General features: G+C 41.5%; 14 protein-coding genes across 52 annotated transcripts; 10 read left to right on the top strand and 4 right to left on the bottom strand.

The window, feature by feature from the left end:
• Positions 1-18,697: 18,697 nt before the first annotated feature.
• LOC6614375 lies at positions 18,698-47,866 on the bottom strand. 5 transcript variants are annotated; one of them, XM_032720800.1, is made up of 15 exons: positions 46,644-47,859; positions 39,967-41,110; positions 35,631-35,778; positions 32,528-32,769; positions 22,045-22,167; positions 21,822-21,959; positions 21,557-21,694; positions 21,381-21,469; positions 20,786-20,913; positions 20,582-20,701; positions 20,368-20,513; positions 20,120-20,294; positions 19,743-20,059; positions 19,170-19,367; positions 18,698-19,104 (listed from the first exon to the last, which is right to left on the bottom strand). In XM_032720800.1, the coding sequence occupies exons 1-15, from the start codon at positions 46,749-46,751 to the stop codon at positions 19,007-19,009; spliced, it is 3,312 nt and encodes a 1,103-aa protein (XP_032576691.1). In that variant the 5' UTR covers positions 46,752-47,859; the 3' UTR covers positions 18,698-19,006. The 5 variants fall into 5 exon arrangements, with proteins under 5 accessions (XP_032576691.1, XP_032576692.1, XP_032576693.1 ...); XM_032720801.1 differs by having other exon boundaries at positions 22,045-22,158; XM_032720802.1 differs by having other exon boundaries at positions 32,705-32,769; positions 46,644-47,858.
• Positions 47,867-49,379: 1,513 nt separating this feature from the next.
• LOC6614351 (modifier of mdg4) lies at positions 49,380-76,029 on the bottom strand. Of its 31 annotated transcripts, none has more exons than XM_032720814.1 (7): positions 75,911-76,027; positions 75,407-75,664; positions 75,192-75,331; positions 73,611-74,457; positions 50,203-50,323; positions 49,758-49,833; positions 49,380-49,698 (listed from the first exon to the last, which is right to left on the bottom strand). In XM_032720814.1, the coding sequence occupies exons 2-7, from the start codon at positions 75,618-75,620 to the stop codon at positions 49,537-49,539; spliced, it is 1,560 nt and encodes a 519-aa protein (XP_032576705.1). In that variant the 5' UTR covers positions 75,621-75,664; positions 75,911-76,027; the 3' UTR covers positions 49,380-49,536. The 31 variants fall into 31 exon arrangements, 30 of the variants coding, with proteins under 30 accessions (XP_032576705.1, XP_032576715.1, XP_032576725.1 ...); XM_032720805.1 differs by lacking the exons at positions 49,380-49,698; positions 49,758-49,833; positions 50,203-50,323 and adding exons at positions 55,848-56,143; positions 56,408-56,607; positions 56,780-56,992 and having other exon boundaries at positions 75,911-76,029; XM_032720823.1 differs by lacking the exons at positions 49,380-49,698; positions 49,758-49,833; positions 50,203-50,323 and adding exons at positions 62,676-62,764; positions 63,030-63,034; positions 63,103-63,381.
• Positions 59,478-60,526, top strand: LOC6614360. 3 transcript variants are annotated; one of them, XR_004362005.1, is made up of 3 exons: positions 59,478-59,997; positions 60,058-60,343; positions 60,436-60,526. XR_004362005.1 is itself a non-coding variant. In XM_032720836.1 (3 exons), the coding sequence occupies exons 2-3, from the start codon at positions 59,817-59,819 to the stop codon at positions 60,216-60,218; spliced, it is 342 nt and encodes a 113-aa protein (XP_032576727.1). In that variant the 5' UTR covers positions 59,478-59,704; positions 59,785-59,816; the 3' UTR covers positions 60,219-60,526. The 3 variants fall into 3 exon arrangements, 2 of the variants coding, with proteins under 2 accessions (XP_032576727.1, XP_002038799.1); XM_032720836.1 differs by having other exon boundaries at positions 59,478-59,704; positions 59,785-59,997; positions 60,058-60,526; XM_002038763.2 differs by having other exon boundaries at positions 60,058-60,526.
• LOC6614355 lies at positions 64,530-65,204 on the top strand. 2 transcript variants are annotated; one of them, XM_002038758.2, is made up of 2 exons: positions 64,530-64,734; positions 64,846-65,131. In XM_002038758.2, the coding sequence occupies exon 2, from the start codon at positions 64,857-64,859 to the stop codon at positions 65,115-65,117; it is 261 nt and encodes an 86-aa protein (XP_002038794.1). In that variant the 5' UTR covers positions 64,530-64,734; positions 64,846-64,856; the 3' UTR covers positions 65,118-65,131. The 2 variants fall into 2 exon arrangements, with proteins under 2 accessions (XP_002038794.1, XP_032576729.1); XM_032720838.1 differs by having other exon boundaries at positions 64,641-64,788; positions 64,846-65,204.
• On the top strand, positions 65,071-65,847 carry LOC116801423. The gene is made up of 3 exons (XM_032720837.1): positions 65,071-65,156; positions 65,366-65,601; positions 65,755-65,847. Exons 1-2 carry the CDS (start codon positions 65,120-65,122, stop codon positions 65,596-65,598), a joined length of 270 nt encoding a protein of 89 aa, XP_032576728.1. The 5' UTR covers positions 65,071-65,119; the 3' UTR covers positions 65,599-65,601; positions 65,755-65,847.
• LOC116801424 lies at positions 65,789-66,302 on the top strand. Its single transcript, XM_032720839.1, has one exon. It carries the CDS (start codon positions 65,883-65,885, stop codon positions 66,078-66,080), a length of 198 nt encoding a protein of 65 aa, XP_032576730.1. The 5' UTR covers positions 65,789-65,882; the 3' UTR covers positions 66,081-66,302.
• Positions 66,021-67,851, top strand: LOC6614354. Its single transcript, XM_032720835.1, has 3 exons — positions 66,021-66,113; positions 66,427-66,672; positions 66,886-67,851. The coding sequence occupies exons 2-3, from the start codon at positions 66,489-66,491 to the stop codon at positions 67,371-67,373; spliced, it is 672 nt and encodes a 223-aa protein (XP_032576726.1). The 5' UTR covers positions 66,021-66,113; positions 66,427-66,488; the 3' UTR covers positions 67,374-67,851.
• A 1,713-nt stretch (positions 76,030-77,742) lies between the features above and the next one.
• Positions 77,743-80,613, top strand: LOC6614350 (muscle-specific homeobox protein tinman). Its single transcript, XM_002038753.2, has 3 exons — positions 77,743-78,185; positions 79,116-79,726; positions 80,046-80,613. Exons 1-3 carry the CDS (start codon positions 78,001-78,003, stop codon positions 80,495-80,497), a joined length of 1,248 nt encoding a protein of 415 aa, XP_002038789.1. The 5' UTR covers positions 77,743-78,000; the 3' UTR covers positions 80,498-80,613.
• A 7,464-nt stretch (positions 80,614-88,077) lies between these two features.
• Positions 88,078-89,618, top strand: LOC6614349 (homeobox protein bagpipe). The gene is made up of 2 exons (XM_002038752.2): positions 88,078-88,624; positions 88,746-89,618. Exons 1-2 carry the CDS (start codon positions 88,180-88,182, stop codon positions 89,447-89,449), a joined length of 1,149 nt encoding a protein of 382 aa, XP_002038788.1. The 5' UTR covers positions 88,078-88,179; the 3' UTR covers positions 89,450-89,618.
• Positions 89,619-96,854: 7,236 nt separating this feature from the next.
• On the bottom strand, positions 96,855-98,779 carry LOC6614348 (UDP-glucuronosyltransferase 2B15). Its single transcript, XM_032722567.1, has 3 exons — positions 98,518-98,779; positions 97,800-98,465; positions 96,855-97,701 (listed from the first exon to the last, which is right to left on the bottom strand). Exons 1-3 carry the CDS (start codon positions 98,777-98,779, stop codon positions 97,028-97,030), a joined length of 1,602 nt encoding a protein of 533 aa, XP_032578458.1. The 3' UTR covers positions 96,855-97,027.
• Positions 98,780-102,889: 4,110 nt separating this feature from the next.
• Positions 102,890-106,004, top strand: LOC6614347 (nuclear cap-binding protein subunit 1). Its single transcript, XM_002038750.2, has 4 exons — positions 102,890-103,012; positions 103,222-104,690; positions 104,821-105,130; positions 105,270-106,004. The coding sequence occupies exons 2-4, from the start codon at positions 103,285-103,287 to the stop codon at positions 105,807-105,809; spliced, it is 2,256 nt and encodes a 751-aa protein (XP_002038786.1). The 5' UTR covers positions 102,890-103,012; positions 103,222-103,284; the 3' UTR covers positions 105,810-106,004.
• A 797-nt stretch (positions 106,005-106,801) lies between these two features.
• Positions 106,802-107,544, top strand: LOC6614346. Its single transcript, XM_032723162.1, has 3 exons — positions 106,802-107,056; positions 107,116-107,293; positions 107,365-107,544. The coding sequence occupies exons 1-3, from the start codon at positions 106,802-106,804 to the stop codon at positions 107,532-107,534; spliced, it is 603 nt and encodes a 200-aa protein (XP_032579053.1). The 3' UTR covers positions 107,535-107,544.
• A 956-nt stretch (positions 107,545-108,500) lies between these two features.
• Positions 108,501-109,235, top strand: LOC6614345. Its single transcript, XM_002038748.2, has 3 exons — positions 108,501-108,765; positions 108,828-109,004; positions 109,065-109,235. Exons 1-3 carry the CDS (start codon positions 108,502-108,504, stop codon positions 109,233-109,235), a joined length of 612 nt encoding a protein of 203 aa, XP_002038784.1. The 5' UTR covers position 108,501.
• A 36-nt stretch (positions 109,236-109,271) lies between these two features.
• Positions 109,272-134,593, bottom strand: LOC6614344 (homeobox protein Hox-C9). 2 transcript variants are annotated; one of them, XM_002038747.2, is made up of 4 exons: positions 133,721-134,592; positions 111,397-111,575; positions 110,096-110,178; positions 109,272-110,043 (listed from the first exon to the last, which is right to left on the bottom strand). In XM_002038747.2, the coding sequence occupies exons 1-4, from the start codon at positions 134,421-134,423 to the stop codon at positions 109,770-109,772; spliced, it is 1,239 nt and encodes a 412-aa protein (XP_002038783.1). In that variant the 5' UTR covers positions 134,424-134,592; the 3' UTR covers positions 109,272-109,769. The 2 variants fall into 2 exon arrangements, with proteins under 2 accessions (XP_002038783.1, XP_032578057.1); XM_032722166.1 differs by having other exon boundaries at positions 109,852-110,033; positions 133,721-134,593.
• Positions 134,594-139,595: the final 5,002 nt, after the last annotated feature.

Below are 139,595 nucleotides of genomic sequence, written 5' to 3'. Positions count from 1 at the left end.
ATGGTTTATCTAAGCAACAGCCACATAATCATGACCCACAATTCTATGAAGTCCTTAACAATAGGTTTTATTTATCCCGATTACCCCAATGATTATCCTTCGAAAAGGCTTAGCCTCTTGGTAAAATATACTTATAATCCCTATAGGTAGGGTGTTTTATAAAACTGTCCCAATTCAAATAGAGTCTCGTAATAAACAAAAGTTAAAGCAACGCGAAGATGGGATTTTTAGGACATACTAAAATAAATAATAGGCATTGAACATACGGAATTTTTATATGGTATATCTAAACAACTGCAACATTACTCCCACAATTATATTAACTCTTTAACAAGATATTTTATTTATCCCAATTACCCCAATGATTATCCTTCGAAAAGGCTTAGCCTCTTGGTAAAATAAACTTAATTTCCATATAGGTAGGATGTCTTATAAAACATTCCCAGTTCAAAATCTCGTCACATAATAAGCATAAAGTTAAAGCATTTTAAAAGGTATGATTTTTAGGACATATTAATTTACTTAATAGGTAGGCATTGAACATACGGTATTCTTTATATGGTTATCTAAGCAACATGAACATGACCCACAATTATATGAACTCTTTAACAATAGGTTTTATTTATCCCGATTATCCCAATCATTACCCTTCGAAAAGGCTTAGCCTCTTGGTAAAATAATTTTAAAATCCCAATAGGTAGAGTGTGTTATAAAACTGTCCCAATTCAAAATCGAGTCTGGTAATAAACAAAATTTAAAGGATTTTTAGGACATACTAAATTATTTAATAGGAAGGCATTGAACATACGGTATTTTTATATGGTATATCTAAACAACTGCAACATTACTCCCACAATTATATGAACTGTTTATCAAGATATTTTAGTTATCTCGATTACCCCAATGATTGTCCTTCGAAAAGGCTTAGCCTCTTGGTAAAATAATTTTTAAATCCCTATAGGTAGGGTGTGTTATAAAACTGTCCCAATTCAAAATCGAGTCTGGTAATAAAATATAAAATATTTAATAAAAATTTAAAGCAACGCGAAGGATAGGATTTTTAGGACATACTAAATTATTTAATAGGAAGGCATTGAACATACGGAATTTTTATATGGTATATCTAAACAACTGCAACATTACTCCCACAATTATATTAACTCTTTAACAAGATATTTTATTTATCCCAATTACCCCAATGATTATCCTTCGAAAAGGCTTAGCCTCTTGGTAAAATAAACTTAATTCCCATATAGGTAGGATGTGTTATAAAACTGTCCCACTTCAAAATCTCGTCACATAATAAGCATAAAGTTAAAGCATCTTAAAAGGTATGATTCTTAGGACATATTAATTTACTTAATAGGTAGGCATTGAACATACGGTATTTTTTTATGGTTTATTTAAGCAACAGCCACATAATCATGACCCACAATTCTATGAAGTCCTTAACAATAGGTTTTATTTATCCCGATTACCCCAATGATTATCCTTCGAAAAGGCTTAGCCTCTTGGTAAAATATACTTATAATCCCTATAGGTAGGGTGTGTTATAAAACTGCCCCAATTCAAATAGAGTCTCGTAATAAACAAAAGTTAAAGCAACGCGAAGGATGGGATTTTTAGGGCATACTAAAATAAATAATAGGCATTGAACATACGGTATTTTTATATGGTATATTTAAACAACTGCAACATTACTCCCACAATTATATGAACTCTTTAACAAGATATTTTATTTATCCCGATTACCCCAATCATTATCCTTCGAAAAGGCTTAGCCTCTTGGTAAAATAAACTTAATTCCCATATAGGTAGGATGTGTTATAAAACTGTCCCACTTCAAAATCTCGTCACATAATAAGCAAAAAGTTGAAGCATCTTAAAAGGTATGATTTTTAGGACATATTAATTTACTTAATAAGTAGGCATTGAACATACGGTATTTTTTTATGGTTTATCTAAGCAACAGCCACATAATCATGACCCACAATTCTATGAAGTCCTTAACAATAGGTTTTATTTATCCCGATTACCCCAATGAGTATCCTTCGAAAAGGCTTAGCCTCTTGGTAAAATAAACTTATAATCCCTATAGGTAGGGTGTGTTATAAAACTGTCCCAATTCAAAATCGAGTCTGGTAATAAAATATAAAATATTTAATAAAAATTTAAAGCAACGCGAAGGATATGATTTTTAGGACATACTAAATTATTTAATAGGAAGGCATTGAACATACGATATTTTTATATGGTATATCTAAACAACTGCAACATTACTCCCACAATTATATGAACTCTTTAACAAAATATTTTATTTATCCCGATTACCCCAATCATTATCTTTCGAAAAGGCTTAGCCTCTTGGTAAAATAAACTTAATTCCCATATAGGTAGGATGTGTTATAAAACTGTCCCACTTCAAAATCTCGTCACATAATAAGCAAAAAGTTGAAGCATCTTAAAAGGTATGATTTTAAGGACATATTAATTTACTTAATAGGTAGGCATTGAACATACGGTATTTTTTTATGGTTTATCTAAGCAACAGCCACATAATCATGACCCACAATTCTATGAAGTCCTTAACAATAGGTTTTATTTATCCCGATTACCCCAATGATTATCCTTCGAAAAGGCTTAGCCTCTTGGTAAAATATACTTATAATCCCTATAGGTAGGGTGTTTTATAAAACTGTCCCAATTCAAATAGAGTCTCGTAATAAACAAAAGTTAAAGCAACGCGAAGGATGGGATTTTTAGGGCATACTAAAATAAATAATAGGCATTGAACATACGGTATTTTTATATGGTATATCTAAACAACTGCAACATTACTCCCACAATTATATGAACTCTTTAACAAGATATTTTATTTATCCCGATTACCCCAATCATTATCCTTCGAAAAGGCTTAGCCTCTTGGTAAAATAAACTTAATTCCCATATAGGTAGGATGTGTTATAAAACTGTCCCACTTCAAAATCTCGTCACATAATAAGCAAAAAGTTGAAGCATCTTAAAAGGTATGATTTTTAGGACATATTAATTTACTTAATAAGTAGGCATTGAACATACGGTATTTTTTTATGGTTTATCTAAGCAACAGCCACATAATCATGACCCACAATTCTATGAAGTCCTTAACAATAGGTTTTATTTATCCCGATTACCCCAATGAGTATCCTTCGAAAAGGCTTAGCCTCTTGGTAAAATAAACTTATAATCCCTATAGGTAGGGTGTGTTATAAAACTGTCCCAATTCAAAATCGAGTCTGGTAATAAAATATAAAATATTTAATAAAAATTTAAAGCAACGCGAAGGATATGATTTTTAGGACATACTAAATTATTTAATAGGAAGGCATTGAACATACGGTATTTTTATATGGTATATCTAAACAACTGCAACATTACTCCCACAATTATATGAACTCTTTAACAATATATTTTATTTATCCCAATTACCCCAATGATTATCCTTCGAAAAGGCTTAGCCTCTTGGTAAAATAAACTTAATTTCCATATAGGTAGGATGTCTTATAAAACATTCCCACTTCAAAAACTCGTCACATAATAAGCATAAAGTTAAAGCATTTTAAAAGGTATGATTTTTAGGACATATTAATTTGCTTAATAGGTAGGCATTGAACATACGGTATTTTTTATATGGTTATCTAAGCAACATGAACATGACCAACAATTATATGAACTCTTTAACAATAGGTTTTATTTATCCCGATTATCCCAATCATTACCCTTCGAAAAGGCTTAGCCTCTTGGTAAAATAATTTTAAAATCCCTATAGGTAGGGTGTGTTATAAAACTGTCCCAATTCAAAATCGAGTCTGGTAATAAACAAAATTTAAAGCAACGCGAAGGATAGGATTTTTAGGACATACTAAATTATTTAACAGGAAGGCATTGAACATACGATATTTTTATATGGTATATCTAAACAACTGCAACATTACTCCCACAATTATATGAACTCTTTAACAAAATATTTTATTTATCCCGATTACCCCAATCATTATCTTTCGAAAAGGCTTAGCCTCTTGGTAAAATAAACTTAATTCCCATATAGGTAGGATGTGTTATAAAACTGTCCCACTTCAAAATCTCGTCACATAATAAGCAAAAAGTTGAAGCATCTTAAAAGGTATGATTTTAAGGACATATTAATTTACTTAATAGGTAGGCATTGAACATACGGTATTTTTTTATGGTTTATCTAAGCAACAGCCACATAATCATGACCCACAATTCTATGAAGTCCTTAACAATAGGTTTTATTTATCCCGATTACCCCAATGATTATCCTTCGAAAAGGCTTAGCCTCTTGGTAAAATATACTTATAATCCCTATAGGTAGGGTGTTTTATAAAACTGTCCCAATTCAAATAGAGTCTCGTAATAAACAAAAGTTAAAGCAACGCGAAGGATGGGATTTTTAGGGCATACTAAAATAAATAATAGGCATTGAACATACGGAATTTTTATATGGTATATCTAAACAACTGCAACATTACTCCCACAATTATATTAACTCTTTAACAAGATATTTTATTTATCCCAATTACCCCAATGATTATCCTTCGAAAAGGCTTAGCCTCTTGGTAAAATAAACTTAATTTCCATATAGGTAGGATGTCTTATAAAACATTCCCAGTTCAAAATCTCGTCACATAATAAGCAAAAAGTTGAAGTATGATTTTTAGGACATATTAATTTACTTTATAGGTAGGCATTGAACATACGGTATTTTTTTATGGTTTATCTAAGCAACATCAACATGACCCACAATTCTATGAACTCTTTAACAATAGGTTTTATTTATCCCGATTATCCCAATCATTACCCTTCGAAAAGGCTTAGCCTCTTGGTAAAATAATTTTAAAATCCCTATAGGTAGAGTGTGTTATAAAACTGTCCCAATTCAAAATCGAGTCTGGTAATAAACAAAATTTAAAGGATTTTTAGGACATACTAAATTATTTAATAGGAAGGCATTGAACATACGGTATTTTTATATGGTATATCTAAACAACTGCAACATTACTCCCACAATTATATGAACTGTTTAACAAGATATTTTAGTTATCTCGATTACCCCAATGATTGTCCTTCGAAAAGGCTTAGCCTCTTGGTAAAATAAACTTATAATTCCTATAAGTAGGATGTGTTATAAAACTGTCCCAATTCAAAATCGAGTCTGGTAATAAACAAAATTTAAAGCAACGCGAAGGATAGGATTTTTAGGACATACTAAATTATTTAATAGGAAGGCATTGAACATACGGTATTTTTATATGGTATATCTAAACAACTGCAACATTACTCCCACAATTATATGAACTCTTTAACAAAATATTTTATTTATCCCGATTACCCCAATCATTATCTTTCGAAAAGGCTTAGCCTCTTGGTAAAATAAACTTAATTCCCATATAGGTAGGATGTGTTATAAAACATTCCCAGTTCAAAATCTCGTCACATAATAAGCATAAAGTTAAAGCATTTTAAAAGGTATGATTTTTCGGACATATTAATTTACTTAATAGGTAGGCATTGAACATACGGTATTTTTTATATGGTTATCTAAGCAACATGAACATGACCAACAATTATATGAACTCTTTAACAATAGGTTTTATTTATCCCGATTATCCCAATCATTACCCTTCGAAAAGGCTTAGCCTCTTGGTAAAATAATTTTTAAATCCCTATAGGTAGGGTGTGTTATAAAACTGTCCCAATTCAAAATCGAGTCTGGTAATAAAATATAAAATATTTAATAAAAATTTAAAGCAACGCGAAGGATATGATTTTTAGGACATACTAAATTATTTAATAGGAAGGCATTGAACATACGGTATTTTTATATGGTATATCTAAACAACTGCAACATTACTCCCACAATTATATGAACTCTTTAACAAGATATTTTATTTATCCCGATTACCCCAATGATTATCCTTCGAAAAGGCTTAGCCTCTTGGTAAAATAAACTTAATTCCCATATAGGTAGGATGTGTTATAAAACTGTCCCACTTCAAAATCTCGTCACATAATAAGCAAAAAGTTGAAGCATCTTAAAAGGTATGATTTTAAGGACATATTAATTTACTTAATAGGTAGGCATTGAACATACGGTATTTTTTTATGGTTTATCTAAGCAACAGCCACATAATCATGACCCACAATTCTATGAAGTCCTTAACAATAGGTTTTATTTATCCCGATTACCCCAATGATTATCCTTCGAAAAGGCTTAGCCTCTTGGTAAAATATACTTATAATCCCTATAGGTAGGGTGTTTTATAAAACTGTCCCAATTCAAATAGAGTCTCGTAATAAACAAAAGTTAAAGCAACGCGAAGATGGGATTTTTAGGACATACTAAAATAAATAATAGGCATTGAACATACGGAATTTTTATATGGTATATCTAAACAACTGCAACATTACTCCCACAATTATATGAACTCTTTAACAAAATATTTTATTTATCCCAATTACACCAATGATTATCCTTCGAAAAGGCTTAGCCTCTTGGTAAAATAAACTTAATTTCCATATAGGTAGGATGTCTTATAAAACATTCCCACTTCAAAATCTCGTCACATAATAAGCATAAAGTTAAAGCATTTTAAAAGGTATGATTTTTAGGACATATTAATTTACTTTATAGGTAGGCATTGAACATACGGTATTTTTTTATGGTTTATCTAAGCAACATCAACATGACCCACAATTCTATGAACTCTTTAACAATAGGTTTTATTTATCCCGATTATCCCAATCATTACCCTTCGAAAAGGCTTAGCCTCTTGGTAAAATAATTTTAAAATCCCTATAGGTAGGGTGTGTTATAAAACTGTCCCAATTCAAAATCGAGTCTGGTAATAAACAAAATTTAAAGGATTTTTAGGACATACTAAATTATTTAATAGGAAGGCATTGAACATACGGTATTTTTATATGGTATATCTAAACAACTGCAACATTACTCCCACAATTATATGAACTGTTTAACAAGATATTTTAGTTATCTCGATTACCCCAATGATTGTCCTTCGAAAAGGCTTAGCCTCTTGGTAAAATAAACTTATAATCCCTATAAGTAGGGTGTGTTATAAAACTGTCCCAATTCAAAATCGAGTCTGGTAATAAACAAAATTTAAAGCAACGCGAAGGATAGGATTTTTAGGACATACTAAATTATTTAATAGGAAGGCATTGAACATACGATATTTTTATATGGTATATCTAAACAACTGCAACATTACTCCCACAATTATATGAACTCTTTAACAAAATATTTTATTTATCCCGATTACCCCAATCATTATCTTTCGAAAAGGCTTAGCCTCTTGGTAAAATAAACTTAATTCCCATATAGGTAGGATGTGTTATAAAACTGTCCCACTTCAAAATCTCGTCACATAATAAGCAAAAAGTTGAAGCATCTTAAAAGGTATGATTTTTAGGACATATTAATTTACTTTATAGGTAGGCATTGAACATACGGTATTTTTTTATGGTTTATCTAAGCAACATCAACATGACCCACAATTCTATGAACTCTTTAACAATAGGTTTTATTTATCCCGATTATCCCAATCATTACCCTTCGAAAAGGCTTAGCCTCTTGTTAAAATAAACTTATAATCCCTATAGGTAGGGTGTGTTATAAAACTGTCCCAATTCAAATAGAGTCTCGTAATAAACAAAATTAAAAGCAACAAGAAGAAATGTATTTTTAGGACATACTAATTTACTTAATAGGTAGGCGTTGAAGACACGGTATTTTGTATATGGTATATCTAACAACTTGAACATGACCCATAATTAACAAAAAGTTTTATTTATTCCGATTACCTCAATTATTATCCGTCAAAAAGGCTTTGTCTCTTGGAAAAATAAACTTAAAATTCATATAAGTAGGGTGTGATATTAAACTGTCCCAATTCAAAATCTCAAATCAAAACCAAAACATAAAGCAACTTGAAAGGTGTCCCAAAATCACATGCTAGTTTAATATTCGTCAAAAAGGATTAGCCTCTTGGTCAAAGAAATTTTCCAATTCAAATTTCCTTAACCTATGAGTCAATATATTAGATAGTATAGAAATTTACTGTATTCATTATGTGGTATTCTGTATTAACTGCAACGCAACCACAAAAATACAAGCCCCTAATAATATGTATGATATATTTTGGTTACCCCAAGCCAAAATATAAAAATAGATTTTGATTAGGCCGTTAAAACAGTGATAACATATAATGCAGTATTCCGTGTGCATTTTGTGTAGAAATTTTCAATTGTTTTATGTTTTACTTCTAATTTGTATAATTTATTCTTTTAAGCAACCTCATTTTTGATTTCTGGTATTTTTGTGATTTTAGTCACATTCATTTGAAAAGGAATAGTTTCTTGGAAATAAATCTCGAAATATTGTAGAAACACGAAAACTAATAACGTAAAGTCGAGAAACATGGTAACTATTTTGAAAATGTAATGGATTGAAAAAAGTTTAAAATAACCAAATTACTGAACAAGTTTAAACTAAACAAATCCACTGCGCCTTCAAGCTTGGATTCCTACTTATTACAAAAATAAGTTAAACGAAAATAACAAAAAGAATTACTTTTTCACTTGAAAATAATGAAGGTCCTGAAATATCTTCGACTATTTATCATAAAGCAAGACAGCAGCTGAAAATGGCGTGCTAAGCTTATTTACAATGTTGGATTGAATTCTTCTCATTCGCTGGATTAAATTCATTTTCACAAAGTATTCTGCAATAATCTCACCACCTGCGAAATGTAAACCAATTTTAAACTCAGCAATTAAAACACTCTTATCTAACTCGCGTAAGACACTTCTCTTTGAAAACTAACTATATTCGAACTTAGAAGACAATTTTTTTCTTCATACAAAACACTTAAAATGAATTTCGCATTGGGACATAAGTCCTCAGATAAATTAACGAAGTCAATATATTCAACATAATTATATCGCACTTATTTTTCGTAATTTAGTACATACTATCTCAATTTCGTTGATGTACAACAACAATGATTGAAGGTCTTGGTATAATATTGAATGCTTAAAAAGCTAATGAAGTCACTATGTAAACTGTCTATTACAATTTTTCAGTAGTTCAAGCTCTTTTTAGTTTTATTTAAAATGCAAATTGGAAACTTGCTTTTTATAGATCGGTTGAAGAATTCATTTTCAATGCAATGGAATCTTGTCATCTAAAACTGCACTTTGACTGTTACTAGAAAAAGTAAAACAGTATGAATTTTAATATTAATGTTCTGTTTTCACTCACATAAACCGTAAATGTGGTATATCTAACTTAATGGACATATTATGGTAGTTCGTTTCTGCTTAAATACTTTCTCTTTGCACCGCATTTCTTTCGTATAACTTCAAACAAATGACTGCGCAGTATTAACCATATAAAGCCATAATACCAATATTTCTGATTTTCATATTGTTCCAAATCCTTAGAAATGGTAATAGCATCTTATGTTTTACTCCACTTGATAACAATGTCCCATACCATTCTAATGGTTTTTGTCACTGTGATTTATATTATCCAGTCCTCGATACTTATTAAATAGACTTTGGTTCTTCGCTGGATTTTATGCATACGAAAAGTACATGAAATAACCATAACCCGTTTGTTAAAATAATATATTATATTATTATTCAAAAGATTCCCAACGAACATTTAAAAAAATCCTTAAATGCACCACTATATTGGCCAAGACAAATCAACACTACGGACATAACCAACTTTCGGGCGAACTGCAAGTGCCATCCTAATCCACCAAATATATAATATGCTATACTCAATCAAGCACACTCATCTTTTCAAATTTGAGTACTTTACTACTGCAAACATTTGCCTTCAACCAAAATGATTTTCCAAACTTAAACATTATTAATAACTCGTCAGCGAATGAGATGCGTTGATATGCATTTGAAACATATGTCTAAAAAGTATGTATTAAGTGCACTGATCAAAAATTATTGGATTCTGAAAATTTGACAATGAAAAGGCGTAGTCCATTTGGTAAACTTCCGATTGTATAATAAAAAACATAGATAGGATGTAATATTGATTTGTACCCATAAAAAGGCTTGTTATTATGAAACACTAGAAGAATATATAAGAGAATATCTCTTCACATGAGCCTCAATAATATGAGCTCCTCAATATTAGGTACGATATATATTGAAATATATTGCCTAAATAGGTGGGCATTGAACTTACGGTATTTGATCAATATGGGTAAGGTGTGATATGAAACTGTTCCAATCAAGATCTCGACCCATTATAAACTAAAAGGTAAACCCACATGAAAGGGAGAATTTAAAAGGCAATTTAAAGGTACTAAACGGTAGGCGTTAAACTTACGGCATTGTTTATATATATATAAAAATAATAAGTATATCAATAATATGTATTACTTATCTCGATTATTACAAACAATTTCCGCCCGAGTCATATAAACTCTTCAATAATATCTACGAATCATCTCGGTTACACAAAACATTATTCGTCGAAAGGGCTTAGCCTCTTGGTAAAATAAACATAAAATCTATATCGGTAGGGTGTGTTATAAAACAGTCCCAATTCAAAATCGCGTCTCATCATATCCCAAAAGTTATAGTAACTTGAAAGATCGGAATTTTAGTACATATTTATTTACTTAATAGGTAGGCATTGAACACACGGTATTTTTAAATGGTATATCTTAGCAATTGCAACTTGACCCACAATTAAATTACAATTACTATTCAAAAATAGGTATGATCTATCTCGATTACGCCAAACATTATCGGTCGAAAATCAATATAGGTAGAGTGTGATATAAAACAATCCCTATTCAAAATCGCGTCACATATTAAAACAAAAGTTAAAGAATCTTAAAAGGTCCCATTATTAGGATATGGTTATTGACTTAATAGGTAGGCATTGAACATGGTATTTTTATAGGGTATATCTTAGCAACTGCAATATAACCCACAATTATATGAACTCTTTAATAATGTGTATGATATATACCGATTACCCCCAAACATTATCCGTCGAAAAGGCTTATCCTCTTGGTAAAATAAACTTAAAATCCATTTAGGGTAGGGTGTCCCAATTCAACCAAAACATAAAGCAACTTGAAAGATGTGATTTTAGGACATGCTTATTTAATATTCGTCAAAAATAATTAGCCTCTTGGTCAAATAAATTTTTCAATTCAAATTTCCGTAACCTATGAGTCAAGTTAATAGGTAGGATAGAAACTTAATGTATTCTTAAGGCCCTTAATAATATGTATGATATATTTCGATTACCTCTAGCCAAAATATAAAACTAGATTTTGATTAGGCCGTTAAAACAATGACAACATATAATGTAGAATTCTGAGATAAACAGCATTTCCGTGTGCATTTGATGTTGTAATTTTAAATTTTTTATGTTTTACTTCTAATTTGTATAATTTATTCTTTTAAGCTGCCTCATTTTTGAGTTCTGGTATTTTTGTAATTTTAGTGTGTTTGTCAATGAAAAATGTTTATTGTCGCATTTATTTGAAAAGGAATAGTTCCTTAGAAAAAAATTACGAAAACGAATAACGTAATTTAACCTAAGTCGAGAAACACGGTAATTATTTTGAAAATGGAATGGATTGAAAAATATTTAAAATAACCAATTTACTGAACAAGCTTAAACTAAACAAATCCACCGCGTATTCAAACTTGTATTCGTACTTATTACAAAAATAAGCTAAAAGAAATAAGAATCATTTAAATCCAAAAATGCATAAACCAATTAAAGTTAGCCGCAAAAAACATGAATTGTATTAAATCACGAATCTTTAAAAAATTAAAATTAATTGGTGCAAAAATAAATACTTTGGATTACAATACATGAAATTTAATTTTCAGTTACTTTCCGGATTAGATTCGAAATGAGAAACACGATTTTTTGGAATTGGTTTTTATAATTTATAATGCCACTTAAAATATATGTATGCCTTTTAAATATATGAATTGGATAACGAATTCGGTTTATCTGAAAATCTAAAAGTTCATTATAGACAGCATAAGCACATATTCTTAAATTATCGTATCGTCATTTTTCAAAAGGCAGGGTGCACGCCTTTTTCTGGTCGTTTTATAAAAACTAAGGGAATTATTCATTGGATTCCTAAAACATGATATTAAAGTAATACCCAATAATTTCATATTACACTTAAAAACCAACAAAAGCTGAAACTTGGTAATTTGAACTGCAATTCCATTCTAATCACCACGATTCTTAAAACTCCTCAAAAATATACTTTGAGTTTTTTCCCATTTACCCGAAATATTGACTGCCAAAACGGCATCACATTGTATATCTTTACAATGATTGGTCCTGAAATTATCAGAAAATATTCATGGCACCTTACAAATTGGTCGAGCAAATAATCTTGACACAGAAAGATACAAATCTTTAAATCCTTTACATTTTTATGGATGCACGAGAAGTATGCAACATAAAGGGGACCCCAACCGTATTAACACTCAAAATGGATCAACTACCAATTTTCGAATCAATTTAATACAAAGTTGTAATAAATTAAACTAAAACCCCAAATTTTAAACGGTCTAACAAACGTTTTTAAATGAAAATAACGAAGGTACTGACATATCTTCGACTACTTATCGTAAAGCATTACAGAAGCTGAAAATGGCGTGCTAAGCTTAATTACAATTCTGGATTGAATTCTTCTCATTCGCTGGATTAAATTCATTTTCACAAAGTATTCTGCAAAAATAACTTAAATATAAACTCAGCAACTAAAACACGCGCATCCAACTCATGTAAGGCCTTTCTCTTTAGAAACTACCTTTATTCGAATATTGACAACGATTTGTTTTGATACAAAACACTTAAAATGAATTTCGCATTGGGACATGAGTCTTCAGATAAATTAATGATGAATTAACGAAGGCAATGTATTCAACATTATTATACCGCACTTATTTTTCGTGATTTAGTTCATACTACCTCAAATTCGTTGATGTACAAATGCAATGATTGAAGGATTTGGAATGCATAAAAAGCTTATGAAGTTACTATGAAAACTACCTATGAACATTTGTTAGTAGTGCAAGCTTTTTATAGTTCTATTTAAAATGCAAATTGGAAACTTGCTTTTTAAAAATCGGTTGAAGAATAAAAGTGCACTTTGAATGTTGCTATAAATATAAAACAAGTATGAGTGTTAATTTTTATGTTCTGTCTTCACTGACGCACATATATCTAACTTAATGGACATATTATGGTAGTTCGTTTCTGCTCAAATACTATCCTCTTTGCACGGCATTTTTAAAGTAAAAGTTCCAACAAATGACTACGATGTATTAACCATATTAATAGCAATATTGCTGATTTTAATATTGTTCCAAAACCTTAAAAATGGTAATCTTATGTTTTACTTCACACTCACACACCATACCTCTCCACTTGATAACAATGTCCAATACCATTCTACTGGTTTTTGTCACTGTGATTTATATTATCCAGTCCTCGATACTTCAATACATTAAATAGACTTTGGTTCTTCGCTGGATTTTATGCATACGAAAAGTACTTGAAATAATACCCTTTGTTAAAATAATATATTATATTATTATTCAAAAGATTCCTAACAAACACAAAAGGAAATTTAAAAAAAATCCTTAAATGCACCACTATATTGGCCAAGACAAATAAACACTACGGACATAACCAACTTTCTGGCGAACTGCAAGTGCCCTCCTTTCCATCCTATATACTCAATGAAGCACACTCATTTTTGCAAATTTGATACTACTGCAAACATTTGCATTCGACTAAAACTATCGCAACTTAAATATTTTTCATAACTCGTCCAGGAATGAGATGAGTTGAAATGCATATTACGGCTTTACAACCATTGATGAATATGCCAAAACATATTAATGTAGTTATGTTGCCCTTACTAAAAATAATGAAGTTATTGTTTTCTAAATCATACATACCAAAATTGGTAAAAAAGATTTTTGTATACTGCTTCAAATCCCTAACATGAAACTATCATGAGATAAATTGCTTTCAAAAATCTGATTTGCTTTAAAATGAAGGAAACAACTAATACATTAAGCGTTACTCGTATATTTTAAATAACCAGATTGGAAGACTTTAAAAATGTTGTTTATTTATTACATCGCTATCCTTGAGTTTTGTGTTTTTTTGCCCTTTTATTATTGTTGCTTATCCTTGTACTCGTAATTTCCGATTTTATTGTTGTTTTGGTATTGTATGGATGTGGGTTTCGGTCGTATTATATGGATATATTTAATAGCACGAGTCTATTCCAAATATTACATTTTACTTATTTCTTGTTTGATCCTCACTTTTTACTTTACATGTTTTGCCTAAAACCAACTTTATTACTGCGGAATTTATAATTCATGATATGGATTTAAGGGAACCGCATCCCCCAAATACTTTCAAAAATCCCTTCCTTTTCGTACGTACAAAAAAGCATCAGGTTTTCGGGTGAGGTTTCTGATGCTTTGTCTCTTAAGTTTTCCCTAACAATTAGACCCTATGTCGGTATTTCGAATACCATCAAAAAACCTCACCCACCAAATGTATGACCAGAGAGATAAAAATTTCAATAAAAACCAATTCGATTATTTCTACGATGACTACGCAACCTACCGAAGAAAGGATGTGATCAGTGCCCCTAGAAGGATGTCGATGAAGGATGCTTTAACTACGCCTTAAATTATTGAAGTTGGCTTCTCCAAACCATGGGACTCCGAACTCCACTAAAATAAAAATATGAAAACAACAAAACTTGAATGTGTTTTTTTTACTATTACTTTACTATATTATTTCTCTTAATATTTGCAGTTACTAGTAAGGCATTACAGATACGACGGTGTAAATTTCCACGCATGTGCATATATTTTGGTCATGCCATAGTTTCCAATTCTTCATTGGCTTCCGATCAAGTAAACAGCCATCTGAAAAACTTTAGATGCCTCACGATCTTTTAATCCGATTCAGCCAATCCAAAAGAGGCAACTCCAAAAATAACTAGAACACAAATGTAATTCAGATACATAGATCGTGCTGTCTGTGTCTTAAGGATACGTAGCCACACTTCCTTAAAATGAAGGATGATTTATATGCTGCGACCAAATTGGGGATTGCATAACGAAGGTACACTCCTGTACCTCTTTCACTTGCTTTTGCATCACACACACTGGCACCTAAATAGCTCCCCCGATTCCAAGCGATCCACCAAGGAAAGTTTCCACCCACAAAACTTACCGAACATCATCGTTGTCATCGTTTTTCTGCAGCTAAGCTCCACGGACGCCATAAGTATTGGCCCATGATCATTCCGACTGTCCAATGGAATCTGTGGCATTTGATTCTCTGCATGACGTTGATTGTTTGGACGGTTCGATAAGTCATGGAGATCTTTATCGCTGTAGGCTATTACAGAGTGACGTACGGCATAGCTGCCCGGACCAACTTAAACCGCATACCATCGTTTCGAAGTAATATGCTCCGCAGGATTTCGGAGGCGGAGCGATATGTCCGCAACAAGGATATAGCCAGGAACCTGTGCGTCCTATTGACATCGCACATCATTAAACCGCACGGTTTGACCTACAGGGCAACGCTGTCATCTTACCCTAACGTCCTGGCTGAACGGAGACTAATTAATACCGCGCAACTTTCATTTTAGGTTCTGCAGTCTATTTAAATTGCATTAAGAAAACGTTTCCATCCCTTTTAATAACTATATTTTAAATGTACTATCTTGGTATTAAAAATTGCTATTTGGTAACAGTAAAATGAAAATCTGAAAATATTGTTATTATTGGTCGATGGTTTCTCCTCACTCTAAGTGACGGGTCGGATGTTTCCAGGCTCATGGCATTGATTAATCCGCTCCTCTGCTGCGGGCTTAAATCCGAAAGTCTTTTTGAATAAAAGTCACAGCTCAAATATTATGATGATTATCGACTAACGAAGTCAGCGGATTGTAAATTGTTATATTGGAGAAAGTTTCTATAATTACGCTTATTGTTTTATATTTTGAGGATTTGGCATATGTACAAATTAAGAATCTGCTTAAACGCCAATTGCCCTTGACTTCCCAAGTTTACTCGCCTCAAATAAAAATACATTACATATATATTTTTAATTAGTTTGTATTTGTATTTATATTAGCTTAAAAAACAAATCCAAACAAGGTAAGAACACAGTATTCAAAACATTCAGTTATTGACGAAAATTGCATACATATTTCTTCACACACATGAACTAAACCGACGGCATAATTACATTCATTTCCTTTCTGCTTGCTTCACCCGTTAAAATAGACAATTAAAATGATTTATAAAATCGCATTGAATATAAAAATCACTTATCTCTAATGCTTAGCGTTCACACTCAAATGGAGCAGCCACGCCCACAAGCTGAAGCGGCCGCCCATCACACATAAGTCGACTGCAGTTGGCCATACACAAAAACTGGATAAAAATTCAAGCGTTGATTTGTCTATTTACAAAAATATGTTTGCACGTTGTTGCTTGGTTTGGATTAATGTATGTTTGGTTTTCCGTTTAATTAGATAGCAGTTTTTAGAAACGTTTGAATACATTTGTGGAGACCGTTTGGAACATCAATAACACGCTGAGTAGACAACTTAGGCTGGATCCTGAAGCCGATTCAGAATTCGAAGACGGGAATGGATAAATGGATGGAGGAGGGGACAGTAAAGTGTCTCAGTTTAACAATTGCAAAATAAACCAGAAAAGCGGCTACCAAATGGAATTTGAGTCCTGGCTGATGGAGTATGGGCTTTAAAACTGTCCCATGACTTGAAGTATTATTCGATATTTCGTTTGACTCGTGTGTCTGCGGTTTTCTTCTTTAAAATGCTTTTATTATTATTTAATATGCTCGTATTTACGTTTTAAAAGCTGACAACAAATGTAAATGCCTATTTAAAGAGAGGTACACTCAAAAAAATGTTCAAGCACAGCGTCTGCCACTTCGTCCGATCATCATTGTACATCATTTGTACATCTCATCTCGACTATTGATTTGTCTGGCCACAACGATATGGTGTGCTGCTGCTTCTGCCTTCCTGTTTCCGGTTCCGCTTCGGTATTTCCGTTTCACTATTAGGTGTCGGCCTGCTGATCGATTTTATGATTCATTATCTTCGTATTTCTATATAAGTGTTGCTGAATGTATACATAGTATTTAGAAAGTAACCCATATCTTACTCATCCGTACGCCACTGCGCGTATCGGTGTCCTGCCCGCCGAGTCGTCGGTTCCCTAGCCACAATCCTTTCGTCCTTTAGCTAACTAGGAATTAGTTACATATGTATACACACACCGTACCGCGTACCGGGGTCAATTCGCATTACATTCGCTATTTACATGGAACTCAAAGTTACGCTTCATAAATTTTGACTAGTTGCCTTGAAGGGGTCTCTTCTCTCTGCTTAAGTCCTGGCTACTCCTTAATTGGTTACTCGTTACGATACTCGTTATTAGTTCGCTTAGGTTTTGGAATTTGCGCAAAATGATTGCTTACTACATCGAGAGAAAAATGCTAGTTTTTGAAATCCTTTGGATACACTTGATCATCATTAATTCCTCGCTCAAAACCCAGCAGATGTTGTCTGTTTCTCAACTGCAAACGCAGTCCGTTGTTGTGCTTCTATCAGAGATTTACACAGTTCTTTATTCTAGACCTATATCACCGCTTAATTGTCTTAAACACTCTAATTATTTTAGCATCCTTCACTACCGACCTGACACCATCTGTTCTCCATTCGTTTGGTTGAGTCGTGAGTTCATCTTTGTTTTTGTGTTGTTTTGTTTGTGTCTTACAAAGTTAGTTGATTGATTATGAAAGTGGTGTGCCTCTACTTATTAAAGTTGCTCGAATCTCTCACTTTCCTTACATGCCTACGTGTGTATGCTTGCCAGTATATATAACTATTACAATGAATCATACAATATATGCGTACTTTGCAAGGTATTAATTATGTATTATGAAACCAATGCGATCCTATGCAAAACGTTATCCATTATATATACTCGTATGTATGTATGTATGCACGATTTTGCGTTTTTGTACATAAAAATATATTGTTTATTTATGCCATATATATTTATGCTGAGCTGCACGCAGCGTAATAATCATGGAGTGGCCAACCCATCGGCCATTTGCTTGTTTGTACATTTTGAAAGCATCGCGAAATCGGACTTTCTCCGAATACGTTTCACATTTATATTGTATAGTTTAAAATGTTCTGGCTTCGTCCTGCATCTCATATGTACTTTGTTGTAGGAAACATTTCGGAAATTATATATAAAAAATACATGTCGTACAACACACTACAAGATGATTTCAAAAAAAACAAAACGAAGAAGCTTTTAGCTTGTGTTCGTATAGTTCTGATGTCTTTTCTCTGGTTGGTTTTATGTTCTAAATGCTTAACGGGTAGCATTTGCAGCATACTTGCGTTAATAGTGGCGCTACTTTTAGTAATAGACGCGTTTTACTAGGCCTAATACAAATAGCGCTGACCTAAGGCTGTATTGCAAACCATTTTCCATATTGTGTGCTCCTGCGTGTCTTAATTATCGAAATCTCGTTTATTTTAAGCACTTAGAACTAAACAAAAGTGTGTATCATTACTAAAGAAAAAAACAATACATTATATACAGCCAAACCAGCGCGAAGTGGTTCGATTTCGCCTTACACATACTACACGAAATATACAATAAGTCTTAGATGTGTCTTGTATACATGTCGATCATAATGGGATTTGGTTTCGGGGAATTAGTGATGTATACGTAGCGCTTTGGCTTGTCACGCTTAGGTGCCCACGTGTGTCTACTTGTAGTTCCTGCCACTTGTTGTCCCTCAGCTGTGCAGCTGAAGCCATGACGCCATCGCCACCAGGAGCAGCCAGTTGGCCAGATGAACTTGTGCGGCACTGGCGCCAGTTTCGCCACATTTACCTGCGTTTTTTGCATATTCGAAGCGTTATGTTTCTGAATTTCAGTTAGTTCGTGCAGTTACTCACCCAAAACAGAGAGGTTGGCCTCCAAATGGTGATCGGGCGGCTTCTGAGTGCCACGATAGCAGGCATCGCCCACTACCAACTTGGCAGCCGTGCCCTCCGTGGGTCGATAGGTCAGACACACTCCGTGCTTGCTGCCCTTGTGTCGCGCTATGATGTAGAAGGTGCTGTTCTCGCTCCAGGAACCGTGGCAGGAGTACTCTGGACATAGACAAGAGAAGAATGTTATAAATTTCATTCCATCATTCATATTACTGCATTAGAAAGGTGTAAAATCAATTCTATCTGCTGTAAAATAACTTCTAAGATAAATAATTACTAATTGCCTAGTGGTCTCAGATCAAGGAGTAAGATTGCAGTGTTAACTACTTAAACATAAACTATACAAATCTAATGATTCTTGAGAACACACCGCTCATATCATGACCAAAATCGTTTAAAGATATTCAGGACTAAGTGAAAATTGAATATATGTACTAGACTTCAACTAAATCGTGACGATAAGGAATCTATCAAATGCTACATGGGCAAAGTGTCAACATAGATTACACCCGCAGTTAGGTGACATCCACTCACCCTCTTCACCATCCACGCTGCACAGCGGACTAACGTCTATCAAGTTCTCCGCCGTACAGCCCACCCAGAGCTGCCGCTGGGCATTGTAGTTGGGCACACAGCCGGGAACATCACGTCTATTTCGCGTGGCCACGAATCCCACGCTTGTATTGCTGCTGTTGACCTTTTCCAGGACCAACGCCTCCTGCTGCTGCTGCTGATGCTCCTGCGGATCCTTGGGTGCGTTGCGGCGACTGCGAACGGGCAGGCCTCGGGTATTGGCATGCCAGGAGCCGCGCTCCATGCGCTCCGCGTTTCGGAAGCTCAACGAACTGTGTCTGTAACCATGGAAATAGATTGATAAAAGTCAGAGGTGGCGGCACACACAGAGCACATACCCTTTATGTCCGAAATTTCCCGAGTCAGCGCCCTCGTGGTGGTGATGTCCATGGCCCAGATGCGATTTTCCGTTGTGATTGCGCTTGTGGCGCGTGGCCAGGTACGGCGGTCCGATGGCGCCACGTAGCGAGTAGATGCCCTCCATGGGACAAATGGCCAAGTCCGGATTGCTTGCTAAAGAGCGACATAAACAAGCGTTTGAGAGAGGAGACTCGATAGAGGCGGCAGGCGAGTCAGTGCAGCTTACCCAGCAAGGTAATGTAGGCCATCTTATTGATGTCAAAGTGATCCGGTGCACAGGCATCCTCCAGGCGAATGGCAGGCTTGCCGGTCTGTATCTCGATGACGAACGTGTCCCGGCGGTAGAACATCATGCACATGAATCCCGATTGGCTGCCGGCGGACAAGGGGAGCGGACATTGAATTCGCTGGCTGGGTATTTTCAATTTGGGGCCACTTACCACCCGGTGGTGTAGTGCACCACGGCCATCATTTCTGTCGGCGTCTGTTTATTTATTTGCTCGCACAGCGCACGTGTCTCCATATAGCCGTTGGGCTTAATAATGTGCACGGACCCGTCGCTGGAAAGTGGAAGTTCGGGTTCGGGTTCAGTTTCGGTTTCGATTTTGGATGACAACTTGGCCGCAGGCCTGATTGCTACTCACTTGGAATGATAATTGTAGACGGCATTGCCCATGAGGGCATGCCAGTGGCGGGGTCCCTTGAACCACGCCGGGAAGTCGCAGCGCTCGGCGATGGGCGGTTTTCGCAGCGACATGATACGTGAGCCGACCTGTGGGCGGCAGTTAGTTGGATTAGGAACTGGGCGTGGTCGTTGAACACTCAAAATACTAGTGTCGCTTATGAACATCTCATTTCAGTATTCAAAATTAATTTTCTAGCTTTCAAACTGGCCGTAAGCGAATTCAAAAAAAATTTGTTGAACGGCGTTGCTTAATAAACAATCGCTTAAAAGAAAATTAAATTAGAGCACACAATCTATTTATAGGTTTTTGTTAGAAGCCGTTCTTTTTAACAATACAATAGGTTGTAAAGAATCTGCAAGAGTTCATTACTCCATATACTATTATTTAATCCATTAGAACTTTAAAATATATAAGGTAGATGCTTTTGAAAGACGAAACTATGCGAACAACCTACTTATTTCTTCGAGTGCAGTTAAGTGAAATGGCAGAGGAACAGGGTGAGGCACTTTCGCAGTGGGAGTGGGGCATCTGGATGGGTGTGGAAAATGCTTACCTCGGCACTGTCTAAGCCATTGCAAGTGGCGTCGCCGGATTGGGCCAGCTTATATTCGGCATCCTTGGAGCTGAGCATACTGGGTCCGCCTGCAAAGGGTACGAGTGGGTACGGGTATTAGGGCCCGAACAAAAGTTCATCCTGTTTGCCCGGGGGCTGGCTGGGATGCTGCTTACCCATCAGCGAGGAGATTTTCTCGTAGACAAAGCAGCGATAGCGCTCCTCGTTCGAAATGGCGTGATGGTGCGAGACGAGACCGACCAAGTAGCGTGAGTTGCCGTCCTTCCAGGTTGCAAGGCAAGTCAGCTCCTCGACTGCGGGAGCACCAGCACCGAAAAGAAAGGAAGCAAGAAGGAAGGAAGGAAGGACGTTCGTCTTGAGCTCCAGCCGGGCACAGAAAGGCGATGAGTCATTGGCGCCTGTGGAGGAGGCGGTACTTACCCGTACTCTCGGTGCCCTGGACATCGGGACAGGCCTGGAAGCTCAACAGGAGGCGGCTCTCCTCCGTGCAGCTCTCAATGTTGGACACCGGCGACTTGCACTCCCCGTGCCCGCGATTGTACGTGAAGATGAAGGGTCCTGCGAAAGATATGGATGTAGATCCCCCTTGGCAAAGTCCCTGAAGTGCCCCAAGTTCCTGGCGGGGCTTGGGCAGCCTACTCACCCTTGAGCGGACACTTGACCGGCTCGGCGCTCTCCCGGAAAAGCGAGTAGAGCAGGGCATCGCCCGGAATCTGGTCGCAGAGATTCTGTAAAGTCTCACGGCCCTTGCAAAAGTCTGGGGGACATGATTATTTTAAAAGCACAAATAAAAATTCAATTAATGCAAATCGCAAATTAGATGGTCGTTGAACACAGAACACATAGAAGTAGGAAAAAATAGTAGTAGTAGTAGTTATAGAAGTGGTGGTGGTAGTAGTAGCATTATTAGTAGTAGAAAGCAGTAAGGTTTTTAGTGGGAGCAGAGTAGGTAAGTAGTAAACTGTACTAAGTAATAGCAAAACATTAAAGTAAGGGCATGGTTGAAAGGAAATCAAGTCTACAAAGGGCTAGGGATGTGGAAATTATGTTTTATATATATTTTTATTTTTTGGTTTTGCTTTTTTTTCAACTTTTCATTGAGTGCCGCACTGGAAGCTGCCCTGCTGCTGGGCTATTGGGATGTTGGACTGTTGGGCTGTTGGGATGTTGGGATTTCTCATGCGGGGCCATCGCCAAGCATGCCATTTAAATTGCACAGAAATTTGTTTAATTAAGTGGCCGCTGATGCCGATGGTCCGGGAGAAAATTGCGCAAATAAATGACGAAATGGAGCTTTAAATCAGCAAAAATGTCGCAAGTCGAGCGTTGCGAGTTGCTTTTGCTGTGCGGAAAGGCAAAGGCAACTTGCCACCGCGGTCATGCCCCCAGCGTGGAGCTTCCAGTGCGGCACCGAGTGGAGAAACAACAACAATTTCTGTGGAAATGTGTAAAAAGCAGCGGTAAGTACAATACATAAGTAAGATAAGTATGTAAGTTCCAGAAAAATACAACAAAAATGTATAGGAGACAACAAAGAAAGAAAGAGGCAAACAAACCAAAGGCGGTATAAGGAACAACAAACCAAAGACTTATGACGTTCACAGAAATAACTTAAAGACAAGAGTTTTTCATTTTCAGCGGCGCTTCCTTGGGCTGTGGAACTGCACTGCCCAACTTCTGTATTGTAAACTCAACTGAAAGGCACGACACGTTCATAAAAAAATAACCGAAAAGCAAAAACACACACTTGGTTCATCTTGTTCTTCCGGCTCTGAAACCAGAAGCACGGGATCTGGATGGGTTTTGGATTGAGATTGAGATTGGGCTTGGGATTGGAATTGGGTTGGGTTGGGTTGGGTATTGTGGTGGGGGGCAGGTGGAACAGAGGCAATTCAGGTCGTAAAATAATGTTAGTGCCTGGTAGGGCCGTATATAAGGTAGTTGTTGCTAGAGCAAGCATAACATTTGAATCAACTAAATAATAATAATAATAACAAACATTTACTCATGATGAATAAATTGGGTAATCGGTGGTTTATGGTTTCTTTATGGCAAACGCGAGAGATATATGTGGCATATATATGTATATGGCATATACATGTTCTTTTGGTAAAGGGTCCTCTCTTTTTCGTTTTTTTTTTACTGGTAAGAGTTGTAGAGTTGTGGGTGTAAAGTTAATTGTAACTAAAATCCGTTTCGTATAAGTATACACCAACAGATACTGATACAGATACAGATACAGATATGGGCATAATATATACATAAACACATTCAGGCATTGTTCTCAACAGTACAAAATGTTTACAGCTAAAAAGACACACAACAAACGGTTTCGTATTCGCATTTGGTTTTTATTCAACTTTTCTTTCAGCAAATTGAATTGTTTCAGTTGGTTTCTTTAGCATTACACAGGCTACGGCAAGGAACTCAAAAACAGGCACACGCAGAGTCGCAAAAAGAGTAAATAATTATGGAAAAAGTACCAATTACGTATGTAATATGTGTGGTGTAAAAAGCCAGGATATGCAGGATACACTCGGGTGTAATCGACTGCATTGGGTAGATGGGTGGACGGGATTTCAGGTTTTCAGGTTTTCAGCTTTTCAGGACCGGCCTTGTGGCGTTTTTGAGTAATGATTGTAATTAAGTAGCAACTACACTTTATGAGTTATACAAGGCACAAAAGAAAGGTGTAGAGTGGGCGTGGCAGTGTGTGAGTGTCGTGTGTCATGTTTGTTTGTGTGGTGTGGGTGTCGGGTGTTTTTCATATTCACTTTTGAGTGGGAGTACATGTATGTGTTTGTGTGTGTGTGCGTGTAATGGTCAAATACTACGGAGAAGCGTTTGTAGCATATATATGGGAGTATATCATGACAAGGCAAAAAACGACATCACAGACATGGAAAAACGTAAGAAAAAAATGTAAAATAAATTATAATACTTTTGCAGTTGGTTTTCGGTATTCTCTTTACGATTTTTTTGGTAGTTTTTTTGTTTTTTTTTTGTTTTTGTATTGCGGTCAGACGGACCGTTAAGCGCAGAGTTATATTAGATAGCCGGGCTAAATTGCAGTATACAGCAGAGTATGGTGGCCCAAAAAACAATCTAACGCACACGCACAACACGAACAACAATGATAAACGAGAGACACACACAGCTAGGAGGAGGAACAACAAAGGATTGAACCAACCAACGAACTAACGAACGAACGAACGAACGAACAAACGACACAATTGTAACTTATGAGTAACCGAGAGCAGAAATTGTTGAGTTTCATGTTAAAATTACATTAATTAAATTACACACATGTATGTACAGAGTACAGAGTAGGGAGTACCGACTGCACTGAACTCAACCGAACAGAACAGAACACAACAGAACGAAGCTGAATGGAAACTAATTAAACAACAACAAAGCAACTGAGGAAACCAAAAAATCGAAACAACCAAAGCTGGGGAACCGAACTGAAAAGGACACAAACACGGACACACAGAAAGGAAAGAACAACACAGAATGGTGAACCCATAGAGCAAATAGTAGTACGAATAGTAGTAGTAGGGTAGTAGTAAGGTAAAGTAGTAGTAGGTTGTTAGGTTAGGTAGAATGTAGTAAGAAGAAAGTACAATAAGTAATTGATAAATGAGACAATTATACTAGCGGTCACCGGGCAGCCCATCCCAACATTTCATCATCATATCATCATACAAAGATGTACTCGATATTATATAATCGTGGCTAGATATGTACATATCATATCATCACTTTGCCGTGGTTCGTTATCTTTCTTCTTCTCAATTTTTCTTTCTCACAGGCATGTGCAAAGGAGCACAAAATTTAGCTGAAATCCTTTCTTGTTGACATCCACGAAATTGAATTAGAAAACAAAGTATGACAGAGAGTAGGTAAAGTAATGAGCGCATGACATTCTATACAGATGTGTCTCGAATTCGCTTTCGTAGGCTCTATGGAAACCAGTGAATTTTCCTGTTTAAATCCTTTTTTCTTTTTTTTTTTAAGCGAAAACAGAACTCAAAAGCGGGAGTTGTGATTGGGGATTGTGGTGGGTAATTCGGGTGCGGTTGGGTGCATTTTGGAGATCGGACAACTGAAGGAAACTTAACAAACCGGTAAATGAAATTTGAAAGGCATTCTTTTCGAAATGGAATGGGCATTTGGGTATTTGGGTTGTACGATTTCCAAGAGCTTGGCAGACTCGATCTGATTAGGTAAAAAACAAGGCAAGAATTATATCCAAAAAACATTATTAGCCATAATAAGGAGATTTACAAACCGTTCGCTCGGATCACAATCAAATTTGAAGCTTATGAGAGGAAACATTGGTGAACTTAGAGGTATGGAGTTGTATATTACAAGTGTGTTTATGTACATCTCTTCATGCACCGCTACCAATCTTGGAAATCCTACTTTCAACTTCGTCACAAGCCGAAGCTCCAGATTTGGGTTAATCTTCATTTGGTTTACTTTAAAACTCGCTCATGGTTTTACTGTACAAAGTTGATGATGATTTTGTTAGCAGTGGATTAATATAAACATTAATAATCATAATCATGTACAAATACAAAGAGTTATATATAATATTCAAAAAACAAAATCAAAGCGTCTCAATTGGTGACAACGAACAGTATCTCAAAAGTAACTCAAAATCAAATCAATCAGTAGTAAATATGTATGTAAGTATGTATGTACCAACAAACAAACACAATTAAATATCTGTACAAGAGAATATATGGAATTTGGACCTTTATTTACAGCGTTGTGTGTAGTTGTAATTGTTATTGTCATTGTTCATATTCACATTTCTACAACTGTCGTTTACGTTGAGGCCATCGCCTCTGATTCTGATTCTGATTTTGATTCAGATTCAGATTCTGCTTCTAAATCAGATTATCATTTCGAATCAAATTCCGCCTCTGCTGATGATGATTGTTTTATGTGTGGCTACGCGAATTTATTGCTTGCAGTTCTGTCGAATTTGGCTTTAATGCACGAGGCTAGTTTATGGTATGCAGCCCTCCTCTACACTCCCCAATTACCCAAAAATATCCGTTCGGCAAGGGGCCACGGAGGCTAGACACGCAAAGATAAGTGAGCCGGGCATAAAAATAATAAATAAGTATCAACAAAATACAGAAAACAGAAAACACAAAACACAGAGCCTAACCGTAGCCGTAACCGTAACAAAACAAGGCATACAAATTAAGACGAATGGGGTTTATGGCACGAATTTTATGCGCATACAATACTAGGTACAAATAGACGTGTATCCAACAAATTGACAATGGAACCGAACCGAGGCGGATGGCAAATAACCGGGCCAAAACGCCACCGACCAGGATGGTCTGGATGGCTTGGATGGGCTGGATGGGCTGGATGGTACGGGGACCACGAGGAGCCCGAACGAGGAGCGACAACAAATTAATAGAACAATCGGGCACACCGACGACAACGGAACGGGCAAAAAATGAATGAGCACATAAAATATTGCATAAATAAATGAAATGAATTGAAATGAAAATGGCAATGTGAGAATATACGTATGTGTGGGTCATGGCGGCGGCGGCAGCGGTGTGTGTGTGCGTGTGTGTCCACGCCGGGAACACACAACAACAACAATTGGCAACACGGTGTGTGTGTTTGGCCAGGAGCGTTGAGAGATTTTCTTTTTCGCCCACACTCCAACACGCCCCGCCCCTTCTCGTTTTTGTTGCGGTCCAGGACCCGGGGAAAACACTCGAAATTGGTTGACACCCCGGGCGCCTGACGCCACTGAATCGCCCCGGAATCGGAATCCGGAATCCGGCTCCGTTCCCGGGTGTCCCTAGGTAAATAAGTTTTTATGCTCGGTATTCGGTATTCGCGCTCTATATGTACACACACACACACATACATATATATGTACACGCGGCGAAAACTGTACCAACTCACGCAGGCCCCGGAAAAAAAGGCGGAACACGAAGGAAAAGTGGGCACATGAAAATGCCAAAAACTATATAAAATAAAATAAAATAAAACTCGGTGTCGGACTAGAATCGGGGTTGAGTTGGGTTTCCTGCGCCTCCCGGCCCCACTAACAAATTACCCAGTCAACGTCCAGGTGGAAACTCCCACCCACCCATCCACACACACCGCTCCTCTGCACCCACACGCACACCCACTTGCACCCACTTCCACCCCAAATGGAATGGCAATGCCCTGTTACGTGTGCGTGTTGTTATTGTTGATGGTTTTCCCTCACCAGCTTTTTTTTCCGCTTTTTTGCTTTTCCGAAGCGGGCACAAAAGGCATGGCAAACATTTTTACCGACATTTGATTAAATTTAAATATTCTTGCACCGAAATTGGCGAAAGCATGTCCTGTTATGTTGTAACACCAAATAACATAATACAAATTATGAGGGCCCGAGGAATGCGAGAGGGCGGCGCTGAACGCCCAAAAAGATAAACTCGTAATAAAATGGCCAAAAGAAACTGGCGGAAACTGCGGCGAACGGAGATGATTGTTGAATATTTTGGCGGAAAAATGTAAAAAACGAGAACTCAAGTAGATGGGCCGGCCGCCGCCTCCTCCTCCTCCTGAAAGCGCCGAGTGCTTGGATGCCGTAGTTTTGCTTAATTATTTTAATTATTTTCATATACCGCCTACGCTTCTGCGCTGCAATTAAAACGCTGCGGCCTGGCCTTCATTGAGTGCCCATCACCCCGGCCAAGGCTTCATTTTTTATGCCCGGGCTTTTTCCGCTTTTTGCTTGCTTGCTGGCGGAGTGCAGGTGGAATCGCAAAAAGGAGGCATTCAGGTGGGTAGCTGGTGGGGAAATTGGTATGCAAATGCTGCCTGGCAGCCCGTCACCGGCTACACAAAATGTCTGACTAAAAGCGCTCGCAAAAAAGCGGTAAACATAATTAAGGGGGGCAGTGAAGATTGGGAGAGATTGGGGCGGCGGCGGATGGCTAAGGGGTCGAGTGGCTAGTGATACTCCTACTATCGTGTATAGTTTGTACTCGAAAATGCAATTTAAATGGCAGTTAGCAAACGCCCCGAAGTATGCAATTGCTTTTGATGGCTCGCATTGAATTATCATTGATGCCAATGAATCGAAGGATTCAGGAGTCGGGCAGCAGACTCGTTCATTTGATTGGCAGCTCGCTTACACGCACTTTGCTCGCTTGGGCACACCCATGGTCGAAATAATAGGACTTGACACGAAGTTGATTTTATATATCTACGTTTTTTTTTTTAGGGAGTTAATTTAAGAGTACATTCAATTGATATTCAAATGAATGAACTTGATCTATATAATATATATAGATTCAACTTGCCTCGAATGAACCTATTATTTCGACACGGAGTGTAGATTCGCCAGTGTGTGGATGTGTGGGTGTGTGGAAAACCTTCCATATCCTTTGATGCCCGACACGAGTGAAAACGACACTACATTAGCCTTATAGCAATTAACAAGGCTTTCCCTGCTAATCCCGTATGTACAAGTTTTCAGTAATTGAAACTGTCGACTGTCTAAGCCCAATTACAGTCTGCCAAGCCAGATGCAGATACATTGTTTCCCTGTGTGTGTTTGCTGTGGGCCATAAAAATGACTGAAACTGTCGTAATTGAAAGCAACTTTATTATGGCCCGTTGCTGTAAATCTCAATTTAAAGGCCTTAATATGACCGAAATGCATAGGATGGGTCCTTGCAGCGTTTTCAGCTTTCAGTTTTCCATTTTCCGTTTTCAGTTCTCAGTTTGCCGAAGGGCTTGCTCTTTTATCCAAAGCTGAAATTTAATCTCGTGTTTGTGTGCGCGCCTGTGTGACAATCTAAACAAATAATGATTTAATAAAGAACAGCACACACGCAATTCCATTGTACTATTGATACCATTGTTTTACGGTCTGCTAATCAAAACCAACTTGACCCCGCCCCCTCAATCGGAATCAAAATCGGGGCGTATGGGTGGTGGATGGGCGGCGGGCCGGACGGGGGATCCCCTGAATTATAAATGAGACCTAAAACTCTCGTTTAATATTTAAACAAAATCAAATCAAGGAAAAAAGGAAGGCAGGCAGCCAAGACTGCCAGTCAGGCAGTCAAACAGTCAAACAGCCAGACAGTCGGACTACTGGGGTTCCAGCTCGGAAATATCAAGTGGAAAATATCAAAATAGAGGGGGGCGGGCGGGTTGGATGGGCGGCTGGGTGGCGATGGGCGTGGCGCGTGGGTGGGCGTTTTTCAAATGCGAAGCCAACTGTCTGACTGACTGCGCTCTGCTCTGGGCCAAGAGCTCGCCACTTAAACTAATTTGATTTCTATTGAGGCAAACAAATAATAAATAATGAATTTACATTTCTATGCGTGTCCGGGTGGATTGCGGCGTTGCCATGACGGATCTGGATCTGGAAGCTCGCTTTGAGCTTGAATCTGTATCTGTATGTCTAAGTCCGACTAATGGAGAGGTTAAGTGAGCATGTAAGAAGGTCGAGCGGTGGCGGTGCAAACTGCATTATGTGCCAATGAGATACTTTTATGCCGTCTCTATTTTCTATTTTCCCCGGTAATTAGGTGCACTAGCAGCTCGCTACCTGATTAAGAACTAAGGGCATTACAGCAATTAACAGCGAGTTATGGATGCGAATAAAATGTTTGCAGCTGGTATGGATGGTTGGATGGATGGATGGATGGGATGGATGGGTACTTTCGCCAGGAATAATTGCTGCGAGTACTCCGAGTCCCGTCGGAATGAAGTGAAAACACTTTGACACTCGGTGTCAAGTTTCCAATTTCCATTTTCGACCTATAAATAAATCATGGGCGGGCGGGTAAAGTTAAGTAAGTGGGTTGTGAATGTGATGCCAGATAAAGCGAAAAAATAGGATGAACAAACTTAGGCAATAATTCTTCGACAGCTCGCCAAAGTACTGGAACCTATTGGAAATTCAATACGCTCAACCGTCCGACATTTGAATGGGTACGTTTTTGGGAAATTGGTACAAGACTTCCATACTCCATATTGGTTCTGTTGGATCGTCGTGTTCTCGGGTCCGGTGTGCTTGGTCTTTGGTCTTTGGTCTTTGTCATGATTTGAGGTGAGATTTATTTACAGATGAGTAGATGAGTCGCATCTCTGGGTCGCAACTAAATACAAGTTTGTTTTGTAAATACAGATGTGTGGGTGCTCATTTGGGGTTCGGATTGCTTTGTTTGCTATACAGAACTATACAGAACTATACAGATGGGAACAAACGCGAAACGAACTGTACAAAAACTTAGCTGCGTCTGGTAAAAATGTACAAAACTTCAAATATGCAAATTTCAAAACCAAAATCCAATCAAATTTCTCGTGTGTGTGTGCGTGTGTGTGTGCACACACCTCAGTTTGTTATTATTCATCTCTCGATATTTGAATCAAATACACACTGGCACACACTCTCGCACACGTGTTTTAACTTTGAATTGCTCCAAATTGATTTGTAGTTTTAGTTTTGGCTTGGGTTTTAGTTTTGGTTTCGGTTTTAGTTTTAGTTTTAGGTTTTCGAGGGATCTGTTGTTGGAGTGGTTGGAAATGTTGAAGTAAGGAAAATATACATATCATATAAATATTGAATAGAGTTTGCAAATATATATGGGTATATATTTAGATATATGTAAATGTTTGGTAATAAAAAATGGTTATGGAACAAACAATTTTATTTTTCAGTCTCATGTTTCTTTTTTGTTTTTGTTATTACTTTTTATATATTTACAACATTTTTTCGCTTGTATTTGGGAATTATTTACAGTAAGTTGGAACTGAAAGAGCACAAATTGAAAAAGAAACTGAACGGAAATAGAGAGAAACAAAGGTTCTTAACTAAAACTGGTTATAGTTTCCTGTTTTGCTTTTCCCCCTGCTTTTGATTCGAATGGGGTTCCGCCTTTTGGTTCCGATTCAATTGGATTTGGAATTAGAATTAAATACGGCCGCGCTGCTTTCTTTTGTCTAGATGGTTTTCGTATTCAGAATCTACTGAGTGGAGTAGAGTAAGTCTAGTTGTTTTGTTTTGGCCCTCGGCTTTGGGTTCTGTTTTTGGTTCTGATTCTGGATCGGATTCAGTTTCAGTTTGGCTTTAATTGGTGGCTCTGTTGGGAGGGGTTAATCTGCTAATCCGCTAATACGCTTGCAAATCGCAACTAAGTAGCTTAATTGGATTGACACTAACATTGGGTATTGGTTAATTTTTATAGTGGTAGCTTTCGGGATAAATTGCAACGTGTGTATGCTGAGGGAAATATACAATTCATTTTGGTTTTGTTATCGGTTTTCTAGGTGGTTATATATATATTTTTGTGGTTAGATATGTACTTCTTGTTGATTGATACATTGAGTGGTTATTCGTTGTTGATTGATTGCTTGATTGCTTGATTAAAGTGAGGTGAGTTCGAGATTTACAGAGAGAGAGGTAGAGAGAGGACCCTTGCCATGACAAAAGTAAACAAAGTTGAGTTATTTTTATTCATTTGGTATGCAGAGTAATTGTTGTTTGAGACTATTTACAAGTTTGGTTTGGTTTGTTTTCATTTTTTTTTTTTTTTTTTTGGTTTTGTTTTGTATAAGTAACAAAAAGTTGCATCAAAACTCATACGAGAACTGAAACCAAAACTAAAGTTACTTCGAACGAAAGAAAAAGAAGAACAACCCAATATAACTTATCGGAAATACCGAAAAAATTATTCAAAATCCTGCGTTTGTTTCGTGTGTGTGTTTTCAAAAAGAGTTATAAAAATTGAGAACGCATTTTCATCATTTTTTTCGATTTTTTTTTTTTTTTGTATTTTTTTGTACTTGTTGCTTTTCAGTTGGTCATTGGAGAGAACGAAAAACTTTTGTATTCTCGTTTTGAGTGAAATGAAAATAGCGCTTAAATGATAAAGTTAGGTTAGTCATGTTGGTTAACTAAGGGAGCATTTCGAAATATGTAATAATAGGTTAAAATGATAACAGATAACTGGTATTTTGAGATAGCGAGTTAGGAGATAGAGTCTTGTATTTTCATTTAGTTTGCTTGCTTTGCTTATAACTTATTTTAGAGAGAGAGATAGAGATATATAGAAAAATATAAAGTTAATGCTTACAATCATTCATATCGTCATTGGATCTCATTATGTACTGATCCGATGAAGATAGTCTTGAATGCCCGTTCGTATTGGGATGAGCTCCCCCCCTATGATCACTTTGTTTATTAGAGCTACGCATCGCCAGTGCAGATGGGTTCGACTGATGCATATACATACTATCACCTTCGCACTCACTTTCTTTATATTGGAGCACATTTTTATGCTTCTCATAGATAACCAGGCAACGATGACATCCTTTCCTAAAAGAGTTTTTGGTTGCAACGAAAAGTTTTGTATTCGGTATCGGTAGTTGGTATATATGGTTCATTGTTTAACGTATATTCTATATGGTATATTGTATAAGGTATATGGTATTGCTTGTGTATATGCTTTTATGGTTGTGTGGTTCAAAATACTCGAGTTTATTGCTTCATGTTGGGTATTAGTATCAGTATTAGTATTAGTATTTCTTGGTTCGGTATTCGGTGGTGCGGGATGTGTTGGCTTGTTTTCGGGTTCTTGGCGCAATCGACAAGTAAAGTTGTTGGTAACTAGGGCTAAGACTTTGACCGGGCATTCTGCAAGTCCCTCCGTGAGTTTGTGTGAATGGAAGGCATCGGAAATGGAGGTTCTTATGTTTTGGGCGTAAACTGGGTGTAATAGCGAAACCCCTTTGCCTAGTTTCGAATGTCGTTTTATTTATTGTTGCCGAATATGTTATAATCCCGAAAGTGTGTCCCAAAGTCGAAACTAGAACATCCCTTTCTAGGATCTTAACGGAGTTACTTTTAGCTTGATGTGTTTCGACTTTGCCCACGTTTTTTTTTTTTGTTACAATCGATTGAATGGTTGATTACTAAGTTGATGTTCTATTTCGAGTAGAAGTAATTAAATGATCATCGAAAGGAACTCAAAGGACGTACACTGAATAAAGCAAGAAACTCACAAAATATATGTTGTTGAAAAGTGATGTAAAAATATTCTGAATACATATTTATTCGTACTGATAAGCAGATAACGTATCAAAATAAACAGTTTCATCTTGGGTTTGTTTGATATTTGATTGTGGTTGGGCTGAATGTGGGGTTTCTGTTGGATTCCTAGTTCGTAAGATACAGTAGATGGGGCTCGGTTTGGTTTCGATACATATGTTTACGATATTTATTGGTATACGACAAAAACTTGTACAGAGCAAAATGAATGGAGGCCGGAGGAGAGGGCGTGGCAAAAAACGAATTAAATATGTATACAATACCCGCCCTCGCCTCCAGCAGCACAGCAAAAAGGCCAATACTATTTAAAGAGTAAAAGTAAGGCAGCGGAAAAATCAAAAAACATTTTCACATTTCAGCTACAACGGAAAAACTTAGCTTAAAGGTAGGATTATTCATATGTTTATTAAGTATTCATAAGCATAAACATGGCAAAACAGAAAATTCAAAATACATAAACTCCGCTTTGGGAAACTTAATGTTTTGCATTTTCTTTGTTTTTACTTTTTGGTACTTCTGTTTCTTTTTTCCCCCATTAAGGAAGCAGCTTAAAAGGGTTTTAATTGTCTTTCGCATTGCTCTTTACGGCTAAAAAACATTCGTACGAAAGAAAACAAAGGAGGAATTCCAGACCAAAGCGAAAGGAATGGCATGGAAATTCGCAGGACAAAAAGCAATTTTCCTTAAATGTCTTTGGTTTTCGTTTCGTATCGTTTAAATGAAAAGCCATCGGAAAACGGGCAGCTACAAACAGAGCTGCTAAGTAGGAGAAATGCTTGAGTAACACAGATACAGAGTAGTCAAAAAGGCAGTTCTCTAAATTAAAAACACAATACGGGGGCACGTAAAAAGTTTGATTTAGTTTTTAGCTTGTGCTACTGAGCATTTACAACACGAGTGGTGGGGGGAGGGGGTACACAAACACAGGCACGGATCGGTTCTCTATAGCGATATATGTAGGTACAGGGGAACTCTGAGATAGATGGGCTCTGGGTGGTTTTTGTCTTGGTACATGACTGCCTCTTGTCAAACATCCGAATTACGAGCAGCGCGCTGCCTCCAAGAAAGTGCCCAGCACCCGGAGAGCAGATGGAGTGCGGATGGATTGCGGAGGACATGGTGCGGCAAACAAAACTCGGCTCGACTCAAACCCGTTTCAAAGGCAAAAGTTAAGAGCAGCAGCTGGCAGGCGGCGGCAGTGGCAGCGGCAACATCAACAACAGCGGCAACGACAACGTTAGCGATAACGTTGACGACAGGTTTCCCTGCGACACTGTGAGTGTGGAGGTACACTGGGGAAAAATCCAGCGAATTGAGCTCTGTGCTGTATCTAATTTTCTTAAGACGCAATAATATGAGTATGAGTATGGGTATGCAATGAGGACAGCATTAAAGCTTACCATATATGTACATATATCGTTGAAAAATATTCTCAAACTATTAAAATTTAAAACAATTAAGCCAGAGAATGACTTATACGTGTACATATATAAGTATCTTATAAGTGAAAATGAGCTTAAACTGCCTTTCAAATGACTATAGCTTCATAAGTTGGTGAAAATACTACGCACACTCTAGACCTAATCTATTTCCAATTTAGAAGAGTAAATGTTACAACTTCACTGACTTTTTCTCCCGGTGTACCTCAGTTCAAGTCGCCTCCTTGCCGCTGTCGATGCCGATGTCGCTCACCCCTTGCTGTTGTCTTTGGCCGGCACTCCACTCGCTTCGATGTGCTGCTGACTGGCTTCTTTTTAATGAGGTTAGTTCGGCGTTTTCCCGCCCGCGCGCAGCGTCCGCAGCCTTACCTTAACACATTTTACCGAGCACACACACCTTCTCCGTCAGAAATGAAAACTTATTCAATTATAGGCACTCCTCGACAAAGGGACCAACACAAAAAAAATGCATATGTGGGGGAAAGTAAACCAGAACATCTCATTTTCCTCTCGGCCTGTGCCAAAAACGTAGGAAATGGTAGGTACAATGTTCGCTATATTTCGCCAGCCACTGGACCGAGTATCGGATTGAGATGTTAGCATATTGTTAGCGGGTCGAAGCGGGACGCCAAAGGCCCCAACGTGGGCGGGGGCATTTTGGATTATCCCGGACGGAGAGTTGGTACTTACTCGTCGACAATCAGATATTTGTTACCATCGGAGGCCGCACACCTGCCGCGATAGCTGAACTGGGAGCCCTTGATGTGTATGGATTGCTGATAGCCGGACAGGAACCAGGAGCCCTCCCATCTCGCCGGAAATGTGCAATTTGTGGGCGCTGCAAGCCAAAAAACACAGTAATAATTTATTAATAAACGACTTAACCATTAATGCATTAAGATATTATATTCCAATTGCCTCCCCGTGGACTGCAGCCATACATTCATGTGAACATAAGAGTATGTATTTTGGTCGGATGGTTGATGTGGCCTCAATTGCGTTCATTGTTCATTTAAGAGCCGTATAAAAGAGCAACCGCAATCTTTCCCACTGAAGTGCGTTTGCAGGCATATTTATTTACCAGCCAGCACACAAAAGGCACTTGCTTATTGATAAATTTAGATTTCGGTTGGCCACTTTCTTCGACTGTCAGTCTGCTAGTCTTCTAATTGTATTGTCAAGTTTCGGTGCCAAGATTTGTGGCTTTTTAATTTGTAAATTGTTTCAATTATTATTATGATTGTATTTAAGTGCGTGCGCATAAGGGCCGCAAATTTACGACCCGCTGTCAGGAGTGCGATACTCGGATACTTGGAAATTGGGTAGGGGTAGCTAGGGTAGGGTATTCGGGCGTTTTAGGGGTGGGCAGGCGCATAAATAAGTTGAACAAGCCAGGCAACCAAAAACTGCTCGTAATAATAATAATGTCGCACACAGATACGCACAAACACACACACTCTCACATTCGCACAGTGGCAGCAAAACTACCGAAATGGCAATTGTGAATATTAAAAAAGGGACCTAAACTGAACTGAACGGCAAAGAGAAATGGGAAAGGCGAAGCCAAAGTATAGAGAAAGAAACGTAAACGGAAAGTTCGCTAACGGCATGCCACACTCGCACACACAGGCAATAAGTACTATATCCCATACAATGGGTATAGACCCGCACACGGATACATATAGAAAATGGTAAAACCACCCTCTGAGCCACACATATAGCTTAATGTTTGGGCACGATTGGCAGTGGCAGCGGCGGCAGCGGCAGCAGGGAGCTGCAAGTTGGGATAAGGGTGGTGGCCAGAACCGGGAAAAGGAACGGGAACGGGAACAGGAACAGGAGCGGAGACGATGGCGGTAGCGGAGATGGAGATGCCAGTCCTGATGCCGATGGGCGGTGGGTGAGGCCAACTCGGAACTGGCAAGGCGCAGATGGAGATGGAGATGGAGCTGGAGGACGGTCCGAGTTCGGGCTACGCATTCAAATACAGAAAACTCGCAAGGAGAGACGAATGTGCGCACCCGAGCCAGAAACAGAAACAGAAACACAACCCAAGGCACAGAGTCTATGTGCAGGCAAAAAAAAAACACTAAGGAAACATTGAGTGGAAATATAGCTAGATATATTTGCTAATTTTAATAAAAAAAATTATTTTCTAATTTCAATTACTAAAGTTTATGTTACTGCTGTTAAACTAGTCTAACTATATTCAAAAATCTTAAAAAATCTATTATAAATGGCCAATGGATTAACCTTGGACTATTTCATTCTCTTTTGATATTTTTTTCAAATATGTTTCTACATTCTTTTCAAGACATACATATATTGTCAATAATAATCCCTAGACAAGGACATCAAAGCAAATGTGTGCTTATAAATATGATCAATATTCTAATGTTTAATTCCATGTAAAAGTATCTGTGAATTTGAAAACATGCTTTTTAGCTGCAACCCTTTTCTTTAAGTGCAGTAACAGCAAGAACTACAACGGCAGGGCAACACGGTGGCACACTCACACTCACAGGCCGTACTTACAGCGATACACATTTTATTTTATTATTCCTTTCCTTTCTTTTATTCTACTTGTTCCTTGTTGATTCCACTTTTTCAGCTTTTTCTGCTTTTTGTTTTTACATTTGCGGCAAACAAAAGGAACTCATGCGCAGGATCAGCGCAGCGCTCTGAACTCTGAGCCCCAACTGAGCCGCTGCTCAGACCTCCGACTATCTGGCTATAGCCATACACTTACACAATATATGAGCACTCGTATATGTGTGTGTGTGTGTGTGTGTGCTGTCCAATGACTTGTGCTTTTTACGGGCCGCACTCGCATTCGCCTGGCTGTCATAATGCGGCCCATACGCACAGCGGGCTGCCTGTTGTGCGAAAAGTGTAGCATACTTTGCCGGGCAGCCACCGCCCCGAACGAAAGTCCGGGAGTCACGGGGCTCCGGAACCGGGAGCGAACCCGGAACGTGGTCCCGAAAACCCAAAAGCCGAAACTCGAAATTCGAAGCCCGAAAACCACCCCCCGCCGACGAATAATTGTTTCGCCAATTTCAAGTACCGTGAATAATTTTCCTACATGATTCAATACTTTTGCCTGAGTGCCGCAGCGAGCAGGGCCATTGTTGCTGCCGCAGCACAAATGTCGAAGGCAACGACGCGTCGTTGCCCTCCGCCCTTAATTCGCTACCCCTGAAAAATATGCTGCAGGACAAGCTTAAGTAAATACAAGCTGAAAGCAAATATACGACATAGACCACGACCGACTGACAGACAAGCGTACAAATGCGTATAGACAGTTGAAATGACGGACGCGAAAAGCGGGCACGGGGCTTTTCAGATATATTTTCGGTGTGTTTTTCATTTGGATTAGAGTTGCTCAGCAAGAAACGCACGGAGCGGGGGAGTCAGCATTCGGATGCCGGGATGGGGAATGAGGAAGCTTAGGCAACAACAAAGGGAAATGGGGAAAGCACGAAATAAAATACATATGCTCAAAGAGTTGCTCCTCACAATGGATCCCCATAAAGCGACAGTAATCAGGTGCATTAATCAAAATAAATCTCGGGGATCTGTGACATCTGCGGAAGGGAGCGAAGGTATCCGAGGCGACTTTTCCGACACATACACGTGCTAAACAAGATGCAGGAACTGGGACAAGCGCCACGGAACCGAAATCTTTCATTGGAAGTGCCTAGCTCTAAAATGTAATTTGATTTGCGTGGGATAAAAGGGTGTATCATGTAGATTTGTACAATATTCATTCTATTACAGCTGTCTTTATGGTATCGTATTTTAAAGGACCTAAAGTCTACAACTCCTGAAATGGCTTTTGTGTCCTGCCACATTTGAAAGTAATAATTCCGATTCAGAATCGAAATTATCGGCCATTACTTTTCCCCCAGTATTCAATTAAGATTGACAGCGGGAATATTTAACACGATTTTAATTATGCACCACTCCGTCATTTGTGGTTCCTGTTATGACAAGCAATTTCCTATCGCAGCAGCGTGCACTTATCTTATCCATTCACGATGATCTATAATGACAACTTCAACGCGCTAACAACTCCTTAACCCAATTATGTTGCCCACACTTATGGGTGTGCGCAATTTGAAGAGCTCGTTCGTTGGGCGCTTGGGAAGAAGTGGTAGTCGGTGTGCTTAGGGATAGACCTACGGCCAGGGCAGGGGTACATTTAGGGGAGCCCAGGCACATTACTGGACCACCCCTATTGACTGGCAATACGCACCCCTAGCGAACAGACAAACACTTATTCCAGCTCGGCTATGTCGGGCTCAAAGAGCATGACGCTTCTGCCTGCGAGACTCATTTGCGTTTTTGTGCCTCGGTCTGGATGTAGGATGTTGGACTTTCGCCTCGCAGAGGGGCAGGGACAGCTGTGATGGCGTAGTCCGTGAGGGCGGCGGGGGAGGTGGAGGATTAGGGGCGGGGCAACCAAAATGCTTTTGTCTAACTTGAGTGAATTATGGTCAGCGGTCGGTCGGTGGTCGGTGGTCGGTGGTCGGCGGTTGCTGGCTGTTTGTTTCGGGCAATTTCCGTACAATTTGCCATTGCATGTTGCTGTTGCCGGAGCGGCTGTTGCTTGTTGTTTTCATTGTTTTTCTGCTCTGCTCTGTTCTGTGCTGTTTTTTCGTTGTTTTTGTTTTTTTTCTGGGTGAATTCGTTCACGGAGAAACAGTTGAAACGCATTATACCAACGCAGATCTGCGGTCACAAACTACTTATGGATTCAATTGAGCATGACCAAAAGAGGGGGTGGCCCTGGGTGTGGATGGGGCGACTCGAATGGGATGCGGGAGGAGGGAGGGGGATGAGCCGCCAGCTGTCGCTCTGTTGCGAGTACAAATTATGCCACAAAAATTAAATGAAATTGGGGTTTGGGGGAAGGATATTGGGGTCCTGGGACCCAAAGTTGCTGCGGCACTTTCTTGGCGCGCCAAGTGAAATTATAAATTCTTATCATAGCGCTACTTATCGACGGGGGCTCGCTACTCACCATCTTGTCGACCGCCCCAGCCGCTGACGGACGTGGCCAAGAGCAGCATTAGCAGTGGTCCCAGCCAACTTTTTGTCGACGTCATGGCGCAGCTCCTGCTCCTTGCTGTTTTCGTTGTCGTCCCCGCTGGGAAGCTGGATTCGTGGGTGTGGGTGTGGGCGCGGATGAGTTTGGGGGTGTTGTTTCCGTTGCCCGGCAGCAGATGCTGCCACAAGAACATCAGCCACGTAATGCCGGAAAGTTCCGCGGCCTCGCCCCGCCGATCCAGACTAATATCACCGTTATAGTTAAAGCACCTACATTCATCATTCTCATTCTCTTCATCATGCGGCAATGCAGCACCAGTTGTGCCCCTTGCCGTTGTTTTTGTCGTTGTTTGCGAATTGTGAGCGGTCGTCGGAACCACCGCTCCTGCTCCCGATGCTCCATCTATTGTTGTTGCTGGGCTAGTGCTGATGCTGGTGCTGTTGCTTGTGCTGATTGGATTTACCTGGGCCAGCGACGCCGCAGACGCATGACTTGGTCCTTCGCGCCGGATTCGCTCACGTCGCCAGCATCGCTTGCCGCATTCCAAGACGCCGCCTTCTGCGTCCACTTCCACCACATCCCCGCTAGCAACAGTGGGCATAACTAATTGCGACGTCTGCCGGAGATCGGCGCAGCTATGCCCCGCTGCGGCCACGGGTAACTGAATACCCGGCAGCAGGAATTCACCAGACCACGAGGAGGACATTGTTGCCGCTGCGGGTCCTGTTGTGGTGATGATGCTTGCCGTTGCAGTTGTTGTTCCTCCTGCTCCTGCTGCTCCTACTGCCGCCGTTGCTGGTGTCAACGTCGCCGCTGAAGCATGTTTATCATAATTTTTATGTTCCCAGCCGGGCGGACAACAGCAGCTGCTGTCCTGGCAACTCCCGCTGCCATGGCTCAAAGTCTGGCTTCGACTCCGAGTCGTGGTGCCGGCCGCAGGCACATGCTTACATGGATAGCAGAAAGGCGGTAAATAGATTAACGACGTTATTCCTGCTCTCGTCTTGGATGTGGACGTGGAGCTGCTGGCGTTGGAGCTGGAGCTAAGGCTCGCCGTCCTCAGTGCCGCCTGCATTGGTTGCTGATGTGGCTGCGGATGCTGATGCTGCTGCGTGTCCTGTGGGGACGGAGACAAGAGTGGAATATTTTATTATTATAAAGCACAAACAAGCTGGCTGAGCCAAGTAAATATGATATAAGGTGGTGGCGAATTTGAATTTAAAATAAAGCTTCACCCCAGCACTGGCGTACACAAATAATCCCACAAGATTCATTGTTAGGCCTTCCAACACGCACCAAAACAGTTGCTCGTATACATATAAATAAAACTTCCTCGGCGGCGCATTAAAAAGCAATAAAAATAAATATGGGCGCTGGGAAACCGACACTCCAATCGAAATAAAACTTCCAAAGATGCGTAAATCAAAAATCACGCGCTATAAAAAAATTAGGCCCCAATTTATAAGCATCGATTTATGTGTGTTCCCAAGAATGTCTGCATCGCCCCCATCGCATCGCCATTGCCAGCATTTTCTCCGTTATAATCTTTTCCTGCATTTAGCGCCTCCAGCAAGGGGAAACTCTACTAGAGAAAAACCACTTGAGGAGGTTTCGGATTTTCGGATTCTTGGCATGTGCGTGGAGACCTCCAGTTCGGCACTGTAATCCCCATATCGCATGCATGCTTTGCTAGCAAGATGAGAATTTTCCATTGATGGAAACTTAATTGGTCACTTTCATGGTTCGGAGAGATGGTCAGAGCAAAACTCCAATCCAAATCCATCAATTTGATTGGCACTGCAGAAGTGTCTATTCGTGGAATTTTTTAGTTAATTTAGTGTCGTTTGTTTTCAAAGAATGGGAATGCGAGTAATTTGTTCAGAATAACTCAAATAACTTTATTATTTTTTACTGAACCTTTCTACAAGATGTTATAAACTGCCCTAAACAAACTTTGTATTTTCTCGAATGTAATCATGAAGTACATTTCATCCTAACGTGTGTGATTTTACCTACTTCCGTACCTTACAAAATCGATTATAAGAGAGTACACCTAGCTTCCTTACTTCATGAAAGTTACATTCACATAACTTGAGTAGGCTGAAGGAATGAAAAGCTTTGCCCAGCTACCGCCTCAAGTCGCCAGGCCATGTGTCATTTATTATGTCATAAAGGTTTTCAGAAATTCAGCATGCTCGAAAGAATCTAAATCAAAATGGGGGGATTCCCCGGAACGAACGCCAAGCTACCAGCGGACCAGCTTGTGAGGCATAATGCAATTTTGATGTTGTGTAAGCGCTGCTCTTAGCCCATCATCTATGCTAATTAAGTTAATTAAAAAGTACCAGCAAAGTATTTGCACTTGGCCAACTTCACGTCATAATCAAAGTGGAGGCGGCGGCGCATCGAATGGAAAATGAAGCCCAAGTCATGTCAAATGCTCTTAAAAAGCCAGAGCATCCCCTTCCCCCAGAGATGCTGGATATGAAGATGACGATGACGAGGGAAACGGAGGTGGAGATGGAGGTGGAGCTGTTGCCAGAGATGACTATGTTGCCATCCACAGAGTGGAGTGTCTTTATTTAAAAATGAAGAGACCTGAGACCAAAAAAACGGGGCCAATTATAAGCTTCGTCATTAATTTGAATAAAATTAATTCTCCCAAACACACAGCGAATGAAAATGCCACAAAAGAAATGTGCCACAAGAAGAAAAATATGTCCAAACCGGAAAATAAGGGGGAAGGGGGGCGAAGGCGGTGGCGGAATGACAGCAGACGGTGGCAAATAAAACATTTAGGCGGAATTATAATTTTACTTTGCTTATTTATAATTTACGTTTAAAATGTGAAACACCTGACAGCTAAAGAGAATTTATGTTTGCATGTTTTCCATTAATTTATTTTTCCGAGGCGCACCCCTCCCAAGGAAACTGCCAAGACCCACAGCTCCAGCCTCGAATTGCACGAAAATGCACAGCAGGAGGGTGCTCCCGCGGGCAGGAGGCATCGGGAGGAGCCAGAAGACGGGCACATTTCGCTATCACGTTTGGACTATAAAACAGGCCACACAGCCCAAGCCCAAGCCCAAGTCCCCGTCCCCGCCACACACTGATGATGTTGTTGATGACGTGGAGCGCCGTTGCATAGCTCCGCCGAAAATGGCAAACGGGCAACCCAAGACACTGGTCCCGACCAGAAAGCAGGAGCTCCACACTCGGAGAAAGAAGACACTCGAAATAGGTGCTATTGTTCTTATAAGGGATCGAAAATAGATAGCATACAGCTCACTTAGAAGAATCAAGTGAAAATAGTAACGAGTTCAACATAAGTGGCGCCCGAACGCGGAATCAAAGTTTTCCAGCGAGTGTGTCCAAATTCTGGGACTATACAATAACTTCGACTTGAAATCAAATAAAATGTGTTGCAAAATCAATATGTTCAAATAGGGAAATTTACTATTTTTTCGAGTGTATCCCTGGCACAGACACAAAGACAGAAGAAGACGGAGACGTCCCGACGCAGTGCAAAAACTTGTCAAGTAAATATAAACGAAATGTGCGGCACGGCACATGCAGAGGCTTCAAGACCACCCAAACAACCTGGCACAAGACCTGATGGACACCAGTCAACGCACCAGGAGGCTGCACCGATCACACCCTTTGGACCTCTCTGGGATTAGACACGCAAATTAAATTAAATTATACACATACATTATTATATACTTCATACATACAATATCGACAGTTATTGTATAGTTTCGCAACAATTTATGTAATCAATTAATTCTCTACCGTTAAGTTTAGTCATCAAATTTAATGATTGTCCGCGAAGGACAGTTTTAAATTAATATATCCAAAAAAAAAAAAAAAAAAATTTTATTATTATTTTCACCAGGCCAAAAGACGCAGACGCTATAGCAGCACAAGCAGAAGCTGAAGCAGCAGCAGCAGCACACATAAAAAATATTTTTATGCAACATTTTTATGATTTCCGTCTGGTTGCGACAGCGGCATGGGCACAAAGAGACTGCGAGGCACACAGGCCGCCCCGATTCTGATTCCGATTGCGATTGCCTTGGTCCAAGCCATCTCCTTCACCTGGTTTCAATTAAAAGACACTTTTCTTTTATGTGACGGCTTATTTCTCATTACGTATGCCATGCTCTTTGTTTTCTTGTTGTTCTCATTGGGAACTGGTTCTAGGATGGCGGGCAATGTCGAACCCGAATCCGAACCCGAATCGGAATGGAAATTGGAAAACTGCGTCTGGGGTTGCCTGCTGGTGTTGACGGTCGTTCAAAGTTTTCCGGAGGGGCGAGTGCGAATGTGAATGGAATGCAATGGATGCGTCCGCTCCCTTGTCTCACTTCATCAATCATTAATTTCGTTTATTTTTAGTGAAAATAATCACTTTGGGCAACATATGTGACCGAGCAGCGTTTCGCATGTGTTTGCCGGGTGCGAATGGGCTGGGATGGGGTGGATTTTGGCCGGGAGTTGATTGTGGAGCTTGACAAAGAGTCTGAAAGATGCGCATGGTCCAAAAACCAAATACACCTCCTTGCAATTATCAAATGGACTCTGTACCCATAGCGGTTGCGTGATGCCCTCTCCATTTCGGTTAGGTTAATGTGTGTGAAATGACTTTATTGGTTTTTCAGGTGGTCTGGTCGTCTGGCCCTGGGTAAATGATGGCCTTGGCTCATGCCACGGTCTATTATGGACACATGTGCACTGGGCTTCTAAGTGTTCTAAGGGTGGCCGTTGGGAGTTACGGAGTTAGGGAGTTAAGTGCGACTTAGATGGGATAATAACACAGGCATATTCTTAACCCCACGTGGGCTTCTATAAGGGGAGCTAAACAATTAAGGAGAACACACTTTGCACTAATTGATCGATAATGCCAGAATTCTTATTTAACTACTCGTTAGGGAAATAAACCAGTCTCCAGTGCTGCCATTAATTATCAAAAACATCTAAATCAGTCAAATCCCCTATTTATAACTTAAGAAGCTTTTTACAGGAAGAGTTAGGAAGAGTTCATTCGAGTTAGTCATCAGGACGCGAAACAGACTCTTTAAAAAAGGTAAAGCCTATATACACGGCTAATAATATTTGCATTCTTGAGTTATCTGCATGCATACAACCCGAATGAAATAATGTTTAGATTCAAGGCTGTTATCTTATTTAGATATAATAAACCTAGTGAATTAAGATTAGAATAGACGCTATGTTTGCTCGCCCTGTTTTATCTGGATGATCAATGTTTAAAGGTGCCCATTTCATCCCACCCAAGTTAATTGGAGCAGAGGCTAGTAGTAGGTCTGAGTATATTTATGACACTTTTATCGCTGCTTTACCCCTGTTTAGGTGACACATCTGCCTCGTCGCAAAACCCAACAGCTACATACCTTTCACAACTTATCGTCCGTTTGTCAACTTTCGCACAAAGCTTCCTGCGAAATACGTAAATCCTTATTCACCCGAATGACTCAGAGGCATTTCTTATCTCGCCCCAGAGCAACGAACTGAGCAATAAATATAAATAGAGAATTTTCACATCGGGCAAACAACGAGACAACAGGCAAGCAACTACCCAGCTACCCAACTACCCATTCCAAGCCCACACGCACCTCGAGCTGAATTAATCAACAACTCCGGAGTTGCGTCTCGTTCCGTCCCGGAGTAATTCCCCTAATGCAATACATTTCCGCCGTGCTGCGGGCTGCTCAATCGGCATTCTGGTATCTGATATCTGGAAAAGCCATGCATGTAATGTACATCGGCACCAACATGATTTTTATCTATGTGTCGATAGCATAAATATGACGGCTGGTCAGGGAAAAAGGCGCAAGGGTGTGGGGCTAGAGCAATTGCAGTGCGCACCTCATTGAACTTTTCAGACAAACACAATTTGTCCGATAAGGAAAAAAAACCGTCTACACGACACCCGCAAAGGGGCGGCCATCCAAAGGGGGCGGGGCGGTCGAACGGCGCGCGCACTAATGGCCACCATTAATAATTGAAAAACTGAAACAGTCGAGCATGTGAGCAACTGAAGGACGATGGCGCTACGTGGGGGGTGTGCCGAGGGGACGAGCGGAGGGGGACATCGGATGAGGTTGGGTCGCCAGTTTTAGGGGTTGGGGTGACAAAAATCTATAACCAAAAAAGTTATGAATAAGCGAGCGAGTGGAGAGCAACGACGGCGAGTCGGTGCACTGAGAAAAACCAAATCATAATGTTCCATAACATCTTAAACCCAATAAAATCCTAACTGAAGTTGTGAAATAAAAAACATGCAAAACTATGAAACATTGTAGAATTCAAGAAGATACAATTTCATGTTGCCTGTTGAAAGGAAAAATTCAACTAATACTTTTTAGACAAATAAGAGCAAGAGCTAGTTTCTGAAAATTGTTTTCAATTACAAAAACCTCATTGATTTTGAAACAACTAATACTGAATAAGAAACCATTGAATTCATAAAACTGACATAAGGTTAATATTAAAAGATGCAGTTTTCTGCCATCTAATAGATACATTTCAAAATGAACCGTTAGGCACCGCTTAGAGCTTAGGTCCAATTGTTAAAGCCGAATAACCAAAGGGGCATCTTAGAAATAACCAAATTTTTTGTGTGTACAAACCTGTTCTCTGCCTTCGTTGTTTCTGCTTCTGTGGTTGCTGTTGTTGTTGGGGCTGGTGGTGCTGCAGATGTAGTTGTAGTTGTAGCTGTTGTTGTAGTTGTAGTTCATGGCTAGCTGATGAAGCTGCGACGCTGCAGCGACTCTGACGTCGCGGCGACAATGTTGGAGCTGGCTCTTCTTCTTCACCTTGTGCTGGGGCTCTTCTTCTTGCCGTTCTCCTGGTTTTACCCGTTCTTCTTGTTGTCGTTGTCTTGGGATTAAATTTGGATGAAAATGCAGCAACAGAGGAAATCGCGTGCGGAACGCAGCCAACCAGCATTGGTAAGTGCAAGAATCGCAACCCGTTTTCGGTTTTCCTTTTCGCTGCTCCTCCGTTTCCTTTTTTTTGGGAGTTTCTGCAAGCTGCCCAGTGATTTTTCGTTGAATTTTCCGCTGCAGGGCAGCAGAAAGCGCACGAAGCGAACCGAAACTGAGACTGAAACAGCGATGGTCGTGCAAAATCGGATATTTCCGACGATGGGGCGGCGGGCGGGGGGTGTTAAAATATTGGAGCAAGGTGTTTCCAAACACACAGCTGCGGCGAATTCGCAGCAATTCGCCGAGGTTCTCTGCGCAAAAGCAAAGCGGCGAAGAGATCTGAGCGGCGGCGCTACATTTGTTGTTGTTGCTGCTGCTCACAGCTCCACCACCATTTGCACAGTTATATTACCTCGCTCAAGTCGCCCCTCTCCCTCTCGCCCACTCGCTGTGTCAATCGAATTAAAACGAATGCTCTTCGGCGAATAATTGGGTTTAGATACTTTTCCAGCAGACAAAGTTGTATTTTTTGCACTTCTTATTGATATTAGGCAAAACGCATCGGGCGAATCACACTCAAACAAAGCACACACGCGCGCAGCGGTTTTTCAATCTGCAGTACACCGAACAACACACACTATTTCCTAATGCCTGTTCTTATCCCTCTGATATTCCTCTTGAATCGCTGGGCAATTGGCGATTTGAACCGATTTTCACTTGGCTCTTTGTTTTATTGAATTTTCACCGAAACGCTCTCACACGCAGAGACTCTTTTGCTCGTTCGCTGATGCTTCTGCTGCAATACACACCACCTACGAAACGAGCCAAGGGAAATTGTATCTATGGGCTGTGTATCTGTATCTACGCGGCACGCGCTGCACGTCCGCTCGCTTCGGGTTTTCGAGAGAGAATATATCTTTTTCGATACGGTACGGTAAACGAATTCGCTTCCGAGGGATTGTATCTCACCGCTGCAGTGTGACCGCAGCGGAGCACTTCTGAAATCTCACAGATATTTGGCGTGGACTCAAACCATTCATCTCATCTCAGCAAAACGACGTTGATTGGCGCATTAAATTCTATTGAAACAATATTCTGCAATTTAGGCATGCATTTTTAATTATTTTTTTTCTATTTTGGATATACTACAAGAGCTAAGTATATTCTATGCTCAAGCTTCCCGAGATAGCTGAATACAACTTTTCAAACTAGTCAGATTTTTAAAATATTGCATTTCAATTATTTAAACATATGTTTATACTATTAAAACTGCACTACAAGACACTAAATACCCATTGCAAGGTCAAAATATGGCATCGTAAAAGTTGCACGTCGTTTTATTTATCTTTTTGAAATAACAGGCAACTTTTTGTAGTCACTGTCTGAATGCAAACGAATGCGTTCAATAACAGATTAATATGCCTCACTTAGGGACACATTTCAAGTGGCCCGAAAACTGAATCAGCTTTCTTGTCATCATTCCACACTTCGCACTCTTTGGTTGAAATTCGATTTGTAGAAACAAGACCCACAAAGTTTACTTAAGAAATTAGCAGGCCCGTCAATGTGTGCGGTATCAATTTGAGAGCTGGCCATTCAACAAAGGGTTGTTGAACCAATAAAGAATGTATCTGTTTATAAAACAGTTTCTCGTGCCCTTGTAAAAGTCCAATTCCCATACTCAATCACTTCACATGGCTTTTATAAATAATTAAATCCATACGAACAAGAAATTTTAAATTCTTCTTACGTAGTATTGACTTGCGCGGAGTAAGGGATTTTTAAAAAGTAACATAGTACATGTAATGGATCAAAAAAGTTGATTCATTATTGTTCTTTAATACCTAAAAAAGAATTTTCGATAGATTTCAGAATAAACCTTAGAATCCTAATTTAAAAAAATAATTTCCTGAGACAATCAAACAGTAAAAGAGAGAACGCTACAGGCGACTTCCTCGACTATAAGATACCCATTATAAATTTCATCTGAAACAAACTTTCACATCATAGGAGCATTGGCTTTATGGAGTCGGAAACGCTTCCTTCTACGTGTCAGATACTTTTCAATGAATCGAATATACACTTTTACTACTAGAGTAATAGATATAATTATAAATTAATTATTAAGCTAGAAGGTTGCAACTCTGAGACATTAATTCAGTGTTAGTTTACTTCTTCGCTTAATAAATAATAAAACTGTATAAAAACTAATGAAAAAGTAGCTTGGTCTGCCTATTGGATACATATACTCATGGACATAACACTAGGGGAACTTTTAAATATGTATCGCGCTTATTTGTATATAATTTATTGGTTTAAGATACCGATATTCTTTTAAAACTAAAATAAAAGTGTAAGACTTGCCCTTGATAACTTTGTAGCAATGTCTTAGCTAATACACGCGATACCTAAGCACATACCATTAGTATAGAACTAAAATAAATTGATTTACCATTATTTGTAGATAGGGTATAAATAAGGTGTAAGTCTAGATGAGTACATCGAATTTACTTTGAAGCGGAATGGAGCGGGGTGCATTGGCTAATGCTCGGGATCTTTAGTCTTAGGGCTAGAAGACAGTGATTTCTCCTTTATTTCAGTTTTGGGCTGGTTGAGTGTGTCGTGGTTGTGTTGCTGGTTCTTGATGATCAGTTCCCCAGTCACCGAGCATGTGATAATTCGAGCAGCACAGCGCATATATCGATTCCGAGCACAAAGCCAATACGTTTTGGAGCCCCGCGAATTGTTTCGATAATACCTTGAATGGAAAAATGTTATATTATTTTATTTATAATATTAACAAAACGACAGACTCACTCGTAGCCGCCCATCAGCAGTTTGGGCTTTCCTTTGGTGCCCTTTACAATCATTATACCTCGCTTGCGTATTATATCTATAAGTAAAAGATCAAATGAATGTTAGGTAAAGCTTTACAACTTTATGGGTATTTAATATCCCACATTTCTTACACACACTTTTATTTCTATTTTTTTTTTTTTGTAACTTTACTTTAACATTAAAAATCCAATTAATGGAATACATTCATTCAAATTCCATTGAAATTTTGTTCAGCACCTGCTAAGCTTTAACTTGATTAATAATGATTTATTTCATAAAAATGCTTTAAGATTTAATCAACAGGTATGTGTATGTTTTCTTAGGTCACAGGTGCGAGTGCTTCGCATATTTCAGTCGGTACACCTCCTGGCCATTCTTCTGCACGTGGGTGGTGGCCCTGACCTTGCAATTCGAACTTCGATACCTGGCACACCGCCAGTTGATACTGCTCTTCAGCTTCCGATCCATGACAAACTCATGTCTGTCGATTACCAGCTTACGCTTTTTCTTCCGAGTGCAACTAAAAGTGGCCAAATGTGAGGTGCCTGCAAAGGAAAGCATGGTGTTAGTGATATATACACACAAAGTTAAGTGGGTACTAAAAATATAGGATTAATCTTAAATGGATTATGTTTTACATAAGTTTATAATTACTCACACTTTCAGGTTGTTTAGGGTTTTAATCGAGAAAATCAAACGTACTATACACTTTCGTTCAATGTTACAGCAACTCAGTTTTAAATTATTTTCTTAGTTGTATGCTTATAATATATAAGTCTATAAAAAAATATGTCCACTTATCCATTTTCTTATGTACATAAAGGAGTAAATCAAACTTAATAAATGTTTTCTTTTCACTGAACTACAATTATGAATAGCAGAGCACTAAGCAAAGCTCTAAGATATTGGTTTTAATTATCAGAAATATAACATAGCTCACTTCAGTGTTACAAAATCAATAATACTTGGAATTCACAGTGATGAGATGGTTCACACATCATTCAATCGCAGCTTCATGTACTGCTTTCGCTCCTGGTCAAGTGGTGAATGATTGTGCGTTTTGGTGTGCACTATTTTTCCGTTTAGCACATGGAGTCGACCATGGCACTTGGTTTTGGTGGTGTACTGTGTGCAGCGCCAGTAGGTTTTCCCATTTATGCACTTCTCTCGGATGTAGGAGAACATCTTGTGCAACAGCAGGACATGGCCCTTCTGGCTGACAACGTACTCGAATATTTTTCCTGAAAAGAGTGGAAACGTTAAAGGTTAGTATGGGTTACCTAATGTAGACATAAGCGATGGCAAATGAGAAGCTAATAAAAAAAGTTTTTCCAATCAATGTATTTTCTTTGTATTTATTATGATTGAATGCTCCACTGTCGCTCGTCTCTAAAGTACACCTTATGCCAACTACAGTATCCCTAGACGTCGTGAGTAAGTTCATTGAGCTCCTCCTCGTGCAGATCGAAGCTGACGCCGCCAGCTCCCTCCATCTCGCAGTCCAATTTGGTGGCCATTTGGTGCGGATCCCGCAGCGTCTGCGCCTTGCTGGAGCTGTACTTGTTCCGCTTGAGCTCAGCGTGCAAGTGCTCCGCCTTGTTGATGATAAACTTGGGCGGCGTCTCCTTTAACATGGTGATGCGTGCAGGACACTTGATCTTCTTTGTGGCCATCGAGCTGCAGCGCCACAGGATCTTCTTTTTGTTCTCGCTCATGATTAGAAAGCGAATGCCATTGGCCATGATGGCGGGGCGACCGCGCAGCGATTGCGTAAAGAATACCAGCACATCTTCCGGATTGGGCACCTCTTCGTTGGCCAGAACAACTGCAATAAAGGAAGAAGGTATTAGATGTGGTCGAAAGTTTTGGCAAATAGAAGTAAACATTTAATAAATTGGACAATTATTTAGGTGTCTCATAGATTTCATTTTGTTTTATTAACATGTTTCTGAGAAAGACTCTTAAATTACATATCGAACATGTGCGCCATGCTCTGCGGAAGACTCCTCACGTTGGACACCACAGGAGTCTTTATTTTGGGATATCCTCCCGTGCCGCGATTTTCTTTGCGCTTTGGACGCATGTGGCAGTGGTCGTGGATCTGCCGGAAGTCATTGCTGTTTGTCTTGCTCATGCAAATTAGCACTGGGCACTTGGTATGGCGATAATACCAATGGCAGCGCCAGTACAGATTCGTGCGGTTTATGTTGTTACGGAAGAACTTCATCCCGTCGAGCCAGAGTAGTTGCCCGCCACGCTTGGACACGGAGAACTGGATCTGCGGGTTGTTGCCGCGATACTGTCCATGTCCGTAGTCGAATTCTGGAAGAAAGCCGAATACAGAAGAAGGAATTTAGTAACTTGTTCTAATTTCTTAACCTTAGGCATTGTTTGAATTGGTTGAGATAGATACTTAAAGGTATTAAAAAACATTTGACATTGCTTCGCTTTAATACAAATATTTTACAGACTTATGGACTAGGTGCTAAGCAGTATCTTATTGCAGCTAGAAGTCCTGGTTCCTTAGTTTCGATTTTATTTCAAGGAGTGGCGGCGGCTCCATTATGAGAGGAGGTACACGGGCAGGTTCAGGATCCGTATCCGGATCGGCTTCATTATCCATCTCAGCCTCGGGTTCCGCTTGTGCCTCATCCTCTGCGGATTCCGCTAACTTTGTTTCTGAGCCGGGCAGAGGCTTGATCTCAATGTCGTTGCTTTCCGTGTGCTGGTGCTGGTGACAAAGTCGAAGGATGAGAGTGGACTCGTCGTGGATGGCGATGGCAGGGCAACGCTCCTTATAATAATTTCGGCATTTCCAGTACTGCAGATGACCACGCTTCTTGTTTCGGAAGAAGCGGAAGCCATTGATCACCAGCAACTTGCCGCCGTTCTTCTTGGAGTCCGCGAAGTCAATGTGAAATGCTGTGGATGAAATGGAAAGTCTGGATTAGTTTGGGAATTTGTGAACAAGTGATACGTCAAAAGCGTAGGTCTATCCTTATGGAAACAGATGTAGTTCGTCGTAAATTTTGTTTAAAATTAAAAGCAGTTATTTATTTAAGAGTGGATTGTTAGATGTCTAATGGTTTTCACAATGTGCACTTAAATGTAAGCCTAGGACGCATCCAGAGATAGGGCCTTCTCCCTTTTTATGAGCACAGGCAGGTTTGCGTTGTTGCTAGGGAATTTCCGGCTGTGATCATGCTCGTAGGTGCATTTGATGACTCGCTCCTGTCCGTTTTTGTCCACCGCTGTCACTACACGAGCCCGGCAGACCGTCACATCCTGTTGGTAGGACAAAGGAATACGTCGTTACTTCTCCACTCCAATTCAAAAAGTCATAAAAAGCAGTTAGTATATAACAAGGAGTCCCAGTGCTCCTTTAAATGTTGTTTTAGAAATCTATTAATTATTAACTCTTGTTTCTTTAACTCTGCATATTAAACATATACATATATCTAATTAAAAAATCAACGAAATTTATTTTTAATATTCTTAGCAAAACACGAAAAATTATGAGCAGACTTAATTGATTTCTCTCACACAAAACCTCAATTCTAAGATTTTCAGCAAAGTCTTGTAGTTAAACTTACCTTTTTCGAGCATATCCAATAAGTACGAGAGGCGGAGCATCGGTTCTTAACGAACTTCTCGTTCTGGAAGAGCAGCACGGTTCTTCCCCGCTGTCCAGTGCCGAAGACAGCCAGTTCTAAAAGAATAAAGCAGGTATTAGAATATACTTATACTTGGGAGTGTCTTAACACTTGTGTATAACTATTAAACTAGCTTTCAAACGAATAATGGTAAGTTTATTGGTAATAAAGCAATGTGTGCACGTCTACAAATGGTTGTGCACGCCTGAAATGGCTACATAGGTGGGCTTGTTTTTGTGGGTAATCATGTAGACGTTGCAGCTTATCCGCTTTTTAGCGCATCCCCAATATATGATATCGTTGTAGTTGGCGCGACGATCATAACGATATCCATCGTAGATCAGCACATCGCCGCTCCTGGTCCGATCGTACCGGATGCGATCCCAGTCGTCCAGGGTGCGGACGCACTTCTGATCGGACGCCAGTCCACAGCGAACATTCTGTGGCCGTGTACCCTTGGTTTTGGGCAAGAAGCTTTCGTTTCCAAAGTCAGCCAGGTTACTAGGATTCAGTTCACCTAAAACTGAAAAGAAAAAAACTAGTTAGAGTGTGAACGCAAAATGGTATACATATTTAAAATTAAAAAGAAAAACCACACCGCATTGCGGAATAAAGATTTATAAAGAAATATATATTTAGGTACAATAAAATAAAACAAGAAGTTGCTATTCATAAACATAAGTAAAGTTTTAAACAAGTCAATTGCAACACTCACCTCACCTTAATAAATACTATCTTCTGCAAAATATTCATGAACCTGTTTATATACCAAGCTTAAGATCTGACAAATTAAAAGGTGATATTGCGCAAAACTAGAAATGGATTTCGGTTCAATTTCGTTTACTATATCTTTCTGTACAAAAAGCTGCCTAAACTCTACAGCTATTTGTCCCGATTCAGCCCTCTGAATGCTCTTTGATCTATGGATGATTATGCACACCGCTGACGGCGTAGCGGGATTGGCCATTCGGCAAGATGTGAGTGATGACGCGGGAGCGGCATTGCTTGCGCCACTTGCTGCACTTCCAGTAGACCTTGTCCTTGTAGGCGGCGTTCCGCAGGTAACGATGCTCCCCACAGTGCAGAACGACATTCCCGGCCGGAGTGCGAACGTAGTGCACGCCCTCCATGGATTTGGACAAACGAACGCGCTTCATTAGCTGATGTTGTTCGGGTTTTTCGATGGAATCGGTTAACACATCAAATGTCACTAAAACATAGAAAAACAGGCAGAATTAGTTAAAGGCAACGCAATCAGAACATTCACATACAGATAGTTTCTTTAAATCATATAGGACATTTCTGCTTAAATACACAAGACAAACAGTTTATTTTAGATTCACATATAAATAGTCTACTTCTATATCGTAAGGTATGGCTAGATTTTGAGTATCGATTCATTGCAGGTTGTTAAGGTCCTCGATGCTTAAGTTGAGCGTCCTCAGCTCCAGTGTTAGATCCTCGTCAGCCTCCTCCTTTATGAAGCCAGTGGCTACAGACTTTTCCGACTTGTTTCGCGCCTTTCCCACAACGTTTGATACCGAAAGCCGTTTTTTTCGCTCCGTGTTCAGGCAGGTGTGGTGGCACGATTCCAGTACTATTTTGTGCACACCTTCAACCACATTGGTGACCACCCGAGCATTGCATTTCGTGCTTCCCTGGAAGAAAGATAGGAGCTAGCTAATTTCTGTCTGAAACTGTCATAAAAGTATTAACTTCATAGGCTTGCTTAGTTTTCTTTAAATTTACTTAAATTTTGTCTCACCTTTTTGGAGCATATCCAGTAGGTCTTCAGGTTATTGCGACGATTTCGCACGTAGTTGTGGCCATTAAAGGCCAACAGTTTGCAGCCACGCTGTCCCCGAATAAACGTGAGCAGGCTGTGCTTGATGGCGCCCTTCATGTCATCCAGGTCGTCCAATACTGTAAGATAACAAATCAGCTTTGAGTTAGCTTAAATGTTAAGTGTACTACTGCGAAGACTGTTGAAGTGTGAATTTTACAAAATACGGTTTTGATTTTTAAGATTTATATTCTACAATAAATAAGCTATAAATTGATTCTATACAAGGATCCAAAGTCGGCCGATTTTCATATAATTCTTTAGTAGGGCGGATGGTTATGTTGTCCGCATTTGATAGTCACATCGTGGTCTTGCGCGGTGACCACACGGGCCTTGCATTTGTGAACACCCGCTCGAGCACAAGACCAATAAGTTTTCAATCCTGAGGTCTTGTTTCGAGTAAAGGAGAACTCTCCGATCTTCAGTTTTCGGCTCCCTCGAAAGCCGGTGATATACGAGTAGTACGCAACAGAACCTGTGAATAGAAGGAAGACATATGTGGTTAGTACAAACTGGTGGAGGAGTTCGACGTAGATCTAAAGCTAGAGACCAAAGAGACGCATGAAGAGCGAGAAACTTAGCTAACTTGATTTTTATTAAGTCAGACGAGTGTTGAGGTGATGCAATATTTTACACTTAGACTTAAGACTAGGGCGCTATGTCGTTGTTGCCGCCGCTGAAGTGGCGGCCGTTTCCAGCGGGTCCTGACGACGCTCCGCCCGGGCAGCCGCCTCGGCTTCCGCCCGCTGGCGCTTCAGGGAGCCGTACTTTCGCGCCTTAGTGATAACTTCGTGGTTGTGCTCGCTGTTCAGGATGGTGAGTGTATCCAATTTGGTCTTGAGCCGCGCACGACATCGCAACACTGCGAACTAAAAGGAGATCCACAATAAATACATTAACTGGTGTAGATTTGGCATATATTGTGAAAGGAATGCAATTAACTTTACAAAATAACCAACAATTAATTAGAACTGTCTTTAACTCAGAAAAGTAGGCTCTACTTATCTTTCTCTCGACTAAGATTAAGCAGTAACTAGGTTAGTTATATTTTCTCAATATTTTTGGCAGAATTTAAAACAAAATACTAATACGACTAAAACGTTTTATTCGGATGAATAGTTTTAGCCAATTACCTGGCTGCAGCGCCAATAGGTGACGTCGTCCCGGCAGATGTGACGATTGAAGGTGTGCTGCTTGAGCATGATCTGCTTGGTGCCGTACTTGCTGACGATAAAGAAGGGAGAGTTGCTGTTGATCACTCCGGCAGACGAGGCGTTGGCCAGCTGCATAGTGGCCTCGCCCACATCCACGCTGATCTGGTAGTCGAATTTGGCTACAATAAGAAGAGTTTTCCGCGTTAGTTGTGCGTGATGCTTGGATTATGGGGGATTTTTAGTTCAGAAGAGGAAATAAAACACTTGGTATTGCTTTAATGGTATAATGGTATTCGGTATATTGTACATTGCGGATTCGGCCTATGACTACATACACATCCTACATCCTACCAGCACAGTGCCGGGCGTGCTCATAATGCCTGGTGAGTCGAGGTCGTCGGCTCAGCTCCACAAGGACGTAGTAGGTCGGGCAGTTCCTGGTCAAGCAATGGAAGTAGGTGCGGTACTGCATGGCACGGGTTTTCTTGTAAGACTTCCCGCTGACCACCAGGAACTCGCCCTGAGCGGTGCGTTTCAAGAGGACGCCCTTGTTCTGGTCCTTTGCTGGAGAAAATGAAGACGAAGATGAAGATGAAGATGGTATGATGACGAAATGACGGCTGCCACATAAGTTTAATGAGCTTAATGTAGGTACTGCATGCAATTGGGTATAATCTTTTGTACAAATATCATTCTTTCGGGTGTGTGTAATCTAATTTAATATTGAGGATAAAAGGCATCCTTAGGCATTAGTTTAGCGGGCACCTTGCCACCCAAAAAGCGCGGCGGATGATTGTGGGCATTCTTCCCCAGCTTGATCCCTCCGTCGAACTTGGTGATGGCCCTCGCGGAGCACTTGTTCTCGTTCAGACGCTTGCCATTTCCGTCGGAACAGATCCAATTGACCGTGGCCCGGAAACTGGCCTCCTTCTTGTACATGTATCCATTAAATACCAGGTTAAAGCCCTGCTTCTGGTTTTTCAGGAAGAAGTACTCATGCTTATCGATCCACTGGCCACGCGGAATGTCGCCTATGAACTGACCTGTAATGGAGGATCCAAGGAAACTGTCTTTATTACCCGGGTGGCTTGAAAATAAAAAGGTATAGCCCAGAGAAAAACACATGGAAGTTTGAGGTGCTGAGTAAACTATTTATTGCAGGCAATTCCCGATACACTCTACTATTTATAGCCGCTTATTTATATCACTTGTAAAAGGTTGTAGCTAGTTTGCCTTTAACTGGCTACAAGTCGATTGATAGTCTAATATTCTAGTATTTGGCTAGACATTTCTTTTGTGGTCAAGAAGGGTTGATTGGTAGCGAGGTGGACTCACCTGGGGCACAAAGCACTTTCCACAATAATTCCACAACTGCCAGCTCAGAAAAATCACTAAATATCACTAAAAAACACTAGTTCACCTTAAATTCAAATGGAACATGCTTTTTGGCACTTTTTTGGAGGGATTCCTTTTTGAGACACCAACAACAACAAAGGTGACAATCGCTGCACACACACAGACGCCCATACATACGCACAGGGCCACACGCACTCACTCGCTGCATTTTCGCAGGATAATTCACATATTGCAAACTTCGAACATTAATTGCCTTGCTGCAGTTATCCACATTTAAGCCACAACACCTTTTTTTAACTTTAGACTATTAATTTGTTTGACAAAATACAAAAACGCAGCGAACACAACACGGCGAAAAAATAACAACTACAACAAAAATGGCGTGCCCGCAGCAGCACAAGAAGTGCTGTTAGCGGAGCTATCGGCTATCGGCTGTTAACTGTATTTGAATCGTAACGTATTTTATTTTTACATAGCTCTATTTTACTGATATTCTTGCAATATTTCGTTATTTTCAGAATTCGGATTGTCTTGCATCTGAAAAAATGTAAGCTTATGAGCTCAACAATCGATGATGTATCAAAGCAAGGTGAAGGACTACTACTATGAGAACATTTTTATATCAGAAGCGATCCCTGACACAAATTTTCTGCTAATCCCTTTGACATATCAATAAATATAAATGACTTCTTTAATTCCAAAAGAATATATTTAGCCAAATAGAAAAGCAATTATCGATAGTGTTAGGTGCCAAGCATCGATAACATAGTGAGTGCCAGCTCTAAAGTACAGTGCTCTTCTTCTTTAAACCGTGTTTTTCGTGCATTAAATATTTTATTTTATATATTTGTACATTACTCCCTGCTTGTAAACCAATAAAATACACAATAACCAGCAAAAGACCCTCCTCAGTTGTTTTATTTTCATTTTTTCGCCCGAATGGCCCAATCTTATCCAGATGTTCTAACCTGTTGCGTTTGATTCTCCAATTGACAGCCGCCACATCCGCATCTGCATCTAAGATTCCACCACGTAAACGCGGCAGACCGAAAACAAAGGTTGAGGATCAGACGCCAAAGCCGAAGCTCCTGGAAAAACTACAGGCGGCTACCCTAAACGAGGAGGCAAGCGAGCCTGCTGTGTACGCCTCCACCACGAAGGGTGAGTCCGAATCCTGGCTAGAAGCCAAAATCCTGTTCCACGATAGCCAAGCTAATTGACGCTTCATTCGCAGGCGGTGTCAAGCTAATCTTCAATGGCCACCTGTTCAAGTTCTCGTTCCGCAAGGCGGACTACTCGGTGTTTCAGTGCTGCTACCGTGAGCACGGCGAGGAGTGCAAGGTGCGGGTGGTATGCGACCAGAAAAGAGTCTTTCCTTACGAGGGCGAGCACGTGCACTTCATGCAGGCCAGCGACAAAAGCTGCCTGCCCTCTCAGTTCATGCCGGGCGAATCGGGAGTCATATCCTCGCTGTCGCCCAGTAAGGAGCTGCTGATCAAGAATACCACCAAGCTCGAGGAAGCCGACGACAAGGAGGAGGAAGATTTCGAGGAGTTTGAGATTCAGGAGATCGACGAGATCGAATTGGACGAAGCGGAGAAGACGCCCGCCAAGGAGGAAGAAGTGGATCCCAATGATTTCCGTGAAAAAATCAAGAGACGACTGCAAAAGGCACTGCAGAACAAGAAGAAGTGACACGGAATATGCCTTAGATCTTCAAACTCTTTTTACTATATAAACTTAACTATGATCGAGAAGGCTCAAGAAGGCCCAACAGTACAAGATCTGAGCTGCCCAAGGGCTTCACATTATACTTTCTATATCCATTCGGGTTTTAAATACCCCTAATAAATCTAAATAATTAAGTTTTTCGTAATAAAACGATGTCAATAAATCGGACCTAAACCATTTCACTAGCTAGTAAGCTCTAACTTAATACGTAGCTGTACTCAAACCCCCGTTTAAATGATAAATAACATACGCCCTTTCCTGTCTTTCAGTAACCCAACACGTCCGCAACTGTGGTCCGCAGATGTTCCTGATCAGCCGCAAGGGCGGCACTCTGTTGACCATCAACAACTTTGTGTACCGCTCCAATCTTAAGTTCTTCGGCAAGAGCAATAATATCCTGTACTGGGAGTGCGTCCAAAACCGATCGGTTAAGTGCCGCAGTCGCTTAAAGACCATCGGCGATGATCTCTATGTAACCAATGGTTCGTAATGCGAAGTAAGCAAAGACATTATGTCACACAATGGCTTCTTTCCATCTTCAGATGTGCACAATCACATGGGCGACAACAAGCGTATTGAGGCGGCCAAGGCGGCTGGGATGTTGATCCACAAAAAGTTGAGTTCCCTCACAGCCGCCGACAAAATCCAGGTTTCCTGGAAAATGGACACCGAGGGCAACCCAGACCAGCTGCCCAAGATTTAGCCGCTTCCTAGACATTCCCAACCTAAACGTCCGAGTTCTGTTAGGGCTAAGCTAATGTATTCTACTATTGTTCTTGAGCGTATATCATTGATTTAGACTGAGTGTCCCGAGCCTAGTTAGGATGGGTAAGTAGCCTGTTCATCTGGGATCTCAAAGTACCATTTTTGTAATTCTTAAAGTCCCGGGTCATATTATTTATTTTGTTCTCATTGCTTAGACGCTTTTGGCCACGGCACTGACTTAAACAATGGCTTGTGTTACGTACAAAATATGAACTCTTAATAAAATCAGATGAGCATCTAAACGAATTGCAATTATATGTATGATCTCGTTATAAGTTAGAAGAGATTCTTTCATACGTTCTAAATAGTTTTTGTTTATTTTGTGCACTAAACGTATTTGCGTTAAGAGATCTTATACCGTTTTTTGAAAGATTTATGAATTAATCAATTAACGTGGGTCCATGTAGAAATCTAATTTAGAGTTTATGTATGCATGATTACTTTGATATTTCACGTTGCATTAAGTTATTATGTTTCAGAAACTATCTGACTTTTGCAAGAAATCCATATAAACTAAATGCTAATTTTGGTGTACTTTTAAATAATCAATAATATTCTCGTTCTCTATTATTACGTGTTGCTGATATATATCTACGAAGAATTAGAAGAAGCTTTGTATATTACCTATGCAGTGCAAGGATTGGAATGTTCTTGACGGCGAGAACAGGACCATTTTTGGTCCTAGTCGGTAGAGACCCAAGGCATCTTTAGGCTTTCTTGCTGAGTCCTGACATTGTTGTGGTTGTGGGATGAGCACGTGCTGCGGTATTTCACCTCGGAGCCCACCATGAACGTGGAGGCTCGCGCCTTGCAGCCCTTGTGATGATACATGCAGCGCCAGGATCCGATAAGGTTGTCCCTGCCCAAAATACGGTGGACGATAAAGTGCTTGTTGGCAATGATTAGCCTCGGACGTCTATGGGCAGAAAGACTGAACTCAGCAGGCCCGTCGAAGTTCAACAACTTTTTTGAGTAACGTCGGCGATCTGAAAGAACAATAAGCATCAAGTCAGTAAATTGTCTTGGTAATGTTCACAAAAATAATATGTAACTAGCGTATATGGCTAAAACAGGATAGTAGAGTAGATGTTTCCATTATCTTTATTTCGGTTTGTAAATTGCTTAAGCTAATCAGGACCTATACAAATTTGCACTTAGCTTAGGTTTAGGTGGCTCGATTTGCAGTCGCAAGTTTTGGAATATTTCAAGTACTTTGCAGTAGCTTCCAATTCCACCGTGATGTTATTTATACAAACATGGTATATCCGTGTCCTTAAAATTCTGCAAAGACTCCTTGCCCGCTAAAAAGCGCTCACCTTAGGTACACTCCACATCGACATTAGTACAACAGATTATTGAAACCACAGAATTTGGTGAGCCCACAAGAGACGGGGTTAATAATCTTTGCTGATGAAAACGGCACCGTGCGCCTGGTGCTGCTGCATCAGCGCCATCATCTGCGGCGTTTGAACGTGGGGCAGGGAGATGGGCATCGCCAATGACATGGAGACGGGCACAGGTACCGTCACCGGCATGCCGAGGTGGGTGGGCGCTGTGGCGTACGTGGGCATCTGCGCAACTTGGGTCATCATTTCCATCGCAGGAGTGGGAGTCGCCGATGTGAGCAAATGGTTCGGGTTGGGTGGTGAACTTTTAACCACTGGCACAGTGCCGTTGGCCTTGGCCTGGCAGTAAAGTTGACACAGGGGCAGCAGCTCCTTGTGCCGCCTCTTGATATGGCTGAGAAAGTTCCCCGTGGACTTGGTGGTGCCGGAGATCAGTCCGTGGCATGTTGTGCAGGTGGCCTGGATAGCGCCTGGAGTCTTCTGGTTCGGCTGGATGTTCTTGTAGAACTTACCGTCCAGTAGCTTGGGCAGGGTAAAGGGTTTCCGGAACGATTCCTCATCGCTTAAGTATGTGACGGCCAAGGCGGCCACAGCAGCATCCGATGAGTGGCCAGGCGTCGGCGAAGGCTCCATTTTGATCTTGACTGCAAAATGAAAACATTAACAGATTAGTTGGGATTTAAGAAGGCTTAACAACTATATAGTAGGTACAGAACGAGAACACTCATAACTACGTATTATGTGCACATTTAATTTAATTTATTTATGTTAAGGTAGAGCTGAAATCTATGAGTATATTATATTAACTGCTGGTCCTCCGGAGCCTACTGCAGCTCCGGAAATTCGTCCAGCAGGTCAGTCGTGAGATCCATCGAGCTGACCTCCGGAGCGTGGGTGTGCGGAGTGCCAGCGATGCGAAGGGTGTCCTCCTGCACTTTGGAGGTCACCAAGGTGGCCCGGCAGCTGTGTTTCACGTAGCGTGAGCACCGCCAGAAGACGTTCTTCATGCTCTGGCGATTAACGACATACCGATAGCCCTCGTAGACCAGCATCTCCCTGCCTCGCTGCGTCGTGGTGTACTGGATGCTGGCACCGGTGGTTTTGCCCTCGAAGAGCGCCTTCAGCGACTGGATGACACCTGGAAAGGGAGGTAGATGTGTTTTGACAGACATTAGTTGAGGTTATTTTGGGAGATCCAGCTGAGACCACTAACTAGTGCACAAGAGGTTTAAAGGGAAGTTTTAGTACAGGCATTTATTCCGGTTTACGAATGCAACAATCAATTTAAACTATTTTCCCTCCTTGATAGCCATAAGTTTAAGCGTAGACAGCTTGTGGTCAATGAACTCCTGTACTGCGGAAGGGGTCAGCTGGTTGCCCCGCAGGGCAAACACTTTACACACATGGGCTGCAAAGATGGGAGACAACACAGGTTAGAACGACTCTTCGTGCAACGGGCGCAGCTCCTTTATGTACTTATGATGTCCTGGAACAGGTCCTTGTCCGTAGTCTCCTCGTGCTGGGCGATGCGCACCAGCTTGTCTTTACCAATCACCAGATCCATCACACGGCACGTATATATCATCGGCATGGGAATATACGCCTTGGCCAGAGCCACCTTGGACACAAAGACCCGGCTGCCATCGAACAAGGGGATAGCGTCAGCATCTCTAGGGGACTTCTGAACGTTATCAGTTGCTGGTTTCCTTGGATGCTCCGCGGGCTTCGGGATGGCAGTGTCTTTGCTCGGGCCATCTGGAACGGCACAAGGTGGCAAAAGCGATTAAAACACTTTAGCTTAGGAGGTCAAGGGAAAACATAAACAAAATAAAACACGGATATTGCGGTTTTCTTTTTTACGGAGTCTTTATTTCATTTCAATTAGGAAGCTTACGCCTACACTTTTAGCGCAATTCTCGCGTCAAAACAGTTTTCCCATTATTTATCACACTCGTTGTCCAATTTCACAAATGAAAACACAAATTATTTATTGAAGTAAGTCCACGCGAGTCACAGAAGACAAGGAAATGGCAACAACCATGCCAGGGCTGCACTCGATACACAGCGAGTCCTCGGTAAAAGGGCGAGCAAATGGCTACGTTGTTTGAATTAAAGTTATTTTAATTATGAAAATGACATACCTTCCTTAATATTACTAAACTCAAGTAAACATATTACTGAATTATAGCAAAATATGAATATTGGTATTGGTACTAATAAATATGTCAATCAAACAGCTCATTCCGTGTTAGTAAAATGAAGTCGATTTACCGGTTTCAAGATGGTCTATTATTTTTCAATAGTTTTGCGCATACCTGTAGCTACTGTACCCCCCAACTTTGCAGCCCTGGGTGCAAGCGCTTGATCTGGCAACCCTGTAGAAATGTCGCCCACAGTTGTGAAAAAACGAAGTGATTTCCGAAAATTGTTGCTAAATTACTAAACAAAAGGTGAAATTAAGATTTGTAATGGCCCCGAAAAGTGAATAGTGTTGGTGGAGTCCTAGCTGTGCAAAAAAGGGCCGCCTCCCAAAGAAGGGAGCCGAATGGCGAGTAATGAAGATGCATAAATGCCAACGACGCCTGGGATTTCAAGCAAATGTGTACAAATGTTAAAACGAAATTGCAAAGAGACGCCATGCGCGCAATGTTAATAAAGTATAGAAACTACAGTCAAGCAGGCATATATTACTTGGCGGATCCTCTTGGGCAATCAATCAGTCAGAGCGTTCTAATCAACACACCTTCCTCCCACTCCAACTTGTGTCTTGCAGAAAAGGAGGATGACTTCAAGTTGCACCTGCCTCTCCTGGTGGCAAGGAGAAAGAAGACGCCCGGTGGCTCCCGCAAGAAGAGTTTTGACCACCTGGAGGTGAGCTTCACCAGAAGCAACAGGGGTAACAACCTGCTGACCATCGATGGGAAGCCCTTTACCCTCAATCGCCGAATCAAGGATGTCTGCTACTGGGAGTGCGTCAAGCTGCGCTGCAAGTACATCAAGTGCTCCGCCCGCGTGGTGACCAAGTCCAATCGGATCTCGGCACTGAGCGGGCTCCACAACCATCCCTAAGTTACGAACTACCTGTGCCATCTCATTACTCTAATAAAGGTGTTTACGTTGAACCAGTTTATATCTTCCGCCTATCCTGTCGTTGTTGATTCTGTAGTGTCCTTACGCAACTCAGGAGGCCTTCTGACTAATCTATTCCAATTCTTGCAGCATGCTACCAAATGGTGCCCAATCGCCGCGGTGGGAAGAACCTCATCTTCCGGGGGCACATGTACTCCGTGGAACGCAAGTACCGAAACAGCATCAACTGGGTGTGTTCCAAGAACAGCAACAGCGTGCTCCGCTGCCCGGCGAGGTGCGTCACAAATCCGGAGAGTGGCAACGGTATCAAGCTGAGCCATCGACGCCACAATCATCCAGCGGATGCCTTTAAGCCCCACAAGCGCTGTCGAAAGCGTCCCGGCGATCGCAACTCCAAGTAACAATGTTTCAGGATGCAAAGCATGCAGGCTTCGGCAATTGTTAGTCACACTAAATAGTTTAAATATAAATGTTTCGTCTAATTGTAACATTTTGGTGAAATGGAATCACTGTTCATTTGGTTTTGGGCTTCCACATATCCGAATTACTTTACTAATACTCATCAGCACGATTCCCATAAACTAATGCTAGTTTTAAGCTGTAGTTAATTCCAAACGACTTATGACTTACTATGAAAATCTTCTAACAGATTTTCGCCACCGTTGTGTTTGCCGACGGAACGGAGTTACGATAATCGATGGCTACCGCTTCGTTATCGGTACTACACAACTGCGTCGCACCTATCTGAAGTGCGCCAACTTTCGCAGCAACTGCCGGGCCCGGGCCATTCTGAATACGGACACGAACAGAGTGCGGATGAGGCACGACCGCCATAATCACACCCGTACGGATGCTGTGAGCGGACGTATCTCTAAGAAGTAGAAGGTACCGAGCTGTCTAGAGGAATAAACATGCTGTTTCCGTTTAAAATATTTAACTGCTTTTCACTACCAACGAAAAACCATAATACTCTTACATCCTCATCTATAAATTGAAAGACCTAACCGTGATCTAACTAGATTCGCCAATCTTTTGCAGATAACTCGAAGTTAGCGCAGTATGTGCGCTCCAACCGAGGAACCGATCTCGTTTACCACGAGGGAAACACCTACACACCCAATGAAAAGCTGAGGGAGGGACAAAAAAGTCGAGACTGGAAGTGCTCAATGTACCATAAGGCCAAGTGCCGGGCCCGCCTGGTTACTCGCATCACCGGTGGAGGGGATATTATACACGTGACCAGCAACCTGCACACACATCCCACAATGTACACCACGCAGAAAACAGACATTAGCGTGGTTGACCAGAAACTGTGCCTCGAGAGGAATCCACTCTGCGTTAACACTCGATCGATTAAAATGTAGATCAAGTAAAGCACGCCCACCGACTGATTACTGGTTAGGATAAGCATGATCTTCAGTATGAATAACGTTTTAGTGAACAGTTTGATGAGTTTATGCATGGGTTTTAATGCCAAAAGATAGTTTTGAATCTAATGTGCCAGGTCTAATCACATATCAAAACTAAAGGAATGTTTTCTCGAGAGAATTTTAGATTTGAAAAGTATTAAAAAATGTTCAAATACATCTATTCAATGATATTGAAGTAATTAAATTTATTTATAATTATCACATTTTCTTAAGTTCTTTTACATTTGATTTGTTCACTACGACGGATTCCGTTTTTAATTCTAAACCGTTTCTTTTACAGGAAATCTTTCAACATTGCGCCATCTCCCAGTTGAGGCCATATTTGATTCGGACGGCAAACAGATGGACTTTATCCCGAACATTCGCGTCATCCGAAGTCAACGGAAGACCGTAAAGCTTATGTTTAAAAAGTATGCCTACTCGAAGACCAACGAGCACGATGCCACAACTTACTGGCACTGTCGAAGCCGTCGCAATGGAAGGCCTGCGTGCAAGGCTCGGTTTTCGGCCAAGAAGCTCAAGAACGGTAGCTACAAAGTATATCTGACCCAGCCGGAGCACAATCATCCTCCAAAGAAGCGTCGCCTATAATCAGAATATCTATATTTTAAGAAGAAAAATATATTAAAGAGCCATGTCTTGGCAAAATGACTTGCACCGACTCTGAATCTCTACTCTAGCAAATAGCCCAGCAATTGACCATTTACTAATCACAATGTGTTCCTTTCTCCATCCACAGAAAGCAGCGTGGCGATCTACTCGGCAACATCCCGGGGACGAATGCAACTGATCTACGGCGGACAGCCATTCATCTTCGAGAAGACCCTGAAACTGTCTTCGGGTGAGGAGAAGCGCTTCTGGCGCTGCAATCAATGGTGGAACCAAAAGTGTCGCTCCCGCGTCTTCACCATCAACGACGTTGTCTGTCCGCTTAACCGATTCCACACGCACGAGGAGATCGTTCGGCGAAAGAAGCGAGTGCGCCGCGTGCCGCCGGTGGAGACGATTGCCAAGGTGGTTGCCACAACACCCAGGCATCCGCAGCATCAACAGATAACCCAGCAGCAACAAGAAATTCAGCTGACCAGCGATGCAATTGCTGGAGCAATACTGGATGACGAATCCCCAGCTACAATCGATGTCAGCGAGCTGGGGATGCACCTGAAATACGAAGAAATCGTAGCGGATGTCACGGGCGCCACGCGAGTGGTCAGCCGTCGGAAGTGAAGATTGCTTTTTATTTTCTGACGAAAGATCGCAGATTCAGATTCCTTCTTTATCAAAACTCATGCTTTGAGTTTTCATTTTTGAACTTGCCACGTCGAAAACCAAAAGCCGAACAGTTTTGATCAATTTAAAAAGGCTAAACACAACCACTAACCAATAAATAACATTTTTATTATTATTTAAGAACATATTTTTAAAGCTCTTTTTATTAAGCGTAACGAAACATATTCCAAGGTTTCCTTCCCCATTTGTATAATTTTATAAATGCGTCATGATTTCCTTTGATATTTTGGAGTTGTTTAGAATAAAATCTGTTCCTTCTGTTATACCTTTGTTCAAACAAAATTAACTTAGCTTACTCCCATAATTATTAATACAAAACTGCGATTTAGAAGGCGGACAAGCTAGCAATTATGTTTCAGCTTATAAACAATTTATTATGTGTACATTTAATAAACGTAAGCCCCAAACAGTGCAATTGAATCGTTGTAGAACCTTCGAACTTTCTCCACAATCCACTTGAGATCCCTCCTTCAAGCGAATATCACCGATTTACTAACGCACCGGGTCACATATCTATTATCTTTTAAGGTGAATCCAGACAGTTCTTCTTCACCAAGGGTCAGCGCGAGTCGGTCAAACTCAACTACTGTGGTCATAGCTACGTCAAGTTCATGGAGAATGGCCGCGGCACCAAGTGGATCTGTGCCACGCGCTCCACCACCAAGTGCCGTGCTCGCATCCGTACCACCAAAAACAACTACCTGGAGGTACTGTATGCGTCCCACAACCACGGTTTTCCGCCACAGAAGAAGGATCGGGGTAGAGTCAGCCAAAGGACGGGATCCAAAATGTAACTGAGACTTCCCCTACTATGCCATTTCGATGGTTTACTAAACACTTGAAGCCTCCTCTAAAACAGCTTGACTTTGAAACTATATATTGAAAAAAAAAGTGAGACAACCCCAGCCAATTTGCTATTACCAACCCAATCCTAAACAAATGTGTTAGGGGTCATCTGTCCTTCCATTGACCAAGCTCAAAGTTTGACAGATACTTAGATTGGCAAACAATATTTCCTATCTCCAAATCTGCAAGGAACAAAATATACTTACATGGACAGACTTTAAAAAACAAGTTCAGCATAATGAGGGCCAAAAAGTGTGCTAATGAAACATTTTATTTTTCATGCTTAAGTTCTCTTACATAAAGTGCATACTGTAAAATAGAAAATGAAGTTAAATTTTTCGAGAGGTTACAACATTTTATTTTTATTTTTTAACTTGTGTCTTTGAATTTGAACTTTCACCTTGACTCAGTCGATATCATCAATTCCTCACTTCACTCAAGAGTGGAGTTCCTCGAAGCAGGGCTCGCACATCCAGTTGCTTCCAGGACATGTGTTGCACAGCGTGTTGATCCTCCTCAGGCCCGTCCTGTTCTTTTTGAGGCAGTTCACGCACTTTCCCTTCATGCGAGGCAATCCCACATACACAAAGTTGTGCTCGTTGGACGAGGTGCGAATGATGTTGTCCGGGTTCTTCAGGTTCAGCCTTCCAGCGGGCTCCAGTTTTATGATTGTGCCTAAAAATTTGTCATCCCGCACCTGCCGCACTTTTTGAATAGGTGCTATTTGTCGTGCAGCTTTAAAAATCAAACCTGTAATTTAAGAGGAGTAAAAATGTAATGATTTTCTTATGAATTTAAAGGGTATTAGAATAAAAAGGTACCATTAAATAGTTTAAATAAACTATCGTTTGCTTATTTCATTTAATAAATGATTGGTCTTAGCTAATTTGTACACTGTTTTGTTCATTTATGCATTAAACTTTAATGTTCAAACCGTATGTTTTCCCAATTGAACGTCAGTCTTGCAAACGGTATTCAAAAGTCACATTTAAATTTAAGATTAGAAGAAAGTATCAAACTAATTTTATAGACCTTCAGTTCTTAAGATTTAATAATCCTCTTTAGGAGGGCGAGGTGGGCAATCGAGCACTCTGGGAACAAATGTTTTTAGTCGTTCTGGCGGCTTGTGATTGTGAAATCCTCGGATTGATTTTATTGACTTGATATGGGTGGTCAGCGCCGAAGTGCAGTGCAACTTTTTGTACATGGAGCAGCGCCAGAAGGCCAGACATTTCCCAGGATTCCTGGAGTAACAGCTGAAAGTGAATCCCTCGTGGACTAGTTTTCCTCTATCGTCGTAAGTGAGAACTGAAAGAAAAGGATTCAATTAGTCAATGGAGACAGACACTACGCCTACTCTTCGATACCTCGCATCCTAATTGACCAGAACGAAGCTCGGTTACTTTCATGAATTCAGATCTTTATTTCACATGATCACATAGCCGTCAAGGGAATGGAACAACTGGATTTGCAAAGCATATAGAACTTAAAAAAACCTTCATTGGTTAATCGAAATCAGGGGTCTTACAGCTATATTCACAATCTTATTCATTATACTTCAAATTAAACTCGGATTCATTCGCTTTCGACACTTCAAAATGCAAATTCGAGTAACTAGGATGAAAATACCGAAAATAAGTGTACTTAGTCCACCTCCTGGATATGTACTTTTAATAGCTGTTACTTAGTAACTACATTGCACTGCCAAGACCAGTTGGATAGCCAATCTATTCGTGCATGAGCATCATGGAGGCGTGCATCAGTTCTTGATCTGTCAGCTGCAATGTGGCCGCATCGCTAGTCAACTGGTGTTCATCGATAAAATCCTGCTTCTGCTCCTGAAGCTGCAGCTGTGTGAAGCTGTGCATCCTGGAGAGCTTTCTTCCCGTGCCGATCGCTGCCATTTTGTTCCGCTGAATGATCTTGTCTATCTTCTCCGTGTGCGGCTGGTGGTTATGGAGTCCGCCCGTCACACTCTTGAGGCGACCGTTCTCCAGGACGCAGCGAGATCGACAACGCATTTCATGCACCTTTTTGGAGTAGTTGTGGCAGCGCCAATACTGTTTGTTGCTCTTGCGACTGTGGCAGTTGTACATGTAGCCATTCAACACCAGGCACGGCGTCGACCAGGGGCTCTCTATGAAAACCAGCTCGTCATCTGAAAAGAAGACGTTTTTATCGTTAGTTCAGTTGTCTAAACTTAAGATATTTGGTTAATAACAATGGGGTTACCCAGTCCACAATGAGCTCCATATTTTGTTTTGGTCTTAGTTTATTAGGAGCTAAGTATGAAATACGTTTACAGTTGCTTAAAATCTACTATCGAGTGGTTGGGTCGATGGCATAGGCAAAATGGCCTTGAACCTTGTGGAATTGTGGTATAACATATACAGAGGTGGTCAAAATTATTTTCACAAAGTGCATTTGAGTGAAATGTGAAAAGTGAAAATACTTTTGACCACCTCTGTACATATGAATTATCTATTACAGAGCTGGAAAGCATTTGGTTTTCAAAATAAGCCAAAATAATACCAGCTATGGCTTTCTTATCTTTACAAAGACTTTCCAACTGATTGACTGTAGATTGGTTAAAAACTCCCAAGTGAAATCGACTTCTTCCGTGGTTCGAGATAAATAATTAGCTTAGGTGCTAGCTGATAACTCCTAAGGGTGTTCGCTCTTCAGCAGGGATCGATGCTTGGCCTCCTCTGTCCGCCACCTGCCCACCCGTTGCCGATCCCGGACCCGCTCCTCTGCATGCCGCTCCTCCTCATCCAACTCCTCCTCAGCGGCGTCCACAAGGGCCTGCATCTCAATCTCGGTAGCCTCGGCAGCGGGCAGGAACAACTTGCAGTCCTTGCCGTCCTTAGCGGTCACAATGATGTTGCTGCTGCCCAAATACTGTGATATCTTCGGGTTCGACGTGCAGATCTCTATGTACTCCTCCAGCTCCTGCTCCACCTTATACAGTTGTCGCTGGCCAATCCTCGAGGCGTGGGACTCGTGATTGTGCTGACGCCGCGCGTCGATGAAGTGTCCGTCGCGGGTGATGACCACTGCCTTGCATCGCAACTTGAGCACATCCGCACAGCGCCAGGTCGTCTGTCCATTGGCCTGGGTGAGCTTCTTGTTGTAGATGTAGTTGCGGAACACCAGCTGGGCGTTCTTCTTCTGGCTGCGAATGAAACTGATCTCCGTATCTGCGAGAGTGGAGGGAAACCGAAAGCATAGGGGCGATAAGAAGGCGGTTAAGTTGATTTAGTGGGCATAATATAAATGACAGTCTTTAAATGATCTAGTTGCTATTCTAGTGAATATATGTACACATATGGCTTAAGCGCTAAGTTAGGATCGGCGAAATAAAACAACGTTTAGTTTAGACTTTGGCTTTAAGCAGTTTATTCGCTCTCAGTGAACCGGAGGACCCTTGGGTTTGTGAATATAATACTTACCAAAATGCGGCGGGGTTGCATTTTTCAACTTACGGTAGCATTTGCATCTCTTGGCTTTCAAATGAGCACTATCACAGATTATCAAAAGGGTGGACACACGGAGGCGTTGCCCTCGTTACCAGCCCCATCACTTTAAATACTAAATTAATACACCACGCACACCGTCACAAGCTGAAAATAATTAATTGTGAACAAATAGGCCGTGTAATTCGGATGAAATAAAATAACAAAACAAATTGGCTTGCATTTTTTTTATGAATCTGCATGGCGTTGCCACATTACCGAAGGTCCAGGGCTGCACGTTTAATTAGGGCTTCCGGAAGTGGCAACACCGCCATCAAACTGCACGAAATGGCAACTCTGCATTTAATAAAATTTCAATTCTTTATTTTTTCACACATTAACAAATATAACGTTGACTTACCGGAACTAATTAAGTCCTACTTTATTATAATCTAAATATTACTGCCTAAATATCAATTTCTTTAATTTAAGAATCGTTTAAGTTGATACCGATTAGATTAAGTTGGCTAAGGGTAATAGTACGCTAGTCAATTAAATTCAATTTGGTTTAATAAAAAAAATATATCGTATTCTGTGGATAATTCATAAATATGATGGATGTATAAATATCTAGACTAGGCACACAAAATATGAATTACAAAAACGCACGATTAAAACGGTAATCTAAAATCTCGAAATTTCCTTAAATACACTAAACAAATGAGAATTTTTTTTTTTTTTTTTTGGTTTCAGGTTACCGCGACATCCGTAAATATCATGGATGTGTTCAATGCGTATTCCTAAATTTATTATATGTATTACACTAAAAGTAAATCAAATGAAATGTGGCTCAAAAGGACAATTCAGAACAAAATAAACACGCAAACATGCCCCATACAAAAAATGAAAAAAAAAAAAGTGGAACTGAATCTACTTTGGACGAACAAATGAATTCCTCTTCGATGGTAACGTTTATAGAAAGTCTCCCTACATGTACATATACTTAAAATAGTTTTTTTTTTTGTCCACTACCAATTTGAATCGATTCAGATTAAGAAAGGAACCTTTTACTATAACACAAGGTTGTATTATAAATACGAAAAACCTTCTAAGACTCGGCAATCAATGCCGTTGCTGGATTTGCATCAGCAAGCTTTTACGTTGCTTGAACAAATCCTGGCAACATCTTTAAGTACGAGTTTGAAAACATAAACAACAACAAACCCCAGTAGACTTAGCATCATCAGAGGATCATTATTTAAACAGAAGTGCGCTTGCCCAAATAATAACCCCCTGATCATGTAAGATCGCCAACTCCAATTACTCGCTTTGCTTAGTCAAATAAACAATTACAAATGCCTGGAAATTTTGGAAAAATATATGGATAGGTGGTTTCAAGTGTGCCTGGGTATTACCTTGAGTAGTTGCAGCTCTTCACGGGTTTGGCTCCACGTTGACATCGGATATCCGTAGTAACAGCTTCTTCAAATTTCATCACTCTACTCACCTTTTAACTGAATAAGTGTAAAACCGCGTGATCTGCGTCCAGCATTTAACAAATATGCAGCGGACAGCAGATCTGCCTAGTGCTCTTTGTCGCTTCGAAATAGAACACAGGCCCGTAAACTATTCATTAACTAATTGCCAGCGAAGTACAGCTTAAGTTTGTTTAAAACTAAATTAAGCACACTTTGCCGGACTCTAAAAGGACATGATCCGCTTGCGACGCTAATAGACTTGGAAAGAATACATATGTGATCCTTAATGGAGGAATCTTTTCAAACGTGTTTGCATTTCGCGAGCGGTTAATGTCCTTTAAATACTGCTTATACCTATTGGCCTCTGGCCATGTATGCTTTGGAATTCAACCAACCTTGAGCCTCTGTGTTGCCCTGATCCCCGCTGGTGTCGACAAACGATGATTCACTGTAGTTCTGGGACTGTTGCTTGACCACCGCCTTGGAAGTGGTCGCAGTCACTCCGCCACCGCTAGTATTTGCCGCAGTTTGGTTGCCAGCATCCTCGTTTTCCGTGAAGTAGCTATCGTCGTAGCGCATGTCTCCGTAAGTATCGTCCTCCACATAGGTGCCCTCGGCATCGCCGGCAGCGTCGCCATGGTCCTCAGAGTAGTCAGGTTCAGATTTCGTGGGCAATTCCATGGGGAGATCAATGTACTCGGCTTCCTCCTGACGAACCTGCTGCGGCGATTGCTGGTGGAGCTTTGCTTCTGCCGCAGAGACCACAGAGGTTTGCACGGTGATCTGTTGCGGCACAAGTTGGGCGGTTGTCGTGGTTCCAGTTTCAGTGGTCGAGTCGAGAGGGTCCATAACATTAGCGGAGGTGCTTGTCTTGGAGCGCTTCACGCCGGCGCTCGAGGAGGCGGGGGTCAGGGAGGAGCGCTGGGCAGAGCGTTTGTTTGTCGACACCAGCGTCGCCGTCGTCGTGGTTCCCGTCTGCAGCTGCTGCGATTGGATCTGCTGCGCCGCCTGCTGCGGCTGTTGTACAATGGTGGCTTGGGGTGCGGTCGTGGTCTGGATGACGATCTGGGTGGTGCCCTGTTTCTCGTCGCCCAGGCCGTCGTCCACGGTCTCGATCTTATAGCGGGCGGAGGCGCGCGGCTGCTGGCGCTGCACCCGCTGAGCCGGTATTTGCTGTTGTTGTACATGAGGTGCTGCTGGCGGCGGGCTGGATTCCTGCGGCGGCTGAGGCGCAGGATCGTTCTGAGGAAAACAATTTGTTTTTTAATTAATAACATATATTTTAGGAATAAGTGAAAAGATTTTTTTTTTTTCTAGCACCTCATTACAAATAAACAATGGTCAAAACTTAATGAACTTTATAAAGTACCTGGATTTAATAAAACTGACGATTTCAAAACAATTGTATATGTTGAAAAGAAATATTCCGATTGAATGGAATTTGCAAAGTAATAAGAAATCTAGTCATTAATTAGCAAAGAATGGCTTCTTTTAAATATTTTTTAAAAATTGAATTGGCAAATTTATAAATATTTTAGTTCTCATGCCTGTTTCTTTTAGTACAGCTGCACTAAAATTGATTAGGAAATAGAGTTGCAAGTTAAGTTATATTTCCTAATTTAAAAGATTTAAGTTGCAATAGTGCGCTTTTTTCATGTCACAAATTAATGTTTATGCTTTGGCATCGAATTCGCTGCGAGACAAAAACAACCACTCCAATTTGCCGCTGCCGTGCGTGCCAGAGCGAGAAAAACGCTGCGCGCATAGCCCCTGCAGTTGTCTCTCTCTGGCACGCGTGCCTTTTGGCATTTCGTTTGCGAGAAATTTCTCGGTACAGTCAAACCATGCGCTCTTATACAGACGCCAGCCATAGCGTGTGAATGTATTGGGCGCGAAAGGCGATGCGCTGGTTGCGTTGTTGTTGCTCGATTCGATATACCAGTATATCACGCACACAAATGTATACATATACTCACATCCGTTAGCCCCTTGATTTGCAGCGATTCCGCGGTACTAATAAACGCGGGCAGGGCGTCCTGCTTCACGTTGACCTCGCCGCAGTACATGAACTGGATGAGGTCCTTCAGCGCCGAGTGGCTGACGTTGTTCAGGAATACTGCAAGATAGGCGAAGAGAGTATAAGGTCAAAAATCACGTAGAGCTACAGATCTGAGCTGAGGGGTAAACTCACCGATAGCATGGGTGTTCGACGGCATCTGAGTGAACATCTTGCGGAAGAAGGGCGAGCAGACGGATAACACCAATCGGTGGGCCTTCACTATTTGGCCCTCGGCAGCCAGCGAGACGTCCACCAGGTCGCCGCGACATAGCGACTCGTGGAAGCCGGCCGACAAATTCGTGTTGAAGTTGTTCCAGCACAAGCTGAATTGCTCGTCGTCCGCCATCTTGGACGAAAATCAATACTTTTCTGTATCTATGCGTTTGTTGGCTGCAGGCGAAAAAGTGCAATGCGCGTTTAATACTCAATGCTGCAAATAACTAAAACATTGTTTACAGCAGCCAGAAGAGAGTGGCGAAAATGGCAAAGGCACACACAAAAAAGAATGCACCGCAGCCAAAAAAAAACTGGGAAATTTTCACGCGTCTGTCTGTGTGTGCGTGTGTGTAAATTACATTTATATCGCTTAATGACCGCAGCCTACTGTGTATATTCACTTGGAGCGCCATTACTCACCTCTTGCTTAAATATTTTTCCAGTAAAATAACTAACTAAAGCCAGAGTTTTTTGCTCTCGCGGACGACACAGAAAACGCGTCCGTTTCCTTTGACGTGAAAATTAGAAGTGTTACCAGGCGACGAGATTGCTGGCGATGGCAAAACAAAAAGTGACAATATATCGATAGCTTAAAATATTTATATCGAAATACTTTTATGAATATTGATTGTTGATGTGATTTGATATTTTTTGAAAAATGTTTATACGAAAATCACATAATTAAATTCATAACTTTTTGATAACTTGTACCATATGAAGAAATAGTTTACATGTGCCGTAGGATTTTAGTTTGTGTGTGTGTGCGTGGTGGGGGGTCTGTGAGAAAAAAGGCGGTAGGTCGTAGACTAAGAAAATAACGGCCTAAATAATTAAGGAACGGTCTATGTTATGATCAAATTCCTTAATGTTTTCCCACAGAGAAGATATACCACATCAACATTCGTGGCAAATTGGCAAAGTAAATTAGATAACTAACATTTAATCATTTTGCATGCTTTTGTAAACAATTAGGAAATATGTTCAAAAGGCGTAACGAATAACTAATAGAGATATTTTAATTCTTTTGATCCTGCTTATTTTTTGTTTACTTTTTAAATTCTCATATTTCTTAAACTGGACCATGCATTTTTCACAAATGTACGATTTTTCCATGTGGAATTCATTATAAATAAGTTTATAAGCTAAATTTTCTTAAAATTTGTACATACTCTTATGGAGCGCATCGTTACTACTTGGACCGCATGCACAAGGGCACTACATATTTTCAAAAAAAAATGTGACTTAATAGTAAGAGAAAGGAAGTTAAGAGAAGGAAAATATTCGCTAAAAATTACATATGTGAACACGTTTGTTTGCAATGCCAAATGTTAAATGTTGAAATATAAAAAACCTATTGTACATATTCGAAATATGAAAAGTCAGTTAAAATCAAAATGAGTTTCAAAATTTAGTTATTCATCCCATAAAGGCGAGATATTATTAAAAATGCTGCTCTGTTTAGTTGGGAGAGAGACTACTTTACATATAACATGTTTTTCATACTTATTAATTTATAACAGTTTTAAGTGAATCAAACAATAATATATTAGAGCGTTACGTTTAACCAAACATATTCATTATGATTCTATTGTTTGTTTGCTTAGTACACTCTTAAAATCAAGTGTGCGAAAATCTGCACTTGAGCCCACTTGACAACCGTTTTATACACAAGACGAGCGGACGAACGTAAATACATGGGGACTATAAAACTTAAGGACTTTACGATAATAAATACGGATACTTAAGCTCAAGTAGCGAAACAAAATCTGCATAAAGTGGCTGCGAACAAACAACTAATAACAACGGGGAGCAGTTGGAGGAGTCAGTTGTTGAATCTGATAGTCAGGTACAATGTGTGCGATTGAGCAAAGATACTTTCATACATGCATACAAGCATACATGTTTGGATTTAGTGATGGGCAGAACTCACAATATATTTTTAATACCATATATATTCTTAAGCTATTATATTTACATTTGGGAAATCAATTACTTATTAATTAACGTAATTTAGTTTCTATATTTGGATACATTTTTTTTATAAATCTCGTTATAAGCCTATGACAGCCTCGCACATCTCTAGTGCAGAAGAGCAACCGAAGAGCGAGATGCCGCACTCGCATTCCGATGCTGTGCTGTGATTGGCTCCGGGGCGGCCATTTTGCCCGTATGCTCTGTTCGCTCACACACAACCAAAAACACAGCGGCATGAGGCGGTCTGGGGTGAAAGGAGTAGGCGTTCAGTACCAAAATCGAGCTGACAAATTGCAGACACGGTCGAGTGCGCATCGGAACGGCGCTTCACGGCTTACGGGTTACGGACTACGAATTGCCGATTACGGGCTTCGACTCACTTACGGTTGCGCTTACAGTTGCGTGGAGTGTTTGCTTGATTACCCGACTAGCAAGATTCCAGTTCAAGTGTCGCAAGTTCAAGTGCGATTTGGCAAATTGTTGGACTTATTTAAATCGAAGTGCTTCTCAAGTGGCCAAGTGATCGCACTGCGAGGATGTTGCAGCACCACCAGCAGCAGGCTCAATCGGGTGGCTACTACGATCACTACACTCAGTCCCCCAGTCCGGGCAGCCTGACGAACGCGGATGCCCTGAACACCACTCCGTTTTCGGTCAAGGATATCCTGAACATGGTCAACCAAACGGAGGCCTACGAAGGTTCCTACGGGCATATCGATGGGTAAGCTTGGAAGTTTTGAATCAATTATACATAAAGGGTCAAAAGCAAACAAAATCATGTGGATCACAACACTGCGAAGTAGACCAATACCAATAGGTACTTCGGTCTATATATTACCACAAGCAAATTAAACTAAATCGAATCAGTGCACATATATGATATATATTTATTATACCGGATAACTGGCTAAATTGCAAGGATTTAGAAATGATTTAAGAAGGTATCTGTGCAGTTCAGAGAGTTAAAACCACTGACCAACTGTTAGTTGAGCCATTTTTAGCTATCAACTGGCATACATGGACATTTCCACCACTTCTACCTGTCAGTGACTTCTTCTTGAAGACAGCGCCCTTCCTCGTCCCGCTCGCTTTTATTTATTTTTATTTAATAGGGTTCCATAGGAAAATTAATTTCTACCAATTTTCCAACGAAAGATAATATTTTGATAACCTTCCGCCGAGACGTAGCAGAAGAAATCCTATGAAAACACATAGAAAGCATGAATTGCAAATAGGATCTGGGATCGCAGAGCGTTGAGCGTTGAGCTCGAGGCTTTGACAAATCATCGTTATTTGTACAAGAGGCCGAAGACAAAGACGAGAAGACACAGTGTTAACAATAAGAACAACAACGTCCGAGGCAGGCAGTCGGGAGTCACGGCGATCGCTTGTCCGCCCGATCCTTTCTGGGCTGGTCAACATGTGTGATTCGCATGTGTGGACCGCCGCACAGGGGCGTCCTTAATTGCCTGATGAGCCATGAAATGATGTCACCATGGATCCTGTCGCGCCAGCAGGAAGTGGGCAAAAAGTCCTCGGCCCGGCTCCCCGGGCTGTGTCCTCCGTGATGCAACATATGGCCGCCATATACCAGGCTGTGTGTTGCCCCGTTTCTAACCTTGCGCTTTTCTATTTTCCTGCTTTCCCGCAGCGCAGCGACTGCCTCGGCGCTCTTCGGCGCCGGTGAGTACCAGCATCCCCACCAGTACCTCAACCACCAGCAGCATCAGCAATCCGAGCTGCCGATTGCGCAGCAGCAACTGCATCACCAGCACTTGGACGATGGCACCACCACATCGTCGTCCCTATCGCCGCTCTTGCCACCCCCGCCGCACCAGCTGTACGGCGGATACCAGGACTACGGTATGCCCGCCCACATGTTCCAGCACCATCACGGACATCCCCATCAGAGTTTCCAGCACTCCGCCTCGGCCTACAACATGTCCGCCTCGCAGTTCTACGCCGGCGCCTCGGCCACGGCCTACCAGACCCCCGCCACCTACAACTACAACTACGCCGGATCTGGTGAGGTGTACGGCGGAGCCACGCCCTCGGCGGTGGGCATCAAGAACGAGTACATACCCACGCCCTACGTCACGCCCTCGCCCACCCTGGACCTCAACAGCTCCGCTGAGGTGGACAGCCTGCAAGCTCAAACGCAGAAGCTGTGCGTCAATCCCCTGTCGCAGCGACTCATGGAGACAGCTAGCAACTCGTCCTCCCTAAGGAGCATCTACGGTGCAGATGAGGGCGCCAAAAAAAGTGAGTATCTTTAACGCAAACTTGTTTAATGGAGAAGTGGATCTACGAAAGTGTATGGATGTCAATAAGTAAACAATTAGAAAGATTTGGGGAATACATACAATACAAAGTTCAAAGATAGTTTCCATTTCATTCAAATAAAAGTCAAGTAAAAAATTAAATATTTAATTAAATTAAACATCAAAATGTTTAAGGATTGAAATATGATTTAAGGGTGAAATAGTGATGATAAAACATCGTTTGAATATTATCCTAAACTAGTGCCTAGTGCCTAAACTATTTCTTACTAATTTATTCTACGATATTATTCATCTTTCAGAGGATAACAGCCAGGTGACCTCCTCGCGTTCCGAGTTGCGAAAAAACAGCATCAGTGGGAACAGCAACCCGGGAAGCAACAGTAGTTCGACCAAGCCACGGATGAAGCGAAAGCCTCGCGTTCTCTTTTCCCAGGCACAGGTCCTGGAGCTGGAGTGTCGCTTTCGACTCAAAAAGTATCTGACGGGTGCGGAGCGCGAGATAATCGCCCAGAAGCTCAACCTGTCGGCCACCCAGGTGAAGATTTGGTTCCAGAATCGTCGCTACAAGTCGAAACGTGGCGATATCGACTGCGAGGGCATCGCCAAGCACCTGAAGTTGAAGTCCGAGCCCCTGGACTCGCCCACTTCTCTGCCCCCGCCGATTCCCAACCACGTGATGTGGCCCCCAACCATGCAGCAATCGCAGCAGCAGCAGCATCATGCACAGCAGCAACAGATGCAGCACATGTAGTGGGCATCTCGCAGGACGAAGGATTCGAGTCTCTAATTTATTGCAGTTTCAAGCAGAATATATGTTGTAGTGTAAGGAAAACACCTCATAGCTCTAGTTCTTTGTTTTATGTATATATTGGACAATAAATAAAGCTTAAGACCAACCAGTTCAGACAATATATTCTATTCTTATGGATTTTTGGGTGCAGTTGACATCGGTTTAATTTTCGGAACTTGTTTGTTAACAATTATTTAGAATATCAGAATATAATCCAGTAACACGGATGTAAAAAGTGATCTTCCATCCTTATAGATAGAGATATTATTTTTATCAGAGACTAATTTCATCCATTATAAGAAGTACATGTTGAAAGGTTTTGGATTCGTATCCTTTTGTATGTTGCAGACTCAATACAGTACATCCCATTTCAGCTGAATATCAATCGGAATTTCAGCTTGGCCTGTCGCATGAACTTACACCACGGAATACCATGACTCCTTGCTCTGGCGCACTCGTATTTATATCTTCATGAACAGCTTTCGATCGGCCACCGATCCATTAGGCACCGCATCTGCGTATAATTGCCGCCGATCGCCGCATAAATCAATTTTATCGGAGCGAGCGATCAGTTTTATGAAAAACGAATTCGAAGGCGAATGAAAACACCACAATTTCCGCTTTATTGGAAATGGAAATGTTTTCCCTTTTCTGCTTTTCGCAGGGATTCCTGGGGAGGGGGGAAGGGGAAGTGCGTTGGCGGCAGACATTACAAAGGTTGCATTTATGAAACGTTTAAGTGGCATCAATGCAACTGTAAAATGTTTCCCTGCCTCCCCAGATACAGATACTCTCGTTCAGATACGAAGTGCAGGGCACAGAAAACCGCTCCTCCTCGGCATTTTATGACAGCCATCGGGCAAAGGCTAATATTTCAGTGGGGGCTTTAGTCTGGTGGTGGATCAGTGGTGTCGGTGGTGTTGTGGCAGTGGCATATCAATTACTCCACAAACACATGCCAGGGGTCATCGGGTGAACGGGGGGTTGCAGCCACAGACCAACAAGTGCAGCTGATCACACTTTCGGTTGAGTTTCCTCATTTCTGACAGCCGGAGCTTCTCGGGTCAGCCGTCGGGTGGATACTCCGACTCCGGATCTGTTCCCTTGGGTTAAGTGTCAATCACGGGGATCACGGATTAGCTCAACTGCACGCACTGAATATAAATTATTTAAGTTGGCTTCCAGTGTGAGAAATCATATAGTTATGTGAGGGAACTTTGTACATGATATTAAAAATGATTTGAAACTATAACTATACTAATCAACCATAAACCTTTAAATTGCATAATGGTTAAAACATCTTGGTAACCTTCGAATGCAATGAAAATATATCACTCTTGCATTTTTGATCCTTTGACTCGGAAAATTAACTGACAATTTATTACCAACCATATGGGTTTAATTTCATAATTACTTGCCGAGTTGATTTGACATTAGAGGGTATCTGACACTAGACTATGTTTGTTATTTATAAGTTTAGTCAGAAACGGCCCGCAGGCTCTTAGAATATTTATACGTACGAAATAAATGTTCCATTAATAAGTATTACTTGTTTTGGAAATCCTTATCCTTAAGCCAAAACATTTCTGTATTACATTTGCAAGAAAAAATCTTTGACTTGCGATAAGCCTCCTCCTAAAGATTGCCATTCCTCTCAGCTTCCAGTGTTCCAAAGGAGGAGTCCGTGGAGTTGCCAACAAAACGCCCTCGCAGGCGGAGGATAATGCATGTCAAGTGGCACTAAACATGACCTAATGGACCACACTGACCAGCCACGCCCCGTCGCGAAGGCGGAATATGAATATGCGACCCATAAACAATTACGGTCTCGTCTTTCAATGTCGGCGGCAATGTTGCGGCGACGTTTGCCCCTCCGTCGAGGATCTGGGATCCCGGTCTGGAGTCTAGACCGGCGCAGCTCTCAAGTGGAGAATTTGTCATTCCCATATATCACACGAAGGATCGGGGAGTTGGTGATAAGCCAGGATAGAGTTCGCCCTGGAGCGCCGTTTAATTCATGTACCGTTAGAGGATCAAAGGTTCAAGAGCCGCAGTCGCAGCTGCGGGCCTCCCACCCCCTTCACCATACAGCTCCATTACGCACTTTCCCCTTTCTCCCGATTGCTTTCACTACTCTCGTTGGCATTTCCTCAATGTCAGGCCGCCAAAGCAGGCGTAAGGTAAGCAAATTAAGATTTATTAACAACAATAAATAAACAGTATGAAAACGCTACAATGGCAGCAGCTCAATCGGTGGTTTTGGGTCCAATACAGTTTCCCATTTTCCGCTGTCTTTGAATAATGCCGCCAGATCAATTGCGTAATTATATCCTGAGCTCATACTAAATATTTTTGCAATCCCGGAAGCTGTGAATTAATAGGCAATAGTGTTACTTCTTTATGATTCTTACTGTTTTGAATATATTATTCTTAAACACAAAGTTAATTTTTGAATCTCTTCGTCCTTTAAATTGAAATTAGTATTATATATTATAGTAAATTAGTAATATTCTAATTTTATGTATTTTAATAACATTGAAGAACAATAAGGTATAAAATCTAGAAGATACATTTTAGTCAAATGTTTTTCTTGAATATTCCTATTGCTGCTACATATATGTTACAGTTAGTATCTTTTCCGACATTGATTACCTGCAATAGAAATTGGAACTTTGGAATCTGCACTTCAAGTCTCTGACTAAAATTAAAATATTTCCCTAAAGAGCATAAATATAATAGAATACATTTCAGAATATAGAATGGTTTTCTTCTTTATTTAAAACACAGATTTTTCCAATCAATATGCATTTTAATTCGTGGGTTCCACCTAATTGTAACAAGTTCATTCAGGGGTATCTTGTAGCCGACCCTTCACGTTCCGTGTCTTTTTACTTAGCCTTTTCGCCTTTCACTCTTGCTGTCACTGCCACAGATCCAGATCCAGATCCATGCTGTCAAGTGGATGGCGGAGTGAATCCGGCACAGTCGCTCCATAAAAGCCTTTGACATTTTATCGGAAAATCCATAGAGTCGCTGTGTACATTTTTATTTGATGTGCGCATAAAATTGCGATCTCGTTTTACATTTGCCCCGCCGACGCGCCCAAGTTCTGGGTGTCTCTGCTTTATATCCATCGGTTTATGGCTTTGTGCGGTTTCAAGTGGAAAATTGTGACAATTATATTCAAATTAATTGAGTAATTGCATTCGGAATCCGAGCGGCGGCAGTTTGGAGCGCTTGATTTATGGCGTGTGGAAACTGGCACTCAGAAAATTAAATCCAAATAAGCCAATAATCCAATGGCGTTGATGTCGCCTTCAATTCGTTCAATTCGCTCCACTGAAAGATGCCTCTTGGCAATGAAAATCGAGAGCCTTCCGCCGGTAATTCAGCATCCTATTCTACTTTGGATTTCTGTAAACAATCTAAGGCACCGATGCAAACAGTTAAACAATTTAGATTCCCAATCAATATCAATAGAGAAATTTCAACAGATATATTCGCGTTTGACTTTATATATGCCCGTAGAATAAGAGCATACTGGTATAACAATATTCGATGAGAAGTAAGGAAAAGACAGTGTTTCCTTTCCTATACAGTGTATATATTAAAGTATAAAATATCTTTATCAAATTCTTTATTTTAGAGGAAAACACATTTTTCCAGATATTATATATGATATTTAAATTATGAGTTTTAATTTTTTGTAGCTCTACCGACAGTTGTACAATCGGATGGACAGACGGATATCGTCACATTGTAGCGGCTAGCGATTCTTATCAATTTTTGATATAAAGCCATAACGCGATTAATTAAGGTTGCTACTATTAACGAGACAGACGAATTTAAAAATGCTTATTTAGCTTCTGAGTCTTTCCGCGCACTTAATTCCTTGCAATCGATTAGGATCCACTTACCAATCCAATCAGATTAATGGCAAACATTACCTAGGCTCTGTGCAATCCTTCCTCAGCCACAATTCGTATTGGACGCTTTGTACTTAGCACTTGTTTTTTACTTAACCATGTGAATGTTGGCCAAGTTCATTGAGCAAAGCACCGACCCCACTTCTTGGTGCTAGCTATTTCCAAACTATATCACACTGTTCATCGACAGCGACACCATATTCACTAGTCGGAGTCCTGGCGTCACAAAGTTGCCGGTGGCGGTGGTGGAGTGGTTTGGTGGGTGAGCTTCTGGCGGCCTCGGAAGGTGGCTTTTTGAACGAATGCCGCCAGCGGGTCATATAGGGAAATTCGGCCATCAGAGCCACTTTCAGGGCTCCACCGTTCGGATCTGTCGTGATCGCCTCTTGTTGGATCCTAGATTGGTGTCCTTGTTTGGGGAGTACTGGGAAAAAACTTAAGTCGTAAACCAAAAACAATTTTTGTTTTATAGGCCGACCTTTGCTTATTTAGCTTTGGCAAGCAGCTAAGTTATTACTATAATTTAAATTTCATTTTATTTTCGTTCATCTGCTGAAAAAGATTTCCACTTAACCTAAAACTGCGGAAAACATGTCCTTTTTCTGCATCAATACTTCAATATTAAATGCAGCTCAGTAATCTTTGGGTCAAATGATAAATTCAAAAAAATTAAACTGGAATTTTGAAATTCTCCCTAAAAAGTCTCCATTTAAAGTCTCCGACCTAAGCAAAGACTAAAACCGCTGAAAGTGTAGACGTGTACAAGGCTCTGTTGAACAGATGTAGAGAAAATGTTGTGTAAAATACCTATGTTTTTCATCTCATCTGGTCACACTGAGCATAACTGCCGCTTTCACAGCGATAAAAAGTAATATTAGATATTTAAGTGAAATTAAACAATAAGACATTTATTTGTGTGTCTGGATAAGGAGAACTAGTATACAGTGTTTCATATTACTACTTAAGCGTAGTTCCATTTTGAGCTATTATATTATCAAGATCGTAATAATAAAGGAATAGGTCCTGTTTTAATCCAACTGACTTATTAAATTTATTTATTTTTAACCAGTTTTTCTGGCACACTTATCATCAACTGCTGTTTACATCACTTTCCCGCCCCTTTCTATGGCCGCAAGGATTTTAAGGTCGGGTTTAAATAGGACCCATCCAGCTCTTAGTTTCTACTCAAAATTCAGTGATTCCGACCAAACATGTTGTATTGCAGTTATAAACCAATTTCCATATCTGGAAGCGAACTGGCAAGGGTGTAAGTCCTTTGCACTAGGATCCTTTTGAAAGGATTCCACATTCCACATGACCGCATTCCGAAAGCGGGAAATGCTTGGCTCACAAATAGTATCTAATTAACTTTATATCATGTATTTTATTTTAATACATAAATTTTTAAAAAATACATGTTATTTTATAAAAACACATGAATTGTACTAATATACTAATATTATATTAATATTATTTTCGAGAACGGAATGGACAGCCGTACTTTTGAATTAAAATTTTTTCTAGTTTGTGAGAGACAAAAGCAATGAAAACTTGACGATGATAAGCACTTGTCCCCATTCAACATTAAAGTGGCACAAGGAGATCAGGTTTCCCAGCCAGATCCATGAATGGTAATGAAAAGCAGAGAAAGGCAAACATTTGAAGTGGCTTTTGATAAACCATTAAATAAAACTCAATACCACAAGGACAACAAGCCTGCAAGACTTCTGGGCGATGGGCATTCGGAAATCAAACAAGAAACTGTCGAATTTAATTGAAAATGCCAATTCATCATAGGGGTGGGATGGATTTTTTCGGCCCCCTCCACTTTTATGTAATTGAATACCTGCTCCATTCGAGGGTAATCGCATCAGCAAAAGAAGCTAACAAAATTAGCGACAACACGAGCGGAGAGTCGCGTCCTTTGGGCGCGTGCGCCTGCCACAAGCATCATTATATACTAATTACTCGAGTATTATCGAAGCCCATTCAGGCGAAATGGTATAACGAGTAGCAGTTCCTGCCCCGATCCATTCCAATCGCACACCGCACTTGGTCCTGAATTGGTTACTCAAATCTGACCGCAAAACACGGAACCCCCGCCCACTCACCCCGCTCACTTCCTTCACTTTCGCGCTTGCCTTCCATTGTTGGCTTGACTTTGCGGCGCCCGCGGCTTCAAGAGCCACTGAATTGGCAATAAAAAGATTATAGCCCGAAGGTGTGAAGTGCAGTGGAGAGCAGGAATCGCACCGAGATCCGGAATCAAAAGGCACAAAAGCCACCCCAGCGGCGATGCGATGAGAACGCGTGCTCGTTGCGCTCGGATTTGTTCCCAGCATCCGAACATCCCAGCATCTCACATGCCACTCGATTCGAGTGAATCGCTTGAGTGTCTTTTCGTCTGAGTGGGCAGCCATGTTGCCACAGCCTCCGGGCATCCAATCAGCGCTCTTTGGGCTCCATGCCAACCAATGAGAGGAACTTTCCTTGAGTACTCTTTGAGTGATCTTAGGAATATTTGTCCAGGTTAACTACTTAACCAGTTGCGTATATTGTGAACTATAGTTTCTTAATTCGTTGCGATATTATCGTAAAAATCTCAGTCTAAGGATTTACATGTTCTCATTTTTGATTTAGTTATATTGATGCAGAAGCACTATTATTTTAGTTTTATTTGCTTACTTAATACCTGTATAGCTGTATACAAAATTAAAAAAAAAACTTAAAAATGAGTCTCTAAATTTGTATCCATTTTAAAACTATAAAACAATCTGTTTTTGCAAGCTAATTTTTTAAGGATGCAGGACCTAGGAACCTGTAATAAAAGCTGCTAGGTAAATACTTTCAATATCTTGCTCACTTTTCGAATTATAATTTTTCCTAATGGTCCAGTAAAATAATTTATAGGATGTTCAGATATTGGCTATTAAAATTTTTGTTATATTAGCCTAATAATTAATAATAATGTAAGCAAGTGGCATACGGGCATATGCTATTTAATTTGATTATATTTATATATATTTATTGATTATTCCCTAAAAACAAATGCTCGACTTGAAGTAGGCAACTACGAAGAAATATTATTCGTTAGACCCATTAAAGTATTGTTTAGATTTTGGCTAACGATTCCAAACAATCCCATGATCCAACTAACCTCTTACACTAAAAGGTTGGAGTTTACGGTTGATTGTTTCCGAATGATTTAAATTCTAAACAAATCGTTCGTTTAAACATTTGGAGGACTGTACCCAAAATGTGGAAGAAAGAATACGGAGGAGCAGTTAGCGGGCTATAAACAATAAACAGGATGCATGCACTCCCCGCGAGAAAAGGCGCACCATACAAGTACGTGGAATCAACCGTAGCCATTTACGACCGACTTTGTTTACGCACTTGAGAGGAAACTCAAAGGCTCTCCAGCTAGGTTTCGGATCCACCAATGGCAGGAGTCGAATGCCAGTTTCCACCCCCACGGATGCCGACGAGCCACTTGAGTACGGCGCACATTTCCACTCCGTGAGACCGAGTGATTCTCGCCGGGGATCTCGGCCACTATTTAAAGACAGACCGGAGCGTCCGGTTGAAGCACATTCGCTGCGCAGTCCTCGAGTCGTGAAGATCGGAAAATCAAGAGAAATCCGTAGTGAACAAGTGTCGGAAGGCCAAAAACAATACCTACATATATATATCCGAAATATTCCGAAAATTCGAAAAATGCTGAATATGGAAAGCGCGGGTGTCAGTGCTGCAATGGCGGGTCTAAGCAAATCGCTCACCACTCCCTTCTCCATCAACGATATCCTAACGCGAAGCAATCCGGAAACACGTCGCATGTCCAGCGTGGACTCCGAACCGGAACCGGAAAAGCTGAAGCCCTCTTCCGATCGCGAGAGATCGGCCTCCAAGTCGCCGCAGCTCTGCTGCCGAGATCTCGGCCTCTACAAGCTGGCCCAACCCAAGGAGATCCAGCCGAGTGCCAGGCAACCCAACCACTATCTGCAGTATTATGCGGCGGCGATGGACAACAATAACCACCATCACCAGGCAACGGGCACATCGAACTCCAGTGCCACGGACTACATGCAGCGCAAATTGGCCTACTTCGGATCCACCCTCGCCGCTCCTTTGGACATGAGACGCTGCACCAGCAACGATTCCGGTAAGTAACCTGCACGGAATTAACGCCATTCAGGCTCTAATGGACTTTGAAAAGAACGCTACTTATTCATTGGCCTTTTGTATAGGATGTATGCTAACTTTGCGCAATTTTCCCTTTGCAGACTGCGACTCACCGCCGCCATTGAGCAGTTCCCCCTCGGAGTCGCCGCTCTCCCACGACGGCAGTGGATTGAGCCGCAAGAAGCGGTCGCGTGCCGCCTTCAGCCACGCCCAGGTCTTCGAGCTGGAGCGCCGCTTTGCCCAACAGCGCTACTTGTCCGGTCCGGAACGCAGCGAGATGGCCAAGAGCCTGCGCCTGACGGAGACCCAGGTGAAGATCTGGTTCCAAAACCGCCGCTACAAGACCAAGCGCAAGCAGATCCAGCAGCACGAGGCCGCCCTTTTGGGTGCCACCAAGAGGGTTCCCGTCCAGGTCTTGGTGCGGGAGGATGGCAGCACCACCTACGCCCACATGGCTGCTCCCGGCGCTGGACACGGCCTCGATCCCGCCCTGATCAACATCTATCGCCATCAGCTGCAGCTGGCCTACGCCGGTCTTCCGCTGCCACAGATGCAGATGCCATTCCCGTACTTCTACCCGCAACACAAGGTGCCGCAACCCATACCACCACCCACTCAGAGCTCCAGCTTTGTGACTGCATCATCGGCGTCCTCATCGCCAGTTCCCATCCCAATCCCGGGTGCAGTGCGTCCTCAGCGAACGCCGTGTCCCAGCCCCAATGGCCAGATGATGAGCGTCGAGAGCGGAGCGGAGAGCGTTTACTCGGCGCCGGAGGATGTTGACGAGAATGTGGAGATCGACTAGGTTGGGAGTGACCATGTCTCGGAGGAGAACCGGGGTTACGTTTTTGTGATAGCCGTAGAAATTGTGTTTTAGCCTCTATGTGTAACCAATAGATGTCCCATAGCTTTAGTAGCATTAAGTTTTAGTCGTATCTACCCGTGAGCTAAATAAAATTATGAATTTAAAAAAACTTGGTGTGCTCTGATTTTCTTTTCTTCGCAGAATATTTTTAAGCCGACAGCTTCACTATAATTACTTCACTTCATGCAGTTAAAACAATGCAGTTTGGAAAGCTTAAACTTAATTAACTTATCCTGGAAGAAGATCATAGGTTTAAAGGATTTATTTGATTTTTTGCCTTAAACCTGTATTGTGCTTTTTATAGAAATCTATATTCATATATTTCAACGAGATATAGCGGCTTTTTGCTATTTTCTTTACTATTTAAGAGCCAAACGAGCTTAACAGATTACTATTCTTCTTCAAAAGTCGCTTTATTATATAGTGAGAGATTGGTTTGGTATTTCCTTATTCCCAAAAGAATTTACAATTATTTTATAAAACTTAAATGGAAGATGTTGGCAAAAGGAAAGAAACCACTAAGTATCCATATAAATAGAGGTGGGAACTCATTGCTAGATTTTAAAATGATTTTAAAATGCATTGAAAGAGATCTGCTTTCTGAAAAGAATGCATCAAAAGGCGCTTAGCCACTAAACGATTGTTACATAAATTGATACCACATGACCTCAATTCGCATCAGCGGGCGGGAAGGCGAGAGGCTCCTCAGACCCTTCAGAATGACAGCGATCTGGCAGATGAGGGCCTCGGAATGGGATCCGCTGAAGTGGAATGCGTGTGGCCGGAGCCTTGCGAAAGCCGAAAGCCGCTGATGATGACCGACTATGACGAGCCCACTCAATGACGACATAGAAGTGCTTCAATGTGTCAGAAGGGTCGGGCCGGACGTCTGCGACCCACAAACCACTGACTTACATACGATGTTTCCCGGGCGCTTTTGCACAAGATCGTCGCGGGTGGGAGGAGGAGGAGGAGGAGTGGGAACGGGTTTGGGATCGGAAATTAGGATCGAAATTATGTACATAGACATGTCCTTAGCAGCACAGTTGGTGGCTGACGACACAAGGACATGCCTCAAGTGCCCGGCGGCGACAATTCTAACGGCCGGCCGACCAGGCGATGTTTATAAACAAACAAACAAATAGAATCACCAACTGACGCCCAGGATCGAAAAAGGACATGTGCCCAGTGGAAATTGTAATCGACTGATCATTGCTAAACATTCACTTCAGAAGGAAACAATGTTGTTAGAAACAATGTTTCTCGGATTTCCAGCAAAACATTTTTCAATACACCCTAAGCATGTTCACCCCTTTCTTCACTAAGAAAAATGTTTTACAAAAGATTTTAAAAAATATGATATATAAACATTACATACAAATCTTCTTTAATATCTGAGATTTAAGGATAGAAGGATAAATTAAACTTTTAATTGTTTTTTCAATCGGCGCTAAGCGTATGAAACCTCGGAGTTTTTCGAGATATTTTCTAAAGTGCTGAAAATTTTCGAAAGTGGGGCATTGAACGTGCTGGTCTGGTGACTGCCAACTGAAAAAACAATGGTATGAGGAGATCTCTAAGTACGTATATTGCTATTGGACGCATTCTTAGACTAAAAGCACGCAGGCATTTGACAAATTTGGGACACTAAAATCGATTGACAGCTGTAATTACTTGGGTAAATAACAGCTACAACGGCTTGAGGATGTATCTTTTTGCCACTGTGCTCCCAAATTCTTGTCATATTTCATATTTCTGGTAAAGATTTGTGTGATTATTTAAATTTAAATTTTCTGTTTAAAAACAATAACGAAATTATATATTTTCCTTTAGAACCTTTGGAAAAAGTTGGTGCTTAAACTAACTATGAGGATTCTTGGGATGGGATAGTTCAAAAATGTGTTTTTAAATTGCTTTTTGGACTATTAAAGACTTGAATTAATCTAAATCTCAAATATGATTGCCATAGAAAATAGTACCTTTTACTGAGTATTATATTCCTTCAATTATCCACAGGCAATCAGGAAAGTGCACCCAGTGGGAAGCCAGATTGAGTGTTTTCTGAATTATGAGTGAGTTTTTCGAGACCCACCCCATTCCGCACACTCCGGCAACCAATAACACGCATAATTCACGGACTCTTTGACTTGGAGTTTCGGTTTTACAGCACGCTTCGGATTTCGAAGGGTTGAAGATACACGCTGCATGTGGTCTCGGAGTGAATGCAAATAGTCCTGCTCGTCCGGCGGCTCGGCTACTAATTTGTTTATACTGCGCCGCCTCCGGATTTGTTTATGCAACCTTTTTTATGACACACATGCCGGGGTGCTACGAGATGTCAGCTACTTGACGGCAATCCTTTTAAACCCGGCCGCCCGATATTTGGCTTGTAATTAATATGGAAATTAGTCATGGGCCGCGTTCGGGGTCGGGGCCCAAGTGGCGTATGCGCAATCTTTGAACTGCAATTAGTCGTCGCCTGTCACCGGGAACGTCGAGGACGTCGGGTAAACAATATTGGCAATATTCGCTATTTGTTTAAACATATTGGGCGGAGGCCTGCATTCTTAAGCAGAGAGTGCATTTAATGGCGGAACGCGAAATTCAAAAGAAAACGCCAAAAACGCTGGCCGGACAGCTTAAAGTGTAAACAAAATGCCCGATCCGTTCACTTATTATAAAATGGACTGCATTCTTGTTTTGCCCCATCTCGATGCACTTTGCCGCAGCGCTTCGGCGTTCTCCTCCCATGCTCCTGTTCACCATGCCCCTCCACAACGTGTCCCAATCTCAATCCCAATCGCAATACCAATACCAACCCCATCCACAGACGTGTCCCTCGATCTCCATCTCTGGCCGGTCGATCGTCTGCTGCACACATGTGTGCCATAAAAGGAGGAGGCTGAGGAGATGGGATTTTCGACTGCGACTGACACTTCGATTTGCCACTGCTATTGTTGTTGTTGTTGCACGTGTTGCTCTGCCGACGCGTTTGTTTATGCAACATCCCTGCTACTAACAGTTCTTGGTAGGAATAACTTCACAACAAATTCATCAACTAAACTCGAAACTCCGCAGCGCGATACTCTACGCGCTAGCTGAGTCCATGGAAATTGTGTGGGTTTCTGTTCTGCGTTTTGAACATAGAAGTATGTAGCGTCAGATACTTAGCTTCAATAATACTTAAAAGTCAGAAATCAGCCAGATTAAAAAATTAATTACAAAAGTGTATGTGGATTGTAATACTTCATGTGTAATGGTTCATTTGCAGAGCATTTCGATGCCGCATAACTGAGCATTTGCTGCCTGATTTTGTTATTGGCATAGTGCTCTTTGTTTTATGGGAGGATGGACCTGGTCCTAAGAGGGGGATGTGATCCCAGTTCCCGAAAGGGATTGGAGCCGGGAGCCAGCGACATTACCTAATTGCTTTGCTGCCGGGCGGGCGATGGGGTTTGCCACTGGCATGGACTCGGTGGAGCTAGGTAAATGAATCGTTGTCTTCCCGAGCGATTAACCCACTCACACCCACGGAAGACGATTGCTGAGTAAACAATGCTCGGAAGCAGCGTACAAATGATGCCCCGGCCTATTTGTGTTTATTTTGTTTTGAAAATTGTGCGTTTAATTTATAGTTAATTGTTTTCCAGCCTTTCATTAGCCAACCAAACCGAGCGGTGACTGTGTGCGGTCCCGAGAAATTTCCCAGTAATTCCAGCCCACAGGCCGGAGCATTCGGATGATATTGTACTCGCACACCAATTGTTGATGATGGTGCTATTTGCGCAAGTTGTTGGGCAGCCCGCCCGTCCGTCCGACAAAATGGCCACCCACCTCAATTTCAATTTGAAATTCAATTTCCAACTCAATCTTCCGTCCGACAGCTGTTGAGGCAATCTTTGCGCAATGCCAAATCCAAATCTAAATCTAAATCCACATCCCAATCCAAATCCAAATCCAAATCGGATTCGATCCAACCACCCCGCTTTCGGTGGCCACTCCTTTGCTTATTTGGCTTCAAATAAAAAATCATTTAAATGATTTCGAGAACGGCTGCCTTAGCCGTAGAGCATGGTGGCATGAAATTGAATGATAAATGTTTTGGCTTTTGTGATTATGTTTATTGTTCAATTTCGGCTAAAAAATTCAAATTTTCACCGCATGCATAAAACGGTTTTGGTGCTCGGTCGCCTTTTTTTTGTTATTTTGTTTTTTTAACTTATCGCGTTTTATAGACAGCCATTCAAATCGGCAAATATTGAGTTGAGTCCAACTAGCACTAGTTGAATGGCTTGTTGTTTCGCGAGCTGTTTAGATGAAAATGTTGTGGTGTTGCGGACTGCAAAAGAGATACGAGATGGGCACACACATGTGTCCAAGTTCCATTCGGGCAACTTCATTAGCGTTTTTAATGGACCTGCCGACTCGTAATGTCCGACAATTAAAATCGCAATAGACATTTGGTTGGGCCGCCAGTCGATTCACGTGTGTTAGATGGGCCCCGGGACCCATGACTGAGTGGGTGAGATGTGATCGATGTTCCATGTGTACAGTACATGCATAACATGGTAGTATTGCCCAATGGACCTTATCAGCTGGCTGAGCGCTACTAATAGGCTACCAGGCGGAAAACACTTGAAGATTCATTGATAAACAGTCACTTGGTATGTGAACTGGTGGGATCTGTTTTTCTCCACGGAGCATTTGGCATCGAAAAGTGTTTAGATGGATCGAGATGGGAAAACAAGCTGAATGGTGTCGTCCATAGGGTAAACACTTCAATGAATCGAATCAGTTTCCTGGGTGGAAAACTTTTCGGGTCGGAATCTTTTGGCTGAGCACCTGCAACTTACTGGGTCGTTCATCTTTGTTTTCCTTTATTTATTTCGAACAACATAAAAGCGCTTAAAGCCTGTTTAAGTGCCCATTGCTTAGTGTAAACAGTATTTCTATCGGCTGAGTCAAAAAAGAGCTGTAGGTGCTTCTGGAATTTAACAATGGCCAATGTGTTCTTTGAAATATTTAAATGAAGTCCCAGAACAAAAAACATACGAGTTCCGGTAAAAAAAAGGTTGAAATACAAGGTATATTTGCGTAATCTCTCTAGATTAGAATAGCATTATTAACTATTTAGGTCAAAAATACTCTTCTTTTATTTCATTTGAGGAGTAGCAAAATACATAAGTGAAATTACGCCGATCATCAACTAATTGGGATGTCTGCATTGAGTTCTCTGCAATAATAAAAAAAATCAACATCAAATTACCGAAGAAGAGCAGTTTAACGCCTCGTTAGCTTTCGTCACTAAGCTGAGCAATTTCGGCAATTTCAAATGAATTCCACCTCCTTTTTCCTAGTGCCATCTCTTTATTCTCGTTCCTCTTTTTGGGATCTTTTATTTTTTCATAATCACTATACAGAGGAATTCCTTCGTCCTGCCACCCAAACGCCTATCGGCCACACCCACTCCAACGTCGCCAGCTATTAGCAGCAATTTTCAATTTCCTTTCTGATGAAGCACATGGCAAGAGAGCAAATTACATGGCGCCCAACTTGAGACATTCGCTTTTCTTTTGCCTTTCTTCTCTCGCTCGCTCGCTTCTCATTTTCCTTTTTTTAGGTGGATTTTCCCCCTTTTGAACTCCGACGTCCTGGGCGCACACGTACGCAATTGTCCTGAGCGCTCGTCTTCGATTCGAAAGGAACATTTTCTTGCAATTTCAGCTGGGTGGCTGTGCTGAGTGGGTCGAGAGTAGAGCCCAGACGGGCGCAAATGAACGGCCATTATGTTTATCCGAAGTGAAAGCGCGGGCTGAAGTGAATTTTTAACGAGCTGGGGCAAAGACGAAGCCGAGCCAAGAAGCTCCCCAGTGCGTTGCAGTGAGTTAGTGAGCTATCCTGCCGGCAAAGGACATGCTTCAATAGAATAAGAAGAAAATTACACTTAAACGCTGCGGCGTGTCGAAAAGCTTCAGCTTCCCTGGGAGTTCAGCCTTTTGTGACCTCACTAAAGGTAGTTTAGTGTAGATGCGAGGTTTGTGACGCTACGAAATATGTAAAAGTGTACTAAGTAATATAGAAGTCAAGTGAGCTAAATTTATAAGAAAGCATTTAAAATTAGATTCTTAAACCAAAGATATATTAGGTCACTTAGATGAGTCATAACTAGACTAACTTAATGTTATTTTTGGTTACTTGTTTGTAACTTTTATTATTTAATTTTCCATGTAAAGTGTATAATGCCTTCTGTTTCGTCCAAAACCAGCCAGCTCTATTGGCCAACTTTGATTGGGCTCCATTCAAAAGGTGGCCATCCAAATTGCCGGTCAATTAACCATTGCTTCTGGAGACTTTCCTCGTTAACCTGTCCTCATCACTCGCGAAGCCATAGGCATAAGCACATTCCAGTGCCGAAGGATGATTTTAAGTTTATTTGCCCAAGCCGTTGACAGACAAACAGCTTCGGTTCACCCCTTTCCGCTGCCCATACTCAAAAACAGCACTCATACGCCCTGTGCGCCATCTGCATTAACATATCATTAGTGCGTGCGTGTGTTTGGCTGTTTATCGACGCTTTTGTTTACAGCAAAGCGTAATCATGTGTTACAAATACCAATAATACGGCCTATGGGCACTGGGCCCTGGTAACCCTATAGCAATAGAAGCATCCAGCATGGGCGTCGCACCCACTTCAATGTCAGTTCGTGAATGCATAATGAGCCCTAGAGCTTCACAAATCGTGTCTCCGCACTCCGTCCTCAAGTGCACTTTGCCGGAGATCCAGTCTCCCGGTCTGGAGTCGTGTAAACATCCCATTTTTGTGTCCAAATGGCGCTCCAGTTGGCGCTGCCATTGCAGGAAGCAACTGTCTTTGGGGTCAACTTGTTTATGCGAAATTTAAAATTGGAAAGAAAATAAATTAACATTGCTGGGATCATCATGTGCGTACTTTGGTGTTCAAATCTGTAGAGGCATATACCTCAGAATTGATTTGAAATCAGGAAAATTGACCTGACATTCAGAGCTTATTGGTTCTTGATGATTTGGTATGATCACTAAAGCCCTGGAAACATTATGATGATGTTGAAATGCCATTAAATCTACGGTGAGTGGACTTTATTGTTTTGTTCCGTTGGCTTTTGCATTTTTGCTTAATTCGTGAAGAACACTTGGCTCGGCACTCAGGCGCCTTAAGTAGAACCAACCAATTTGGATTCATTAAATACTTAAGTAGAAGCTCAAGTGCCACGGCCTAAGTGTTCGGCTATAATTGCAAAAATATGTAAAAAGAACAAAGTGCAGATCAAGTATTTATAAAGAACTTTATAGAAATCTCCATATGTTGTTGATTTTTGTTTGAAATTTTCGATATACATCATTATTTGGGCTTTATTCTTTATCAATTATTTTTACCTTTCATGCGAACACTATTTGGTCTTCTTTATCGTTGATCCATGCATCACATAAGTTTCTAAGCTAAAATTGGTTTTTATATAGCACTCAACCCATTTGTAGTTATCATTCAGTTTTCGCCTCTTTCTTCAATGCTCGAATTCCTCTAAAAGATTTAATATTTCGACTTAGAGCATACAAGGTCAAAATTGGTAATAGACTAATAGCCAGTATAATTGCTGAGACATCCAGAAGATAGAACTGGTACCAGGGCAGATGTACTCCTGCTGCCACCAAATGTAGCGCCCCCCGATGTTCGACGACATAATTAATCCAGTACATCGCGGTGTCCATAGCGCCGAGTGGACGATCCCGGAAAATTCGCGATGCTTTTATCATATTGGCTCGATATTTGGGATCTGTCAACAGCGCATGAAGCGCAGACTTCAGCTGATCTTTCGAAATGGTGCGATAGTCCAAGCCAATGGCATATCCAGCTGCTTGGCCCGCCTTAATGTTTATATCCTGATCGAAGTAGAATGGCATTCCGAGCACCGGGACCGCATGGTAAACTGCCTCTTGCATTCCAAACAATCCTCCATGGGCGATGAAAACCTTCACATTCGGATGTGCCAATATGTCAGCCTGCGGTAACCACTTTTCGACCTTAACGTTGTCCGGAAGATTGGGCAGCTGATCATCCTCGAATTTCCAGAGGACCCTTTGCTTCAAGCTGGCGAAGACTTCAAGGAAAATTTGAAGCTTTTCCGTTGGCATATCAGCACTGCGCACTTGAGATCCTGAAATTGACAGAAATTTCTTTTACTTAGATTCCCTGAATTTGTTAGAGAAGGTTCTTGTACGGTTGTATAACCATAGATATTCTATGTAAACTCACCCAAACTAAAGTAGATCGCACCGTGCTCAGCGTTATCCAGATAGTCCTTAATATGTTCTGGTAGGGGTTTGGGTGGCAGGATGTGCAGTCCACCCACTGAAATCATATTCTGCGTCATGGGTCTTGGCGAAGTCAGTGGCATGTAGCTATTCAAAAGAATAACCGAGATGTTCTGTTCCAATTGCTTGACCGTCGGCACCCGAGGCAGTAAGCTACTAAAATGCTTCCTGATGACGGCATCCTGCTGCGGATAGTAGGACACTTCCCGGACAACATCCTCAGCCGTGCTAATCACTACATTTTCCAATCGCTCCCACAAGGACATTCTATCCGTACAGGACAAAAAAACATTGGGAACGTAGGACAGTGGATTCACAAAGCCGAAGACTTGACTGAAATAGTTTGCGTATGCGAAAGTAGATATGGTAATTGCAGGTATTTCATAAATATAACCCAGCATTAGAGCTCCCTCATTGTGAAACTGTTCCACGAGGAGCAGATCGAATTTCCCCTTCTTATCCTTGGCGTAGATCAACTCCTGAACTTCGGGATGGGCCAGAGCAAAGTCCGTTGACTTGATGCCAATGTGTTGGGCCAGTCGCATGTGTGTTAGCTTTGACATGTCAATCATGTCCAGTGCCGATTTTGTTTTCATCATCGCAGATACTGTGGAATTAGGCCATAAAATTTGAACTCAAGAAATTATAAACTCACTAACTGTCGGCCCAGGTATCGTACTTGGGCAAAAGTATTTCCCTGTAGTTCGGCCCCAAGTTTTCCTTGGCCAATGATAGCGGTGTGATGAAGGTGACCTCATGTCCACGCTTCACTAATTCCCTTATAATGGCATCCGTCATCATAAAGTGGCTCTTTACAGGCAGGAAGAATGGTGCCAAAATTCGTGCTCCATCTCCGATACCCAAAAGGCATACGAATAGCAACTTCATTAAGAGAATCTGTGGTTTAAAAATAGATGCCATGTTAATGATTTTAATCCGATGTGTTAATTATTTAATAGATTTTAGGTTGACTCTATCTTTGGAAGCGAAACACACCATTGTATTAAGATTTAAGAGATGTCTCTCAAGTTCTCGGGAATCACAGGTACACTGAACTGGAAGCAATCTTACCAGTGGTTTTATATGTTCTCTTATCTTCTCCAGTTGCACACTACAGTCACTATAGCAATAAAGGATAGCAATATCAGTAGACGCCATTCTATCTAGTGACGAAGAGCACTGAGTTTGTGAGGAAGATAACATCCAATGAGGTACAACCAAAAGGGGCGCTACAGTTATACATTCCGCTTATAGAGAATATTTAGAATAAACTTTTTTTTTGATTTCGTCACAATATAAAATAAGTTAAGGTGCGATCGTCACCCCATTTTTGAGAGGCGTTTTGGTTTAACCTATTTCAGGAAATTTCTTTATGTAGGTAGAGGTCATCTTCTGTGAAAAGAGTTAATTTAAGTTACCTATCAGTTGGTGAAGGCTGTGTTTGAAGATAAGCAGCAGCTGAATGAACTTGGTAAAATTAAAGTTTGTTTACACATCTTAATCATAAACTGTGGTCTTTGACTGGCGATAAACATTTGTTTAAATGAATGCAAATGTTAAAGATGTTAAATTATTTGTTTTCCGCAAAAAAAGTATTTATATAAATATAATAGTATGCTGATTTCAAAACTTTCCTCAACGATTTTATGTTGTACTTCCCAAAGTGATCAAGTTGAACGATGGGAAACAGCGCATAAATCAGAGGCATTAGACTAAATTAAATATTTGCTTCCCGGCTGCCAGCCAGCCGAATGTGTGGTAAATTATGGTGCTAAACTGAACGATCTCATTGCCGTTCATTGCAGCATCCCTTGTAAACTTCCCGAATCACCAGCATATGCAAATTGAAATGGTTAAGTTGCCATAAAACTCAATGCGCCAATTTGTAGGCAATCAAATGATGTGTTTGAACTGGAATTTCGGAGAATGGTATGACGTTCGGTGTGGACTTCTGTGCGGATATATTGATGGCGATTCCCATCGGATTGGGGATTCAGATCAGCAGCGATCGATCGATCGATCATTCAATTTGGCAGCCATTCGCGGCGGACTTATATTATTGTTTACTTTGTCATATTTTGCCATTGTGTTTTTATTGTTCTGCGGGCCGCATTCGCATTCTACTCGTATTTAGATTGCCTCTATTTGTTGCTGCATGCCAGGCAGTGATACTTTGTTTATTGTCTCGGCCAGGCCAAATAAATGCAACGACTATTCTGCGGTAAATTTGGCGTTGGCGGGTGCTTGCTGCGATTGCGACCTGGCCATAAACCTTGGTCGGTCATATGTGCCTGGGGGTGGGGCTCAAGTGGATGAAGTTATTGCAAATTCTCTAATCTTGGGATAATGCCCCATCGCTGGCAATCACTGCAATGATCTCAACGGCCAAATGCGGCCATAAATTCCGCGTCGGATGGCCAAGTGCTCCGTCAGAATGAAAGCTTTTAAGCCGCTGCCTGAAGTGTTTCGCTTGTGTTCTAATTTGCCTTTTGCAGCGAATGCGCAATTAGCCGCTATTACATTAATAATACGCGTACTTGTCCTCGGCCGACCGAGCCATTGGTAATTGAAAAATCGGCTATTTCCAATGTGGCAATCGAAAACAGAAATGGAATTGAAAAGCGCACATTTGGCCAAAGTGAATCGTCCGTACTTAAGAGCTTAAAAGTGCGCATCTTGCCTCACTGCATCTGAGTACCGAATTTGAATCTGTGTGCCATTCTGGTTGTATCTGTGGATCTGTGTATCTTTGTATCTGCACAAGAAAAAACTAGTTATTGGTGGTCAAGTCAATAAAATGGTAATTACTTACCGACAAATGTACGGTACTAAAAATAAACATACCAATTTTGTCATTTACCAAAATATATATATGCATATGCATATACATGGGTATTTGAATACATATATTAATAACATCTTGTGATATTCTTATGTAAAATCAATATTAGCTTATAGTTTTAAAAAAATTCTACAATAAAGCACACCCACTACGTTTCCCTCAGTGTGGAATCGGTCATCCGCTTTGCGGCGACGCTAAGATGCAATTGGAAACCACCGGGGCCGCCAGTCAGTTTACGTAGCATAGCTTCCCCCGCCCACGTGGTGATGCAGTGGCTCCATGATCATGTAATCATGCGTGTGGCATTGTTTACAAATCACGCCTTCTCGCCCGTCGCTCCCGACCAGACAGGACACTCTTGAGGACGTCGGCAGGAGGATGAAATATGTGTGAACGCCGAGAGCGGAACCGTCGTGGTCCGCATGCTCCGGCCACTCAAGTGGCTAGTTGGCTCGGTCAAGGTGCCTAATTGGGATCTCCACTCGACATCCGTCTAGACAGCTGTGCTGCGGAGGTCCTGCGACAAGTGGCTTGTTTTGGTTGTCGCCCCGGGACAGTTGGGACACATTAGTTGACCACTGTTTGGAAACAAATGGATGGAAGGGATGTGTAGCGCCAAGTCGGAACACAGGAGGGTCGGACCACACAACAGACGCAAATAGCCCAAAACCGTACTCCAAATAAGCAAAGCACGATGCAACAACAAACATTTTTACACGCGAAGGAGATCTCGATGAAAATTAACAAATGTGATGTGCTGTTCCTAAATGTGAATTTTTTAGAAATTATTGATGACGTATTTCTCACAGGAACCGGATTTAATAAAATTGAAATAAATATTATGTATATTTTCTTTTCGTAGGGATAGGTTAAAAAATAGTGGCCAAGACAATTTGTTTTATAACTTCTCTATATCCAAATAGTAGCTATTTAGGCATATGTGTATATTTTCCATATATTAATGAACATTATTCTAAGTTAATATATTTTCAGACAGTGCTTATGGATGTTATAAATATCATTAATGCCTCGATCTCTATTTGTTGTTTATAGTAAAGAAACGATTTTTGGCTGTGTATCCCACCACTCGACTAGTGCATTTAGTGCTGGGGGAAATGCAGTTAATGAACTAGTGCAACTCCTTAGCTCAGCTCGACCCGACTGAATTTGTCCATACCCATTCCTCCCCATCCATCCAGCCATCCAGTCCACCATATGAGTCATCCACCCATCCAACGATCCATCCAACCATCCATCCATCTATCAGGGCCATCAGGTGTGTGGTGGCGTTGGCTTTATGGATGTGGATGTTGCTCGGCCTCCGCCGTTAGAAGCGCAATTTGTTTACGCTACTTTGTGAGCAATAAAAGCACAGACGTCCATGTGGGTGGTCCCACCTTGGGGTTTGGGTCTTTGGATTTTGTGCAGTCGCTGGATATGATGTGTGGCACTGTTGCTGGTACTGGAACTGGAACTGGTGCAGGGATGGATGGGCATGGGAAGGGGATTGCGGATGGGGGTGCTTTGCTAATCATCGACAGCTCTTCGGAGTTGTTCGAGTAGAAATAACCGGAGCATTGTGTGCTCCGGATGCAGCAGGATGTGGTGGGTGACTCTAGTCCCTGTGGGAATAAATTGAGTCATAATTGAATTGATTGCCAGCGGGGGCGGCCACTTGCAAGTGTCGGAATGGAGGGCCCTGGAACGGCTGTGGTGCCAGTGAAGTGGCCGCCAAATTATTTGACATAATTGCGCCTTGATGAAGCGCTATCTGCTGCCCCTGGGAAAGGGTGGAGCCACTCCAATCGGGTGCTCAAGTACTCATTGAACTCCATTGGAGCTGGGATGGCTGCTTTTCGGTAGTTTGTTGACCTCGGAGTTGTGGCTCCAAACTTGGCACTACTCGACATTGTAATCTTTAGCAGTGATTCAATTTTAATGTTGTGTTTGTTGATAAAATTATCAAGAAATATTAAAAAGGGGTGGCAAGCGGTAAGTCCATTAAGTATCATTATGTCATAATTGTGGATATTTGTTCTCGTAATTAATTGTTTAAATGAATTTAGTTGGAATATATTAGGTAAAAAAATGTAGTACAAAATATCTAATCTAAGCAGGCGTCGAAAAATGTCATTGCTGAAATGTCACTGTCATTGAACTAATTTGCCATTAGTTCGATTGTTCTCAAGGCGAGTGGTTCGAATATTTCGTATTAACAAAAAATAATTATTTTGGAAAAATTCAGTCAATTGCATTGAGGCAACAGTGAAAAAGAAGTGCTAAATCTAGTTAAAAACCAGTTAAATATCAAGGTGAATATCATCCTCCGTCTTCTTTATACCCTTTGCAATGCGGTATAGGATACATATTTATTAATCAGTATCAGTATCTGACTTACATATACTTTCCTGAAAAACTTCTGAATTAATGATGTGAATATGGTTGATGTGAATTGTTTATTTAATCGGAAAAGTGCTCCTTTTTTTCCGTATTCGAAATAATTTTCCGCATAATTCCGCAGCCACTCTCGATCTTGGTTAGCTCCTTGGTGAATTTCTTTTGATTCAAAACGAAGAACAAGACGATGGGCCGTCGTAAGCGCCAGGACTCCTCTGACGGGGATGAATTTCGCCTGAAGAGAACTTTCCAGACAATGTTGTCGACCGTGGATCAGCTGATGAGAGAACTTACTTTTGCGTGCGGCACTCTGCTCGAACTGAAGCTGGTGAACCTGGGGAATCTGTTAGCCAAAGGAGTAAGAGTCGAGCTGAAGGAGCACATCGTAAGCGTGCTGGTAATCAATTTGGGCAATTATCCCGGACAGGCCAGTGCCTATGCCACACTTGTGGGCCTAATTAATGTCGCAGACTTTGAATTCGCCTCCGAATGCGTGTTTTTCATGGTGCAGAAGATGGGAGAGTCCGTGCACACTCGCGATTGGAACAAGTGCCGTGGAGTGGTCCACTGCCTGGTGGACCTGTATAACTGCCGGGTGATCTCGTCGTCCTATATTCTGAATTTGCTCGCAGCCTTCATGAAGGACTGCGAGGCTCTGAAGGATCCGGACGATCTGGTGGGCATCACACCGCAGGTACGACGCGATTTCCTTGCCTACTGTGTACTATCCGCCATGCCCCTTATTGGGCGCGAATTGGAGTTGGAGGCGGCGTTTGATAAGCTGATGGTCTCACTCCAGATTTACATCAAGAAGCGGTCCGCTCTGCACAGCACCATGTTGAGTGTGTGGCGGGATTTCAATCAGAGGGACTACCTGGAGGTGATGTGGCAGCAGGTGGACGGAATGAGGCAGAACCATTGGGCCGAACCGGAGCACCAGTTGATTCCCCGACCTTACAAGTCCTTCGACGAGACCTTGAGGCACGGCAAGGTGCATCACCTAAGGAATTATTGTTTGTCCGCCCATGAGGAGGGATGTCGGTATCCGGCGCCGCGAGTATGCTTTCGCATCTTTTCCTGCGACTCAGTCGGTGAGATCCCTAATTTGCCCCCGCCGGTGAGCATCGAAAGGCATCTGTTGGAGGCCCAAATTCTGGACATGCTGATCTCCTTTCATAATGAGAGAAAAATCTGTGCCGATAGCCTCTGGATGTACGCCGCCTCCAAGCCCCAGTTGCCGGTCTATTACTGCATTGTGGAGGTGATCTTGGGCGAGATGCTGCGGCTGCCCAATGCCAAGTGGACCACCATTACCTACGGATCCCTTCTGGTGGAGCTGTGCAAGCGCCAACCCGACAAGATACCCCAGGTGGTGGTCCAGGCCTTGGACATCATCTACAATCGACTGAACTCCATGAGCGTGGCTTGCTTCGACCGCCTGGTCAACTGGGTGTCGCATCACATCAGCAACTTCGGGTTTAACTGCCAGTGGAGCAAGTGGGCTCACAGTCTTCCATCGCCAATCGATCCGAGTGCCACCAATCTGCAGCCAAAGGTTGTTTTCCTAAGGGAATTGCTCAAGAAGTGCTGCAGGTGCGTAACATTTTATGAATGAACTCAAAAGCTTTTGCTTTTTAAATGTTCTGCAATTTCTTGCAATATTCTGTTTTAAAACAAATAGTTCCCAATTATATGAAATACCTGTTTTATGTTCCAAAACTAGACTCTCGTACCACCAAAGAATTAAAGAGGTAGTGCCGGATATCCTGGTCAATTTTCTTCCGCCGCCGGGACTTCCGCACTTCAAGTTTGTGGATGAAACCCTTCCTGGTGCCATTTTGTCCAAGGATCTGCTGGAGGCGATGCGCTGCCCGAGAGCCAGCCCCAAAATTATCTCTGAAATTATTAAGTCCAGCACGGGAATCGGTCCGCTGCTCAAGATTAACGTGTTCACCCAGAACTGCCTTCATCTCGGATCTAAATCATTTAGCCACACTTTCGCGATACTCGCGAAATACCAATCTGTATTCAAGGTGAGTTTGTTGATTCAAAAATACGCAACCATATCATAAAATCTAACCGAAGTAGAATATATAAATTGTTTTTTACAGAAATCAATGTTCTGCGGTACCAAATTCATTAATTTCATTTACGATTCTATTTTGTTTTTAGGATTTGGTTAAAGGAGATTGGGATGGGCAGATCGCGGTCTTGAACGGAGTCTTTGATGTGTGGGTCGCCAGCGATCACTACAAATTTGTGGTGGCCGAAAAGCTGGTCAAGGTGTTCATAATTGAACCCATTAGCATTGTAACCTGGATCTTCGGCCCATCGATGCGCAAGGAGCTCACCAAGATGTACATTTGGGAGCTGCTTCACTCCGCTGTTCGCCACCTGAAGCGTGTCCAACATGATGTTGAAGTCGTGGATGTCGATAATCCGAATGCTTGCGATCCTGTAGTCAAAAGCGTCCTGTACACCGTTGTGGAGCGTTTAGTGAAGATCCTTTGCAGTGCTCCGTTTGCTGACGAGGGAACAGAGGAGCACTACTGGTTCCAGTGGGTTCTGGGCAGGCTGGAGGAGACGCTCTTCATCTATGCGGATGATTTCAAGGTGATCAAGAACAAGTTGATGAAAATATCTGAGAACTCATCAGATAACAGGCCTGAAGTCTCAAAAACTATCGCGGCTTTTGTGGCTTGCGTCTTGTAACTTCTGTTGCAGATTTCATTTTATTCACACCAACTGCTGATTTACTTATTCTGACTCCAAAAAAATGTGAACACAAAAAATGTTTGAATGGTCACCAACATTATACAATTTTAATAATTGTTTATTACTTTTGGAGCGAAAGTCTGGAAATATTTTAATAAAGATCTCATAAAATATTGAGAAATAATACTTCTATCAAAGAAACTTTAGTGGTGCTTTTTATTTATATGCTTTTAGAGGTTAGGTCTTTAGCTATTATTGAATTCACATTAAATTGAGTCTTAAAAATTGTATGGTTTACAGAGAAAACGGATTTATTAAAGAAACTGTTGAAGCTAGTATTTTTCGCAGCAGTGTATGACTGCAATTTTTAATTTAATACATCGCAATTTGAAAAAGAATTGCCCGCCAATCGCCGCTATGTTTTTAGTATTTTCGCAGCCTAATTTGAATGGATGTGTATCGATAATATACCTTATTATCGACTACAATCGAATATGCCGGTGTAGAAATAGATTAGGATATTGACAGTAAAATAAATGTATAATATGAATAATGTTCTATGGCATACTGGTATACTGTACGAAATGGCGCGCCTTTCAAATGAAATGATCATAGACATATGAAGGTATTGCCATGGGTAAATACATTTGATGCTTATCTAACCACCATTTGAAAATTTGTTAATACTAGTCAGAATTGCTCGTTTCACTAGCGGCTTACATGTAGGCAGATGAAATGAATGGGAAGTACAATTTTAATTATATATTACTAATTAGACACGTGCAAACATTATGATCGCTAATATAGTGTACCTATACATTTAAAGATTACTATATTAATGAAAAACCCATATCTTCCTTATAGATTCAAATCATACGCGTGTCAAATAATAATTATTGGCATTTGGATATATTTCACGTGCGTCGCTTGAGTGCTATAAAAGCCCCGGGTAAGCAAGATTCAAAATCAAAATACTAAAAAAGTGAAATATGGGGTGCGAAACTTCAGTATTATGCACGTTGCTGATTTTCTTCCAAATTATTGGTCGGTCATTTGAAATGAGCCACGATTTTGTGCCCATTAGAGATGATTTATTCAGTAAGTGCGAGGAGAAGCCAGAAATGGGCTATTTGGATGTATTCGCGGATTTATCCAACTTGAGCAGCAAACGAGGTGCTGGTGGAATTAATATATCAGGAAACGCAACAACCATATGGGATGTGGATCCATCGGATGTCGTCGAGGTGAGAGGCTTCAATGCATTTAAATAAATAAACTTCCTCCGTAACAAACTAATTTTCAGGTTGATGTTAGCATACTGAAGTTCGAAGGAGATAAGTGGATACCAACAATAATTAAAGGGAATGTTAAGGATTTTTGCAAGACCTTTTTCGACAAGAACTCCATTTATTACTCCTATTCACCAAAACATGTGGTTAACAAGAAGGAAGTGAAGGAAAAATGCATTACCAGTCCAGGATTAAGGCTATACACCACTCAATACACTAGAACCCAATCCATTTACTTACATTTTAATTCCTTTTTTTCTAGACAATATTAGTGTGGAAGCCCTATCTCCTGAAAATATCATTCAGCTACGCAGTTCCTCTGAATGTGGGGCGCCACAAGGCCGTTATAATATATTCTGCCATTGACAAAGCCGGAGTTAAGCGTGATAGGGACATTTGCATGGAAATTGTCGGCGACATTGTTAATGCCTAATCGCAGTCACATGGACCTATTTCGCTGGCAGTTCAGAGCAAATTCGTTTAAACCTTATAATGATTATGATTTTATTGTTTCTCAACAAAGTTTTTGGTGGATGGTTAGTTTTTCTGCAACAATAAATTACTTTTGTTAATTTTTAATAAACATAAATTAAAAGAAAATTGCATTCTTGTGATGTGATAAGACAAATATCTAAATTACGGAAAAGGTAAATTTTAAAAATACTCTAATCTTTCTGAAGATGAAAACATATATGAGCTTATCAGAAATATACCTTATACCCGTTTTTAGAGCAGAATATACTGGGTATATTGGGTATACTGGTTGAGTGCCGTTATTCAAATTAAAAGAAATCGGTAAATAATAGCTTCACCACTAGGTGGAGCTCGAGTGCTATCTCTGAAGCAGTTCTGTGGCTGCTTGCCGAAGCAGTTGATGAACTGCTTGCATATTGACCTCCTACAGACATCAACTGACTACCGGGTATATCCCTCATGTATAGTCCATCTCCTTATACCTGTTCCTAGTAGTGGAATAGGGTATATTACATTCGTTGAAAAGGGAGCGTTTCCGACACTTTGAAGTTGTTCTTGGTCGTAATTACTCCCCGAATCAATCTGGCCATGTCCATCTGTCTGGCCGTATGATGAATCCGTTATTACTTTATCTGCATTGATATAACTGATAAATATAGCTACTATAATGTTTTACATAATTCATATAAACTGAATCAGAAAACATAAAGATTGTTTAATGATAAATAGCCATTTTTAAAAACACGCGAGCTTGCTGATAGACTAGATGGCAATCTCAAACAACTTTAAATTTAAATCATTCTTGTAAAGATTCATATCATGAGCGTGAAATAGCCCAATTCCTATATATCGAATTATATAATTGCCACAGCTCTATTAAAGCGGTAGAGGATCAATTGCAACGAGCATTCCAAAAATAGCGAAACATGGACCGGCAACAAGTTGCACTGCTGCATATCCTTATATCCCTATCATTGCAAATAATAGGCCCTTCATTTGCATTGAATCACTTTTTTATTCCTGAAAAGGAGGAGCTGTTTAGTGAGTGCACCGACAAGCCAGGATATTCTTTCGTGGATAAGTTGGCTGATCTTTCCCGATTTAACCGTAAAAAAGATGCAGATGGTGCCGTGAATATATCTGGAAACATAACCATAAAATGGGATGTCGAACCTTCAAGTCGCATCGCGGTGAGCATCAAATATCCGTATAATATCCTTATTGCATGTTGTTCATAGTAACCATATTTCAGGTTGAAGTAAGCGTAGAAAAATTTGAAGGAGGTACTTGGAAGCCAACTGCTTTTAATGGAGGTGATAGGGATTTCTGCAAGAAGTTCTATGATAAGAACACCATTTATTATCCTTTCTCGACCGAACATGTAATCAACAAGCAGCAAGTAAAGGACAAATGCATTACAACTCCAGGAGTAATGATAATCTAAAAACAAAAAATTCGAGATTTTAATGGATTTATTTTTGTTATTTAGACAGTTCTAGTCCTGGAACCCTTTCTCCTGAAGATATTAATCAATTTCGCAGTGCCTCTAAGTCCTGGACGTCACAAGGCTGTCATTATATTTTCCGCATTCGACAAATCAGGAGTAAAGCTTCCACGGGACATTTGCATAGAAATTGTTGGCGAAATAGTGAATATCTGATTGTTAATTATTTCTTTTACTATTATTAAAACAAGATATATTAAAATATTTTATTCAACGTAATAAAGCTAAAATTGTTTAGTTGTTACACGTACTGATTATGGAACTGAATGGTTTATGGTTATTCTCAAAGGCGAACTTTAAGAATATTTTTAAGGTTTGCTTATTAACTCTCTTAGTTACAGTGGACCAGATGTTACATTTAAAACCACAGACGGAATAATTTATTTTAAATGATTTCTAGAAAGGGCAAATGGAATAAACGCGTAATTGAAATAAACTTATCCTTAAAAACTTCACATTGAAAATATACAGATAAATATGTTAAAATTAAGCCTAGCACGTGAATTATTATATATTATGCACATCTTTAAAAATTGTATTTCATAGGTGGTAATTTCATACATAGGAGTGAAAAATACTTGAATCAATTAAACCAAAGGAGCTTCGCCATTTCTTCTCAAACTAAGCGGGTTTATTTTTTTGCAAAATATATGCATTCAAATCGTTATTTTCAATAGTTTACAAATTAGGCTAATCAGCATTTTGACTGTGGGGAATGGGCAAATACGATGCCGGTGGCTGCTGATAGAGCAACTTGCCATCGGAATAGCGCATCAGGGTCATGAGCTTCAGCATGCGCAGCTCCTCTTTGTCCTTATCCTTATCCTTCTCCCGACCCCTATCCTTATCCATATCCCTATCCGATCCTATGCTCTGCATGTGAGCGTGGTGGTGCTGCTGGTGTTGCTGGTGGTGATGTGGGTGGAGGTGGTGCGAGCGATTGGGATCTGCTGACTGGTCGGGTCTTTAAAATAGTCAAGTCATTAACGTTCTTTAAAAAGCTTTGGTTCGCTGACATTTTCTCGCACTGCACGTCCTTCTTCAGCTCCTCCATGTCACGCTTAAGTTTGGCCCTTCGATTTTGGAACCAAGTGATGACCTGTTAAAAGGAGAAATTATTAGTTGCTCTTTACTGGTTCACAAAGAGGAGAATACGTTTCAAAATCAAGATGATATGTTTTAGACTAGCAACTATCCTAGCTGATCCCATCTCCCTCCGAAGACTGAAGAGGGTACACCCCAGCGATCTCCTTACCCGGAGGATAATATAACATATTACATTTTAAGTAATTGATAACTAGACTAGATTTTTCTTTCTTTTGTACTTTATAATTAAGATACCAATTGGTCTCATTTATCTTTATCACACATTAGGTTATGTACAGAGGAATTACTGAACGATTCCTTTTGAAACCTTAATAAATAGAATTTGCTTTGATCAAAAAAAAAAGATTTATATGTACAACTATATATATAGTTATACTTATAAATAAGTATAGGCAATCGCTAAACAATTTAGGACGCGGATATTTACTAATTTGCAGACATTAGAACAAAATGGATAGATTATAACAACAGAGAATATTGTAGTCGAGTTCCTGGACTATCAGATACCATTTACTCAGCCAAAGAAAAAACAATTCCAATTATATATTGTATATTATATATTATATATTATATATTATATATTATATATTATATATTATATATTATATATTATATATTATATATTATATATTATATTATATATTATATATTATATATTATATATTATATATTATATATTATATATTATATATTATATATTATATATTATATATTATATATTATATATTATATATTATATATTATATATATTATATATTATATATTATATATTATATATTATATATTATATATTATATATTATATATTATATATTATATATTATATATTATATATTATATATTATATATTATATATTATATATTATATATTATATTTTATATATTTACATGTTGACTGAAAAATAAATAGGCACTACCAGGCGAGTCTACGAAATTGTGTGTCTGAATAAGATGTACTTCAGTCCTATCCAGAAATGGATATCTTTTGTGATTTTAACTGTAAGTATTACATAGATATTTCCCTGAAAAAAGCGAAAAACAGCAGATTTTCAACAAGGGTATGTATTAGGTTTTTCCGCCCATGGCCTTTCAAAAAGGAAAAGTTCTATCCTGAAAACTGAATTTGACCCCTGAAAGGTGGGAGTCCACCCTTCTGATTTTCAATCGTATTTTCTCTCTTGACCAGCATCTACAGACATTCCCATACTCACCTGTGCGTTGGAGAGGCCCAAGCCGCCGGCGATTTCGTCGCGATCCGCTGGCGAAAGGTATTTTTGGTAGAGGAAGCGCTTTTCCAGCTCGAAGATCTGCTGGTTGGTGAATGCTGTGCGGGACTTGCGTTTTTTCTTGGGATTGGAGCGCGTGGCAAATATGTTCAACGTGGCGGGATCTGCAATGCAAAAGATCAACTTTAAAATCAACTATATCGGCAGCGGATAGGTGTGATGTCATCGTAAATTATTCAGATATCAGTCACTTTTATATGCTTCACACGGATGATCGTAAAACGGTGGGGGTTTATGGGACTTTTGGCTCTAGGCTTTTGCAGCCAGGTCAGATCTTTGTCCGGAGATTATTGTGAGGATGCTTTAATGGTCGCATTTACGGCCGATCTCTACGCACTCACCGGCACTTTCGATTCAATCACTGAAATGCTCGTGGTTAGAGCAATTCCAAACACACAATTCGATGGAATTCATAATAGACAATCCGACATCCACAAATCGTTGGTCATAAAGACAGCTCTAGCTTCTTCTATATATGTATGTATGTACACCCATACCATCACGTTTTATTGGCCACGCCGCGTTGAATGATTTCCCCTGTGTTGTTTTCTTAAGCGATTCGATGGGGATTTGATTTGATTTGGATTTTGATTGCCGGTATTTGTTTTTGGCATGTTTAAAGGTAATACGGCGGCTGATTGATGTTTTTACCGTCGGTTTTGTTTTTTTCGAAAGTATTTCTCGGCGGAAACGGCTTTCAACCCAGTTGAACCCAATGGATGCCAGCCAGCCCAACCCCATTAGGAATTGTTTATTTATCGCGAGCAATTCAATTTCTGCGCCTTTCGGTTGAGTGTTTATTAATGCCCGATATTTATATCGCCGCGGAATGATCGCCGCGAATGAGTGTGAGTGCTCAGCCAAAGTATCAACGGAAATGGTTGTTGCCTTGTTCGCTTATGGGGTTGAATTTGGGGGATCCAGAAGGACCCAGGAAGTTCGACGATGGGCGAAGATGGCAGCTGCGCAGTGGAAACCCTGTCGGGCAATACAGTTGTTGCTAAACATGTCCGACAAATAACAATTAAGACACCCGAATTTGGTCCTTGAAATGTGCAGGAATGGCGGGGTTGATTTATTCCCTATTCCCTTGTTCCCCGGTGTCCTTGCGGTTAAAGTCGAAATTCGGGTCCAAAGCCATTTTGACACTATCCTGATGTGTTTATTGTGAGGCTAGATAATCTACTGTTTGGGGAACGCCCTTTGCCACCAGTAATCGAGGGTTGAAAGGATCCTTGGCGGTAGGAAGCGCACATAAACGTGTTTTCCATTAACATGAGCAGGAACATGAAGAGTTAATTAAAGGTAAATGGTAGGAATGCCCTCAGGACACTGAAAATGTGCGTGAGTCGTGCCCTTCGTTGGGTTTTTGCTAATGCGTTAAATAACTTTTTAAAAAGTAAGCTAAACGAGTAGGTTCTTTTACTTTGTAACTAATTAAATGCTTTACTTGGAAAACATCTTTCCAACGAATTAATTTTTAAAGGCAACACATTTGTCTGTTAACAAAATCTTTGCCGGTAAGGCAAGTACTACCTAAACATAAGTCTGCTTAAAACAAGATACGCGAGATTAGTTAGCTAAAATTGAATGTACAAAAAATACTTTATTAAAGATGGAATGCGGATAGTCTGGGCACCATTTGTCATTTTCTTAAACCTAACCGTTAAGGGCATAAACCGAATTCGATTCATTAGCCAGCTCAATTTTGTTCATTAGCCAGTTTAATGTGGCCCACTTGCCATCAATACCACGTCCTAGCCACGCCTCTAATTAAAGGCCGTGGCTAGCCTGCTGTTGGCCAAAAACTGGTTGGGGATCGCGATGCTGGGTGTGTTTTCGGCCATTTGCTGAGCTTTATTAATTAAGAAACTGCACTTCGGGGGGCTGGACCAAGTCGGAGCCTGGTTAATGGCTTAACCCACATGGAGAGCGTGTGTCAGTTGCGGCACTTACAGCCGCCCAGACGGAGCTAAACTGCACGGGTATTTGCCGAAAGAATTACGACCTAGTTCGTCACCTGGTCAACACCTACACCTCGAGTCGTGGCCAACAAACAATGTCATCAGCATAACTAATCATTGTGGCAGGCGGCGGAGAGTCACCGGTGACACCTAACCACCGAACCACCGGGCGACATCCAGCACAATGGGTCCAGGGAGCTGCTCCTGTTGTCTGGAAAGTACGAATAACTTATGTCTTCTGGCAGCGTTGCTAATTGAGACACAAACAATATGACGCATTGTCCTTGTGCCAGTGGGTTGGGTCTGCTTCTAATGCGGCGGAGTGTACACTACGCAAAAGTCAAGTCGGGTTGCAAATCTCTAAGGATTAACACGTTCATAAACCGGAAATATATACCTGTAAAACATTTTACAACAAATCTGAACGTCCTTTTTTGAAAGGATTATACTTTTTATAACTTTACAGAAGGCGAAAGTATTTCCAAAGGAAACATTCTCTATGGTAATTGATTTTAAACGACTTGATTTAATACGGGCAAATATATAGTAATGCTACAAAAATATACATAAGTATTTTAGGTCTAGACAATTATTTGTTATAACGCATCGTATATAAAGGCAAGAACTTAAACAAAACGAATGCTTAAACTAGTATGATTATTATTTTATTTATATAAGAAACTGCACCGGAACGCAAATATTAAAACTGCGATGGGAGAACCTACTGTTTATTTGAATATAAATAGGAGATATTAGAGAAACTAAAGTGGCTTTAGGTAGCCAATTTTAGTCTAGACCCCCCATACTAATATGAACTTGTTAGTACACCGATTTTTCTTCGAGTGCACGGCCACAACGCGATTTGAGATGGCGTGCCTTATCAACGGCTAATCTGGAGTCCATTCCTGGTGCGCATGGCTAATGGTGTGGCTGGTAATTAGGCAAATTAGCTGGACTCTGCTACTGGGAGGCACATAAATTAACAGCAATTAATTAAACGCTCGCTGGTTAATGCCGGATCACGACCGGCTCTTCCGCTCCTTCGCATCGATCGAGATTGTTTTGGAAAATGAGCTGCGGCTCAGGCTGTAACCAGAGTGCGGCTCAAAGTGCCGGAGCAATTATGTTGATTAAGTCCGAACGATTCAATTAAAGCCAGCTCCAAATCAATCAGTCGACGAGATCAGCCAGCGGCCCAAAATGTGGCAGCGGTGGTGGCAGTGGTAATGGTAATCTCCGGGGATGCACGCATAAAGCGAACATCATAATAAAAGGCAGTGGAGATCACAGCGTCGAGATACTCTGGTGCTACCAAGATGCGTATCGCATCGCTCGGATAAGGCTAATGCTAATGCTAATGCCCAGGGTACGGGAACACTCGAATTGTTTGCCACAAGGTGCCTGCTGTTCACACGCTCTTCAAATGTTTCGGATCGCAGCGGACCCTTTGAAAGGCGAGTAGGTAGGCAGGCTGGTTTGGTAGCTGGATTTGGCCGGAGGAAAGCAGGCCAAAAGCATGACATGTGGAATGTGAAATCGGGCTGCCAGCGGAAGACTCAATTAGGAGCTTGGGCTTTTCAGGTTTTCGGATTTACGACCGCAAGGAATTTCACATTCCCAGGGCTCTGGGATGCCTAAATACCTGACAATAGCTTTATAAGATCGCCGCCACCACAGCGTTATGACAAACTCCAAACTCGAGCCGGCAAAGGACAAAGGCGACCTTCGGATGCAAAAGAGTTTGGCTAAAAGCGCTAATTATGGCCAGAAGAGCAGGAGAAGCAGCAGCAGCGGCAGACCACAAATTGCGTTGTCCAGAAGCTCGAAAGCGTAATCAAAAACTAATTTTAATCCTGTTTGGGGCTTGGGTCTTGGGGTTTGGGGCTCTGAGGAGCACAATATGAAAACAAAGTTACGGAGTGCCGCTTTGTGATCCTATCGGATCAGAGATTTTTTTAGCGGTAGGTCCCGGTTAATTTATTCTAAATGGCTTTTTGAAATCCCCGAAACAACACGAGAAGTTTACTTATGACGTTGCCGGCGTCTCTCCTTCTCCCCGAATATGAAAATAAGAGTACCCACTTTGGGTTTTGGAATCTCGGGATCTGGTATATGGTATCTGGAATCCGAGATCCCAGCGATGATTCAGACCGGATCAAAGTCGATGGCGGGCTCTGCATATTTTTCTCACTTTGGCGTGTCTGCGTGTTGTTAGCAATGAAATTGATGAGTTCGAGCAGGTTATAAAACCCGATACCTTTTGGCTACCTTTGTTGCTGGCTCTTTTATTATTATTATTGCTGTTGCTGTTGTTGTTGCTGGGCCTACGAAAGGCCGAGACACAATAACACAAATTAATATAAGAAGATGAGACAAATTTAGCCGCCGACAAAGTGAGCTGGCCACGGAGATTCCCATTCCCATTATCATTACGAATCGAAGTGGAGCGCGGGGTGCGTCTCCATAACGAGAAAGTTATAAATTTTGGTATTTTCTTCTCCTCATTTTCGATCTGGCGACTTTTCGACTGGTGGGGTCTTCCTTCGAACTGGAAGACTGTCATCGTTGGCCCCTTGTTTACACGCTCGTAATGCGCCCATAACTTTTTGTATTTTGTTGTCATTTGTACCGCCCCGGAGATCTGGCAACAGGCCCGAGTTTATAACCAGTGTTCTTTTTAGCCCAAAATGAACGTTATTAAGGAGGAGCTGATGCATAATAGATACATTCTTATACTGTGATATCTCAGAACAGCCAGACCAGATGTATATCTTATATTCTGATATCTCACAATGGCACTAACAAGCAAAATCCTTTGCAAACATTATTGTAATAATCAAATGGAATATACAAGGTAAGTAATACTAAAATATATGAATGGAAGGTTGGCAATTACAACGGACATAAGGCCAAGATCACTGAGTGTTTATATACCAGGATAGAACAGTTTTATGTTCATGGGTCTCTGCGTGACACCTTTAGGCCATTGAAATTTCTGATTATCTGTTGGCATAAAGGACTTTCTCTGGGTCTTTTCTGCCCCTTCTCCCTAATTGAAATTTTCGTACGTTGCGGCAGAGCGTAAAGTATTCATGTTCATGTTGGCCCGCAGCTATTTTGATTGCGATATTACATCTTGTAAACATTAACATGGCCAATAATTTCTGAGAGCCCCGGCGATTTGGCGAGTGGAAGAATATGTCAACGGTACCTGGGGGCAGCAATCAGATGTTTTCGACGGCTAATTTCTTCATACACATGTACATGCACCAAACGATCGGATAGTGGGGCACTTTCTTTCCGATGTCCTGCGGCTCGTTCTCCAATATATGTAAACATAAAAGGGTAAACCCACAAATCGTTTGCAGTCGATGTTCACCAAAACATATGATAAAAATCGATCGAACTTATGTATACGGAAACTTTTAGTAAAGACTATAAGCATGAAGTACATGTATAAATGGATATATCCAAGCTCTTAATTACTAAAGATCACTTGAAGATGTAACCTTTCACTGACTATTGACTTGCGACTTTTACTTGTAATTGCCAGTGGACCACCCCCGGCATTACATTTGATTGATTTTAATGGCTGGCAAATCAATTGCGATTCCGACGCAGCGAAACAAAGCGCCGAAAACGTGGTCATCCTTAATTCAATAATGTATATGTACGTAGGGCCCGACGAGAAGAGTCCCGGCCACACACCGACACTCCTCCGCGGGACACCCGTCCATCCATCCATCCAATCATCCATACAACCACCCGACCATGCCAATCCCGATTCCGATCCCGATCCCCATGCTTGGCATCCGCCACATGATTCACGATCGGACCGTTGCGCATGCGCTACGCAAAGCTTCGGATGGACAACGGGCGGGAGGGGACAACGCGTCGGCTCCGAGACAAAGTGTCGGCTCCCTTTGATCAACACGTATAAAATACTATGGCCCCGCCCTCTAAAAGGCAGATTAAACGAGATGGCGCTCGGGCAGTGGGCAAACGTATACTTAAACTTAACGTAACGTAAAGAGCAATGAATTCAGTCAGTGTAAGACTCGGCAGAACACGAAGCTGCAGACTGGGAGCTCGGATCGGCGGGACGGAACGGAGGAGCGAGGGCTTGGAGCCAGTCTCTGGATCCCAGGCGATGTCTGCAAGAACCATGTTTCGACGCATCCCGAGGCGCAGTGGTATGAAGTTGCAGGGACAGTGGGTCAAAATCATAAAGACGTCGATAAAAACCAGTACCTGCGGTAGACGGCGTTAAAAGGTAATTCTATTTATAATTTAAGAGCATGCTGAATAGTAGAGATTTAAGAGTTAATTAAGAACACATTGGTTGGCACTTATAAAAATTCGTAATGCTATATTCATTATATTTAAATGAAATGAATGTAAATATTAATGGACATAAAGACAATATGCATATATGCATAACATTTTGGAAAGTTACTTTTAGTACGACTCACAAAATCTTACGAGTTCACGTATCCCCAAATTCGTAGATAATTTCTCTTACGACGACTGTTAAAAGAATTTAATATAGAAACAAACGAATATTGGTATATAGGCTCGTCATTCCTTTCAAGATGTAGCGATGTTTAAAATGTGAAAAAATTCGTTGCAGTCACATAATTTTTAAGGCCCAAATGAAGTTTTCTCGCCTACTTTGTTTAACTATAAAACTTTTGTTTAAGGTAGTAAAAAATCACCATTTGTTGTAAGAACTATTAGAAATACACACTTTGCAACTGTTAATAGTCAGTCGATATAGTAATGAGTGGAGTTCCCATGATGGCCAACCGTAGCGCAATATATACCACTGTGTGAGCATCGCTTGTTCTGTGCGAGACAATAAAACTTACGTAGCATTGCAATTTGGGCGCTGTGTTTCCCCCCTCTGGCCCAGATTCACTACCTCTTTCGGTGGTGGATGGATCCTACTGCATCATTTTTATGTTTGCATGCTCTTTAAGCCCTCCCGATCTGGGGCGGCGGTATTTGGCGGCTGATGTTAAGTGAAAATCTGGGCTTGCAATCGCTAACATCAGCTAACAATGGTCATCATCATTAAAAGGCGATCAAAGGGCAGACAGCGGCTCTCGGGATGGATAGGCCGGGATGGGATGGGATGGGATCCTGCGCCCTGATTGAGTGACCTTCCCCAGCTCCGACTCCTGGACCAGCCTCCTCGCACACACGACTCCAATGTGGGCCAGCCCATCGCGCGGAATGGGTTTGCTGGCTTAATGTCTTTATAAGTAGTAGTCTTTATAAGTAGTATCAAAACCGTTTAAAAAACTACACACTAATTGAGTTAGAAGTTCGTTGGGGGCTTTGAACTGGCCGCCGGATCAAAGGCGCCGCCGCTCTATTGGTGGCACAACAAAGAGCGTTGACAACGGCATGTAAAGCCAACAATGCCCCAAGCAGCCTCTAGATGAATGGATCCCTGCTGATGATGATCACCATGGCCATAACCATCGCGATCGCCGAGCCGCTAAACTTGCCCCACAGACATTGTACGATAGTTTTGACAACTCAGCGAAACCAAAGCGGCGGCGAACAAGAGGAAAACACATCGAGTGCTTATTAATGAGCGACTCGCCAACAAAAACCACAGGTTGGGAATCAATTTTAAATTTGATTAAATGTGAATGCCTTTCGGCGAGGAGTTAGCTCCACTCAGAGAAATGTGCTAACGAAGTTAGTTCTCGGAAATCAGAAATAAATGAAGTCATTTATGCGACATATAGAAGTAACTATAATTTTAAATTTATTTAAATAATGAATTATCAATTAAATGAACAGTCTTAACACAATTTTAGAGTATAATCGGAAACTGTACTCGCTTGTTACGAAATGTAACTAACATAAAATGTACAAATAAGTTATAATATATTTATTTACTCGTTGCCTAATTTACTCGACTATCACCTTGTATAATGGTACCTAAATTACTGAGGATTACAAGCGCAGTATCGTTGATATTATGACAAGCTGTCATAAATTACAAATTAATGTAGTGATGCGCAGCCAGAGAAATAGAGAGAGAGACAGAGAGAGTTAGGAGTCGGAACCAGAATCTCCGAATGACTTCCTCAACTTGGAACCAACTTCGCAGCGACCAGGACCAGGGGCAATCTAACTCGCTGCAGGTAGCTGGGGTTTCTGTGGTCAGGGTCGTGCGATCGATCGGATGCGATGCGATCGAATCCGATCGCATCTGATCGGATGGTGTAGATCTCGATCGTTTTGTGCATCGATTGTTCGTGGTTCTGTAGTTCTGAGGCTCTGCGGTTCTGGGTTCTGGGCGGGGGTTTGGGATTCTTCAGGTGCCGGCATTGCCACCGCCATTGACTGGCCTACCTTACACCTCGCAGAAGCGAAGATCAAAGGCTGCCGTGCCGACTTAATAACATAAATTAATCTTCTCATTGTTGGGCCCAGAGAGAGAGAGAGAGAGGGATAGCACGTTCAGTTAGAGCAGTACGGGAACGGAGAGCCTGTGCACATGCGTGCCAAAAATGATACAGTAACAACACGCTATGCTAATCCGTCGTTGTTGGTTGCCTAACCAGGCTCTGTTAACGCACAAAGCCAAAACGGCATTTAATTTGGTTTTAGCCCGGTATTTGGCTCCGATTCGATTTCATTCATTATTTCGGGGTGAGCAATGAATTTGTAGCTCCTAAGCGGAGATCAAAGCGAACGGGCCGACGGCAAACAGGAGATGGACTGGTCGTGCACTTGGGAAAAAAGTTATTATTATTAACTTTAATACTTTGGGACCATATCATTATGGGTGGTGCTAGATGATTAGGCTCCTCACAAAAATAAATTGAGAATTATAAGCTGTTCGGTTAATGAAATAATATTTATATTATCACTCAATTACTTGAACCAAAATATATATTTTCGAGAATATTACTATCTTACTATGACTTTCCTCAGACTTTACGATTAATTTGATTATTTGCTGTAGATCGATGGTGAGATTTTTCTCAGTGCAGTGCTGGCAAATGTGCTGGCGAGGGTTTTGATCGAACGGCTCTGACGACGAAAAGCAACCAACGAGTCAGTATTAAGTATTTGAAATGACTTGCCAGGCATGAGTGGAAAATGAAACGAGCGCGGCAAATTAGCTAATCAACGCCCATTAGTCGTAAGGTATTGGAATTTATGATAAATTTCAGTTAGTACCCATGCGACTGGAGCGCAGATTGCGGCACGAGCGGCAGAACTCGCAACTCAGGAACAAGTTAATTTGCAACGGACTAGGAGTCCCCATTAGGGGTCTATACCTATCTAAAACGGTCCCTGATCCGCTTGATCTTCGATCCCGCCGATCCCGAAAGCCGTGTGATAAAGCAGGCATCTTTATAACACTGCGATCGCCCAGCAGGACGACGAGCAAGTGCATCTCTCATCGCAGTGCATGTGCGCCTGCGCGCTAATAACACATAATTTTGCTGTAAAACAACAAACCGCTGCGCATCGTTATCATTATCGTTATCATTATGGTGAGTTTTTATGTGCGCCTGCATGTTGGCTGCCCGTTTTCGAAAAGGCGTTGGCCCGCTTGCCGTTTTCAGTCCGCAGTCCGCAGTTGGCACTTGGCAGTTGGCAGTTTTCAGCTTGTAGTCGCCGGTTTGGGGCGACAACGACAATATCGCATAATTTATGTTTATCGATATAGCCGGCCAGATAAGCGGCTTTAAGCAAGAGCAGTGGGCCGCGCTCGTAGGTTTTGTTTTTAGTGAGTGAGTGCCATAAAATGAAAGTTCACTGCCGATGGCCGTTCGCATCGAGAAGTTGGAAAAATGCCACTTGGCTACCAGCTGAGAGGCTCGAAAAGCCATTTGTCGCAAATAGAGTTGGTATAAAAATATAATCTTATTTAAATTTATTAAGTTTAATAGGTATCGCAACACAAAATTCTCAGATAATACTTGATGTTTCCTTCAATCTACAATCTCGTTGTTGCAACGTAAACCTGTATTCAATTGTAAAGTTTAAGTTCCAAATCAACAAAAAGTACACAGATACATTTGAGTAATTTACATTAATCTCTATTCATAAATCTAATTTACACCATAATTTATTCATAATAGCCTCTTAACTGAAATCGTCAAGATAAAGACATTCGAATCAAGTGCGAAATACACTTATTACCTAGCCGGCTACATATCCATTTGATCCGAAATAGCCATGTCTTGGGTACCGATAACCGTTTCTGCGTCCTCTATTGACTGGTCTTCAGAACGGGTTCTGTTCCAATGCGATCCGAGCTATTAGCCATAACAAGCGACCATTTGTATGGCGCTTTTGATGTGCGTTCGTGTTGCGAGGGCCGTAAAAAGTGTTTTGCATGTTGCACCGAAAACACAAAAAACTAGTTACGGTTATGTGTATAATTACGGCGACAGCATGTTGGCATGACAAATAAACTGCGAGCGAGACCATAAATTAAAGTATCAGAATGCGTGAGGGTAGGGGAGGGCGGGGCAGTGGGCGGATGGGCGGATGGGTGGTTGGGGGGCAGCGGGTGTGGCAGGGGGAGTGGCACACGCAAGGCGTCAAGAACGGGATTGGAAGTGGAAATGGGCAGGACGACGAGGTCGGCGGTGGAAAAGCGGAGGCTTAACGGCAATGGCCACCTGACGACAAGTCTGAGCCAATTGTTAAGCCGTTGATATATGTCTGGTTTAGATATAAGCATAAGTATGTATGTAAGTATGTAGGCCTGATTCTGCGAGTGCGTGTTTTTGTGTAGTAGACTCGGCACTCAGGCTGCGGTGGGCGTGGCACACACTTAGCCTTCGTAATTGCAAGGTTCGCCGGATGACAAGCCAAATAAATTAACATTAAATATTGTGCAAATGCACTTTTTGTACACATTATCGTGTACACTGAAAGAAACTGATGTTTTTATAGAAAATCGAAAGTGTACTCATACAATTTTAAAGTACAATATTCATATTTAGCTTGTAATTTGGTTACTAAGGACAAGTTTTTGTGTGATTACTTGAAAGTAAGATACGATGTGCAAGATATTGTTAGGATGTAAAAGCATATACCCAGCTTTTTTTTTTAATTATTGCGTGTGCATATAATCACTTAGAATATTATTTATTATTTATGCATAGCATATCTGGAAAAACTATTGCACATTAAAAGCATTATAAAATCGCCTGGGGATAGTGTAACGCCCGCTGTTGCAAATACTACTGTCCCATTTATGGTTGCCGCTTTAACGGCACTGCAAACAATGCGCAGATTTATTTAATTGCAGGTGACGCACATGCACGCACACATCAGCACTCTTATAATACAAATTTACGCACAAAAACGCAAAAAAAAGCGACGTCGCTCTTGGAATTTATTTAATTAAATATACGCCCCGTTGGCAGCCACTTGGCTCCCAGCCCCTCCGATCGGCCAAATGCGCATAAATTCAGCACTTTATGCATTTGCTCAGCGGCTGCCGCAGGGGAAGTTGCAGTTGCAGTCGTCCAGGCTGCCATTACGTATACGAAGCGTATGGCTGCAAACATGCCCCATGACAATTTCGTTGGCGTTTACAAATGTGCGTGATGCCCAAGGCGAAATACAGCGGTCAGCGTTAGTTGGACAGGCATAAAAAGGCAGTTAATTTGGTAACTTCTCATAGGTCTCATTCCAAATTGATATATTTTTAGCACAGATTCAAATGCAAGGGATAGGAAAAGTTAAAGTTCACTCCTTGTAAGAAAAATGATTAAAAAAACTCTTCTTAAATTTATAAAGATATATTAAGCTTTAAAATCTGAAACAACACTAGTGAATTTTAATAATCTCAATCGTTTTCAATTTTGCGTTTAACTAATTTGGTATTTGATCTCCTTGGAGGGGCAATCGTATATATTCATAAAATATATACTTATATATGAGTTCATCGAAATTCTTGGGAATAAAGTAAGACTTTGCCATTTGATTGAAATATTCACTTTAACTTGTTTATCAACACAGAACTTTACCTTCTGTGCATCATCCTAAGATATTATAGGGTATTCCAGAAATGTTTACTGCATTCCCGTATTCGATAGTCCCACGCTCTCATGCAAAATGAGAATTTATGAAAAATTCGTGTTATTTCCTACGTATTTCACATCTGAGCTCACACAAGCCGATTCGATACACTGGAACATATGTCGGGTGCTTTTGTGTCTGCCAAAAGCGTTACGTGGGCCGTCTATTTTTGGCCAAGCTGAACCGGACCAATTGATATTTGGCTTTTGATATGGCGAGCGAAATCGATAATAAGAATGGTTTTTTAGGAAGATCTTTCTATGACTACGCTTTTTCATGTTCTTGCCGTGGTAGGTGGAAGTGGTAAAGAAGAGTCGCCCAAATTGCTCCTTTGTTGGCCAGCAGCTGCTCTTAGCCTTGTGCCTCCGCAGTAAGACACTTAAGAAGTGGCAACAACAACAGCCACATCCACAACCACTGAGTGGCCAAACAAAGGCACATAGTTAAGCATAATTTAATAGATACGCCGCTCGGGCTCTGCAATCTCTTTATGGTTGACACTATTGTCTAGGCCAAGTTTGTATGTGGGGCCGTCATAAAGTGATGAATGCATTATTATTATTGTTATTGTGGCTGCCGTTGTATGGCACAGTGTTTGTAGTATAGTGTACATTGTGTATTGCTGGCTGGGCCTTTGTTGAAAAGCGTTAATTGAGTGTTGCGAATGTGCAACGGCAATTGAAATTGTTTATGACTTGCAGTTGCTGCCAGCCGTAGCTCATGCTCAATAATGTGTAACGCAACTGCGCCTGCTAATGGACCCGCCTGTCCTACACTATCCACTTGGCCAATCGGCTAATCGGCTAATCAGCGGCTGCATCTAAGCCATATCCTGCGCACCAAAGGATACCGCCGACGGCAGCTCTCTCCTACTTGACAAAACACTCGGGCCGTCCATTTGGGGAGCGGTGATTATGCTTTATTAAGATGCAATTTTTATTACCGCAATCGGGACCTGGGAATCCGTAATCGGGAATCCGAGCCACTAGCCACTTGAACTCAACTGGCTGGATGCCTCTGAGGGAACACTTGACGGCGACGACGAAGATCGGCCATAGAAAATTTCGTTTCTTTCTTACATTTAGTGGTTTTTAATTGCCATAATTAGCGAGAACTGGGAGCTGCAAGGAGATTCAAGTGCATTCTGAAGTGACGTCTGCCGGGTGGATGGTTGCCCATGATGGCCGACGCAGACGACACAAGACGGAAGCAATTGATTCAGAGTCTGGGCCATAAAGATACGCCATAAATTAACACCAAAGCGATTAATGAAAAGTGGCGATCCACATCGGGAGCACATGTTTTGTGTCCGACGACGACCCAGTCAGGATATTGGCACATTAAAATCAATTAACTGGCCTGACTCTGATGGACGCAGTTCTGGCTTTCTGGTCACCCAACTCGAAAAGTGGAACTGTAACTGGCACAGATCTTCGGTTGGCATCTTAATGAGTCCGATTTGTTCGATCGCCAGTTGATTATTTCGTGGATGCCGTGTCATAAACTTAACGGCCATTTAAATGCTGACTTGTAATTTGTAAAGGTGTTGGCCTGGCGCGATCTGTCGGCCAAGCATTTAGCATTAAGATTTGCATTGTAAATGTTTTTACACTGATAGAATAATTCATTGTGCGACTATAATTAAAGGCGATTACAAGGTATTGGTAAATATATATTATAAGTGTTAACCACATACTTTATATGCTTATTTGTAGTGAATTATTAGAAATTGGTTTAACAGTATGCTTGAAAATCAACCCAATGTGTAAGTTGAAGGCAATATTTGTACTTAAGTGCTTGTTTCATTGTATAATTAAATTCACCAATCAAAAACATGTTATATTAGCTTTGTATAATTGTATGTTTTTTTTTTCTAAGGCCGCAAAGTTAGTTTAGCCAAAAAAAGGTAATTACAAGATACATTTTAATCACTCTGAATGGCAGTCCACGTAGTGACGAAGCGCACCATTGAGTGATAAATCAAGCGATTTTCAGAGTTAGCTAGTAAATTGATAAAGCGTGCAGGACTAGTAGAATCAAGTGGAAAATCATTTCCTGCCATTAAAGTTGTTTATTAGAACTCTTTTTGGGTATGCGAGCGTTACTTGTTATTTATCTCGTTTTATCTCGTATTTTAATTTAAATGAACTTACTGCATTTTTTTCTGTGTAATAATCTCCACGACTCAAAAGCTTTGACGTGGAAATCAGCACCATTTTATGTTAACACTGCTTATGTTTTTAGAAAACAGCCCCATTTGATTAGTTCTGCTCGCTCGTTCCGCTGTTATGACAAACGAAACTTAGCATTTAAATGCATTCGAACTTGACTGGCTGGCTGGTGGCAGGCAGTCAATTAATTAATCGAAAAACTGCCGAAATTCCAAAGCTGTCAGCCCGTAGACATGTCCGTGAAATGATAAACTCCAAGCCCAGAAATCCGTCGCGTCGGCCGATCCCCAGTCATTTTGCCACTTGAGCAATAAGCCAGTGAGCAACCCTTGTGCGCCTCCTTGCCTTTATTTTATGTTTTATGTTTTTTTCCGTCGACTGTCTCTTTTACATTCGTTAGTTGCCCATTGGCCCCTGGCATTTATGTTTAACACTTTAATTGTGATTACAAGCTGCAATCAAACGGCTACGAAAATAAACTAAAGGTTGGTTTGGTTTGGCTTGGTTCGACTTGGTTCGGCTCCTCGACTGAGTGACTAACTGACTTGCACTCGAGCCACCGGCGGTGGTTGCCCCTTTCCCAGCTCCCCGCTCTTAACGTGGCTTATGCATGTTTAAGCAGCAACTGCAACACCTTTTGGCAACAAGAGCGCGTCATGTCGCTGGCTTTATTAAATTACTTGTCAAAAGTGCACACACGAGCTTGAGTTAAGTTAAAGCCCGAAAGGGGTGATGGGTAGAGGGGAGGGGGAAGGGGGAAGGAGGCGTTGCAATGTCGGCAGACATGAAACAGCCCCAAACAACCAAGCGAGTATTTACACGCAGAAAAACCAGATCAGTCGGTATGTACGCAGGAAATTAAAACAATTAACAGGGCTAATGCTAATATTCATACCAATTTTAAGAAAATATATATATATAATATATATTACTAAATTACCATGCTATTTTATTTTTAATATGAACTTATATATTGAATATCTGGTTACAAAGAAATTTTAAATTAAATCCATTAACTGGAATTAGTGGCAGCAATACAAATGTATACGTATTCTGCAGTTTATAGGTACTACTTTTTATGTACTATTTTTCCTCTGCACTGAACTCTTTTGCATTTGGCCAAAACATGAAATACAACGCCTTTCGTTGGTATAACAAGACGTGTCATAACATTCTGCACTGCAAAACGGAATACAAACGAAATCGAAAAGAAATGCCATGGAGAAGAAAATCAATTAAGGCAAACATTTTGTTTTCATTTCGATTTCCCCGCAGCTGTGCAAGGGGATTAATTAATCTTGTCAGCGATTGCAAGTCATTTGCCATGGAAACAGCGGCAAACATCTCGCATAGTCAAATTAATTTACTTCACACTTTAATAAACGATTACACAAATACCCACCAGCACATGGGGCTGCTGTTGTGCCGCTGAAGGTGTTAAATGCTTTGTTGACACTGCCCACAGTAGCAGCCCATATAGATATACCATAGAACTATATATACCGATCTGTGGAAGCGATTCGGGGGAAGAAAACATTTTTCGACAGCTTCCTTCGATTTTACCGTGAAGTTTGTCGTTCTCGGCCTGCTTTATTGCGGTGATTGTTGGTGGTTGTTGGTTGGTTCTCAGTCGTGTTGCGTGTAAATAGCAACATCCACATCCAAATCCACAATAACAACACCAACTTGTGCTTGTTTTTCCAAATCACTGAGTTCTCTATTCATTCCCGCATTCGTTATGCCCTTCGTCCCTTTGGATTTGGGCGAAGTCTCGAATATGTTCCAGTGAAGGGCTGAATGCCTCTTTGATGTACTGCCTGTGCGGGGGAAGGCGTGAAAATGACTTAATGTACTGATTAGGGAAAGTCAATCGTCGGAAAGGAAATGATTTTGTGCATCCGACTGTAGTGGGAGTTGGAGGAAGTGAAGAAATCACAAGTGATGATTAACGGATTGATTGGAACTAATACATGCGCTAAGAAACTAATGTGACAATGTTCTCACTTTTAACTTCTTGCCATGTGCTTGGACCACTCCCCTCTGATATCAAAATATATTTTATATCCCATTTAACCACTTTATCAAGTGCAAGATCTCCTGCACTTAATGTTATTATCCAGATACATTAAGAATCCGCCACGCTGCAGAATTTAAGCGTTCTTTGAAGATCCTATGACGGAGCGGTCTGATTATGATGAACCCTAACGAATCCTCTTGTTTTACAATGTATCAAACGATACTCGGGGCTCGTCAAAAATAGATGACTGCACCTGTCGGCGCAGCGAATGGTCGAAGCCCGAAGGAGGGCAACACCTTGCTGGCTGGAAAACTGGAAGCCTGGGGTTCCTGGGGAGGAAGTGGAGGTCCAGCCCGACCATCTGTAACTATGTTTCTTCGCATTAATGTCGCCTGATCCGTAGCCGTGAATAATTTCCCCATCCGCTCGGTTGATTCCTCCCCTCTGACCAACCAACGATCATCGCTCGTTTGTTCGGCATCGCTGCTAATGATTTGAATGCTTTAATTTATGCTGGCTTTTCCACATTTATCATCAAAGGCCTGGGCATATAAATATGATTTGTATCCGTGCATTTTCTCGATTATTACAGAAACTCCCGCGTTCCTACTGTTGGCTTGGAAAATGCTTCTAATCTGATTAAAACCCATATCATAGGAGGGAAAGTATTTATTTCATCTACCTAGTTTAGTTTAGGCGTCTAACTTATTATTTGTTCAATTATATAAAATATTTTCCATGGCTTGAGCTACTTTTTTTTTTGCAGTGAACTCTGAGATCCGCACAATGGCCAGCGCTAGGATGGAAAACTGGTTTTGCCCGACCAGGCGCCAATTGACCCACATAATGTGCAGCTGGAAAAGCCGCGAGGAAATGCGTTTTCCCCTCCGAGCCTTTAAGCCACCTCGTCAGCCGGTTGCAGTAGTTCGCTGGGCTGTCCGTGAACGCATCAATCTCGCACTCCGCGTTTCCTGGCAAAGACCCTGTTGGCCAAGACTGCTGGCCAAATGCAGAGTGCGCTATACGCCGTGGTTCCACGGGGTCAGCGAGGAGTGTTGCTCCGGGGCAAGGGGCCAGGCAGAAAATGCGTTTTTAAATGGTTTTTATGCGTGGCGCGGGCTTTTGATGTTCGACACATGCCGAAAATTCACAGCTCGGGCGGTCCCAGCTCTTCACTGCGGCCAGTGATTAATGTTTGGCAAAAACGCGAATGCGAATCGCAGTGGGAACGAGAATGCGAATGCGTTTTTAAGAACTTTGACAAGGTCCTGACTTGAATGCCGCATTCCAGCCCCTTTTCTGTGTTCATTTGGTACACGGAAAAAGAAAGCTACTGCAATTGAATGGAAGTTGTGAATATTTTTGGTAGATATATGTAAACTTGTTACGATGGGAATTGTGTCAGACATACATAAATATTTTAAAAAGATGTATAAATATATTGACTGTTAACAGCGAACCACTACGAACTGATCCTCAAAAGGTTTATTCCTTTCCTCACCCTGATTTCTCTTCGTGAAGCCAACCCTCTTAGCATTTGGCAACAGTTGGCCTCGGCCTCCCATATGGCCCTGCTCTGATAGAGTTATTACCAAATGTACTGCTCCTTGGCCAACTCTCGTTCGCACCTCTATCGCTCGGCTGCCACTGCCTTTGCCACTACCACTTCCACATCCACATCCACTTCCACTCCAATTCAGTTTCATTCTCAGTCGGAGGACTGGTCTCCCGGCTGGCTAATTCTCTCATTTGCTGTCTCTTGTGCAACTGTCGATGCTTGATTTTCGCTTGTCTTTATGATCGGCCTGCCTGCTTTGATCTTGACGCCGATGGACAGTGGAGGATGAAATGGACTGGACGGGACTGAACTGAGCTGAACCGAACTGGACCCCTTTCCGCCCGATCGGATCGCGGGTAATGGGCAGAGAAGAAAAATGCAACTTGAGCTCAATTAGTGCTCATCAAAAGCGTGTAGGCAACACCTTCAGTGCGTCGCTTTCGCACACCTTTTCAGCCGGCGAGTATCTGTGTACCTGGGTATCTGCGCATCTGGGTATCTGGGTATCTAAGTATCTGAGCGTCTCAGATACTGATGCGAGAATCTGCTGGCCCGGCGTCACTTGCTCTGACTTTGGCTCTAACCGAACCGAGCGAGCCATGCAATTTGCTCGAGGGGTGCCCCATGATGACGGACCACCCGAGTGGTACCGCTTGAAATGGTATTGCCCGGAATGCCGTGGCTATATGGGTAGAGGTGACCATCACGGAGGGTCGAGGGCCAGTGAAAGCAAATCAGGCAGTTAACCAATTTTGAGGGGCCACCACGTAGGTTCGGCTAGTTTTCTGTAGTTTTCGCTGGCTCGTTTTAATGCAAATGCTTTATGGTTAGTCGGCACGCAAACTCATATTTCTCTGCCACTTTTACAACTGGCGAATTATAATTTTTAATAAAATATTTGAGGCACAACCGTTAATTAGAGAATTTATGCCGAGCGCCGGCTTGTCAACTTGTTTCGGCTGCTCGGAGGCTTTTTGCAATATCTCATGCATATTTTATGCGACGTTAGAACAGTTTGCGCCCGCAGTCATTTTTCTCGATTTTATTGAGGCAAACGAGTCTCGCCTTCTAGCATTCAATAAGCACATATGCGAATCACATTTTTTTATAGTATTAGTATTCGCCGCGCTCGGTGTTTTAATGTCATTAACGAATTTTGTTGAAACGCTGTGCAGCTATTAATCATTCGAAATGAATTTTATTTTTACACTTTAGCGGAATTTCTTTTTGTCTGCTTGATTTATGTGTAGTCTGAACTGGGAGCTTGTTGACTTTTGCCAGAGGTTTTCGCCTATTGAATGGGTTTCTTGGGAAACATTTAAATTGAATGAAATTGCAAGTGCAATTGATCAATTTGCGCATTGATCGGCGGAATGTGCAGTAAATTTCTGCCTAGCTGCCAAGGAACTCAAATGAAACCTTGGTATTCTAAACAATTTGTGCTCTCCAGTACAATAAACTCACAGAGAGATTGTTGTTATCCAAATAGCGGTGTGCTAAATTGTTTATGGATTTTGATGCACGCAGCACTAATATTTCTTATCAGGAAACAGATTTTTAATACCCGGCGATCTGGAGGCAAATATTTGAACAGCAATTACAGGGCAAGTGGCCACTAATGCGAAAGATGGAAATCTATCTGGCACAGCTGATAAATACATATGTATTACCATTGTAGGGGGCGTTTTAAGCCAAGGCATGCCATTCCGAATGTCACGTTGTTCGGAAAGTAGAATCTCGAAAAGCCATTACCCCACCCATTAGCTGCGGTGGGATATGGGACATGGGAGCACCATTTGTGGATGTGGACCGGTTATGGATCGTTTGATTTGACGTGACTGAAAATTGCCCTATAACAGCTCTGATTGGGATCCATTTGCATGGTAGTTAGCACACAGGCCGGCCCACTCTCCGTGCGGATTTCCAATTACAACTATAATTTATGCTCAATCCGCCACTTATTTACATTTTCGACTTTGCTCCCATTCGAAATTAAGTATACGTCTAGTTGAACTAATTAGCTCCGACTCTTTGGGCAGCCTAACAACTAACACCCGGCCAGCGTTTTACTATTGTTATTTGGTTCCGCCCCGCCCCGCGACCTCAGCCCGCATGTTGTAAAATGTTTACACTGCTATCTGTCAAATCAACTGTCAACCCGAAGAGCCATCATCATTGTGGCCGGAGTATCTGTGTGAGTCTAGGGCCTGTCAATGTATCTGGTTGCGGTGCGTTTTGTGGTTCATGCTCGGCTGCGTCGCAGTCTTCGCAGGCTTTGGGTCTTCTGGTGTTCTGGTCCTCAACTGCCATGGCCGCCGCCTTTTGTCAAGTGGGAAAAGTTTTAGTAATTAAATTGTAATTAGGGATGCATCCGCCGCTCTGTGCCGTTTGTGCGTTCAATAACGCGGCTGTCTGTGCCAATTGTCTTGGCGTTTCATCAAGCCCACATTTCAGCGGCAGCCACCGTCAACCCGTGCTGATCACCCCACGACCGGGCTTTCTTTGTGCCCAAGTCGCCATCCGTTTGCCGGAATACCCTCTAAGAGGGTAGTTCCCCCCAATAATTATCCACTTTCCATTTTCAATTGGCGGAACCATAGAAATATTACATACTAACTGAGAAAATACAAGGAAATCGTTCTTCGAACTAAAAGAAAGTAAACATTAAATTAAAACATCTGCTAACCCTTATGGGTTCTATTCGACTTTGCTGAAACGTGTTAAAGGGTACCCATTCTTCGGTGACGTAATGTGGCAGGTATCCACGCGTAATTGACAAGACCTAACGACAGGTCCATTGTTCAAATAGCTGCAACTTTTCAGCCATTTTCATTGTAATTATTTTGTATGTGCTGCCTGGGCCTCTTTATGGTTTATCTGCCGGCAATCGTCATGAGCGGTGAGCAGGCCCAAGCTCCAAGTGGGGCTACGATGGCGTTGCAATGGGAGTTGTCGCTGCTCCTAATTACCAGGCGGAAGTGCCTCAGATCTTTCCCCCAACTGGCCGGTTACGGCTTTTGATCAGCCGGGCAAATTGCAGGAGGCAGCCGTAGGAAGGGTTCAGTCCATGGCCAACCTCGCGTCCCCTCTTCCACTTCCACACCGGATGCTGTCTTGGGAAATGCAATACAATTTTCGCAAACTGCGGCGCTTAAGTGCAGCTCGGCGATAATCATAATCATCCCGGGCAGCACTCAATGCCAGTAGCAGTTGATCAACCGATCAAATCAGCTGGTGCTGATTAGATGGCTCTGTGGCAACCCAACAACCCAGCAATCCGGCAATGCGGCAATGCGGCAATGCGGCAATCTAGAGTGGGGCACGAACCAATTGGCTGATGTACGTGCGGCGCGTAAATTCAATTTCAGTAGCTGATGAACAAAAGCGCAGACCATGGGTTCGCTGATGGATTGCTGGTCAGTGCACTCGCAAAAAATGTGGCAGCCGCTGTAGCAAGATATTTTAATAGACGTTCACGGCCAATATTGTTATACATCGAACAAATGAAGGAAATTGATTTGAAGTTATAATAAATAAAGAAACGTTCCGTTTAAGATATTTTTTAGATACTCTTATGTTATGTTATGATGTGTTTTCCAAAATAAGATATTATGAGAAATAGTTTTCCCAGTGGCTCCCGGCAGTTTCTGTTTTTATTCCGAGTGTGGGATAAATCGGTTTGCGCCTGCGACTTAACGAGAAATCAACGCCGCTAAGCAAATTATGCCGAACGATACGCATGCGCCAGAGCCATCAGAGATCAGCCATCAGCTGGAGTCTGAGTTCGAGCTGGAGCAGCAGTTCGCCGCAGCTGGAGCAGCATCATATCACCGGGCTGGGGCCTTCGAGTGGATCTGGGTATGGGTATGGGACTGGGACTGGGTCTGGGTCTGGGAAAGGCAATTGCCATCAAAGGCGATGCCGAGCGAGCTGCCAGCCGGCTGGCCTGAAATTGATTTAGCCACCTCGGCCGAGCAGGCTGACCTCACTACTGTTTTTACGCCTTAAGCAGAATCTCATCAAGACGTAATGACAACAATTGATCAATCGCTGTCCGGGCTAATGGTTATGATGGGTCTCGTTGGGAAATCAGTTTATATTAAAATGTAATTTGATTGCGGTTGTGCACACAGAGGTGAACGCAGAGTAAGTAAATCTACAGATCATATATAACAAAAAGTTCAAATACTCAGGGGTGTTGATGAAACTTGAAAAAAAACATGCAAATAATGTTAATGATGCATCATCTATTACTTAGCACTATAATATTGTTTGCATATTTTTTTTATATGGAACATAAAACTCTAAGAAGATTGTAATTGCAAAAGGTGCAAGAATAAGATTGTTGGTTGTCCACTGGGTGCCACAGTTTAGACGCAAAGTCTTTCATGTTCGGTGTGTTTGTAAGTTAAACCATTTTCTGTTTGGTTTTAGAGAAATATATATTCACTTGAAAATCACTCACCCTGCTCCTCGTCAAAGTTCTTGGTGGACAGTTGGAAGAGGGCGTCTAAGGGAGTGTCTCCACTTGATTTGCTGACCCCCTTTGGCTGTTCCTCTGGCGACTTTTTTGGAACCTCCATTCTGTCCTCTTGGGAACGTTTTTCCACTTTTTCCGCCTGGGTGGGACTGCAGCATTCGGTGCTGCCATTGCTGCTGCTCGATCGCTGGGAACGCTCGGAACTGCCGTCCTCGGAGGCGATGATCGCGGGATTCAGGGTCATGTGCCGGAGGAGTTGCGCCTGTGCCTGGAAGTGCTCCTGCAGCTGACGCTGGTAGTCCCAGGCCAGACGCTGCTCATAGCTGTGGAGCAGAGCGGGCGATAAAAATGTATGTAGTGCAGCCGGCGGAGGACAATTCGGCACCACGGGCATTTGCAATCTTTCGTTGATCAGAGCCAGGGGAGCAGGTACTCCTGGTAAAGCATTGGGAATGGCAATTCTCTCCGGCTTCTTCTCCACGCGATCCTCTTCATCCCCTCGCCCCAGGATATCGGCAATGGAAAAGCTCTTGACCCTGACGGGTGATGACTTTTGGCGGTAATTTTCCAGGCTAATAGGACTCCTCAAAAGCCGCAATCGTTTCATATTCAACGATCTCAGGGGCGGCGGACTGGGTGAACCCACCGAAACATCGGAGTTAGCGGGACTGGGAGTTCTTTGCGGCATCTCTAGGTGTATTTTCTTTTTGCCACTCAGCACATCCTGGCTGTATCCTTACGGCTTAGCTCCAAACTCTTTTCTACGGGCGATTAAAACGCGACGGCAAAACGCGCGGCTGTCACACGAAAAACGTCGGCACAACGTGCAACACAACCACCAACAACGAAAATGGCTCGTGGCCAGAATGCGATGCTAATGCTGCTCGGCTCTCTGCCTCTCTTTCTTGGCCAAGCTCTCTCAACTGGTTTTTGGGGCCTCCAAACTGGTTGGCACCCATGACGTCACGGACTCGCGCAGCTGCGCAGCTTGTCTAATTGGAAACGCCGCCTCGCTCTCGCCAAGGGGGCGTGCCAGCCGAAAAGAGAGAGACGGAGAGAGGGAGAGCTACCAGATGACCAATAGCAGTTGGTCGAGGGCCATACAGACCCCCTCACCACATCAAAAGTCGCTGTCAACGTGCGAACGTCATTAATTTGTACAATTTGACATGCGCTCTCTTTTCCTCCCTCTCTCTCTCTCATTCTCGTTCTCTCTCTTTGGCGGCACTATTTCCCTCTCTTTCCCACCGCTTTCCAGGCGGCTGACTGCGTTAATTATCGTAATTGTTGGCTCACCCGCTTTTTCGCAGCTCTCTTTTGGCCCACTCAATTGTCATCAATAATGATGTCTCGTTGTACCGTTGGCTTCGGCTCCTCATCTATTTTCCACTGGAAAAACAAGCCTCTTCGAATCCGTGTTTTGAGACCTCTGATGCACTGGGAAAAACAGTTAGTTCAAGGAACATCCTGGGTTCGAATTAAGTTATATTGTCATAAATGCCCCTATAAAGAAATTAAAGTAAAGCACAAAATTTATTTCTTTCTCTAATTCTCCTTAATATAAATTAAAAAGCAACATTTATTATTTGTTAACTTGAGATAGTTGTTAGATCTAATAACTAATGAATTTTTAAATGTATGCCTAACTAATACGAAGCTGCTTGTTTCTGCAACTTGAGGTTAGTTTTTCTACACACAATTTATGAATATATTATAATATTCCATATAATTTGATTTCCATTTGTTTAAGTGCACTATACTGGCACACATTCGATTGTCTTGCCACTTCCCTCGCTTCCCACTCCCCAGCTCAACTCAATGCATTTCCAAATTGATTGCAACTTTGGTCCGCTCGTTGTATCACGTATGCGCCCTGTATGCGCCTCGCTTCGTTTGTTTGTCAGTGTCAGTTTTTTATTCAATTTCGCTCCGCTGTTTGTCCTGGTTTTCTTTTTATTTCTCGCTTTTCCTTGCATTTTGCATGCAAATGTCTATTTAACTGCATTGCGCCCTTTGCCGATGGGAATGTGACTGAAGAGTCGGCTAAGTGAAATGATGTAACTGGCGAGCCGTAATCGATAATGGGCTCTGCCTCGGCCCACACTGCCCTTTGAAAACGAGTATAATTGATTATTTCGAGATGGGAAAAGAAATCAGGGGAAGTGGCAATTTAAACAAATTTGTGTTTGTATCTGTTTATTAAAGTGCGGGACATCAATTACCAATGATTATTGGCCTCATCTAGGGCTTACAAAAAAATACCACTTTTACACTACATAGTATGGACAAATTAGCTTTTAATGTTTAACGTATAAAATTACAAAATAATAACTTGATCACAATGGAGTATATTAGTTCCAGCAAAAGTAGGTACCCAGCTGACAAAATGAGTAGCACAGTATGTTAATATAAAATCCAGTTTATTCAGTCCCTGGAAAGGGATATTTCGATATTTTTTACCCGAACCCTACATCGCTATTTATGACGCTGCATTTGCATAAGGGCCCTTCTCCAATTCCTTCGTCTGCCCCCTATTTTGGTGGCAAGATGGCCGCGATGTTTGATTAATGCCTGCACTTGACTGACTAAAGTTGACGAGCCAGGGCTTCCTCTCCTTTCGCTTGCCTTGGAAGTGGGAAATTGACGGGGCTTGGGAACATTCGCTATCGCTATTGCCTCTTCATATTCAAAATCAATTATAAAACGACTATTAATTGGGCGCCTCAATAGACGAGACACGCCCTGTCAATCATAATTAGCCATCGCCCCTAGGAAGCGAACCACTCGAGCCGGCACTCAAATCCATTCCCATTCAACCGATCCGACACGCCTCTAATTCTGCAAATTCATAAGCCAAATGTATCGGCTCTATATCCTTTCATTAGGCGACCCAAGATGGCGGACTCGTGTTCATTTAAACCTCATAAATAGCAAAAGTGTTTATTGTCGCATCTGGCAAGCCCAAATCCCCGGAGAGCTCTCTTCACCACGGTCCTCGTGTATTTGTGTACATTGTCATATTGTCATATTGTCAGGGGCGGGGATGGACGGGGGTTTGAGCCAGGGCTTCTGCCGGGGTGATCGGTGATGTCGGAGCAGGAGTCAGTTGTTAATAAAGTCATTGCCGTTGTGTCAAATTCGTCACGCCCCTTCGGCGATTTCGAGAGTGCTGCTGGCAGTGAATTAATGTCGCCCTTTGTTTTGCCGAGTCGCTCCGATCCGCTCCGATCCGATCCTCACCAGAGCTCGAGATCGAGCTCGCTTCCCGTGGCTGACGATGATGAAGTTGTGCCAGCCAGTTGTCAACAATCAGCGCTCAGCGCTCCCAAAACTGCATGCCAATTATAGCCAGCTCGCAGCTATCCTCAAGCCAACCTCAACCTTTCAGCTGCGCCCGAGAAGAGAAGGAGAATCTGTGACGAATGCGCTTATGGCCAAAGCGATCCTCGCCTTATCATCGAGTAATCTTCGACACTTGGGACAGCTGTCAGCGTTTTGCCAACTCATTATGCAGATTTCGACCACAAATGCGACACGAAAATGTCGAAAACAATTTACTGAACGCGACGAACAACATTTGTCAATGCGGATCGGATCCGTCTATTAAGACCAGCACCGGAGATCCCTTAACTTAAGTAGTTCGGCGAAGCCGCAAGACCACACAGCGAGAAAATATTACAAGCCGATTTTGTTAAATGAATCTAAATCCTTATCGATCAGTTGGATATCTAAAATAATTCTTAAGCAGCTATATGTATCTGTTTACCTTTGCATATCTGATATAACAATTTCATGTTCGATGTATAAAAGAATGGGAAATGAAACACTCGATTTCTCCCTGTGCAGATACGATGAAACTTAGCACGAAGTGACACCAACAACCGACTTTCGAGCTACCGCATAAAAATTATGGCCTCGAATGAAATGCCCCAGCGTTTATCCACAAGATACACACAAAAGTGCCGCGCCCTGCGGCACGGTACAGAATGGACCTCAACCGAAGTTCGGGGCAGTGGCAATTTGTATATCTTTGTGATAAATCAAAACATTATCAATAATAAAATCGGTAGCCGTTTGCCACTTGGAAGCGTTTGGGGCGAAATTTGTCGGCTTTTTGTTGTGGTCAGAAAACCAAAAGCCGAAAATCCGAAAACCCCAAACTCCAAGCATTTCTGAGTGCTAGTGCTCGTGTGTAATTTGTATGCTAATTCAGCATCGGGTTGAATGTCTGATGAAGCTTAATGTCATCCAGAGGTGGATCAAGCCAAAAGTGTGGAGGGGGGTCCGACTAAAGTGACATCCATTAACACTTCCCTCTGTTTGTAGGAGCTGTGAATCTTTTGATTTCCCAAATAGCCGTCCACCTTATCGGCGATGTAGCGGTACAACTGCGGCGGCTGGCGTCAACTTATTGGCATCAAACGTATTAAGTGGGCCCCATAGCATCGAGCTTTGTCCGCTAACGTGTCCGGCAAATTCCGAGCTCCGTTGACGAACTCTGAAGAACCTGCTGCTGGAGGCGCCTACGTGTGTGTTCCCTGCGAGATGGGCTAAGTGGCTGATTTTGATTGGTTTTCGGGTGGGAGGGTGATCGAGGGTCCGATCAAGATGGGAATGTGATTGGCTTTGGCGGCTTCGAGCGTGTGATCTTATCGGGATATAAATTAGTCGCTACCAGAGTGGGGAACCACCAAGTCTGGCCCAAATGCAACTGAAAGATGTTCAGCTTGGGTGATTAATAGCGGGTTGAATCAAATCAAATGAAGTGGATTAAGTGTTTATGATACATTAAAAACTTACTTTTATTATAATAAAATTGTATCCCAATTATGTAATCCTTTTCCGAGAAACATATTTACGAATCCTACTTTTTCAAGTATATTACATATACATATTATGTATTGGTGCCTATAATTTATTGATGTGGAATATTTCTTCCGATGAGGCAATTATAATTTCAACCCTTTAAGCCACATTGCTTGTGGCAAATGTTAATGTTGCTTTCCACAATTTACAACTTCATTAGTGCTTAGTAAGATCGCAACGAATCATAAAATTTCATTCATGAATCGGGAAATATTGTTGTTATATTGTTGGTTTCCCCTATGTTTTTTTTTGATTCTTGAATCGAAACATGCCGCATCATGATCAAGATACCGACGTATGAATGAATCAGTAACTGAAACAGAAATCAGAAACGCAGAAAGCAGAAACAAATTGCTATCAGTCGGTACTCAGTCTCCCCTTTTGTGCTGCATCATTTCCATGCCCCATGCGGCATTATCCTGTGGCCCAAAACGTGGCCAAGTCGCGGGCCCGAGGTGTCGGCTGTAAGCTAATTGGAAGCGTGTTCAAAGGTGCCGCCAACAAATTAAGTATGAGTTACCAATTTAGCTTTTATATCTCTATCGCACACGCACACAGGCCCAACGAGCGGCACATAGATACTCGCACACTCGGCAGGAAGAGAGATGCGGATGTTGGCCACAACGAAGTTGCACTTGGTGTCTTGGAATCTTGGCCTCTTGGGGGTTCCTCGGCTCCATTGCTCGATCGGCTGTTGTTGGGCTTCTCCAAACTGGTTCTGGGCCCGCTCTCTCGCAACTTAGTTGTAATTGCAGTCCTTTGATTGCATTTGTGTGCCAAGCTGAATTGTTTACATTTATCATAATCAGCACTCGAGTCGTTTGTAGCCGCCGCGAGGGTACTTTTTCATCTTTTGGAAACGCGGCGCCAGTTAAACTGGAAGTCCGACTTCAAGATGCAGATGCATCTGCATCCCAGACTGGCACTTGATGTAGGTCGCTCGCCGGCCTGGTTGGTCAGTGTCTGTGTGCCGGCACTTGATCACCTGACAGGG

The sequence above is a fragment of the Drosophila sechellia genome, chromosome 3R (genome assembly GCF_004382195.2).
Source record: "Drosophila sechellia strain sech25 chromosome 3R, ASM438219v1, whole genome shotgun sequence".
In the NCBI taxonomy this organism is placed as follows: Eukaryota; Metazoa; Arthropoda; class Insecta; order Diptera; family Drosophilidae; genus Drosophila; species Drosophila sechellia.
Note: the sequence above shows the minus strand (reverse complement) of the source record. Positions and strands in the feature narration are given on the sequence as shown.

Coding starts and splice junctions, on each gene's coding strand:
- LOC6614375 (XM_032720800.1), bottom strand. CDS start 46,751: ATGAACTACAACTACAACAACAGCTACAACTACAACTACATCTGCAGC. Junction 21,695..21,821: donor CCAGGGCACCGAGAGTACGG/GTAAGTACCGCC, acceptor GTGCTCCCGCAG/TCGAGGAGCTGACTTGCCTT. Junction 20,514..20,581: donor GTGCACTACACCACCGGGTG/GTAAGTGGCCCC, acceptor GTCCGCCGGCAG/CCAATCGGGATTCATGTGCA.
- LOC6614360 (XM_032720836.1), top strand. CDS start 59,817: ATGTTCCTGATCAGCCGCAAGGGCGGCACTCTGTTGACCATCAACAAC. Junction 59,998..60,057: donor TGATCTCTATGTAACCAATG/GTTCGTAATGCG, acceptor TTCCATCTTCAG/ATGTGCACAATCACATGGGC.
- LOC6614355 (XM_032720838.1), top strand. CDS start 64,857: ATGGTGCCCAATCGCCGCGGTGGGAAGAACCTCATCTTCCGGGGGCAC.
- LOC116801423 (XM_032720837.1), top strand. CDS start 65,120: ATGTTTCAGGATGCAAAGCATGCAGGCTTCGGCAATT. Junction 65,157..65,365: donor GCATGCAGGCTTCGGCAATT/GTTAGTCACACT, acceptor ATCTTCTAACAG/ATTTTCGCCACCGTTGTGTT.
- LOC116801424 (XM_032720839.1), top strand. CDS start 65,883: ATGTACCATAAGGCCAAGTGCCGGGCCCGCCTGGTTACTCGCATCACC.
- LOC6614354 (XM_032720835.1), top strand. CDS start 66,489: ATGGACTTTATCCCGAACATTCGCGTCATCCGAAGTCAACGGAAGACC. Junction 66,673..66,885: donor GGCCAAGAAGCTCAAGAACG/GTAGCTACAAAG, acceptor CTCCATCCACAG/AAAGCAGCGTGGCGATCTAC.
- LOC6614351 (XM_032720805.1), bottom strand. CDS start 75,620: ATGGCGGACGACGAGCAATTCAGCTTGTGCTGGAACAACTTCAACACG. Junction 56,993..73,610: donor GGGCAACACAGAGGCTCAAG/GTTGGTTGAATT, acceptor CATTTTCTCCAG/CAAAGGACCAGAACAAGGGC. Junction 56,608..56,779: donor GCACGCCCGGCACTGTGCTG/GTAGGATGTAGG, acceptor TTCTTATTGTAG/CCAAATTCGACTACCAGATC.
- LOC6614350 (XM_002038753.2), top strand. CDS start 78,001: ATGTTGCAGCACCACCAGCAGCAGGCTCAATCGGGTGGCTACTACGAT. Junction 78,186..79,115: donor TCCTACGGGCATATCGATGG/GTAAGCTTGGAA, acceptor GCTTTCCCGCAG/CGCAGCGACTGCCTCGGCGC. Junction 79,727..80,045: donor AGATGAGGGCGCCAAAAAAA/GTGAGTATCTTT, acceptor TTCATCTTTCAG/AGGATAACAGCCAGGTGACC.
- LOC6614349 (XM_002038752.2), top strand. CDS start 88,180: ATGCTGAATATGGAAAGCGCGGGTGTCAGTGCTGCAATGGCGGGTCTA. Junction 88,625..88,745: donor CTGCACCAGCAACGATTCCG/GTAAGTAACCTG, acceptor TTCCCTTTGCAG/ACTGCGACTCACCGCCGCCA.
- LOC6614348 (XM_032722567.1), bottom strand. CDS start 98,779: ATGGCATCTATTTTTAAACCACAGATTCTCTTAATGAAGTTGCTATTC. Junction 98,466..98,517: donor GTACGATACCTGGGCCGACA/GTTAGTGAGTTT, acceptor CTAATTCCACAG/TATCTGCGATGATGAAAACA. Junction 97,702..97,799: donor TGCGATCTACTTTAGTTTGG/GTGAGTTTACAT, acceptor TGTCAATTTCAG/GATCTCAAGTGCGCAGTGCT.
- LOC6614347 (XM_002038750.2), top strand. CDS start 103,285: ATGGGCCGTCGTAAGCGCCAGGACTCCTCTGACGGGGATGAATTTCGC. Junction 104,691..104,820: donor TTGCTCAAGAAGTGCTGCAG/GTGCGTAACATT, acceptor TTCCAAAACTAG/ACTCTCGTACCACCAAAGAA. Junction 105,131..105,269: donor AATACCAATCTGTATTCAAG/GTGAGTTTGTTG, acceptor TTTTGTTTTTAG/GATTTGGTTAAAGGAGATTG.
- LOC6614346 (XM_032723162.1), top strand. CDS start 106,802: ATGGGGTGCGAAACTTCAGTATTATGCACGTTGCTGATTTTCTTCCAA. Junction 107,057..107,115: donor ATCCATCGGATGTCGTCGAG/GTGAGAGGCTTC, acceptor ACTAATTTTCAG/GTTGATGTTAGCATACTGAA. Junction 107,294..107,364: donor ATGCATTACCAGTCCAGGAT/TAAGGCTATACA, acceptor TTTTTTTCTAGA/CAATATTAGTGTGGAAGCCC.
- LOC6614345 (XM_002038748.2), top strand. CDS start 108,502: ATGGACCGGCAACAAGTTGCACTGCTGCATATCCTTATATCCCTATCA. Junction 108,766..108,827: donor AACCTTCAAGTCGCATCGCG/GTGAGCATCAAA, acceptor ACCATATTTCAG/GTTGAAGTAAGCGTAGAAAA. Junction 109,005..109,064: donor AATGCATTACAACTCCAGGA/GTAATGATAATC, acceptor TTTGTTATTTAG/ACAGTTCTAGTCCTGGAACC.
- LOC6614344 (XM_002038747.2), bottom strand. CDS start 134,423: ATGCCGCAAAGAACTCCCAGTCCCGCTAACTCCGATGTTTCGGTGGGT. Junction 110,179..111,396: donor TGGGCCTCTCCAACGCACAG/GTGAGTATGGGA, acceptor TCCTTTTAACAG/GTCATCACTTGGTTCCAAAA. Junction 110,044..110,095: donor GACGTGCAGTGCGAGAAAAT/GTCAGCGAACCA, acceptor ACTATTTTAAAG/ACCCGACCAGTCAGCAGATC.